Source organism: Ornithorhynchus anatinus, chromosome X3 (genome assembly GCF_004115215.2).
Source record: "Ornithorhynchus anatinus isolate Pmale09 chromosome X3, mOrnAna1.pri.v4, whole genome shotgun sequence".
Lineage (NCBI taxonomy): Eukaryota > Metazoa > Chordata > Mammalia > Monotremata > Ornithorhynchidae > Ornithorhynchus > Ornithorhynchus anatinus.
In genome coordinates this window covers 2,289,506-2,430,845 of record NC_041751.1, presented here as the reverse complement: position 1 = coordinate 2,430,845, position 141,340 = coordinate 2,289,506, and the positions used below count along the sequence as shown (strand labels likewise).

Here is a 141,340-nt window from a genome sequence, read left to right as displayed (position 1 = left end):
AGAGCGCAGAAGGGGAGAGTCAGTTGGGGAAAAGAGGACTTAATCAGGGAAGGCCTCTTGGAGGAAATGGGACCTAAATATCGTGATTCTGTAATTCCAAGAGTAAGGGTGTGAACCTTCGAGGAAGGTATAAGTGATTCCAGACATCCTCTCTGACAGCTGCCGATCTGGAACCGACACAGACATTGTTAAAACTCTGTGCTTCTAAATCCCAGCTAAATCTAGGTCTCTGGCTGATGAGAATAAAAGTAATAATAACAATAACTGAGATTCTAGTCAAGCATTTAGCCTGAGTCAACACGGTGGTTGAAGCACGGTGAAGCACAACCTCAAAGAGACTAGTGCAGGAGGGAGTCAGGTGCACAAGCCCCTTTCCGGGAAATCGATCAAGAGGATTTACTGAGCGGTTTACTCTGGCGCGGAGCATCTTACTAAGTGCTTGGGTGAATAGAATAGAGTTAGTAGAGCGTACAGATACGAGCGCTCTACTCATTTCTCAAGAAGCTTAATGTTTCCCCCAGCTTCCGGGGCTATGCTACAGAAGCCCGTCGCTGGAATTGTCTAGAAGCTGCATAGAAATCAGTGATAATAATGTTGGTATTTGTTAAGCGCTTACTATGTGCAAAGCACTGTTCTAAGCGCTGGGGGGGATACAAGGTGATCAGATTGTCCCTCATGGGGCTCACAGTCTTCATCCCCATTTTACAGATGCGGTAACTGAGGCACAGAGAAATTAAGTGACTTGCCCAAAGTCACCCAGCTGACAAGTGGCGGAGCCGGGATTAGAACCCACGACCTGTGACTCCCAAGCCCGGGCTCTCTCCTCTGCTCTGAGCCAGGAGCTGGGACTTCCGAAAGGCAGTGACTTAGGAGGAGGCACCTTAAAGAGATGCTTTTATTCATCCCCCGCTCTCAGCCCCGCAACACTTATACCCGTATCTGTAATTTATTTATCTATATTAACGTCCGTCTCCCCCTCTAGACTGTAAACTCGTAGGTGCGGAGTGCGTCCGTTTATTCGATTGTATTTTTTGATTTATTGCTATTGCTCCTGTCTGTCCGTCTCCCCCGATTAGACCGTAAGCCCGTCAGAGGGCAGGGACTGTCTCTATCTGTTACCGATCTGTACGTTCCAAGCGCTTAGTACGGTGCTCGGCACATAGTAAGCGCTCCATAAATACTATCGAATGAATGAACTGTATTTTCTGAGCGCTTACTGAGCGAAAAGCACTGTACTAAGCACTTGGAAGAGTACGTTACAACCATAAACGGACACATTTCCTGCCCCCAAACACGCTTTCAGCCTATCGTTATATTGCGCTCTCGTAGGCACTTAGTACGGTGCTCTGCACATAGTAAGCGCTCAATAAATACGATCGAACATCTGCAGCCGAAGCATTCGGACACATTTCTCTACCGTCTCTTCACCCCGATATTGCATCACCGCTTGGGCTGGTAGGAAGGACAATACAATAACGATTCTATTTCTGAGGAGATTTGGCTGGAGATTCAAGTCGGTGAGAGGAACAACACGGCTATTGTTATAAAGGAATTTATATGGCAAAGGCTGAGTCCAACGGCATTTTAGATTCCTTCTCCCCCTATTATATTAAAACCAATTTGCTGCCTCCTACACAGAGTCCTTATAGAGAAGCAGCGCGGCTCAGTGGAAGGAGCCCGGGCTTGGGAGTCGGAGGGCGTGGGTTCCAATCCCGGCTCCGCCGCTTGTCCGCTGGGTGACTTCGGGCAAGTCACTTCACTTCTCTGTGCCTCATCTACCTCATCTGTCAAATGGGGGTTAAGACTGTGAGCCCCACGTGGGACGGGGACCGTGTCCGACCCCATCGGCTTGTTTCTACCCCGGCGCCTCGTACAGTTCCCCACACTTGCAATTAATTTTAATAATAATAATAATAATAATAATGTTGGTATTTGTTAAGCGCTTACTATGTGCCGAGCACTGTTCTAAGCGCTGGGGTAGACATAGGGGAATCAGGTTGTCCCACGTGGGGCTCACAGTCTTAATCCCCATTTTACAGATGAGGGAACTGAGGCACAGAGAAGTTAAGTGACTTGCCCACAGTCACACAGCCAACAAGTGGCAGAGCTGGGATTCGAACTCATGAGCCCTGACTCCAAAGCCCATGCTCTTTCCACAATTTTAGCGACTGGATGGTAACCTCTCTAAGGGCAGAGATAGTGGCCACTACTACTACTACTGATAATGATGGTACTCGTTGAGCGTTTCTACGTGCCAAGCACTGTTCTAAGCCCTGGGTGGGGATACGAGATAATCGCAGTCTTGATCCCCATTTTACAGATGAGCGAACTGAGGCACAGAGAAGCGAAGTGACCCGCCCAAAGTCACACACCTGACAAGCGACGGAGCCGGGATTAGAACCCACGACCTCGGACTCCCAAGCCCGGGCTCTTGCCACTGAGCCGTGCCGCTTCTCCCTCTTCCTCTACGGTGCTCTGCCCATAGGAAGCGCTCACTAGATGCAACTGATGAATGAATTGATTGATCGTATGATACGGATAGCTAATGCACTGCCACTCCAGTCCCAGCCTGGAACCTGATGACAGAAAAGGGTCTTCGGAGAGGATGATCAAGTTGGATCGATAACGATCAAAGATCTCGAATGCCAGGCCATCCGTTCTATCTCCAGCTCGGCTATCTCACCGTCGACCTCTCGCCCGCCTTCTGCCTCTGGCCCCGGATGTCCTCGCTCTTCATTTCTGACGGAAGATAAACCTCCTCACCTTCAAAGCCTTATCGAAGAGGCCTTCCCTGACTCGGCCCTCAGCTCCTCTTCTCCCACTCCCTTCTGCATCGCCCTCACGTTTGGATTTGCACCCTCCCTTCACCCTTCCCTCAGCACGTGTCCATATCTGTAATATATTTCTTTATATTAACATCTGCCTATCCCATTTACACTACCTTCTCGTTACGGTGACAGAACGTGTCCGCCGACTCCGTTACGTTTTACTCTCCCGAGCGCTGGGGCTCTGCACACGGTAAGCGCTCATTAAAAATGACCGTTGGATCAAGTTATAAAATGCTCATCAGGCTCTCAAGAAGACCCCTCTGCCCTCCCTAACTTCAGGCACCGCATGACGTCCCACCTTCTTCCCGCAACAAACCCAACGCTTCGCCCAAAGGTAACCGACTGCTCTGGACAGACTTCAGCTCCTCTGTTCTTGCTGATGCCGGATTTCAGTGGCTCAAGCGTGGGACTCTTCTGCCCCAGTGTGGCAAGAATCGAAAAGCTTTAGTAAGAGAGAGCAAGCTAAATCCAGCTGGGCAGTTAGGATCAGAATGGAAGCATGGTCCGGTCTCTCTTCTTCCTCTCCCTCTTCTCTCCCCCTCTTCTTTCTCTTCTCTCTCCTCCCTTTCTTTCCTCCTCTTCTTTCTCGCCTCTCTCTCTCTCTTTCCTCCTCTTCTCTATTTCCTCTTCTCTCTCACCCTCTCTCTTCTCTCCTCTTCTCTCTCTTTCCTCCTCCTCTCTCTCACCCTCTCCTCCCCGTTCTCTCTTCTTCTCTCTTTCCTCCTCTTCTTTTTCTCCTCTCTCCTCTCTTTCCTTCTCTTCTATCTTCCCTCTTTGCTCCTCTCTTCTCTCTCTCACCCTTTCTCATCTCCTCTCTTCTCTCTTCTTTCTCTTCTCTCCTCTCTTCTCTTTCTTCTCTCTTTCCTCTTCTTTTTCTCCTCTCTCCTCTCTTTCCTCCTCTTCTATCTTCCCTCTTTGCTCCTCTATTCTCTCTCTCACCCTTTCTCATCTCCTCTCTTCTTTCTTCTCTCTCTTCTCTTCTCTCTCCTTCTCTCTTTCCTCCTTTTTCTCCTCTCTCCTCTCTTTCCTCCTCTTCTATCTTCCCTCTTTGCTCCTCTCTTCTCTCACCCTTTCTCATCTCCTCTCTTCTTTCTTCTCTTTCTCTTCTTTCTCTTCTCTCCTCTCTTCTCTCTCCTCTCCTCTTTCTTCTCTCTCTTCTCCCTCTCCTCCTCTTCTCTCCTCTCTTCTTTCTTCTCTCTCCTCTTCTCCCTCTCCTCCTCTTCTCTTTTCTCTCTCCTCTCTTTTCCTCTACTCTCTCTCTCCTTCTTCTTCTCTTTTCTCTCCTCTCTTCTCTCTCCTTCTTTCTCTTCTTCTCTCTTCCTCCGCTCTCTTCTCTCTCTTCCTCTTCTTCTCTCTCTCTTTTCTCTCCTCTCTTCTCTCTCCTTCTCTTTCTTCTTCTCTTCCTCCGCTCTCTTCTCTCCCTTCTCTTCTTCTCCCTCTCCTCCTATTCTTTCTCTCCAACCCTCCCCCCATCCCCAAAAAGTCCATTCCCTGACTCACTAGTCGAGGACCCGGGAGCCCAGTAGCTGTTTCCAATAGCTCCTCCTGATTTCCCAGTGGCAGAAGGGGAAAAAAAATTGGCTCTCTTTGGGGGAGGGGGCTGACATTCCTTCCGTTTTTAAGGTTTTGCTGTGGGGTTTATTTAAAGAAAAAGCTTTGTAAAAGCCATATAATTCGATGCAGAAGTTTATTTTCACCAACACAATTTCCATGATGTAGCAAAGAAATGTTCTAGCTCTCATATTACAAAAGTTTTATGTGAACAATAGGGTCATCTTAAAAGGTAAAGACAGAGCATATTAAAACGCACACACACAAATAACCTTTACTAACTAGCAGGGTACTTAAGAACACATGTTCCAAGTCTGTTTTGAATTTCCTCCTGTTTACACATCTCCAAAATGCAATGTTTCTACCCAACAACCACCACCGTTAATTAGACAGCTTTAAGTAGGGCCAACTTGCATTATTTCCTCATCAGGGCCGGCTTTACTAGAGGAATGAGAAAATCAAATTGACTTTTTTCCCACTGGTCCTACTAACCACTACCCCTTCTTTGTTGAAAACCACAAAAAGGGGAGAATAATTAAACCCCACTTTGGTTTTAAGATGCTTGTCTGTCTGTCCATGTTTCACACCGAAGTAGAATGCAGTGCAGGCCAGATAACCCCCACAGTCACTCTCTTGATGGCTTCAGTATGTCTGGGTGTGTTTTCAGCAGAACAACTCAGGACTCCCAGCTGGGCCCCTTAAATGAACAATTTGTACCCTGATACCATCGTCCGGATTAATGAGCTCAAATGCCGTTCTACCTGCGATGTTGAATTTTCCCCACCTAATTTTATTTATCTATTTATTCTGCACGGAAAATCCGGGCACGGCAAGGTTGGTGAGATTCAGCCAGGACTGGAAATGCATTTTATAATCACTGTCCCTGCCGAGAGGATCGCCCGGAATTCACAGAATCCCACGGAAAAGAAATGAGTTTTTCTGCAGTTGTCACTTGCGCGGTGGAAAAAAAAATAAAAGATCATGCCAGCCCAGACGACGTGAAAGAGACGGTTTAGAGGACTTGAGAGATTTTCCTGGACCCTGAGTTCCCGCAACATACTCTTCTTCTGAAATGGAGAGTCACTCTCCACTTGGAAAGCCCATTAATTAAACTCTACTGGCTGACCTAAAGAACGACCTCCTATATCCCCCTAATGACCGGTTGCCATTACACACTGGGCTGATCTCTGCCCTCTTAATTACCCTGTAATTACTAAGGAGGAATATAATCTAATTAGTTGATTAGATAAAACAATTCTCTCCCCGACAGGTCAAAACTGTGACATTTGAAGCCAGTAAGTTTAGATTGGGGCTTTGCTAATAATAATGAATAATTGTGATATTTATTAAGTGCTTACTATGTGCCAGGCACTGTGCTAAGCGCTGGAGGGGATACAGCAAATCAGATTGAACACAGTCTCTCTCCCACATGGGGCTCACAGTCTTAATCCCCATTTTACAGATGAAGTAACTGAGGTTCTAATCAATAGCCCGAGCTGCTTCCACTAAATTCGGTAGAGTATCATATTAAAGCTAAACTCTTTTCAATGCGCCTGGCTGACCCGTAAAACAAGTTATATTTCATTCACATCTTGATGAGATTGAGCACTAGCGAATTTAACATTTTTCACTCCTTCATGCTCGAGAAAGTAGCATTTTGCTAAAGAGAATGACCGGGGAAGTATTTCTGTTCTGCTGGTCACGGGGGAGAAATTCAGAATTCTGTAGTCGTATCTTTCCATTTGCCATTTAAGCAGCAAAGGTGAAGTTTCTTCCATTTAAACCCATGGTTTCATTTGAGAGGAATTTATTAAAATATGACATCCTGTAATGAGATAAATTCCCGGCTATCAGTTTCAAAGGTCTCTCTCTGCGTCTCAAGAGTGGAAAAATGTAGCCTTCCACATTCTGATAAAATGCCGTTTGGAACGTATCGCTCTCCTAATACTAAAAACAACTGTGGTATTTGTTAAGCCCTTATTATGGGTCAACCACTGTTCTAAATGCTGGGGTAGATACCAGTTAATCGGGTGGAAGATAGCTCCTGTCCCACATGGGGTTCCCAGTCGACTAGGCGAGAGAACAGGTATTGAACCCCCATTTTTCAGTTGACGAAACTGAAGTAAAGAGAAGTTAAGTGACTTGCCCAAGGTCACACAGTGGGCAAGTGACAGAGCTGGGATTAGAACCCATGACCCATGATTAGACTGTAAGCCCGTCGATTAGACTGTAAGCCCATCAAACGGCAGGGACTGTATCTGTTGCCGACTCGTTCATCCCAAGCGCTTAGTACAGTGCTCTGCACATAGTAAGCGCTCAATAAACACTATTGAATGAATGACCTTCTTACTCCCAGGCCCGTACTCTTTCCACGAGGCCAGGCTCTCCTCCCCAGCTAAACACCTTCCTTGGCTCTCAACTGTCCCCTCTCCACCTGACTGTTCACATCTTTCCTCTTCCCACGACTCCCACCTCCCCTCAGCTTCACCAAACCACGTCCCTCCCCCACTTCAAAGTCTCCTAAAAAGCCACGTCCTCCAAGAAGCATTCTCTGCTTAGCCCTCCACCTTCTCAGACAAGCCACCCCATCCGTCCTCTCCTCATTCTTTTGCACTTAGCTTATTTCTTTTTGATTTCTACTCCTCGCCGTCGGCTTTAAAGCACTCTATCACCTTGTCCCCTACCTCACCTCGCTACTCTCCTACTACGACCCAGCTCGCACACTCGCTCCTCTAATGCCAATCTACTCACTGTACCTCCATCTTGTCTACGTCACTGCCGACCTCTCGCCCACGTCCTCTCGGGCCGGAACGGCCTCCCGCTTCATATTCGACAGATATTCTCCCCCCCTTCAAAGCTTTATTAAAGGCCCATCTCCTCTAAGAGGACTTTCCCGGCCAAGCCCTCCTTTCCTCATCTCCCTCTCCCTTCTGCGTCGCCCCGACGTGCTCCCTTTATTCCTCACCCCCCTTCCCAGCCCCACACCACTTAGGTCCATATCTGTCATTTATTTATTTCTCTTAATGCCCCTCTCTAGACTGCAAGCTCGTTGTGGGCAGGCTCTGCATCTAGTAGTTGTTTTATTGCGCCCTCCCGAGCGCCGGGTAGAGTGCTCTCCGCACACAGAAATCACTCAATAGGTATGATCGACTGCCTTACGTCTACCACCACTGGGTCAAGAAGTGAAATCCTTCTAAATCTCATTTTATCCTAAGCTCCACACGTAAGGAATGAATAAAGGGCCCTAAGCGACCTCCCCTTCAGGGCTATTCTAATTCTAAGAAACTTTCTGGGCCATGTAGGAGTTAGGCATCGTTGAGAAAGATATTTTCACACGTGGGATTTAAATGGCATGGCCCTAACTCCTAATTCTTACCGACACATAATAATTACCTAACCAGAGTAACTATCCGAGGAGCTAAGGGAAAGGGTTTAAAAGCAATGACTTTGCTTTTAACGGGTTCGGTGGATTACCTCAAGCCCTCCGCGTTTACAATTCACGTGAAAGAAGACAGAAGCCCTGCCAAGTAACTTGCTCAGATAGACTTCCCCAATGCTAATTTTGGCTATAGGGACTTCTCATACGATCTGTAAAAAGAAATGGAAATGCTACCGTTAGCCGGATGGGGTGTCCGGGCAGTAAACGTCGCTGAAAATCAGTTTAAAGAATCTTTTCTTGCTTTCTATCATTCTCTGGCTAGCTGCGGTCTCTCATTTGTGAAGTCGCATACCACGGGAGTCATTTACTTCGTAGTTAAGTCTACGGAATCCTGTTAGACGAAGGTCGAGTTTCCACATAAAACTTTGATTGGAAAGAGAGAGGTCATAAAAAGTTTGTTAAAGATTCACGTTAGCCCCCTGAGCCATATCATCCCTTCAGCCAATTCTGGAACTTGTGAACTTATTTACTCACTCCTTCACACTCATATGTTTTTGCTTTCTTCATTTTAATGAAAAATTAAACAGTTTTACGTTTGCCCCTCCTGTGAGGGTGTAAGCTCCTTGTATCCTCGTCGTCTTTATCATCATCAAGGGCGTTCCACTCACTCTTTCGTTCATTCAGTTTTTGATTTTACTGAGCGCTTACTGTGTGCAGAGTAGTGTACTGAGAGCTTGGGAGAGCATAACGATAAACACATTGCCTGCCCGCAGTGAGCTCACAGTTTAGAGATGGTCATTAATACAAATAAATGATTTATAATAGGTGATGTATAGATCCCCTCTCAGGGTGGCACCTGGAGAGTTTCCAGTCCTCCACCAGTCTCGGCTACGGGAGGGAGAGTCAAGCGGAGGCCCGTCCGGTCCGTTCCGAGCTCGGGCAGTGGCTAGCGAGTGGCAGGCCGTCGGCCACGAGGCAAAACTCACCCGTGCCGGGCAGCGGCGGCACGGGAGGGAGTCGAGGGTGGAGACTCGGGTTTACCGCGCGGAAGGAGGCCATGGAAACCACGTCCGTATTTTTACCAAGAAAACTCTACGGATCCACTACCAGAACGACTGCCGGGTGAAGAGCGGGGCGTCCTGGGGGAGATGTGTCCGAGGTGTCGCAAAACTGTGAGCCCCGCGTGGGACAACCTGATCACCTTGGATCCCCCAGCGCTTAGAACAGTGCTTTGCCCATAGTAAGCGCTTAACAAATACCACCTTTTTTTTTCTTTTTATTTATAAGAGAAGATGTACAGATACGTAGGGCCGGACTGTGTCAATTTTGTTATTCCGTACTTCCCACGGGCCTAATACAAAACACCGTGTCGTCTGCTCCATCTGCCGCTGTGCTAATTGCCGCCTGGACAAAGATATTCTGTCTCCAGTCCCTCGTTGATCTGAACTGCCGTGGATCAATCAGTGGCATTTACCTTTTTAATAATAATAATGACTTGCCCAGGGTCACACAGCCAGCAAGTGGCGGAGGGAATTAGATCCCAGGTCCTCCGAGTCCCGGGCCCGCGCTCTTCCCACTAGGCCATGCTCCTCCTGATTTATTGAGCACTTACTGCCTGCAGAGCATCGTACTGAGCAGTCGGGAAGGCCCGAGAGAGTTGGCTGCCCACAGCGAGGTTACAGTCCAGAGAGGAAGACAGACATTAGTATAAACGAATGAACCATGGATACGTGCATAAGTACGGAGGGGCTGAGGTGGGCGTGAATCAAGGGAGGGAATCAGGGCGACGGAGAAGGGAGTGGGAAAAGAGGAAAGGAGGGCTGAGGCAGGGAAGGCCTCTCGGAGGAGGTGGGCTTTCAGTGAGGCTTGGAAGGCGGGGAGAGTCATCGTCCATCATACGGAGAGGGAGGGCCTTCCGGGTCAGACGCTGGATGTGGGCGAGACACCGGTGATGAGTAAGGTGAGATCGACGAGGGGGCAACCTGATTTATTCATTTAAGTATTTCCATTTATTCATGCTTCATTGTCAACGGTTGTATCTTTGTCTTCCCTTTCATTCTCATTGTACACAATCCATACCCGCCTTTTCCTACTAATAGAGCATAATAATAATGATGGTATTTGTTAAGCGCTTACTATGTGCCAAGCACTGTTCTAAGTGCGGGGGGGGGGGGGGATAGAAAGTGATCTGGTTGTCCCACGTGGGGCTCACAGTTTTAATCTCCATTTTACAGATGAGGGAACTGAGGCACAGAAGTGAAGTGACTTGCCCAAAGTCACACTGCTGACAGGCGGCAGAGCCGGGATTAGAACCCATGACCCGTGACTTTCAAGCCCGGGCTCTTTCACTGAGCCGCCCTGCTTCTCAAGGAAGCATAAGCTTCTCAAGGATAGGGACTGTGCCTTGTAGTTTGATTTTACTCTCGCAGAGCTCAGCACAGCGCTCGGCACAGAGTAGGTGCGTTTTTGGTGTTGAAAACGACCATATGAAGAATTCCAAATCCCTTCCTCAAACATATCGGCCTTGGAAATAGTCCTGGGGGGCTTCCTCCTCCCCTCTGATCCTCGTAACGGGGGTGGGCAACACTCATTCATTCAACTGTATATATTGAGCGCTTACTGGGTGCAGAGCACTGTACTAAGCACTTGGGAGACAGAACAATCAAGAGACACGTTCCCTGCCCACAACAAGCAAGTCTGATCATTGCTGGATTCCAAAACCTATATTTAAATTTCCCACCCTCCCTGTCTAGACCGCAAGCCCCTCGTGAGCGGAGAACGTATCATCCAACTCTGTGATACCGTGCTCTCCCAAGCGCTTAGTACAGTGCTCTGCACCCAGGGAGGCCTCAGTAACTACCATGGATTGATTACACTTTTCACAGGCTTTCCAATTCGGCGAAAAGGAATTTTCCCACCATTTTCAAGTTTCCCAATTCTCATGCACTCCTTCATTCATTCAACAGTATTTATCGAGCGCTTCCTATGGGCAGAGCACCGTACTAAGCGCTTGGAAGGGACAATTCGGCAACAGAGAGAGACCATCCCTGCCCTGTGACGGGCTTCCTTGACAAGAGGGTTAATGAAATATAGGCAGGGATGACTTTCTACCTCCTTTGACTTGAAACTAAAGTGGTCTCCTTTGAAACCGATAGGTTTGAAAATTCAATATTGTTGACGTTCTTCAGGTCTGAAAACGGCACCGTTCTGTGGTTACTGAAGTCGGCATCCTTCCCCTTTTCGTTTCGTATTTCTTTAATGTTCTTCCAGAATGTAACCAGTGCCTGTTGATAAGCTGAAGCCTTTTTATTAAAAAAAGGAGATCATTCTAAAGTGTGCTATTCTAAAACCAACAGGGATTAAGATATTAAATAACTGAAATGGTCCCTTTCTCAGGTGTCCTAATTATAGACGGGGAAGCTTCTTTATAAGTGCTTGGAAAATATGGGGATAATTGGGCATGCCAGGGAATAAATGAGAAAAAAAGGGAGTCTTTGTCAAGAGCGGGAAAAGATGGTGGGTTTAAAGAGATTCGTGAGGATCTTCCATTTCTATTTTATCCTGAGCAAAACGATGGAGATTGGATTAATACTAACAATAATGATATTGTCGGTATTTGTTAAGCGCTTACTACGTGCAGAGCACTGTTCTAAACGCCGGGGTAGATACAGGGCCATCGGGTCGCCCCACGTGAGGCTCACAGTTAATCCCCATTTTCCAGATGAGGGAACTGAGGCACAGAGAAGTGAAGTGACTCGCCCACAGTCACACAGCTGACAAGTGGCAGAGCCGGGAGTCGAACTCATGACCTCTGACGCCGAAGCCCGGGCTCTTTCCACTGAGCCACGCTGATTAAATAGGGGGAAGGTCTCATAGTTCCTTCACAATAATATCATCATCATTTTCATTCTTATGGCATTTGTTAGCAACTGTGGGTCAAGCACTGTTCTAAGCAATGGGGTAGATACAAGATAATGAAGTCCCCATCCCCCATGGGGTTCGTTCATTCATTCAGTCATATTTACTGAGCGCCCACTGTGTGCAGAGCACTGTACTAAACGCCAATTCGGCAACAGATAGAGACAATCCCTACCCAACAACGGGCTCACGGTCTAGAAAGGGGACACGGACGACAAAACAGAACAAGTAAGGCTCAATACCATCAAAATAAAATAGAATTATAGGACTCGCAGTCCAAGTAGAAGGGCTTCTTGAGGGTAGGGAATGTGTCCACCAATTCTGCTGCATTACACTCTCCCAAGCGCTTAATACAGTGCTCTGCACACGGTATCCACTCAATCTGCTTAGAACAGTTCTCGGCACCTAGTAAATCCTTGGCAAATGCCATTATCATTATTATTATTATTATTAAATACCACTGATTGGTTGACGGGTCTACTAGATTGGGTTTTCTTTTAATAAGTGAAATTCACCTCGGTGCAGAACATGTGAAGAACAGGGGCTTCTTTATCACCACCGCCTGTACTCCTTGAGCATCCTTGAGATGCGAAACACCGTACTAAGCGCCTACTAGGCACCGTCGGGCGGTTGGCTGCGCAAGTGGACCACTGAGCTTAGGCCAACTGGAAACAGGAGGTGCGGTGTTCAGAGTTCGTATCTGGAAGGAGGGAGAATTTGGAAAGCATAAATGAGTCTCTGGAGAAGGGACTCACCCTTAGAGAAGCAGCGTGGCTCAGTGGAAAGAGCACGGGCTTTGGAGTCAGAGGTCATGGGTTCGAACCCCTGCTCTGCCACTTGTCAGCTGTGTGACTGTGGGCGAGTCCCTTCACTTCTCTGTGCCTCAGTTCCCTCATCTGGAAAACGGGGATTAAGACCGCGAGCCCCACGTGGGACAATCTGATCCCCCTGTGTCTGCTCCAGCGCTTAGAACAGTGCTCTGCACATAGTAAGCGCTTTACAAATACCAACATTCGAAGTTTTAGGGCGAACGCTTGATGGGGTAGTCTTTTCATTCAGTCGTATTTACTGAGCGCCATCTGTGTGTAGAGCTCCGTACTAAGGGCTTGGGAAGAGTACCATACGACAATAAACAGACATACTCCCTGCCCGCCACGGGCTTACAGTCTAGACGGAGGGGAGACAGACATCAGTACAAATAAATTACAGATAATGTTGGTATTTGGTAAGCGCTTACTATGTGCAGAGCACTGTTCTAAGTGCTGGAGTAGACACAGGGGAATCAGACTGTTCCACGTGGGGCTCGCGGTCTTAATCCCCGTTTTACAGATGAGGTAACTGAGGCACCGAGAAGTGAAGTGATTTGCCCAAAGTCACACACCTGTCAAGTGGCAGAGCTGGGATTCGAACTCCTGACCTCGGACTCCAAAGCCTGGGCTCTTTATGTGTATATATATATTAAACATTATATATTAATTATATATATATATATTTATATATACACCTAAGTGCATATTAATGTTATCACCATGGTGCGTTGTTGGTTCTCCAAAGACGAGTCTTTGGGAGCCTTCTAGGATACAGATGGGGAGTGGTATCCGTGAGTAATAATAATGATGGTGGTACGTGCAGAGCACCGTTCTAAGCGCCGGGGGAGATACAGGGTCATCGGGGTGTCCCACGTGAGGCTCACAGTCTTCATCCCCATTTTACAGATGAGGTGACTGAGGCCCAGGGAAGTGAAATGACTTGCCCACAGTCACACAGCTGATAAGCGGCCCTGTCGGGGTCCAAACCCATGACCTCCGACTCCCCAGCCCAGGCTCCTTCCACTGAGCCACGCTGCTTCTCCGTAGGTCTGTCGATTTCACCTACCCGTACCCTGACGGCTCGGGTCCTTTTCTCCGGAGGGTTGAGGCCCCAGCAGACGCTAGGGCACTGGACAGAGGTTTAATACGCTCAGCCACGGTTATCCCAGGGAATCCTGAAATAGCAATGGTGGGGAACTATGCGTGTCTATTTTCTTCAGCTTTTAAGTGACTACGCCTCTTCTACTACCCAGAAATAGCCATCACCGGCAGGGCTAATACTTCTACCACTAACCCTCTCAGAATATCTCAGCAACCTCAGAGGCTGAACTTAGACTCGGTGCTGACCGTCCTATGGGGTTTCCCGGACACGGATTCAACGGGCCTCGGGAAGGACGACCCCTTCGCCTCAGAATGTTCCGCCAACGTAAAGCCTGCAGCTTCCGCGGCTCCCCGAACCCCTCCTTTCAGGGGACGAGGGCTGAAAAGAGGGAAGAGTTGAAAGACACGGGTCACGGAAGAGACACGCAGGGCTCCAACAACGGCCTGTCTTAAATGCACCCTACTTATCTTCCCGATCGCTTCCTCTTTGCCTCGACTTCCTGTAAAAGGGGGATCAAACCAGTGTCTGTTCATTCGTTCATTCAAACGTATTTATCGAGTGCTTATCGTGTGTATAGCACTGTACTAAACGCTTGGGAGAGTACAATTTCACGACAGACACGTTCCCTGCTCACCACCCTAATCCCGGCTCCGCCGCAAGAGCACGGGCTCGGGAGTCAGGGATCATGGGTTCGAACCCCGGCTCTGCCATGTGTCGGCTGCGTGACTGCGGGCGGGTCACTTCACTTCTCTGGGCCTCGGTTCCCTCATCTGGAAAATGGGGACTAAGACCGTGAGCCTCGCCTGGGACGACCTCATTACCCTGCATCTACCCCAGCGTTTAGAACGGTGCCCTGCACATAGTAAGCGCTTACCAAATACCAACGTTATTAGGCCTGCTGTGTGGCCCCGGGCAAGTCTCTTCGCTTCTCTTTGGCTTCAGTTGCCTCCTCTGTAAAATGGGGATTGAAACTGGGAGTCTCATGAGGGACAGGCGCTGGGTCCAACCTGATTAACTTGTATCTACCCCAGCGCTTAGAACAGTGCTTGACACATGATAAGTCCTTAACAAGTACCATAAATATTATTATTATTATTATTATTGCTCAATAAGGGGCGAACTTCAGAAGAGTGAGCCCAGGTCGGTGGCGCGCAACTGCCCTCTGACGGTAACAAGTCAGACATTAAGCCACCTGGATTTTCGGGGCAGAATCCTGAACGTTTTGAAAAATAAGATTTTTCTCACCTTCCCTCCAAATGAAAGATAGTCAAAATGGCCTCTCGGGGGAAGGAGCGTCCACCCTCCATATTGGAGGCCCAAGAAAGTGCCCTTTGACCTTTCCCCTCTAGCCAAATACCACACAGATTAACCTCCCGAAACGCGAGCGTTTTTAATTTGCAGCTGTCGAGCGGATTTCATTCGATCGGATTTACCGAGCGCTTACCGCGTGCGGGGCACCGTACCTGTTGAGACGCCTCCTTTCTGCATTCACTCATCCGGGAGTACCTATTGAGCATCTGTATACACAGCACTCTCCTAAGCGACGGGAGAAGAGTGCAGATGACGACAAATCGGAAGAGGTCCAAGGCCCAAATTGGGGCTCACAGTCTAGGGATGGAAGGGAGAGAGAGAAGGCAACAGGTGCAGCAGGAAAGACTGAAACCCTAAGAAATGTGGCAAGACAGAAAGGGGAAACACGGACAACAGAAGGAAGAGCTAGAGCTTCAGTAAAGTTTGGCTCGAGGTACAGGCCGCGCCCCTCCCAGCTACGGATTCGCAAGCGTCTCCTCGCCCGGACAGATGGTGGTCGGAGGGGCGGGAAAGGAGATGATTCCTGGCTTCAGGAGGATTCAGAGATCCATCGAGGAAGGTTCCCCCTCTAGACTAGAGAAGCAGCGCGGCTCGGTGGAGAGAGCACGGGCTTTGGAGTCAGAGGTCATGAGTTCGAATCCCGGCTCAGCCCCTTGTCAGCTGTGTGACTGTGGGCGAGTCACTTCACTTCTCTGGGCCTCAGTGACCTCATCTGTAAAATGGGGATGAAGACTGTGAGCCCCACGTGGGACGACCTGATTCCCGTGTCTACCCCAGCGCTTAGAACGGTGCTCTGCACATAGTAAGCGCTTAACAAATACCAACATTATTATTATTATTAGACTATCAGCTCGTTGAGGGCAGGGAATGCGCCTGCTTACTGCTGTACTGTACTCTCCCCAGCGCTTAGTATAACGCTCTGCACACAGTAAGCGCTCGGTAAATACGACTGAAAGAAATGAACGAATCGATCGAAGCCACATGTTGGAAAGACAGTTCTGGACTAACCCTACCCCTCGGCAGACCGCTGCTATGACAGCGTTTCGCCCGACCTCTGTCTCTTGGAAGACGGGGAAGTAGCTCGGCAGGTGGAGGAAAATTTGGGGTTCTTACGGTACGAACATAACCTGTTCCCCGAAGGGCCTTTCACGGCGACAGGCAGCGTTCACCCGGAAGCTCACCCACACAGTCGGGCTCCAACACAGTCATCGACCGAGGCAGCCGTCTACGTTAACTGAGACGTCGAGGGAACAAAACGAAGAAACGGAAGCCAAATCCAAGCCGAGACGGGTGAGCCAAACCAATACGGGTGGGAGATACTTAGCCGCTTCGACGAAACACTCTCCGACGACAGATCGAGAAATCCGCCCCCTTCTTCCTCCTTCTGATGAGCCGAGTGCCTGATTTCCCCCGATTAGACCGTGAGCCCGTCACTGGGCAGGGATTGTCTCTATCTGTTGCCGAACTGTACGGGCCAAGCGCTTAGTACAGTGCTCTGCGCGTAGTCCGCGCTCCACAGACACTATTGAATGATCTTACGGTGCTTTTGAGACCCACACGATTGTAAGCTCCCTGAGGTAAGGGAGCGTGCGTTCGTTCAGTGGTCTTTACTGAGCGCTTACCGTTTGCAGTGCACTGTACTAAACGCTTGGGAGAGTACAATAAACAGACACGTTCCCCGCCCACAGCGAGCTTGCCGGCTAGCGGGAGCTTACTGTCCAGACCTAGCAGGTGCAGCCGGGCTGAAACATTTATTTTAAAAACATTAGTAAAATTACAAGACGAGAAATTTCATGGAAAAAAAAAGGTATTTTTAATGAACACAAACAGATCCGTAACCAAGCCAGGATTTTCTTTTCCAAGGAGTAGCTGTTACATCCAAAATGTCAAGGGAGAACTCATTTAATCTAAAGGGAAAATTAAAAAAAAAAACAACAACTGTGCAATACTGGAGGACAGTGACCTCCTACTGTGATCACACACGAGGAGTAAATTTGAATCGGGTTCTTGGGAACCGGGGAACAATACCGAACGACCTAAAAACAGATAGCACCCTCATCTAAAACTACGCTGGTTTACAAAAAGGTTTTGAGGTATGTTAACAGCAAACCCACATCTCAATTTTTATTTTAAAGGTCGGCACCTCTACAGTTACCTTAGTTTGCAGCCGCTGCATGTGGTAAGGAACGCTCTTTCACCTACAGTCTTTTTCTCAAGTATAAAAATCATACAGGCCTCCCCACTTTTGAAATACACTGTACTGCCCCTTAAAGCATCTTTGCAATAATAAAAATAATGCCACTCTTGAAAGGCTTTTCATTTCTGTAAAAAATAACTGTGGCAGTTACATCAATCTTTTTTAGTTTTCAGAGGTTAAACAACAAATACATTTGGCACTAACCCTACGGTTAGAGAGCACTGTACGAACCCGTTTACTTTATGGTCATAAAAAAGAGGGGAAAAGGTTTGGGAAAATCAGATCCAATACAATTAGGAATTTTCTTTTCCTTTATGGCTCTGAGCAAAATTTTGATATTAACTGCCTTCATACACGCTCCTCAAAATGGCGAAAATAAATTACGGCACGCTCTGCCTCCTAATACATATTTAAAACAATGCGAGTTCATTTTTACAGTCTGTGTTACGATACAGTGGTTGGGCTTTACCGGACGTGAAGCTTATCCCCACTGTGCCGAACTACCCGTCGAACTAACCGGAATCACAGACGCACGCCGCGAGTCGTCTTCTCTCTTCAAACTGTTTTTCCACCACCAGAGACAGAGCTTGAAGGAACACCTCTACGGTTACAGTAGGAGTCTGGCAGTAAATAGAAATAATCATCAGATCAAAACATCACTTCAAACCCTGAACCTATCTGTGGACTGTTTGGCTCAGTGAAGTAGTCTATTTAAAGAAAGACAAGGGGAAAAAACGGTTCCTGTCGGTACTTCTTAAACATAGGTCGGGTTTATACCCGTAAATGCCAAATATTTTCAGTTACGACCAGAGTTGGATAAACCAGTATTGTTACAAGATTGGTAGATTTGGTCCGAAGACATTTTCAACCAGTGTTTTTACTCTCATCGATGGCTTAAATGGGGTGTAACACCAGGCAGTGAATATCGTCCACTGGAGCCCTATTAGATAATACGCTTCTCCTCCCTGTCACGGAAGAGCCTCCCGGTGGTTTATACGGACAGAAGATGGGGACCGATTGTACGGAACTCATTTTTAACCTCAGAAACGGGGCACGGGGAAGGATTCCCATCCACGTCCCGCATCAGAAACGACCACCACGCACGCACCCACCCCGCTGGGAAAAGAGAAACGTGCCTCCAACATTTTGGGGGACAGAGTCTCGCCTGGCGCCTATCAAGAACGGTATTTTCTCCCTACTTGACAAGTTCTGAGGATCACATTTCCCATTGAAATATTTTAAAGTAGGCCAGCCTCAATTTGCCAACACGGTAGGACTAGGTTCGTTTAGAATGAAAACCCTAACGGTGAAATTCTCGGTGCATTTAAACTGCCTGAAGCAAATTAAAAACCCTTGCACCTTGGGAGGTTGGTCAATCGATGGTATCTGGCTGGTCGACCAGGAGAAAGGTCAAGGGGCACTTCCTTGGGCCTCTAATATGGAGGGAGGCGTCTCCATCCCGTGAGAGGGCATTCTGATGACCGTTAGTTCAAAAGGAAGGAAAAATATTTGGTAGAGAGCTTTGTTTTGTTGGTGGCATGCCCGCTCCTAAGATTTTTACCTACTGCTCGTCTATCCTAGCAGGCTATTAGTAATGATACCAAGTAACAGGGGGCAGGTCTGATTGAGTTTTTCACTTTAGGAAGAATAATCACATCTTAGCCTGACAATTCCTCTACTTTTCTTGGTCAGTCGTAACCTTCGGGCCATGATTACGGATGCCTTTCCCGGGGCTGAAGGGCGGCATTAGTGAAAATGGTTCTGAACGGCGATTTGGGGGAATACTTGCAGCAGCTGAGGGGGGTGAGGCGGGAGCGAGAAAGAGAGAGATGGGGGAGAACACTTACTTGGATGTAGAGGGCGTGGGCTAGGAAAGGAAGTTTCCTCAGGACTCGGCCACTCAGTCCTTCACTTTTCCTGAATCAAAAGAAGCGCTTATCTATCTTTTAACTCCAGACCTAAACATCCTCCGAAATGCAGGGTTCTTTTTCCAGGAAAGCATTTTCAACACTGTCTCCGCAGGAAACATTCTATTACCATTACAGGCCAAAAATGACTGGCCCACACTCCGAGGCCCAGGGCAAAAACCCACAGGATATAAAATAGCAACTGAGCCTCGCGTCTTCCCTAGGAAAAGGGCGAAGCAAATTTAGGGATTCGCCCATAGCTCACACCTCCCCACTCTTCCCGACTGGCTTGTATCTACCCCAGCACTCAGTACAGTGACCGGCACATGGTAAGTGCTCAGCAAATACCTAAGTTATTGTTATTACAAGCAGAGCGCGTTGGGCACAGTCCCCCATCCACACGGGGATCTCAGTCTCAATCCCCATTTTACAGGTGAGGTCACTGAGGCACAGAGAAGTGCCCAAGGTCACAGGGCAGACAGGTGGCGGAGCCGGGATCGGAACTCTTGACCTTCTGATTCTCAAGTCCTCGCTCTATCCACCACGCCACGCCGCTTTTATTCGATAACCACCGATGACGACGGTGATGCCCATGAACCTCGGAGGACTTCAGTCTCCCGGGCACACAACTTGCTAATTTCACAGCTAACAGACAATTCCCAGAACCTCCATTCATCGTTGTCACACCCCACGTTAAGGAAAACTTCACCCAATCCAACATGACGGGCATTTGCCCAGACCGCTTTAGACGCACTGAATTCAAAAAGGCTCGTCCAGTCCAATAAACGTTCCCAAATCCCCTAACGACGCTCTAGCCAAAACGTGTAAACAAGCACGCGTTATGGCAGAAGTGAGGGTCTGTCGAGGACGTCGTGGGCAGGGAACGTGTCCGTTTATTGTTACACCGTACTGGCCCAGGCACTTAGTACAGTACCCTACACACAATAAGCGCTCAGTAAATACCACCGAATGAATGGATGAATCCTCCCGACCTCTTTTAACAGGTAAATAGCCACAGATATACGTCTTCGTTTCAGGAAAGTGCAATCTGTAAAAACAGCTTCCTTCGGTTTCAAAACCAGAGAGGTCCTTACCTTGAAATTTCACTCAACAGGATACTCATTTTTGACACGTTGTTTTCAATATAGCCAAGCATATCGAGCTCTCTCAGAGTCAGCAGCTGCTCTCGGGGGTATATGATTTGGCACTAAGTGAAGAGAGACGGCACGTTCCAGTTAACGCAGAGCTGGAGGATCGGACGACGACAGAAACAAAAAACCGGACCCGCCCTACGAAGGCTGCTAACTTTCATTCGCTTTATGTGAAGATTCTCTCTCTTTTGGGACCCCTGTCATTCCTAAGATCCCGGGGGGGTCTGCCCAGGAGGTGAAGTCCTCGGGTCAGGAGCTGGACTTTGTGCGTGAAGATAGGAGCGTGAGTTTGCAGCGTGGGGATGAAGAGGGCTGAGAATCCATCAGAAGGGCTTCTCTCCCCGGCCGCCCGGGCCCGGCACGGAGAGGTACATGTGTGAAGGAGTTGTGGGGTGTGTTTTGGCCCTGGGACATGTGTGTGCTTTTTTTGTCTGGAAGGCTTCTCCTTTGGAAAACTGGGAGCAAGCACACAGCACATAAACTCACCCACACAAACACACCCACACAAAAATAACACGCACGGGGCAGCCCTGTTGGAGAGCATCAGGCCTCAACATCAGTTCCTAATAATGACGGTACTCGTCAAGTGCTTCACTGAGCTAAGGGTGGATACGAGCAAATCGAGCTGGACGCGGTCCCTGCCCCGCGTAGGTCTCACAGTCTCGATCCCCATTTGGCAGGTGAGGGGACTGAGGCACAGAAGTGAAGTGACTTGCCCCAAGGTCACAGAGCAGACAGGTGGCGGAGTCGGGATTAGAACCCATGACCTTCTGACTCCCGGGCCCGTGCTCTATCCACACTATGCCTCGCTGCTTGAAACCGAACAAGCCCCATCCCGGTGAGAAACGAGAGGAAAATACTTGAGCGGCAGCGGGGCTCAGTGGAAAGAGCCCGGGCTTGGGAGTCAGAGATCATGGGTTCGAATCCCAGCTCTGCCACCTGTCTGCGGTGTGACTTTGGGCGAGTCACTTGGCTTCTCTGGGCCTCAGTCACGTCACCTGCAAAATGGGGATGACGACTGTGAGCCTCACGGGGGACCACCTGATGACCCTGTATCTCCCCCAGCGCTTAGAACAGTGCTCGGCACATAGTAAGCGCTTAACAAATACCAACGTTATTATTATTAAAATGGAGATAGGGCTGTGTTCAACCTGATTAGCTTGTATCTTCTCCAGAGCTTAGACGAGTGCCTGAGACGTAGTGAGCGCTTAACAAATACCATCATTATGGTATTATTATTCAAATGGGGAAATTAAGACTGTGAGCCTCATGTGAGACACGGGTCGCGTCTAACCTGATTATCTTCTGTCTACCCCAGTGTTCGGTACAGTGCCGGCCAATTAGTAAACACTTAACAGATGCCATAAACAATACCCAGATTGCACTGTGCTTCGAGACAGTCTTCACTAGTAAGCGATAAAACGCTCAGTCAAAGGGAAGAAGGGGTATTTGCATTAGGAGGTGATTTGAAAAAAATCACCAAGGTGGACGCCAAGTTATCATAAACTTTGGGCAGAATCGAAATAGTCGAAACTGGGAAAATGGCACATGACCTCGATCAGGATACCAAAAGAGAATGGGCCTGGTAGTTAGAGGATTTGGATTCTAATTTCAAATCTGCCCCAAGCCTGATGTTGTGACCTTAGGTGAGTCACTTAGTTTTATTGTGCCTCGGGTGGCCTCAACTGCAAAATGGGGATTCGATACCTCCTCTCCCACTTTTGTAGACTGTGAGCTCCACGTGGGACAGGGAAGGTGTCGCATCTGCTTGGACTGTACCTACCCAAGCGCTTAGTACAGATTTGGGCACATAGTAAGTGTTTAACAAATAGCACAGTTATTATGATCACATCTGGTGGTTTAATTTGGATCTAGGGTAAAGGGTCAAATATTCAAAATGTCACCCGTTAAAGTTGCCAGGAGGCAGCTCTGAAAAGCTGTTTGCTTTGGGGATGGCTCTCTTTGCTCCCGCCCCGACCCTAATTACAAGTTCTAAGGTTGGTGGACGATGAATGCAGTTTTTCAACCCCCGAAGCCAGAGAGAAAGTCCCGAATTGGAAGGAATTCAGAGAAAAAAGTAGTAAAGAGGACTAGAAGTTTGGAAGAAGTGATTCGGGAGAAAAAGTTAAATAAACTAAACATAAATCTCTGGGCCAAAAGGATGACTAAGTGGTGATTTTGACACTCTACAAATATTTGAAGTGTCTTAGCATTAAGGAAAATAGTGGAAAAGGAATTGTTTAAGTTGGTCTGGACACTGTGGCTGGCAGAGCAAGAGAGAGAAGAAATTCTGCTCCGGGGCAGGAAAAGGGGAAAGGGGAAAACCGGCCTTCTCCAATCACCTACTCACTCCGACGCAATCGCCAACTGTGGAGGAGGAAGGACACGAAGGGGAAAAGGGAAGAAGGGAAATCGACACCCTGCAACTTTGTCTGCTCCACATTTGGTTCTAACGTTCACGTGGCTTCCGCTCAGACTGCGACCGTGATTCTCATCATCAGATCGGTTTGTGAGAGTCCAAATTTTAGCCTGCCCTAAATACTGTATTATCATAACTACGGTATATATCAAGGGCATCACAGCCCCACGCGGGACCCGGCCTGTGTCCGACCTCATTAGCTTGTACCTGCTCCGGCGCTCAGCACAGTGCCTGGCACATAGTAAGTGCTTAATAGATACCATTAAAAAAAAAATAGAGCCACATTAAGTCAAGAAAGATGCTTGCAAATCTTACCTTCATCAATTCATCCAAACAAGAAAGATAGATTTTGTAGATCGCCTCGGGAGACGGAGGACCGATGTATTGCTTTATGTCCGCTCTGTCTACAAAGGCCATGTCGATTTTCTCGGTGATATTCGAAGTTGTCAGTATAACGACGTTTGAATGCCTGTAGGGCCCGGGGAACATCGGCTATCGATTCCTTTTCAATGAACTGCGGTAATACCAATATTTTCCTAGTGCTCTGAATTTGGTGAGACTTTTACCAACTTTTCTTACCCACCAAATTCCCTTTTGAGGCAAGTCATTATGCTCAAACCTACCTACTAGACGGGAGACCCTCCCAGCCAAGGCAGGTGGTTTGCTCAAAGCCTTTTAAAAAATGACAAATCGGTTCCCGTGGCCACTGCCGTGAATCTTCTTCCCCGGTGAGGGCGGCTATATAGAGGAATCCCCCCCTTCCTCAGCTGCCGTCAGATCAGCCTCACAACAGATGGCAACCGATCGACCTCGTACGATAAGGACTCGATAAATGCCATCGATCTCCCGATTGACGACGGTGGAGTGTCTTGTCAAGGGGTGTTGGAAATAGCTGGTAGGGCTTTTCACTTGAAAGTTCCAGACAGCTGGACTGATGATGATAATTGTGATATTAGCTACGCTCTTACAAGGCAACGCACTTTACAAGGCATTAAGGAATACAGAAGACAATCAGGTGGGACACAAAACAAAAAAATTCAGGAAATTTTTCGTCTTCTGTAAGTTCCTGAAAATAGGGCTCTCTCAATTTAATCGTGACGGTATTTAAGTGCTTACTCTGTACCAGACACTGTACTAAGTGCTGGGTGGGATACAAGCAAATTGGCTTGGACACAAGTCCCCATCCCGCCTAGGGCTCGCAGTCTTCATGCGAGGTAACCGAGGCAGAGAGGAGCAAAGTGGCTTGTCCAAGGCCACACCGCAGACAGGTCTGGAGGCGGGATTAGAACCCATGACCTTCTGACTCCTAGACCCGTGCTCTAACCACTCGGCGATGCTGCCCACAGAGACGTTCCGCCCTGAGCGGACCTCATTCCTAACAAATGACTTTCACAATCCCGTCTCCATCTGGAAACAGTCATGCATTCAACCGTATTTACTGAGCATTTACTGTGTGCGGAGCACTGCGCTGAGTCCTTGGGAGAGTACAAAAGAACCATAAACAGGCGTTCCCGGTCCACGACGAGCAGTGAGATCGTTGGCAGTGCTCTGCGCAGAGCAGATGTTTCACAGATCTCACTGACTGAGCGATAACCTGGAAAGCGAGGTCTAATAGGCCTAGAGACGGTGGAAAACCCAACCTGACCGTTCCTACCGCTTGTTCTGAACTAATACCCCAGCTATTAAAACGTGGAACGACGTTACCTTTTAATCTGATCTATTTGGGTCAAAACGGCGTTGACCACTCGGATGGCATCTGAGGGTTCCGTGCCCGCTCTGCAGGCATTTCGGGCTGCAGTTAAGCTTTCTACCTGCAAGCGGGGGAAGCGAAAACCAACAACTTGGTCCCACGAGGCTCCCGGAATCTTTGATGATCTAGTCTGCAGTGCCAGGAAGAGGGAGGCGCTGGCGGGAATTCCCCGTCCCACCGTCCTGAACTGCACGAGGCTCCGACGAGCGGCGGAGCTGCTTAGACGGGGGACGGGTCCACCCGCCTGGGACCCCCAAATCCAACCCCTCCCCGCCTCCACCACCCCGGTGTCGTCGGCCGACCGAACGTGGTTCTCCTTTAAGCCACCCTCGTCCCGCCCGGGAATCACCTCGAAAGCCACCCAAGGACGACTCCGATTCTGGCTTTTGAATCGTCCTACCTCATCAATCAGCACGAACACGAGCGCGTTTTTATCATCGATCAACTCTTGGATCTTCTGGAACATCTTGGTGACTAGTTTTCCGCTCTAGAACAGAAGTGCGGTGTTAAACGGATGACTCTGTCCAGGATGAGGCATCCTATCACCTACTCACATTACGAGAAAAAGAGGTCACTTCTTCACCTCTAGATCTACAGGTCAGAGAGCTTCCCTGCCCATCCAACTCTTATGCAAATAACGATAACGTGGGTATTTGTTAAGCGCTTACTATCCGCACAGCACTGTTCTAAGCCCTGGGGGGGGGGGGGGGATACAGAGTAATCAGGTTGTCCCACGAGAGGCTCACAGTCTTCATCCCTCTTTTACAGATGAGGGAACTGAGGCACAGAGAAGCGAAGTGACTCGCCCAAAGTCACACAGCTGACAGGTGACAGAGCCGGGATTCGAAACCGTGACCTGTGACTCTCAAGCCCGGGCTCTTCCCACTGAGCCACGCTACCGGCTTGGCCCAAGTGATGGGATTCCCAAACGATAAAAGGTTTCGAATCTACGTGAGCTTTCCAAATCCCACCCCCTTTTGAATGATGTTTCATTTCTACTGGTCCTAATCATTCCTTCTGCAATGTCTGTGACAGGCTGTACTGGATGCAGAATTTCCATAGTGCAGCAATTCCTGTTTCGGTGAGAAAGCTGCATTCTTGAAAACACCCCGTTGGCGAGAAAAAAAACTGCACTTTACCTCAGTTATGGTTACAATTGCAAAGAAGGGGCGGAACGGTGAGAAAATCCAACTCGCTGGGAAAATCCCAATTCTCACGTAGTCGTCAATCAATCGTATTTATTGAGCGCTGATTGTGTGCAGAGCAGTGTACTAAGTGCTTGTGAGAGTACCATATAATAATAGACACATTCCCTGCCCTCAGCGAGCTTGCGGTCTAGAGGATGGGCACTGGAAGCAGTTACAGCTGACGAGGCCGTAAAGAAAGGGGGTAAATGGCGGCCTGCCTTATGTCCCAGAGTGAAATTCAAGATTGGTGGAAAATGAAAAAAAAAAAAAAAGGCTTCTACACCTTGTTTTCAAGCAGCCTACTCTTCAAGGAAGATTATATTGCGTCTCTCTGACACTGTCAAGAGTCTGTTAGTATTGTACAGGGCATCGATGGAAAGTATTTAAAGTTCACTGTTACCCTCATCTCAGGGGAGTGAGAAACGATTGGTATAAATGAGATATTCAAGATGGGGTAAGATTTGGAACGCTCACAGCACGCAAGGGATTAGGATCCAGATCTCCCGACTCCCAGGCCTGAGGTCTATTAGGCCACGCTATTTCTTGAGCCTTAATTCATCCTCGGCGTATTATTATATTGCCCTGATTCCTTCACAAGTTCATCGTTCCTTGTCTTCCCGAGAATGGCATATATCTCACGCAGTCGAGACCAATATTGAAATGCTTACCTCAGAAAACCACTTGGAGAAGAGACTATGGCTGTTAATTTCGATCAGCTGCCCGTATCTGTACCTACAAGTGGAGAAAGCAACGAACGTCTTTTCGGATGAGCTCTACGGTATGCAAGGTAAGCACCAACTTTCCACAGAGATTCTTTACATTTTGAATAGGACACATGTGCCCGCCTGGTAGTCTATTCTAAATTCAATGTACATTAACCTTCATTTTTGTGACCGGATCACTGTAGTGATCACAAAATATTTTTAAGATAAGACTCTCCCTAGAAAACCAGAAGTCTTTTCACATCATGGTACTCTCCCAAGCGCTCAGTACAAGGCTTTGGACACGGTAAGGGTTCCAAAAATAGAACTGAATGAATGAAAAAATGGGAAATATTAATGTGAAAAGTGGTAAAAGGTGCTGGGACCTCCATTATGTAAAATATGCGTAAAGTGAATGTTCAGTAATCATATTTTCTTACAAACACAAGTATAATTTATTCCCTTGAAATACGAAAATATTTCCAAAACCACAGTTTAATGAAATTATGTCTGACGGAGGACCTGCCTGAGAGAACTCAAATCATTTTAATCTGGACATAAAAGTATAAAAATTATACTAGCTTCTCTACAAAACATCAAAGTGCCCAGCTTCAGAAAAAGGACAACTCCCAGAACCTGAATATTAATGGCTGAGTGATATTTTTGGGATAATCCACTGTTTATTCATTTGATTACCTATGAAAGGTAGTACAAAAAACGCAATACTTTTATTAATCCCAGTGGACATCTACGAAAAAACAAGAGTGGGCCTGGGAGTGTTACCTAATAACGCAGAGTTTTAAAGCCCCAAATGAAGTGATTCTGTAGATCATTTAGCTAAGAAACAAGAAAAAGGAATGCCAAACGGGTTTCCCCAAACAACCAGAACCTACCTTTCTGAGAGCCTAATGGTCAATTTCTGAGCTAGTGCTTTACACAGGGACGTTTTGCCAGTTCCTGGGGGTCCTGTATAACACATGAACACAATATGTAATCATAATGACGATGATGATGATAATAATAATGGTACGTGTTAAGCACCTACCATGTGCCAGGCACTGTACTAAGTGCCGGGATGGATACGAGCAAATTAGGTTGGACACAGTCCCTGTCCCACATGGGGCTCGCAGGCTTATTCCCCACTGTACAGATGCAGCCAACTGAGGCCCAGTGAAGCGACTTACCCAAGGTCTCACAGCGGCAAAGTGGAGGAGCCGGGATTGGAACTCGGGTCCTTTTGACTCCCAGACCTGTGCTCGATCCACTAGACCGGGCTGCTTCTCCAATTCATTTAATATTAGCTAGAGAAGACTACCTCACGATTTCTTTTTAAAGCAGCTGTAATTATGGTAGTGATAGGAAAGTTAATTCTAGGAATCGCTACATCTTGGATACAAGGAGTGCATCCTAATTCAATTTTGCAAGCAGTATAGTTTTTTGGGGTAAATGTATGTATGTGTACACTCACACATACATGCTCTGCATATGCATATAGATATATGTATATGTATATATGTGCATATACACACACATATACGTATATATATATATGTGTATATATATGCACGTGTGTGTGTATATATACACATATATACGTATATATGTTTGTGTGTGTGTGTGTGTGTGTGTATATACACACATATATACCTATATATGTTTATATATGCGTACACCCAATAGTCTGTTTGCCCATATTACCAATTTTTAAAAATAATTACAGTTAACCCCACTGCGTACCCAAATAACCAAATCCAAGTGGAGTGAGACGACAGCACAATGTCACACTCCTCCACCACACGCAAAAACAAAACTGCATCTTGAGGAAGCTCCTTTCAAACACTCTTAGTAGTGATGGAGAAAAATACAAAATATTCTAAATGGAAAATCCATTTAAAAGTTTTACTGAGACCCCTCTGACAGTGGGTAGAAACATAAGAGCTGAATTTACCTCTCAACTTTTACTCATTCTAACGTACGATCTACGATCTACCTCATTACCATGACTGTGAGCCCGTCAGATTAGACTTTGAGTCCATCAAAGGGCGGGGACCGTCTCTATCTGTTACCCATTTGTTTCATTCCAAGCGCTCAGTACAGTGCTCTGCACATAGTGAGCGCTCAATAAATACTACTGAATGAATGAATGAATTTGAAAAATGTATTTCACTTGTACACCCTCCTTCCTCCTCCCCCTCTTCACAAAGCCATCCGGACTTTCTTCTGAAGGAGACCGGTGTTTTCTTTGAATGTGCACCTTCCTAGTCAGCTGGGGGTGATAGCAAACATTGCTCTTCTTCTGGGAAGCAAAAAACTGAAGCCATGTCCTAGAAGTCGGGCCTCCCGCCGTGACTTTCACAAACGCCATAAAATCATCGACCTTACCGTGGAGCAGAACGACTCTATTCCACGCGATGAGGTTGCTGTCGACGTTTTTGTCCGAAAATAATAACGTCGTGGTCACGTAGTGAAGCAACTGGGTCAGAGGGAGGACACGGAAAACAAGGAGATGGAGGGTTTTTTATTTATACGTATTTCGATGGGTTCCGAGTCATGATAACGAAAATGTGGACCAACCTACAGCAGGGAGAGTGCCTACCAACTCTGTTATACTGAACTCTCCCGAGCACTTAGCATACAGTAAGCGCTCGATAAATATGACTGGACTGATCGATCAATCGTATTTATCGAGCGCTTATCGTGTGCAGAGCACTGTAATAAGCGCTTGGGAAAGTATCATCTAGCAGAGTTGGTAGACGCGCTCCCCGCCCACAACAAGCTTATAGTCTACAGGGGATTGACTGAGATTGAAAGAAAGGGGGATTATCCTTGGCCCAACCCATTGGATCAGGCCATGGTTTACACTTCCCTATGTAGGAGATTACCAAATGTTTTCTAAGACAGATCGTGATTTTGTGGAAAGCAGTGGTAATTCGGACAAAAATAAAGTCACACTGTAATTTATGTAGTACAATTTAAGATTACAGCCGCAAACTAATACGGCAGTCCCGATTATGACACTTTTAAAACAGTGCTATCGAATTTTAAAGAAATTAACGCAGGACATTTTATTTACAGCCTCTCGCTTCAATATCTGCAGACTTCAGGATGGCTAAGCCATCCTAAATACCAACAATACCAACCCACAAAATAAATACCAACAGATACCAACATTATTATTACTAAGCACTTCCTGGCCTCTCCCCTTGAAGTATTTGGCTAACTAGATGGTGATTTCGACTTACAGTAGACGGTAATAATAATGACGGCATTTGTTGAGCGCTTACTCAGTGCAAAGCACTCTTAGCATAACCTGCTAGCACGGACATCTTTAGTCTATTTGCACAGGGTGCTTTTTTACCGAATAGGAAGGGAAAGGTGACATTTCTGCCCCTGCAATTAAGCTCCAGGGCTAGATTTTAAAGCTCCAATGGGCTAGATACGTAAATGCCTCTTGGGCAGAGCTCACGCCTTCCAACTCTCTTGTATCCTACTTTCCCAAGCGGTGTTTTTTGTATGCGCTCAATAGGCGTCCCTGATTGCTTGATTGATGCGGCCTGTGCTCCTCGGCTTGGCCCCCCCCCCCCCAGCAAAGCCTTCTTCCAGATGAATCCCCTTTCGCAAAAAGAGCATTTATTAGCAACTTACGTGGGACTTCACTTCAACGTCGTAGATCAGACTTTCCCAGAGGCCATGGAATTCAACTGCAAAACAACACGGTAACAGAACCGGAACGAGAACGGAGATGGGCTCCCCCCTCCCGTCCGCCGCGGAAGGAAGGGCCGGCGGACGTCCAAACTTCCCGAACCTCACCTGCCAACATTTGGGAGGGTGTCTGATGCCCCAAAATTGAGTTGCGCGAGGGCTACCCAGGGAAATACGGGAGGTGCCCAGGTTACGGCCACCCACCTTGACGACCGACCCAGAAACGTGCCCGGCCTACTTGCCCAGCCTTCAAATTAGAGAAGCACAACGGGCCGATAATCCCCTCAATCCGCCCGCCCTGCCCTATTCCCAGCGGCCCTCATGCTCGCCGTTCCCTGAACGTTCATTCATTCATTTATTCAATAGTATTTATTGAGCGCTTACTCTGCGCAGAGCACTGTACTAAGCGCTTGGAACGGACAAATCGGCAACAGATAGAGACGGTCCCTGCCCTTTGACGGGCTCACGGTCTAATCGGGGGAGACGGACAGACGAGTACGACGGCAGTGAACAGAATCGAGGGGAAGAACATCTCATAAAAACAAAAGCAGATGAATAGCATCAAGGCGACGTACATCTCACTGACAAACTAAATAGGGTGATGAAGATCTATACAGTCGAGCGGACGAGTACGGTGCCGAGGGGACGGGAGAGGGGGTGGAGCGGAGGGAAAGGGGGGAGAAGAAGGTTTAGCTGCGGAGAGGTGGAAGGGAAAGGGGGAGCTCAGTCTGGGAAGGCCTCTCGGAGGAGGTGAGCTTTAAGTAGGGTTTCGAAGAGGGGAAGAGAATCGGTTCGGCGGAGGCGAGGAGGGAGGGCGTTCCGGGACCGCGGGAGGACGCGGCCCGGGGGTCGACGGCGGGACGGGCGAGAACGGGGGACGGCGAGGAGGCGGGCGGCGGAGGAGCGGAGCGTGCGGGAGAAAGAGAGAAGGGAGGAGAGGTAGGAGGGGGCGAGGGGATGGACGGCCTCGAAGCCTAGAGTGAGACGTGCTCTCCCGTCCCTTCCGCTTTTCAACCGGCAGATGCGAGGGATGTAAGGGACGTTCCAGAGTGGGATAGGGGCACTCCGGTCCCCGCCTCCCGCCCTCGGTCTGCCTTCCCGGCTTCGGTCAGGGCACGGGATTTGAGGCGGCAGGACGGCAGCGGGGCCTGGTGGACGGAGCGCGGGGCCCGGGGGTCAGAGGACCCGGGTTCTAATCCCGTCTCCGCCGTGTGACCCGGGGCAGTGGCTTCACTTCGCTGGGCCTCACTCTCCCCGCGGGGATTCCGACCGTGAGGCCCACGTGGGACGGGGACCGCGCCCGGGCCTGATGACCTTGTAACTCCCCAGCCTGGCACACGGCGAGCGCTTCAGAAATACCATCGGTATCCTTATTTTTACTCAGCCGGGGGAGGAGGGAGTTTGAGGATGGCAGCCGCCACATTTATAATTAAAGCCGCCCTAGCTGGGAGGAGCGGGAAGTTAAGGGTGGCCAGAGGGATGGGGGAAAGCTGCGGGGAATTAAGTCAGTCTTTGTGAAAACGTGTCCCTCGATCCTACCATTCGCAATTTAACCCCATTTTCCTGGGACCCTCGGTGTCGTTACAATTTTACTCGGATTTGGCCCGGGCGTGCGGCCGGCTGCTCCCAGCCCTAGGAGACGGCCTACCGGCGGGTAGCACCCAGTGGCTTGCGGCAATAATATTTTCGGTCTCCTCCTCTAAGTGTTCACTGCTGGGTCCCTCTTCATTCAGCTGGTAGATATGAATCGAGAAGGAACAACTGTTCAAGGCAACGGGAAGCTACGGAGGAAACGAGAAAAAAAACACACTCGAGCGGTCTGTGAGGACTCGAGACCGTAAACAGCTCAGCGGTCAGAAGTCGCGGGTTCTGATCCCGATTCCGCCGCTTGTCTGCTGTGCGACCGTGGGCCAGTCGCTTCACTTCTCTGGGCCTCAGTGACCTCATCTGTCAAATGGGGATTGAGACTGTGCGCCTCACGCGGGACAACCCGATGACCCCGTGTCTACCCCAGCGCTCAGAACGGTGCTCGGCACATAGTAAGCGCTTAACCGATACCGACGTTGTTATAAATAGCTCACATCTGTTTGACTTTTTTTTTTTTAAAAGCGTCTAGTACCTGTTAAGCGCTTACTATACGCCGGGCAGAGTGGAAAGAGCAGGGGCCTGGAAGTCAGAGGATGTGGGTTCTAATCCAGCTCCGCCACACGGCTAATCCCTGCTCCGTCACTTGCCTGCTGTGGGCCCACGCGCAAATCACTTCGCTTTGCCGTGCCTCGGTCGCCTCGTCCGTAAAACGGGAATTTAAATCTAATAGCAATAGCAATGTTGGTATTTGGTAAGCGCTTACTATGTGCAGAGCGCTGTTCTGAGCGCCGGGGGAGATACCGGGTCATCAGGTTGTCCCAGGTGAGTGAGGCTCACAGTTAATCCCCATTTTACAGATGAGGTAACCGAGGCCCAACCTGCCCACCGGTCACACGGCTGACACGGGGCAGAGCCGGGAGTCGAACCCATGACCCCTGACTCCGAAGCCCAGGCTGAGCCACGCTGCTTCCCGCACCTGCCTCCCTCGCCCCCAGACTGTGAATCCATTGTGGGACAGGAACCGTGACCAACCTGAGCTAGTTCTTTCTTCCCCAGTGCTTTGTACGGGGCTTGGCACGTAGCAAGCACTTAAATACCACGGTGATTATTAGAAAGCTACCGGGCTTGATGGGCCGAGATCTAAAAACACGAAGGAGGACAGACGCGCGCGAGCAATATTTAAAACGCCGGGCTGTCCGAGACCGTCAAAGACAGCTGGAACATCACTAAGATCCGCACGTGGCGACGAGACGATCCATCCCAGCGCTTAGAACGGTGCTTGGCGCAGAGTAAGCCCTTACAAACGCCATTTTAAAAAACGCCTACCTATCTGAGGACACGGAAGCTTCGGTAGAACGGTGAATATAGAGAAATTATTCTAGAAAATAAAACGCTCCAATCTGCACCTTGCCGAAATGGAGGTACCTTTTGGGTTCTCTTTATCAGCTCTGTATCCACCACAGAGATAGACTGCACGTTTCTTTCCAAGAAAGGGTCGGCGAACTCTAACCACGTACAATCTCCGATCACAGTGTTCAGTCGGCTAAGCATCTGCAGGACGCTCAGCCGAATGTCTTCTCTACTGGCAGTGCTGGTAAATAAACAAAAACAGTTTGGGAAAAGGAGGGAGGGGAAAAAAAAAGAGAGGGAGAGAGATGATTTCAGAGCCTCAGTCGCCCAACTGAATTTTTTTCCCTAGTAATGAGGCACAGAACCGCAAATCTAACTTGTCTGAATAGGAGGAGTTTTACTGAGTGTTTATCAGCCTTCTAAAATTAACTGAGTTTGAATAAAATCGTCGGTTCGCGGACGACGCTTTGAGAGCGTTCCCAAGGCGGGGGGGGGGGAGGAAAGGCATTATTAGAGGTCAATAGTCACTGCATTACTGGACCGCACTATTGGAAAGCCAATCGACAGGCAGCCATCGCCGATCGCTTACTGCCCGGTCGGCTAGAAGGGCTCAATAAATCCTTCCATTCTCCATGCACGACTGCCCGCGGACGATTACGACTTTATTTTGTTAACGCGACGTCCCTCACCTTGATTCTATTTATCGTTAATAACAACGATAACGTTGGTATCGGTTAAGCGCTCACTACGTGCCGAGCACCGTTCTAAGCGCCGGGGGAGACACAGGGGAATCAGGTTGTCCCACGTGGGGCTCACGGTCTTCATCCCCATTTTACAGACGAGGTCACGGAGGCCCCGAGAAGTGACTTGCCCGAAGTCACACGGCCGATAAGTGGCCGAGCCGGGATTCGAACCCATGACCTCCGACTCCAAAGCCCGGGCTCTTTCCACCGAGCCGCGCGGCTTCTTGTTTTAATGAGACGTTCGGCCCCCCGATTCTATTTATCGCTGTCGTCTTTGTCCGTCTCCCCCCATTAGACCGGAAGCCCGTCAGTGGGCAGGGACCGTCTCTATCCGTTGCCCATGTGGCCATTCCAGGCGCTCGGTCCGGTGCTCGGCACCTAGTAAGCGCTCCATAAATACTATGGGGCGAATGTGCAGCTGGCAAAGTTATCGGAGGGACCGGCGCCGGCCAGAGAGAATAAACCCCGCGGCAAATGATAAGAGAGGAGGTGGAAGGTGGCACTGGAAGAGTGAAGTGGGCGGGTTGAGTCGGAGCAGGAAAACGGCGAGGCGAGAGCCGCCGGGAAGGAATTTCCGCGAGGAATTTCTGTTCGGCGAGGAGGCGGGGGAGGCCGGAAGGGAGTCGGTGGCATTTATGAAGCGCTCGCCGCGGGCAGGGCGTCGTCCTCAGCGTTGGGAGCGTGTGACCGACTTACGGCGGCCTCATGACGAGATCCGGGTTCTCATCCGAGGTCCATCGGATACCGGCTGGGCGACCCTGGGCGAGTCGTTTCACTTTTCCCTTCCCTCATCTGAAGAATGGGGATTTAAGCCCCGTTCTCCCTCCGACTCACAGAACGAGCCCCAGGTAATGATGTTAAGAACGTTGGTATTTGTGAAGCGCTTACTAGGCGCAGAGCACTGTTCTAAGCGCTGGGGGAGAGACAGGGTCGTCGGGTGGTCCCCCGTGAGGCTCCCAGTCAATCCCCATTTTCCGGATGAGGGGACTGAGGCACAGAGAAGTGAGGTGACTCGCCCGCAGTCCCACAGCTGACAAGCGGCGGGGCCGGGAGTCGAACCCACGACCTCTGACTCCAAAGCCCGGGCTCTTTTCCGCTGAGCCACGTTAGCTTGCATCTACCCCGGCGGTCAGTACGGTGGTTGGCCCCTAACAGGTCCTTAACGAATACCGCCATAATTACGAGGGGCAGGGTCTGTGTCCAACCTCCCTACCCCGCATCTCCCCCGGCGCTTAGAATAGCGCCCGGCACGGGGTACGCGCGAAACAGATACCATCACTATTACTGTCGTCTACAGCCCGGGAGTCGGAGGGTCGTGGGTTCTAATTCTGCCTCCACCACCGGCCCGCCGTGTGACCCGGGGCAAGTCACTTCGCTTCCTCCGGGCCTCAGTTCCCTCATCTGTAAAATGGGGATTAAAACGACCGATACCTTACGTGGGACGGGGGCTGTAACGAACCTGATGAGTTTACAGCTACCCCAGCGCTTAGAACGGTGCCCGGCACCTACTGAGCGGCATCCTCGAAGCTTAGAGTGAGTTTTTGTTTGGGGCGGAGGTCGACAGGCGACCACCGGAGGTGTGTTCTGTCAGCTGTGTGACTTTGGGCGAGTCACTTCACTTCTCAGGGCCTCAGTTACCTCGTCTGTAAAATGGGGATGAAGACCGGGAGCCCCACGTGGGACCACCTGATTCCCCTGGGTCTACCCCAGCGCTTAGAACAGTGCTCGGCACATAGTAAGCGCTTAACAAATACCGACATCATTATTATTTAAGAAGGGGAGTGACGGGGCCAGAGAGTTTCTGCGGGAAGACGAGCCGGGCGGCGGAGCGAAGAATGGACCGGGGCGGGGGCGGGAGAGGAGGGAGGGAGGTCGGGGAGAAGGCCGACACGGTAGTCTGGCCGGGATACGACGGGGGCCCGTAGCGGTAAGGTGGCCGTTCGGGTGGAGGGGAAAGGGCGGATCTCGGCGATATCGTAGCGGTGAGACCGGCGGGTCTCCGTAACGGATAGGACGCGCGGGGCGGACGACAGAGACGAGTCGAGGACGACGCCGAGATCCCGGGCCCGAGAGACGGGAAGGACCGTCCGCGGCGATAGGGAAGTCCGGGAGGGGACCGGGTCCGGGAGGGGAGACGAGGAGCTCGGTCTCGCTCACGTCGAGTTTCGGGCGGCGGGCCGACATCCGGGCGGGAGCCGTCCCGGAGGCGGGAGGAGATGCCGGCCCGAAGGGAGGGGGAGAGGACGGGGGCGGAGATGGAGATCTGCGTGGCATCCCCGTAGGGATGGCGGTCGAAGCCCACAGAGCGGAGGAGTTCACCGAGGGAGCCAAGATGGAGAACGGAAGAGGGCCGAGAACCGACCCTCGAGGAACTCCGACGGTTAAAGGATGGGAGGGGGAGGAGGCGCCGGCGAAGGAGACCGAGAAGGACCGGCCAGAGAGCTACGAACGCTATCGTCGTCACCTCTGGTCCTTATTATCGTTATCATCGACTGAGCCTCAGTCTCCACCTCTGTGAAATGGGGAGGCAGCCCGGGAGCCCCCCCCGTGGGACCACGCGATGCCCCCGCCTCCTCCCCGGCGCTTAGCACAGTGCTTGGCGCACAGCAGGCACTTAACCAATACTAGCGTCGTCACCTCTGGGCCTTGTCGTCATTAGTAATAATCGACTGAGCCTCAGTCTCCACCTCTGTGAAATGGGGAGGCAGCCCACGAGCCCCGTGACGCCCCTGCCTCCTCCCCGGCGCTTAGCACATTGCAGGCACTTGTGGAAGCAGTGTGGCTCAGTGGAAAGAGCCCGGGCTTTGGAGTCAGGGCTCATGAGTTCGAATCCCAGCTCTGCCACTTGTCGGCTGTGTGACTGTGGGCAAGTCACTTAACTTCTCGGTGCCTCAGTTCCCTCATCTGTAAAATGGGGATTAAGACTGTGAGCCCCACGTGGGACAACCTGATTCCCCTATGTCTACCCCAGCGCTTAGAACGGTGCTCGGCACATAGTAAGCGCTTAACAAATACCAACATTATTATTATTAATACTATTATCACCATCTCTGGGCCTTATTATTACATCGTTACTATCGTCTGGGCCTCAGTCTCCTCCTCTGGGAAATGGGGAGGCAGGCCGTGAGCCACGTGATGCCCCTGCCTCCTCCCCCTCCTCATCCTCGCCATCCAGGTGCGTGTGTGCGTGCCAAGGGCTGTCTCTGTCTAACAATAATAATAATAATGATGTTGACCAATGATAAGAGACCAAGAGATAATCAATGATGATGGGTTAAGCGCTTACTACGTGCCGAGCACTGTTCTAAGCGCTGGGGGGGACCCAGGGGAATCAGGTGGTCCCACGTGGGGCTCCCGGTCTTCATCCCCCTTTTCCGGATGAGGTCACTGAGGCCCAGAGAAGCGAAGGGACTGTCGGGATTCGAACTCGTGACCTCTGACTCCCAAGCCCGGGCTCTTTCCCCGGCGCCACGCACGCTGCTCTCTGTGGCCCGACTTGTTCATTCCAAGCGCTCAGTCCAGTGCTCCGCACCTAGTAGGCGCTCCAGAAAGACGACTGAAATACTACGGAAGGGCCCGGACCTGCCTCCCAGCTGATGGACCTCCACGTCGAGCAGGGGCCGGTCGAGGCCGAGGTGCAGGGCCGCGTCGTCCATGGCGGACGAGGGAGGAGGACGAGGAGGACGAGGATGGCGGCGGATGGAGGCGGATGGAGGCGAGGAAGACCAGGCCCCGAGGCCCGCTTGGGGCCCCGCTGGGCCCCGCCGCCTCCCGACCCGGAAGGGATTCCCGCCCTCCCCTCGGCGGCTTCGCCGCCCGCCCTTGACGTCACTTCCGGCCCGGGCGGCCGCCTGACCCGGAAGTCCTTCCCCCGCGCCGCTCGCCTCGGCTTCGCCGCCCGTCCTTGACGTCACTTCCGGCCTGGCCCTGCCCGGGGCCCGAGGCCCGAGGCCGCCGCCGCCGCCATCATCATCGCCATGGGGAAGAAACACAAGAAGCACAAGGCGGAATGGCGGTCGTCCTACAACGGTGAGACCCGCCGACCCCGCGCGCACACACCGCCCGCCGCCGCCACGCCGCAACGGGGCCCGGACCCGCACCCCCTCCTCCATCCTTCTCCCCTTGTCCGTCATCTCCTTCTCCTCTCCCTTCTCCCCCTCCCTCTTGTCCGTCTTCCCTCTTGTCCGTCTTCCCTCTTGTCCATCTTCCCCCTTGTCCATCCTCCCCCCCTTGTCCATCATCTCCTCCCCCTTCTCCCCCTCCCTCTTGTCCATCTTCCCTCTTGTCCATCTTCCCCCTTGTCCATCCTCCCCCCCTTGTCCATCATCTCCTCTCCCTTCTCCCCCTCCCCCTTGTCCATCATCTCCTCCCTTGTCCATCATCTCCTCTCCCTTCTCCCCCTCCCTCTTGTCCATCTCCCCCTTGTCCATCTCCCCCTTGTCCAGCCTCCCCCCCTTGTCCATCATCTCCTCCCCCTTGTCCATCATCTCCTCTCCCTTCTCCCCCTCCCTCTTGTCCATCTCCCCCTTGTCCATCTCCCCCTTGTCCATCATCTCCTCCCCCTTGTCCATCTCCCCCTTGTCCATCTCCCCCTTGTCCAACCTCCCCCCCTTGTCCATCATCTCCCCCTTGTCCATCATCTCCTCTCCCTTCTCCCCCTCCCTCTTGTCCATCATCTTCCCCCTTGTCCATCCTCCCCCCCTTGTCCATCCTCCCCCCCTTGTCCATCATCTCCTCTCCCTTCTCCCCCTCCCTCTTGTCCATCTCCCCCTTGTCCATCTCCCCCTTGTCCATCCTCCCGCCCTTGTCCATCCTCTCCCCTTGCCTCCCTCCCCCCCTCCACCTCCCCCTTTGCCGCCCTTCTTTCCATCCCCCCTTGCCCATCCTCCCCCGTCCATCATCTCCTCTCCCTTCTCCCCGCCCTTCTCCCCCTCCCTCTTGTCCATCTTGCTCTTGTCCATCCCCCTTTGGCCATCATCTCCCCCTTATCCAACATCTCTCCCTTCTCCCTCTCTCCCTTCTCCATCTCCCCCTTCTCCATCTCCCCCTTCTCCATCTCCCCCTTCTCCATCTCCCCCTTGCCCACCCCCCCACCCATCCCCCCCCCGTCCATCTTCCTCTTGTCCATCATCTCTCCCTTCTCCCCCTCCCCTTTCTCCCCCTCCCTCTTGCCCATCCCCCCCCCTTGTCCATCATCTCCCCCTTGTCCCTCATCTCTATTTTTCCCCCTCCCCCTTGCCGCCTCCCCCTTCTCCCCCTCCCTCTTGTCCATCTTCCTCTTGTCCATCCCCCCCTTGCCCATCATCTCCCCCTTTTCCATCATCTCCTTGCCACCCTTCTCCTTGTCGCCCTTCTCCTTGTCCCCCTCCCTCTTGTCCATCTCCCCCCGTCACCCTTCTTCTTTCCATCTCCCTCTTGTCCATCTCCCCCTTGTCACCCTCCCTCCTGGCCATCTCCCTCTTGTCCACCTCCCCCTTACCAAAATCCCCCTTGTCACCCTTCCCCTTGTCCACCTCCCCCCTTGTCGGCCTTCCCCTTGTCAGCGTCCCCCTTGTCGGCATCCCTCTTGCCTCCCTCCCTCTTTTGGATCTCCCTCTGGTCGCCCTTCTCCTTGTCCCCCTCCCCCTTGTCACCCTCCCTCTTGTCCTTCTCCCCCTGGTCGCCCTTCTCCTTGTCCCTCTCCCCCTTGTCACCCTCCCTCTTGTCCTTCTCCCCCTTGTCACCCTTCTCCTTGTCCACCTCCCCCTTGTCACCCCCTTGTTGCCCTTCTCCTTGTCCACCTCCCCCTTGTCACCTTCCCCCTTGTCACCCTCCCCCTTGTCACCTTCCCCCTTGTCACCCTTCCCCTTGTCACCCTTCCCCTTGTCACCTTCCCCCTTGCCACCCTCCCCCTTGTCACCTTCCCCCTTGTCACCCTTCCCCTTGTCACCCTTCCCCTTGTCACCCTTCCCCTTGTCACCTTCCCCCCTGTCACCTTCCCCCCGTCACCCTCCCCCTTGTCACCTTCCCCCTTGTCACCCTTCCCCTTGTCACCCTTCCCCTTGTCGACCTCCCCCTTGTTCCCCTCCCCTTTGTTCCCCTCCCCCCTTGTCCCCTCCTGCCCCCCACCCCCATGGAGAGAGTCAGTGCGCTAACTTTAATAACGTTCTTTTTTTTTTATCATTATTATTATTATTATTATTGTCGTTGTTATTTTTTCCCCCTTAATCTCTCTGCCTCCCTTGCTCTCCTTTCCCTCTGCCCTTCTCACCATCTCAACAGCATTTCCGCCCCCTCCCCGGGGAGAGCAGTGTCCCAAGGCGTTTTGACCTCTGGCGTGCTCCCGCACAACAGGCTGAGAATCTCGACTCTGGTCCGGTCACCGCCGCCACGATTTTTCCGAGGGCGACGTCGGGGATAAGAGCGCCGCGGAGATCTGAGATGAGGGAGAGCTAGGAGCTTAGGTGGAAGTGTCGTAAGGGCGTTCGTGTTGTAAGGGTATCGAATGGTCCGTCCCCAACCAGGAAGCGCGGCGTCCGGGGAGGGTGACCGTGACGCGGTCCCTCCTGCCAGGCCGAGACAGCGTCCCGGACCCGCTGGACCGCGGGTCCGGGTACGAATCGTGCTTCGGTGTCATTTTGCAACACCAGCCTAGAGTAGGCGACCTAGTCCCAGGCGGGTTCCAGGTTAAAATTTCCTTTTGAGCGACCGTCTGGGTTGCCGTTGCTCGGTATTTCTTGCCCCCCCCCCCCCGGCTTCCTTTGACCCTAGATCCTCTCCACCGAAAGAGGACAGCGATGGGAAGCTTCTCGAGGGCAGGGTTCGTGTCTCCCAACTCTCTCAAGCGCTAAGTCCATGCGAACGGTAAGCGCTCGGTGGCTACCGTTGATCGTTCGATTGATGGACCGTGGAAGCACAGAGCCGAAGGAAGAGTGGGGCTACCCGTTTCACGTCCCCCCACCGTCCCCGGAGGATTTCAGTGACCGTTTCGGGCAAAATAATCCTTACGGTGTTTCCGTTAAGGTGTTTCCCCATTTTACAGGGGGAGAACCTGAAGCACAGACATTTCTCAAAGGTTTTTCACCCCTGGATTTTTGGTATCTGCCTTAATTTTTGCAATCTGTCCCTCCGGCTCCATTTTTATCCCGAGTTTTTTCCGCCCCTCACCCCGCCGGCGTATAGGGCGTCTGTCGGTTCCCACTCTTCTCCTTTCCGCTTTGCCCTGAGAATATGCCTTCAAGTCACCTCTTCTTATTTCTCACCCCAGGCTCTGATACCTCAGCAGCATCTTCTGGCCCAACAGATCCCCACATGAATCTTGGTGGACCCTTGAGAGTCCGCAAACTCCACTTTAAGCTTCCCTGTGACAACAGTATTCTGTTTGAGAGAGGCAAGTAAGATGAGGTTCTTGATTATTTGTGTGGTTGTTTGTCGGTAACGCTAAATGCACCGAGAACAGAGGACGACTCGATTTAAGCCTTAAAGCTCCCTCGGGGCTTTTTTTTTTTAGTAACGTACGGGATGGGATTTACGGAGGTGGAAGGTCGCGAGGGCTAGGAGTAAGATTCCGGAGTGAGCCGAGGTGAAGCCAAAAAGCACGATGATGAAACGGACGAGAAGCCTAGAAGCCGACAGAACGCTTCTAGAGCCCGCCGTCATCCCGTGCCCGACGGAATTCGGAATACTCGGGCCGCTGTGTTGGAGCTCTTGCCTTCGGGAGAGCCACCGGGGTTAGCTAGACGACGTCTCATCGTACTTCTCATTCTCCCTTCCCGTTTGAGTGGAGGTGGGCGAGTGTGGGTTCGAATGTTCCGGCGGAGGGGAGGCGGAGAGTGGATGGATTCTGGTGTCCCCTGTGTGTTTCAAGTACGTGCACGTGTGCCAGGCCGGTCGGGTGGTCTACGCCACGAGGCTGCGTGTATTCGGGTGGGCGTGGAAGAGGCGAAACGGATCCTTTAAGCAAGGGGAGGTGGCAAGAAATTCGCAGGCCTCACTCTGGAGAGACAGAGGCCGAGAGGAGACGTCACCGAGACCTAGAGCGTGAACTGTCGCCGGCCGTCATCCGGGGAGCATCCACCAGAACTCGAAGGCGGGAGGAGACGCCGAGGAGGGGAGCCGCCGTCTCAAGGCGAGGGGTTCGTTTCACCCCCGACGTCGTGCGGATGGGAATTTTCAGCCGGTCGAGAAGGGATTGGATGTCGGGTTCGTGACGGGTCGTGAGAGAGACGGGTAGGGGGACGTCAGACGGACCGCCCCAGGAGGACGCACGTCAAGGAGAGCGGTCGTCCTCCGTGAAGAAACCGCAGACGTCCTCTGGGTCGTCGTCAGTGGCATTTCTCGAGCGCTCGCCGTCTGCCGAACACCGAACCGAGTGCTTGAAGCGGCCGAGTCGGTAGACACGTTCCGTGCCCGCGGGGACCTTAGGGTCCAGAGGGGAAGAGAGACGTTAAAATAAACCCTGGTGGACCCCGTCCCGTCCGGCCGACTGATTGTGAGGTCGATTACGTGTGCAGATCGGTGCGGTGGATGAGGTGCGGAGTGTGGATGAGCGTGCGAGGGGGGTCGGGGAGAGGCTGGTGGGGGAAACCCGAAGCGCTGGACACCTAGCCCCGACCGGGCCAAATCCGGAAGCCGGGTTGGTGCGCGGTGCTTGGGGGCGGAGCTCTGAACCCTACAAGGTTAAGGGTGGAGAGGTCGGTGCTAATGTAAATTGTTTATTTGCCTAGGAGAGGGAGATTCTGGGTGGTGGGTTTTTTTCCCCTAAGCATTCGCAAAGGTGAAGCTATCACCTGGTTTGGCGGTTACCGCGCACCGCACCCCGTCTTCCCGTTTTCGCCTCGATCTGTCGGTCCTCCGTCGGTAAGAACCAGTGTGGGAGCCCTGAAATCCGACGGGGTTTGGGAAAGGGGGTGGTGCGGGAATCACCGCGAGGTAACGACAGCCGGACCGACCCTGGCTGAGGGAGCTCGGGAAGAGCCGGGAGAGTTGGGAAGAGATCCGTCCTTCACCCAGGTTTTCACCCAGGTAAAGAAGCACTTCCCCCAGGTAGAGAAGCAGCATGGCTCGGCAGAAAGAGCGTGGGCTTTGGAGTCAGAGGTCATGGGTTCGAATCCATGTCAGCTGTGTGACTTTGGGCAAGTCACTTCACTTCTCGGTGCCTCAGTGACCTCATCTGTAAAATGGGGATGAAGACTGTGAGCCCCACGTGGGACAACCTGATTCCCCTGTGTCTCCCCCAGCGCTTAGAACAGTGCTTGGCACATAGTAAGCGCTTAACAAATACCAACATTATTATTCAGAGCCAGGCCTCTCCCCAGCGCTCTACCAATCTCATGCTCTCACCAACTCTCCTTAGCAGTTGGGTGGATGTTAGCGGATCAGAAACTCTCGAAGCAAACGTACCGGCCCCCTCGCCCCGAGAACCTGACCTTAGCCCTCGGACTTCTGGCTTGCCGCCCCCCTCCCCCCCCCCCAGATTCAAATCTGTCGATTCCCACCCTCCCGGCCTCAGTCTTTCCCTTCGATGACCAGAGTCGGTTCTTCCAAAGCGCGCACTTTTACCACGCGTTTTGGATGGGACGGGGCCGCAGAATTGGGGAAAGTGCTCCCAACCACATCTATCTGTGGAAAACGCGCCCTGTAATATCGGAAGGAAGAGATGGATGCACGCTCCTTTGTGGTATTTCATTCAGTTGTATTTACTGTGTGCGGAGCACTGAACTGAGCGCTTGGGAGAGTATATGATGATTATTATAATAGTTTATCGTTATATCATTGATTTATTATGATAGTTTATTATTAATAAACTATAAACCGTGCCTTTATTACGTGGCAGGCACAGTTAAGTGCCGGGGTCCGCGCGAGCTCGTCGGGTTAGTCGCAGTCCGTGTCCCGTACGGGGCGCGTAGTCCGAATCTCCATTTTTCGGAGGAGGTAACTGAGGCGCAGAGAAATTAAGTGACTTTCCCAAGGTCGCACGGCAGACGGTAGAGCCGGGATTAGAACCCGGGTCCTCTGACGCCCAGGCCCCTGCTCTGAGGCCGCACTGCTTCACGCCCAAAGAGTTTTTCTTTGAGGTTCTGCAGGAAAACGGTCCTCAAATTGTAAGAGGATTGAGTTTTTCATTGAAAAGTCACGTCATCATCACTCAGATAAATGTGTGTCATTAATAACTGTTGATGTGAATACGTAACGCATATTTCCCCGTTAATTGCGGTCCACACATAACTATCAGTCATATTTATTGAGCGCCGACCGGGTTGAGCACTTAACCCCGACGCCCAAGTGTCTGCCCACTTTTCCTACCCGCATCCGGGAGGACCGAATCACTAAAACAAGAGTTTCTGACAAGCAACATCCTTATTACGTTAATAGAGTAGATTAAAGGTTTGCCACTGACCTGGGGACGACTGTCGTTGCTAAAGCATTTTGGCATGCCTAGTGAGATGGTTTATCAGCTGTCGAATGTTTGTGTTTTGGTTTAGATTATGTAGACAAACCCCTGGACAAACCCCTGAAATTGGTACTCAAGGTTGGCGGAAGTGAAGTGACTGAACTCTCGGGATCGGGGCATGATTCTAGTTACTATGACGACAGATCAGACCACGAGCGAGAAAGGCATAAAGAAAAAAAGAAGAAGAAGAAGAAGAAGTCCGAGAAGGAGAAAGAAAAGCACCTCGACGACGAGGAGAGGAGAAAGCGAAAGGTAAGCGGTAGCCCGACCGCCTGGGAAATCGGCGGCGTCTTTCATCGGAACCACGAAGAAGCAGATCTTGAAAGCAGAATTGGGACTTTTCGTGTAAAAGACAATGGTCACCATTTTTCATCTTCCTCCCTGAAAGATTATATTCATTCAGTCGTGTTTATTCAGCGCCTAGTGTGTGCAGAGCACTGTACTAAGCACTTGGAAAGTACATTTCAGCCATAAGGAGAGACAATCCCTGCCCACATCAGGCTTACGGTCTAGAAGGGGAAAGGCAGACGTCAAAACGGGTAGACAGGCATCAATAGAGATAAAAAGAATTATAGACAGATACGTGTATACGCAAGTCCTGTGGGACGGAGACGGGGGGGCGGGGGGGAGCAAAGGGAGCGAGTTGAGGTGACGTGGAAGGGAGTGGGAGCTGAGGAAAAGGGTGGGCTTAGTCTGGGCTTAGTCTTGGAGGAGGTGAGCCTTCAGCAGGGCTTTGAAGCCTGGGAGAGTGATTTTTTTGGCGGATTTGAGGAGGGAAGAGCGTCCCAGGCGAGAGGTGGGACGAGGGCCAGGGGTCGACGGCGGGACAGGCGAGAGGAGGCCCGGTGAGAGGGTACGGTAAAAATAACTTCTGTTGCCAAAACGGCAAGCGGCATCGCCCTGGGGAGGGGAACTCTTGGCTTGGAAAGGCAGGGCTTTCCTCACGTTCTCCCCGCGTCCCTTCGCTTCAGCCGTTGCTATTCTTACAGCCTGCCCGAAGGCCCCCGGGGCCTGGCCTCCCTTCCCCTCCAGCAGCACCGGCCTCTGTGGGAGCTGAGCCCCCAAACCGGCTCTCTGACTGGGAGGGGCCGCTTTGGGGGTCCGGAAAAGTCCACTCGTGGCTCGCACAGAGAAGGGCGGCCAGTGGCCACACCCCTCTAGTGGCCCCGCTCCAGCAGCTGGGCACAGCAGCCAAAATCACTCCATTCAATCCGCAGTGGGCGAGCCGGCTCTCTTTATGGACGCCCCGGACCTAACCCCTGCAAGTTTACATCCGTTTTTTCCTTTAATGGTATCTGTTAATCCCTTACGCTGGGCCAGGCACCGTATTAAGCACTGGGGTAGATGCTAGAAAAAAAATGCCAGTTTCAGGGTGAAACCATCATCGGGCTCAAGTCTGAGTCGGGGGAGGAGGATAATGTTGGTACTTGTTAAGCGCTTACTACGTGCAGAGCACCGTTCTAAGCGCTGGGGTAGATACAGGGTCATCAGGTCGTCCCACGTGGGGCTCACAGCCTTCATCCCCATTTTACAGATGAGGGAACTGAGGCCCAGAGAAGTGAAGTGACTTGCCCACGGTCCCACAGCTGACAGGTGACAGAGCTGGGAGTCGAACCGATGACCTCTGACTCCGAAGCCTAGGCTCTTTCCACTGAGCCACGGTGTCTTGCCCGAGGTCACCCAGCTGACAAGGATTAGAACCCAGCTCTTCTGACTCCCAGGCCTGTGCTCTTTCCACTAGGCTGCTCACCCCTGCCTTTCCGTTTCTTTTATTCGTGCTTCCATTGGATTCATCGATTCTACGCCTGAGTTTTAAAATAACCTTGTGAATATCAAGGCGCCCCACTTTCCCCTCTCGCCTCGGCTCGTAACGACCGTGGGAACTCGGCTCCGTGTCCCACTGCTTGGGACGGGTCCGTGGAAGCCTCACCAACCACGGGGCCGGAATGACGGAGAGAGACGATTTTCCGTCACCAGCGTTTCTGTCGGAAAACTGCAAGAGACCTGGGCCAGCGAGACTAAGGAACTCTGGTCAGGCGAGCCATTTGGAGACGTCCCCTGTAGAGCGTAAGCTTGTTTATGGTCAGGGAATGCGGTGCAGTGCTTTGCACACAGTCAGCGCTCAATAAATGCGATTGAATAAATAAAAGTTGTGTTATTTAGTACTTAGTACTGTTCTCGGTGCACACAGAGAACGCTCAGTAAATACCATCGATCGATTCCTTCCACGAAGGATTTTTTTTTTTACCTCGCAGGAAGAGAAGAAAAGGAAACGCGAGAAGGAGCACTGCGACACGGAGGGAGAGACGGACGACTTCGATCCGAGGAAGAAAGTGGAAGTTGAACCTCCTCCAGATCGGCCGATCAGAGCGTGCCGAACTCAGCCCGGTAAATTGCGTTACCGTTTTAAAGGTTTTAAAGGTTCGTCGAAAGAAGCTTTTCCGGGACGTTACGGTTTAGGGTTTTGCAGTCAGTTTTGAACGAGCGCTTAAGGGCGTGAAATCTCAAAACAGAATGAATAGGCGGGGTTTCACTGGGATTCGTTTCAGCGGGGCCCAGCAAACTCTGGGGTCGTCCGGGTGCGACTTCCAGCACGAAATCCCGGACAGAAAGTCGGGCTTACGTTGTGATCAGTTCTACTTTCTCAGAAGCGGCGTGGCTCAGGGGAAAAAGAGCCCGGGCTTGGGAGGCAGAGGTCGTGGGTTCTCATCCCGGCTCCTCCACCTGTCAGCTGTGCGACTTGAGGCAACTTAAGCTCTCTTCTGTGCCTCAGTTACCTCATCTGTAAAATGGGGATTGAACTTTGAGCCCCACGTGGGACAACCTGATAACCTCGTGTCCACCCCGGCTTTTGGAACAGTGCTTGGCACATAGTAAGCGCTTAACAAATGCCGTCCTGATTATCCTCCCGGGTCATCCTGAGTGGCTGTGTTAGGGCGGCTGTCGGAGCTAACTTGGAGTGACGTTATATGAATTGGTTCCCTAAATCCATCAGTTCAAGTAGCGTGGGAATCCTTTTCAAGAAATTCTCCGCTCTTGGTTTCTCTCTCGTCGGTTAAAAAAAAATGAAACCCTCCAATATCTAGGAGTTTTCAGCATTTCCCTTCAAAAGGCGTTAAGTTTTTCACTTCAGCCTGTCGTCAGTAAATTGGTGTTGTGATGACTGAAACTGAAGAAAGCTACGTTTGGTATTATTGAGCAAGCGAAGCCCTCGGTTGGAAAACGTAGGGCACTACTTCATTTAAAAGAAAGTGCCCTTTTTCACCTGCCAATGTTGAGGTCCCTCACATCTGGCCAAATCCCGCATCCGAAGTTAAAAAAGTTGCCTTTTGTTCCGGGTGGAGTGGACGGGGGGACGTGACACCCTCCCCCCCCCCCCCGAGATCTTTCCTTCACATTGAAATTTTGTGATTATTTGCCTTTTTTTTAAATTGCCAGCTGAAAACGAGAGTACGCCCATTCAGCAACTGTTAGAGCATTTCCTCCGCCAACTTCAGAGGTAAGGCCCGTTGGAGAATGTGTGAGAGAGAGAGAGAGAGAGGGAGACTGTGTACGCGTATGCATGAGCGTATGTGCTCTGCCCCTTGTCAGCGGTGTGACTGTGGGCGAGTCACTTCACTTCTCTGGGCCTCAGTTACCTCATCTGGAAAATGGGGATGAAGACCGTGAGCCTCACGTGGGACAACCCGATGACCCTGTATCTCCCCCAGCGCTTAGAACGGTGCTCGGCACATAGTTAGCGCTTAACAGATACCAACGCTATTATTATGTGCACAAGGTGGGACGTGATCCTCGGCTCTCCTGAGGCTGGGCGGTGTAGTAGGTGGAGCCCCATTAGAGTGAGGCCCTTTCCGAAGGGCCAGACGCCTGCCCGGCCCACTGATTGAGGCTTCCTAACAGGAACCAAAAATTTAGTCTCCCAACCAAGACATGGTAGAAACAGATGTGGGGAGAGTTTCAGTGCAGGGCCTGCAAGTGGGTGACACTCCCATCAGTCCCTCGTGCGCCGTCCGCCCGCGATTCGCCCCTTGCCTCCGCGCCTTCTCCACGTGGCGCCTCGAACTCAGCAGGCCCAGGACCGAACGTCCCCTCTTCCTCCCTGGGCCCTTCTCTCCTTCCAACTTCCCCCGTCTCCTTTGACAAGGTAGTGGCTCGGCGGGCTAAATCCTGCCCCCTTTTCCACCAGAGCGCCTTGTGGCTCCACCCCCGTCCTCTCCAGCTCTCCGGACACAACCGTGGCTCAAGCGCGTACATCACTTAGATCGTTTAGACCGTGAGCCCGTCATCGGGCGGGGATAGTCTCTCTCTGTTGCCGAGTCGTACATTCCGAGCGCCTGGTCCAGTGCTCTGCACGCAGTAAGCGCTCAGTAAATAACGACTGAATGAATCCCAACGGGTCTCTTTGCCTCCAGCCTCTCCCTGTGTCAGTTGACATGAGGCAGAGACTCCTTTTCGAGGCTCGCCACCTTAGATCGGTCGGTCAGCGGCGTTTCCCGAGTGCTCACCGTGTGCGGACCGCTCTGCGAAGCTCCTCCCGAGTCCACCTCCTGGCTTTCCCTTACTCTAGCCTTGCTCTCCGGGTCCCCTGGATCCAGATCTCCCTCCTACCCCGGCCCTCAACCCTTCCCCCCACCCCAACACCCTTCAAACTCTCTAAGATCCCGCCCCGTCTCACACGCCTTCCAAAACTTAATCACCACCCCCCTGAATCTCTCAACCCTTCAGCCGCCTCCTGAACCTGTACGTTTGTATATGCCCATTCTCAGCGAGCGTGCGTCTGCGTGTACTCTAATGGACATCCGATTCTGTTTAGTCTGTTTCCACTCCTTGTATTTCTATGTTTACCGCCCCCGCTAGAATGTAAGATCCTATGGGCAGGAAATGTTTCTTCTGTTCCTCTTGTTCTTCCCCAGTATTCAGTACATTCGGCAGGTGCTCGATAAATACCACCGATTCTCCTACCGCTGTTGTTTTTACTCCGACTACTAAAAAATCACACCCCGAATAAGTGTGAATTATCTTTTTCTGAAAGTCTGTTAAATGATTACCGATTCCATGTGGTTAGGATAGATAAGTTGGTTAAAAGCCATAGTCGTTTGATTTTCTAGTGTAAACGTCCTGTGTTCTCTCTTGATTTAGGAAAGATCCTCATGGGTTTTTCGCTTTTCCCGTCACGGACGCCATTGCCCCAGGGTACTCCATGATAATAAAGCACCCCATGGATTTCGGTACAATGAAGGACAAAATCGTGGCCAACGAATACAAGTCAGTGACGGAGTTTAAGGTGAATTCTGTTTGTTCCCGTGCAAGAGAGTTTCTACTCGAATACAAAGGCTTCAGAATTCGAGGGTGTTGCGTCTTTAAGGGCCGACTGATTACCGAAGGCCCAACCGCCAAGCTTTCGGGTTGGAGTTCAGAGTTTGATTTCGGGGTTTCATGACGTGTCTACCGCCTCTGTTGTATTTATACTCTCCCGAGTGCTTAGTACAGTGCTCTGCACACAGTAAGCACTCAGTAAATACGGTTGAGCGAATGGATGAATCGGTACCATCGATTGAGGTATTGCCGCAGGACTTCGGGGCCTCGGAGGCACTTGCGTTATCAGTGCGGGTCCTCCCTGGGATAGTCCTGGCGGTCTGGGTATCCTCCAGCCTCCTCTTCCTCCGGTCCGTCCTGACGTTTATGGATGGCAGAGGATCCTTGGGAGATCTAGGATTGGAGTGTAGGTTTTCAGACCTCTCACTACGCGACGGGCCCGCAAGTGGGCACGGTGACACGGCCTTCCCCTGCCCACCCGCCCCTGAAGTCCCCAGCCCAGTAAACCGCTGGGTCTAACCAGTGGATCGCTAACTCCTCAGGCATTAGAGTCTTCCGGTTTTCTCTCCAAAAAGCCTTTTTCCCAGAAAGTGCATCTGCTACTTGCTACGCCTTAACTTCATTATTTTTTTCCAGGACAGAAAGATCTAAAATCGTTCGTTACTTTGTCTAGAGCTCAGTGAATTGCTCAGGTACAAAATGGTATCGTTGGCTTTTTGGGTGGATTTTTGGAGGTTTTTTGGCTTTCCTAAGGAAAGTTCCTCTGACCCTGGGTCCTCCCGAGGTTGACAGAGCTGTTCAACGGAGTTCTCGTTGGGAGAGTGCCATTGATCCTCATCCTACGCGACTTCCTTTTCTTCAGCTTCTCTCCAAAGCGTTCACAGGTCCCGGAACTAGGCTCTGTAGAGGCTTGATTCTCTTGGAGAGCCACAGCCCGTTAACCTGAGGGTTGCCTCAATCCCGAAGAACGTCCCGAAAAACCCTTAATGTTCTGTTTTACAAAATCAGTTGGGTGGAAAGTTGCTCAGATGGTAAAAATCGTGTGCAGTGTAACAAGTAAGAGAGAGGTGAAAGAAACATCAGGAATGGCTTACCTTGGGCCGTCCTAAGGCAACTGGTGTGATTTTTTTTTTTCTTTTGAGACTGGATGTTTTCTTGAACTAATTTACTAATTCAGAGAATTGCCAAATACAATGAAGCGTTCATGTGTTTTGTGTTTTTCCAGGCAGATTTCAAACTGATGTGTGATAACGCAATGACATACAACAGACCAGATACCGTGTACTATAAACTAGCCAAGAAGATCCTCCACACAGGCTTTAAGATGATGAGCAAAGTAAGAAACCTATTAAAAATAAAGGCAAAAGAGAGCCTGGATGCTTCCGCGTCACTGCCACTTAAAAAGAAAAGAATGACCAGTCATAATAATTAACATTCTTCCATCCATTTGTCACGTAGCGTAGCGCCCATTATCGCAGAAAGCGTTTCCGTGATCCGCGGCCCCTCCCCACGCGTACACACGCACACACAGACCTTTTCTCTGTCCGTGTGGGCTTCTGACTTAACTCTCCAATCGTATGCGCGTGGGAGCGCGAGGGCTAACGGATGACTCCGAACGAGGAAGTAAGTCGTCCGGCCTTCCCTGCCGGTCTCCAACCCCGCTCTGCGCTCTCGAGAGACGGAGCGGTGTTCTAAACGAGCGCGGCCCGATTAGGTCCGCTCGCGGCAGGTGACGCGGAAGGTAAGCCGAGACGGCCCCTCCGCTTCCCGTGCGTGGGTCGTCTGCGGAGGAGAGCCGCGGGGCGGTCAGTCGGCCGAGCCGTTCGGGACCCCCCCCCCCCCAGCCCCCCAAAGCCGCCGTGACCAAATCGGGCAACGTCACCCCGGGCCGATGAGACATTTAGGAACGAGGGGCCACAGCCATCCCCATCCCATCCCATTATCATAGCGGCTCGGCTATGAGGGAGAGGTAAAGTCCCTGCCACTCTGTCCTTTCTGATTCTAGGAACGGCTGTTAGCTTTGAAGCGCAGCATGTCGTTTATGCAGGACATGGATTTTTCTCAGCAGGCAGCTCTTTTGGGCAACGAAGACCCAGCTGTTGAGGAGCCCGTCCCCGAAGTCATCCCCGTACAAGTAGAGACTGCCAAGAAATCCAAAAAGCCAAGTAAAGAAGTGATTAGGTAACGGTTCCGATGGGAACAGCGCGGCCCGCCCCGTGCGGCTTCGGGGCGCTCGTTCGGGGGCAGCGGGTCGAAGCCGCGGGGGTCGGGGGGAGCGGGTCCTCTTGGGGGAAGCTCTTTCCGGCCTAGCGGGAAGAGCCCGGGCCCGAAAGTCGGAGGACGTGGGTTCTAATCCCCGCTCAGCCCCGAGTCTGCCGGGGTGACCTCGAGCAAGTCACTTCGCTTGTCCGGGCTTCGGTGACCTCATCTGTAAAATGGGGATTAAGACTGCGAGCCCCACGTGGGACGGGGACCGTGTCTCACCGATTGCCTTTTCTCTACCCCAGTGCTTGGAACGGTGCTTGGCACACGTCAGCGCTTAACACGTACCACGATTAACTGTCAGCCTCACGTGGGACGACCCGATTACCCCGTATCCACCCCAGCGCTTAGAACAGTGCTCTGCACATAATAAGCGCTTAACAAATACCAACGTTATTATTATTATTTTAAGTTACCTCACCTATAAAATGGGGATTCAGACTGTGAGCCCCACGTGGGGACCTGAATTGAGTCCAGTCTGATTCATTAGCTTGTATCTACCCCAGCGCCTAGTACGGTGCTTGGCACATAGTGCTTAATGTCGAATATTCAAGGGAAAAAACAGTGGGGAGGGTGGAGGTGGATCCACACTGTTACTGAGGGCGGGGTTACAAAAACTCAGTATTCAGTCTCCCTTCAACCTTATCTTCTCTCGACTGGTTCAACGTTCCCCTAAATTTTCCTACAAGGTGCATCCAGCCGCCAGCCCCGCCACCATTATTTAAGCGTTTTGATTGTTTCCTTGCATTAGTTACTATTAAGTAACTCAAAAAAATCCATTAAGAGCTTCTTCTCTGGGGAGGTAGGTACTGATCTGGAGAGAACCCGGCCTAAACACACGGAGGAGTAAAGAGGGATTTGAGGAGCAGACGCTCCTCTACCCCACCGTCTCTCGGTGTTGCTATATTATACTTTCCCAAATGCTCAGCACAGTGCTCTGCGTACAGCAGGCGCGCGATAAACGCGATCGAATGAATTATTGAATGGATCCGCCTCTCTCCGTCGGCTGCTTTGGGCTTCAGATGATTCCTCGGCCACTCCAAGCGAGCGAGGGGTCACGGGGAGCGGGTGGCCCTCGGCCCAGAGAAATCTGTCAAGAGCCCCGAGCTTCCGTATGCGACAGTGGCCCGGAAGCCGCAGCTCAAGAATGACATCGGTGACCCCCGTCCCCCTTCGGCCCCCCCGCCCAGTTCCCCTTTTAAATGGGCTCTTGGGACTTAACGTGGCTTTTCTCCCTCCTGCGTTTGCTCCGAGTTCGCTGTTTCTTTAGGAAGACTTAGACGTTTCAAACGGTAAACTAGTCACTCGGCGTACCGTTAGGACTCAATTATATGACAGTGGTTTTTTCTCTCTGGCTTCATCGCGAGACGGTTTGAAAGGGATGGTTTCTAAATCAGTAGCTCTGTGAGATGTCGTTCGGGGACCCTCATGGCAGTGTGCGTCCTTCTTAGTCCAGGCGTGTGGTATTTAGACTCCCGGATCGATGTGGCGCAGAGAGAAGCATCCCAGTGTTTTCCGAATTCCGCCCGCCGGGAATCCAAGCTCGCCGCACGTCAGTGCTTACGACCCCGGGCCCGGCTCCGGGAGCCTCTGCCGTGAACTCACGCGGTCCCCCTCTCTCCGTTCTAGTTGCATCTTTGAGCCGGAAGGAAACGCCTGCAGCCTGACAGACAGCACGGCCGAAGAACACGTCCTGGCCTTGGTGGAGCACGCGGCCGACGAAGCTCGAGACAGGATCCACAGATATCTGCCCAACAGCAAGGTGGCTGCAGGCGGCCGCGCCGGAACGACAACGATAGCCGCGGTATTCGTTAGGCGCTTGCCGTGTGCCGGGCACTGTACCAAGCGCTGGGGTGGTCCGAAGCTAATCAGGCGGGGCAAAGTCCGTGTCCCACGTGGGCCTCCCAGGCGTAATCCCCAGGGGCCCAGATAATAAGCGAAGCGACTTGCCCCAAATCACCCGGCAGACGGGTGGTAGAACCAGGATTAGAACCCAGGTCCTTCAGACTCGCGGGCCCCTGCTCTATCCGCTAGGCCACCCTGATTCTCTGTCATCTAAATCACAGGTGCGGGCTGGGATTCATCGCTCAGATTCGACTTTTTTTAGTCCTAGAGGAGGAACGGAGGGAGAGTTGGTCGTTGAATGGATTTGGTCGGACAGAGGGTTAGCATTTGCAAATGGGATTCCGAAGCCCGTCAAGGTGCTTTGTTACGGAATCACTAGCGGTCCTCACGTGCAACCGTACCTTTCCTGGAGTAGCCGTGGTGGGGAATTATAGAAGAGCGATAGGCGTTTTTCAAGCCTGTCTCTCTTCGGCTTCAGAGAGGGGAATCGTCACAGTAACGGCGCCAACGGAACTAACTTTGTTCCCTTTTTTCTACCTCCTGGGCTCCGTAGATGGGTTACCTGAAAAAGAATGGAGACGGGGCTCTGCTTTACAGTGTGGTCAATTCATCCGATCCCGAGGCGGAAGGTAAACGCCGGACTTTCCCAGGGCTGGATTTCAGATGATAATAATAATGTTGGTATTTGTTAAGCGCTTACTATGTGCCGAGCACCGTTCTAAGCGCTGGGGTAGACATAGGGGAATCAGCTTGTCCCACGTGGGGCTCACAGTCTTAATCCCCATTTTACAGATGAGGGAACTGAGGCATAGAGAAGTTAAGTGACTCGCCCACAGTCACACAGCCAACGAGTGGCAGAGCTGGGATTCGAACTCATGAGCCCTGACTCCAAAGCCCATGCTCTTTCCACTGAGCCACGCTGCTGCTCTGAGCCACGCTGCTGCTCTAATACTGATTTAGATGATGATAACGGTATTTGTGAAGCCCTTACTATGTGCCAGGCACTCTACTAAACACTGAGGTGGATCCAAGCTGGACACAGTCCCCGTCCCACGACGGGCTCCGTCTCAGTCCCCATTTTGTAGATGAGGTAGCGGAGGCACTGAGAAGCCAAGTGACTCCCACAGTAGACAAGTGGCAGAGCCAGGATCGGAACCCATGACCTCCCGACTCCCAGGCCCGCGCTCTACTCCGCTGTGCCATGCTGCTCCTCTGCTGGTACATATACGTCCTGATTTTCCTTATTTAGTAGTAAAACTGAACTCTAAGAAACTTTAGTAACCTTATTAAACCCTCACTTTGAATTTTGGGGGGTACAGAGAGATTTAGGCCACAGGGAGGGAAATGAAGAGTGCAGTATCCAAATCTCGTCAGCGGATAAAAGTCCCGGGTGCTCGAGCTGGTGTTCGATTTGCTTTTGGTTGGGACTGCTTGTATCCGATTTGGTCGAAGCTTTAATACGTGTTTAAAGAGAACACCCGGAAATGCAGTAGTTTTCTGTTCATGTGGAATACTTTCTTCCCTATAATCGTCAGAGTAAGTTTCGTTTGGCACGCAGAAAGCCGGTCAGCCAGATCAAGCTGTGTCTCCTTTGGCCCTGAAGATGGGCGTGCGGAGACAGAGAAGAAGCAGCGTGACTCAGTGGAAAGAGCCCGGGCTTAGGAGTCAGAGGTCATGGGTTCTAATCCCGGCTCCGCCGCTTGTCAGCTGGGTGACTTTGGGCAAGTCACGTAACTTCTCGGTGCCTCAGGGACCTCATCTGTAAAATGGGGATTAAAAGTGTGAGCCCCACATGGCGCAACCTGATTACCCTGTATCTACCCCAGCGCTGAGAACAGTGCTCAGCACATAGCGTTTAACAAATACCAACATTACTATTACTATTACAGAGGTTTTCTAGGACTTTAATAGCGTTTGAGCAGTGGGTCCAGCGAGTCGCCTAGAGGCAATCACTTAGTAGCCACCGCACCCGTCCAGCCTGGCCCGCCGACCCTCATTTCAGGTCAGGAGGGCCGTTTCTCCTGACGAAACCCAGCAGCCTTCTGCCGCCGTCTGAAAACGAAACAGGCTTTTGTGGATGGCGGAGCATTCGGAATCACGGGTGGGGCAAATCGTCTGTGCGGGTGGACTGAAGAGGACAGAGGCCGGAGGCCAGGAGTCAGTCGGAGTTATTGAGCGCTTACTGCGTGTAGAGCACCGTAAGCGCTTAGGAGAGTACAATATAACAGACACATTCGCTGCCCCCCAGTGAGGTCAGAGTCTAGGAGGGGAGACAGACATTAATATCAATAAATAAATTACAGATGTGGACGTACGTGCCGTGGGGATGGGAGACGGGATAAATAAAGGGAGCAGGGAATTAAAGAAATAAAGAAATGAAGGAGAAGACAAGGTCAGAGAGGAGGGTGACCAGAAGCGTGGAGAGGAAGGGGCGGATCCGGGAAATCGCGTGGAGGAGAACATCCACAGGATGTGCACAATTAGTGCCTGGGATGCGAGAGGTAGAAGATTAAGGGTTCACGGCCCTCTGTGGTTGGAAAATTTTCCTCCCTCTAGATTGTAAACTCATCCCTCTAGACCGTGGGATAGATTGTCGGTTAGATTATACTCTCCCCCAGTGCTCTGTACCCAGTAAATAATAATGTTGGTATTTGTTAAGCGCTTACTATGTGCAGAGCGCTGTTCTAAGCGCTGGGGGAGGTACAGGGTCATCGGGTTGTCCCACGTGAGTCCCATTTGACAGATGAGGTCACTGAGGCCCAGAGAAGTGAAGTGACTTGCCCACGGTCGCACAGAGTGGGGATTCGAACCCACGACCCCTGACTCCCAAGCCCGGGCTCTTTCCACCGAGCCACGCTGCTTCTCTAAACGAATAAAAAAATCTTCAGTAAATCCGATTGACTGGCTGAGGTAGAAGACCAGATTCAGAGATGACACTAAAGCTGCTCACCTGTGGAACAGGGAAGATAATAGTGGCAACCGTAGCGGAAAAATTCGGTACGGGAGTGGGTCTGGTAGGTCAGAGGAAGGGTTCGGTTTGAGTCGCAGTACGTTTATGGTAGCCGCACAACAACCGAGCGAGTAGGGTGTTATCACGATTGTGAGATGCCCATTATTAATCTCAGTTCATCCTGTATATTGAGGCTTCCTGTGTGTAGCGTAGCTGACCTAAGCCCTTGGGAGAGTGTAGTATGGCGGAGTCGATGGACACGTTCCACTCGTATCCATTCATCCAGTCGTATAAAAAGTTGTCGGGATTCGTCTTAACGATAAATAATGACTGCGGTATTTGTTAAGCGCCTACTAGGGGCCGAGCTCTGGCGTTCATAATCCCGGTCGCATCTTGAAGAACATAAAGTGAATACAGAATCGTTGGTTCACGGTGCCGTTCTTAAGTGTCAAACTCTTTCAGAGGAAGAGACTCACTCAGTGGATTTGAGCTCCCTGTCAAGCAAACTTTTACCTGGTTTCACCACTCTGGGCTTTAAGGACGAAAGGAGAAACAAAGGTAAATCAGGCCTGAAATATTCAGCTACCTCCAGTAAAGTGGCCCACGTAAAAATGAAGGGAAAAGATTGTTTTGGTGGTGGTGTTTTTAACCTTAGTCCTAATTCCATTATGTTAAAAAGCAAATGAGAAAACACTCCCCTTCAAAACCCTGATGTTTTTACCTCTTTTTCTCCCCTTTTGCACCTAAATGCCAAGTCATTATCATTAGCGATAATTATGAATTCTGACCTCGCAGAAAAGGCCTCGCCTATTGTATCCAAATGAAAGGCAATGCTCGAGGTAAACTTTTAGACGGAACGATCACGGACTGAACCGATAAAAGAAAAAATAAATGCGCCTTTAGAGATGGAGTTTCACTCCCGAAGTAACTTTTGCGACTGGTGTTTTGCTTCGTTTTTCAGTCACATTTCTCACAAGTGCAAGTACCGGTCTTTCCGTGCAAAATAATTCCGTGTTCAGCGACCTGAAATCAGATGAAATGGAACTGCTGTATGCAGCATATGGAGATGAAACTGGTATACAGTGTGCATTAAGGTATTTTCTTAATGTGGCTAGTTCTTGTATACGGCGAGCACTGGGATATGAAGACCCTTGGGTTTAGGAGAAGTCACGTTGTAGTACTTGTGCCGTGGCCGACGTAACGCTGGTGGGCGCAGCTGGGCTTCTTTCGGACACCCTGTCCAGACAGACGCGTGATATCCGAAGAATGTTCCCAAAATGTGAAATGAAAACATACCTCTAGGCGGTCAGCTCGTTACGGTCAGGGAACGTGCCTTACAACTCTGTTATATTGTTCTCTCCCAAGCGCTTAGTGCAGTGCTCCGCACATAGTAAGTGGCTCATTCAGTCCCCTTAATTGATTGAAAATAAAACCCCCTTTATGGCAAGAAATGTCAGACATTTCATCTCTAATTAAGTTTAAGGGACAAAAGCGTACAGAGGAGAATTTAATGAGAAGAATGGAAGGTGAAAATTGAAAAGGAAAGTCTGGCATAAATCAATTATTGGTATTTATCAAATGCTTACTATGTGCAGAGCACTGTACTAAGCTCCTGGGAGAGTACCGGACAGTCACGTTCCCAATCCTTAACAAGGGTCCCGTCTAGAGGGAACGGTTCACAACTGGGGATATCAGTGCGAGTCTGGCTGAGAGCCCGTCGATTAGACCGTAAGCCCGTCAGAGGGCAGGGACTGTCTCTACCTGTCACCGATTTGTCCATTCCAAGCGCTTAGTCCAGTGCTCTGCACCTAGTAAGCGCTCAATAAATACTATTGAATGAATGAGTCTGGGAACATTTTAGAACGAAGACTGAATTGGTCTGTTCCTTCCAGCTTACAGGAATTTGTGAAAGACTCTGGAAGTTACAGTAAGAAAATTGTGGATGATCTCTTGGATCAGATCACGGGTGGCGATCATTCCAAAACAATTTATCAGCTGAAACAGGTGAGGGTCGACTCTGTACGCGTCCAGAGATTGTTCGGTCCTAATGAGAGCGCGTCCGTTTTCGAAAATCACTGGACTGGGACAGGAATAGCAATATTGAAGATTCCCTTTCTTGGCACACTCCCTGCACTGGCTGATTGTCAGCCTTGAAGATACGCTGTGCTAATTGGAGAGAAAATTTTATTTAATATTTCAAACTGTCAAATAAAATACCTGAATGTTCATGATTGAAATACCGCCTCTTAATTTCATACCATATTTAATCAATCAGTGGTATTTAGTAACTGCTTACTGTATGCTCAGCGTGTGGGAGAGTCTGATAATTAATCGGCGAAAGCCTCGGGGAGAAGAGAACAACAGAGGGAGGATTTAAATCATGACCGTCCATCTCGTGGCCACCTGCATTCTCATAAGAGAAGCAGCGTGGCTCAGTGGAAAGAGCCCGGGCTTGGGAGTCAGAGGATGTGGGTCCTAATCCCGGCTCTGCCACTTGTCTATTGTGTGACCTTGGGCGAGTCACTGAAGTTCTCTGTGCCTCAGTTACCTCATCTCTAAAATGGGGATTAAAAGTGTGAGCCCCACGTGGGACAGCCTGATTACTGTCTATCTACCCCAGCGCCTAGAACGGTGCTTGGCACACAGTAAGCACTTAATTCTTCTTCTTCTAATTATTATGTGAGTCACGTGTATTACGTATGTCCTATGTGAATGTTGGAAATGCCATGTTTGCTGAACGTAGTTCTCCTTTTTACCCCTTCCAGAGGAGAAACATCCCCATGAAGCCTCCAGACGAAGTCAAGGTAAGCGCTTAGTCCAGGCGCTCAATAAATCCGATCGAATGGATGATTGCAGATGGTTTAGGTCTGCCTCCACTCGTGTTTAACGATGTGATTGCGGATGAGACACGGAGCGATGAGAATGAGAGGCAGGTAGCATTTTTCATAGAAATGAGTTTAGGTTTTGGAGGCTAACAGGTAATGCCTCTTGGAGCAAACACTTGTGTTTTAGCGACGGCAGAGGGTACGACTGCACAGAAAGTCAAATCGGCTACTTCCAAATAAATTTTCCGTGAGGAAAACAAGCCCCGCAGGGATGATTTAGAGAACAGCGGGTCCTTACTGACAGTCGAAGTGCGGCAAAGAGATGTCAGCCGTGGGGATGAGAATGCTAACAACTAGGGTCGGCCTTGGTGCTGTGGATTCTGCCAGTTCTCATGAAAGAAGAGCACCGATTCCACCCCACTTGCCCAGATTCCTCCAAACGGATCATGGTAAGAGCACATGGCTTTTGTTGGGCTTTTTTTTTTGTTTGTTTTTTGGGGTTGGGTTTTTTTTTAAGAAATAGAGTAATGGGTCAGTGCAGAATTTTAACCCCACATCCCGTAGTGATTGACCCATCGTTGATTGACGCCAGTCAACTCCCGGCTTCCCCACTGCGGTGAGCATGGCGGATACACGGGTTGTCCCGTGGGAGCCGTCGGAGAGTTTCTTCTGCCAAGGAATTTCGCACCCGCAACGAGTGCCCTGCGGGGTACATCTGGGATCCAAGTGAAGCCCACAACTTGGGTATTTTCCTTTCAACCCCAGAGTCTCTCCACCCATCAGCCCAGGGCAGGCCGGCTTTTCATTTTGAGCACCGGGGATGAAGCGGGGGCGGGGCAGGACTTCAGTGGGCGAGGAGCCACCATTCCGGGCCTTCGTCATCCCGCTCGGACGTTCTCGGGTCTCGTCGGGATGAGCAAGTGTGGGAGTCCTGCCCAGAAAGCTTCGGGGCGATCACCCCATTGGCATGGACATCTGTGGGCAGCCGGGCCCGGGTGGCTCAGCCGCCTCAGCGACCCCTCCCCAGCTCATCCTTCACTCTGCTGCCCAGATCTTTTTTGGCACTCCTCCCCATCCCTCAAAAGACTCGAACGGCTGTCCGTTCTCTTCCGCATCAAGCACGAGCTCCTGACCGACGGTTTTAAAACACTCCGCCAGCTCTCCCCGTCACCCTTATCTGTTCCCTTCTCCGACTACATCCCCGCCCACGCTCATCATCCCTCAAGTTATCCTACCTCCCGTGCCTCATTCTTGCCTCCGCCACCTCCAGCCTCCTTCCTCACTCCCTCCTTCCAGGACTTGGAATTTCATGCGCCACAGACCTCCGCCGTCCCCTTCGTCGACGCCCTCCTGAAATCGCATCTCCTCCAGGACCCTCCCGGATTATTTTTCAGCCTCTCCTGCTTTTATAACTACTGCCGTTTCGGCACTCTAGTAGTCCCAACCTCTCAGAGCGCATTTGTACGTATCCCATTACTTGAGCTCTGACTCCTGTACACGTGCCCTTCACTCACTTCTTCCTCCCTGTAATTGATTTTAGTGTCTGCCGCCTCTGCCCGACTGTAAGTCCCTTGAGAGCTGGGATCCTTCCTGTTAAGTCTTTTGCCCTCTCGCGAGCGCTTGGTACAATGCTCTGCACGCAGGCGCTCATTCCGTCGACCGGTGGATTGGAGGTGAGGCATTGGTCAGTCGGCCCCTGAAGCCCGAGAGTTGAGACCTGACGGTTTCATTTCTCGAAGGGTACCGAAATCTGAGTAGTAAAATTAGACCGGTGGAGATAAAAGCCCGAAGGCGGCCCCGGAAATGGACGAGGGCAGTCCCCCTAAAATCTCTCAAACACGTAATTACGTAATTAAGGATTACATTTTCAATTTAAGAACTGACCCTTGGATTTTGAGGTGAGAGAATAGTCACCCACCCTTAGACAGAGAGAAGGAATCTTGGCTGTAGATCAGAGGTTATCGTAATAGCGTGTCCTTTGGATGTTGACTTGGGTTCAAGTGCTGACTCTGATATTAACTTTGCCTTCAAAGTTTTCTCTTTGCCTTCATTTCCCGATCTGATGAGGAAAGATTATGCCCTAGTCTTAGACGGCTTTTTTAGAATCTTCTGAGGATCGGATGGTCTGTATAAAGTCCGCCGTGCTCCCTAGAGAAAGAAACGCTTCTACTACAATTACAAGTTCTCTTTCTTATTTTAACGTACTCCGAGCCTTTAACTGAAGCTAAATTGGAAGTGCCTTGAAGTCACTTCCTTTTTAGCTGAGCATTTTGAGCCAGTAGCTTGTTTTCTTACAGGTCTCCGTTGCTCCCGAGAGTGATCTACGAAAGGCTTGAGACTGATTTCAGAGCTCTGTCGTCGTTTTCCTTATGTATTGATTTTTTGAGAATGTCGTGGGGTGGGAAATTACCAACTTTTAACTCAGCGCTTCAGGGTTTGGCCTTAGAGCTGTAACTTTATTAAATCGACCTCAGGACCTGGTTTGATCTAAGGCAGCGTTTTCAGCATGATCTTATAGAAATAGCCGTCGCTTGTACTTGGATGTTTTTTGCCTCAGGTCCACGAAATGCGTAAAGCCATTGAAAATTCTCCCAGTGCCGTGCAGTCTGCAAAGCGCCAATCGTATGCCCGTCTGGGACCGGGCCTCCTTTCCTGTGAGCTAATCGGCCTCGCCTTTGAGATTACAGGTCCAGGCTCGGCAGCCTCTGGGGGTTCAACAACAACCTGGGAAAAACTACAACGGCCGACTTGGGAGAGATGCGTTCTTATCTGTACGGAAGTGTCGATCGCGTAGGAGAAAGAAATTCAACATTTTGCTTATCGTGGGAGGGGGACTAGGGTTAGGAAGGGAGCACCCGGTGGGCTCTCCGTAAATATTTTGAATAACAGCACCTCATCTTTGTCCCCGATTCTCCTATACTTCCCTTGAGCCTAAATCGGTCTTCTCTGTGTGAGTTCGTGCTGTTGGTTTCATTTCCAAACAGATCGGTGACTCAATGGGAGACAGCAGTAGCTCTGTTTTGGATTTCATGTCTATGAAGTCGTATTCCGATGTCTCACTCGATATTTCCATGCTCAGTTCGTTGGGTAAGTTTTTAACGGCGCTTGGTTTTCCGGACCGCTCGTCTAATTACGCGTTTTAAACGGTCGTGTTTACCGAGCGCTTACCGTGTGCGGAGCGTGCACTGAGGGCCGGGGAGAATACACGCTAGCAGACGCATTCCCTGCCCACAACGAGCGTTCATCTAGCAGCCGCTCGGCCTTGCAGACGGAATTTTTAAGAACGACCGCTTGTATCGCACCTTCTCTGTGGCGGCGATAAAGGACATTTAATCTATCCAGAGAAATTACTTCCCCAAGCCTTGAGTCCTCCATTTCTTCAGTTCTTCGATTCCGTCTTCTAGAATGTCCCTGAAACTGCTTCCTTTTTTTTTTTTTATAACGTGCAGAACAAGATCTACTCTCAAAACTAGGTCCACTGTATTTTTAATTAGGAAAATGTATGTGTTGGTGGGGAGGAAGACCCCAAATCTCTAGGCTAATAATAATTGCTATTTGTTAAGGGCTTTCTTCTGTGCCGAGCACCGTACTAAGCGCTGGGGTAGATACAAGGTAATCGGGTTGTCCCACCTGGGGCTCACAGTCTTAATCCCCGTTTTCCAGATGAGGTAACTGAGGCCCAGAGAAGCGAAAAGACTTGCCCGCAGTCACACGGCGGGCAGAGTTGGGATTAGAACCCAGATCCTCTGACCCCCAGACCCGGACTCTTTCCACTAGGCCACACTGCTCTTCCCTGAGTATGTGACTCACTTCCACGGAGGAGTAAAAAGCTCCGAACTGGAGCTTCCTTTGTCAGTCCGCCCCTCGTTCCCTCCCATCCCTCTCTCCCGGCATCTGTTCTTGGGAGCAGCCGCCATTATCTGGGGGAAGCCGGGGCTAGCAGTGGCTGTGGATCCATCCCTTCCGTTGTGCGTGGCCTCCCTGGCCCTGGTTGGGCGTGGCCCAGCTGCCCGTCGTCCGGAAATGAATAATAGGACTAAAACCTTGTGGTCTGGTGGATAGAGCGGAGGCCTGGAAGCCAGAAGAAGGACCTGGGTGCTCATCCCCGCTCCCCCCCACTTGTCTGCTCCGTGACCTTGGGCAAGTCGCTTTAACTTCTCTGGGTCTTGGGGATTAATAGTGTTGGTATTCGTTAAGCGCTTACTATGTGCAGAGCACCGTTCTGAGCGCTGGGGGAGATACAGGGTCATCAGGTTGTCCCACGTGGGGCTCCCGGTCTTCATCCCCGTTTTACAGATGAGGGAACTGAGGCACAGAGAAGTGACTCGCCCACAGTCGCACAGCTGCCAAGCGGCAGAGCCGGGATTCGGACCCGTGATCTCTGACTCCCAAGCCCGGGCTCTTTCCACTGAGCTACGCTGCTTTCCGTGAACCCCGTGTGGGACGTGGACGTGGAGAAGCGGCGTGGCTCTCTGGAAAGAGCACGGGCTTTGGAGTCAGAGGTCATGAGTTCGAATGCCGGCTCTGCCTCTTGTCAGCTGTGTGACTGGGGGCAAGTCACTTCACTTCTCTGTGCCTCAGTTCCCTCATCTGTAAAATGGGGATGCAGACTGTGAGCCCCACGTGGGAGGACCTGATTCCCGTGTCTACCCCAGCGCTTAGAACAGTGCTCTGCACATAGTAAGCGCTTACCAAATACCAACATTATTGTCTGACTTGTTTAGCCAGTATCCACCCCAGCGCCTAGTACAGTACCGGCACGTTGTAAGTGCCTACCAGATACCCCTTTTGAAAAAGGACGACTCGACATGGTATACCCGCGGGAGGAAACGTACAAGAATGTCGATTCGGAAGGGGGGCTCTGGGTTTGCGTTTTCCGGAAGGGAACCGGTAGCTAGAATTTCTAAAAGTGGGGAAGGGTGCGTGACATGAGCGACTGTCAGCATGTATGCGAGAGATTTTTCCTTTCATTCATTCAGTAGTATTGAGCGCTTACTATGTGCAGAGCACTGTACTGAGCGCTTGGAGTGTACAATTCTCAATAACAGTCACCCCCAAAAGACCCCAAAAGATAGAAACAAGAGGTGATTTCTCGACTTTCTGGATCAGACATTCCTGTCATTTGAAGATGGAAAGAAGTGATGATAATACCGGTATTCGTTAAGCGCCTACTAGGCGCCAAACACTATTCTAAGCGCTGGGGTAGATACGAGGTGATCAGGTTGTCCCGCGTAGGACTCACGGGCTTCGTCCTCATTCTGCCGACGAGGTCAGCGAGGCCCAGAGAAATGAAGTGGCTGGCCCGAGGTCACCCAGCGGACAAGTGGCGGAGGCGGGATGAGAACCCACGACCTCTGACTCACGAGCCGCCAGGCCGGGCCGCTCCTCTGCGATCCGCCGCCGCGGCGTGGAACCGGCCCCGCCTCCCTCCCCGCCCCAGTCGCGCCTACACCCCGGACCTTGTGTCTTTCAGGCAAAGTAAAGAAGGAGCTGGACCACGACGAGAATCATCTGAACCTGGATGAGACGACCAAGCTGCTACAGGACCTCCACGAGGCCCAGACGGACAGAGTGGGCTCCCGACCCTCCTCTAACCTCAGCTCCCTCTCCAACGCCTCGGAAAGGGACCAGCATCACCTGGGTAAGTCCGAAGGCTCGAAGCCTCCCTCTCCAGAACGACGGCGACGGTATCTGTCGGGCGCTCACTGCGTGCCGAGCGCTTTTTTTTGAAGCCAGCTCCCTTCCGACGAGGACGACGATGACGGTATTCGTAAGCGCTCGCTATCTGCCGAGCACCGTCCTGAGCGCTGAGGCGGACTGATCAGGTTTGCTCCAGATGAGGGAACTGAGGCCCAGAGAAGTGAGGTGACTTGCCTAACGTCACGCAGCCGACAGGCCGCAGAGCCGGGATTAGAACCCACGACCCCCGACTCCCCAGCCGGGGCTCTTGCCGCTGAGCCGCGCTGCTTCTCGAGGATAAGGGGCAGCTGGAACCAACCGCCCCCCTCCGCCGGCAGGAGAAGGCCGTGGGGACCGGTTGGTGGGAATGAAATCTCAAGCGGCCGTTTCTCCTCCTCTCCCGAGGGCAGGATCCGTCGTAAAGCCGGGGTGGAAGTGATGTCTCTCTTCCCCCCATCTCCCTCCGCTCCTCCCCCTCTCCCTTCCCATCCCCTCGGCACCGTACCCGTCCGCTCGACTGTACGTGTTTTCGTTACCCTGTTTGTTTTGTTAACGAGATGTACGTCGCCTCGATTCCATTCGGTCGCCGTCGTCTTTACGAGACGTTCTGCCCCTCGACCCTGTTCATCGCCATCGTCCTCGTCCGTCCGTCTCCCCCGATTAGACCGTAAGCCCGTCGAGGGGCGGGGACCGTCTCTATCTGTTGCCGACTCGTACGGTGCTCTGCACGTAGCGAGCGCTCAGTAAATGCTATTGAATGAATGTCGGGTGACTTGAGCGGGGTCAGCCACTGCTATTCCCCGAGCCCCTCTGGCCGGTGCCCCTTCCGATCCATTTTCTGGTCCGCGACAGCCCAGAAGCCGCGCGGCTCAGTGGAAAGAGCCCGGGCTTCGGAGGCAGAGGTCGTGGGTTCGACTCCCGGCTCTGCCACTTGTCAGCTTTGTGCAAGTCACTTCACTTCTCTGTGCCTCAGTGACCTCATCTGTAAAACGGGGATTAACCGGGAGCCTCACGGGGGACGACCCGATGACCCTGTATCTCCCCCCGGCGCTTCGGACAGCGCCCTGCACGTAGTGAGCGCTTAATAAATACCAACGTTATCATTATTAGAAGGGAATTAGGCGATTTAGAACACCGCGAGCGTCTCCCGTCGCCGCCGTCCGACTGTCCTACTGAAGGGTGTCTGTTTTCTTTCCCGACGACACAGGAAGCCCATCCCATCTCAGTGCGGCAGAACAGCAGGACATGGTCCATGATCCCTATGAATTCCTTCAGTCTCCAGAGCCTGCAGCCTCCACTAATAGTTAATGTACAGGTCCGGGGGGGGTCTTTTCTATTCTGCATTTTAGTGATCACGTTTTTGTCTAAAGATAAAAACTTCAATCTTATCCTCTTTGGATCGAGGAAAGCGACTGTATTACGTTGCCACGGGCAGACGAAAAAATCGGCTTCCACCGAACCGTGTCGGCGTCTCGCCGGGCGCGGCAGTCTTTGTATAGGGCGGCGTGTGGTTCTGCAGTAGCGAAAAGACAGACGGCGTGTCTGTTAAAGGCTCGTCTCGTCGGTTTCCGAGCATCGCGGTTGTGTCATTAAAAGGTTTTCTATCGTCCGTCCCGGGCCCTTGCGTTTCCTTCCCCTCGAACACGAAAGCGCTCACGAAAGGCAGATCAACTTTGAGGATCATTTTCGCGATTTGGCCCTTGAAACGTGAACCGGCGGTCTAAAGGGGGAGACAGACGACGAGATATAGACAGACGATAACCGTGCCCTGGATTCTTCCATTCCAAAGATAGGGGGGCGGTCAGGGAACGCTTACTGGCCCGACCCGAGTGACGCGGGTCAGTTTGATTTACTTTACTGCCTGAGGCTTTAGAGTGCTGATGGGATACTCGTGGGAACGAAATTACGTGGTTCTGAGTCAATCGGGGATTTATCGAGTGCTCACCGTGTGCCCGAGGAGTCTGGGAGAGTCCAGTATAAGAGAATTGGTAGACACGTACGCTGCTCACGAGGAGGTTACAGCGTGAGAGGGGAGGACGGGAGCCCCCCGCAGCTAGTCTCCGTCCCCAAGAAAGCCCAGCGGTTGCCCGTCCACCTCCGCATCAAGCAGAGACTCCTCACCGTTAGCATCGAAGCATCGAATCCCCTCGCCCCCTCCTACGTCACCTCGCCACTCTCCCACTGCAACTCGGCCCGCACACTCCGCTCCTCTAACGTTACCTTCTCGCTCCGCGTCCGTCTCGCCGCCGACCTCTCGCCCACATCCTACCTCTGGCTTGGACCGCCCTCCCTTCTCATATCAAACGGATAATTGCGCTCCCCCGATTCGAAACCTAACTGAAGGCCATCTCCTCCAAGAAGCCTTCCCTGACTAAGCCCTCCTCTCCCCGCACCCCCTTCTGCGCCGCTCTCGTCGTCCTTCCCATCTCCACGACGCGTGTGTATCTGATTGTTTCTATCAATGTCTGTCTCCCCCTCTAGACTGTGAGCTTGTCGTGGGGAGGGATGTGTCCACTGGTCGTCATTTTGCACTCTCCCGGTCGCTCAGTGCTGTGCTCTGCACGCAGTAAGCGCTCAAATCATACGATTGAACGAATGCAAAAAAGGAAAGGAGGGCTTGGGGGGGGGGGGGGGCGGCTTCTTGGAGAAGATGTGCTTTCAATAAGGCCCCGAAGAAGGGGAGCGTAATCGTCGGTCGGATATGAAGAGGGAGGGCGTTCCAGCTCAGAGGCAGGATGTGGGCGAGAGGTCGGCGGCCAGACAGACGAGATCGAGGTTCAGCGAGAAGGTTAGGTCATCCTGGAAATGGGGCCGGGGGAAGGAGGAGACAGAAGACGGGGCGGGTGGGTGGGGGGAAACGTACCCCAAGCGGCACCTACGTAATCGGACCTCCGACCCAGCTTCGTTTTCACGGATACGACGTGCGGACGTGCGGACCGCTGACTCACGGCGACGACCTAGAGCCGGGATTTAGGTGGGAAAAGTTAAATCCGCCCCGTTGCTCTTCTCCGGTGTTAAAGGCCGGGCCGGGAAGGAACGGAAGGTTGCGGGCCTAGAGTGGAAATACGGAAAAGTCGTGTCTCCCTTCAGGGGAGGGAGGCTGCCAACGCTCCGTCTGTGGGAAATACAGAAAAGTCACATCACCCTCCTAAGGAGGAACGTTACCACTACTCTGTCTGTGGGAAATAGGATAAAATCACATCTCCTTCCGGAGGAGGGAGGCTACCGCCGCTGTCCGTGGGAAATGTAGAAAGATCGTGTCTTCTTCCGAAGGAGGGGAGCTGCCACCATCTTGACCGTGGCAAATTGAAAACCGGGTGGAAGCTTTCGGAACAAAGAACCTCCTCCACCTGGTTGTTCGAGACCCCTGGGGACCCCGGCCGTAGCGGCGTGACCTGGCGGACCGGGCCTGGGAGTCGGGAGGACCTGGGTCCTAATCCCGGCTCTGCCCCTTGCCCGCCGCTGTGTGACCTCGGACGAGTCGCTTCGCTTCTCTGGGCCTCAGTGCCCTCATCTGGAAAATGGGGATTAAAACCGCGAGCCCTCTCTGGGAAAGGGACTGTGTCCGACCCGACTATCTTCTGTCTACCCAAGGGCTTAGAACGGTCGTCGGCCTATAGTAAAGCGCTTAAATATCGCGATCGTTAGTACTAGTGTTATTCTCCGGGGAAAAGATCCACCTGGAAATTGGGACTCTTACCTTTCTGGAACGGGGACTCTTCCGTGGAGTTGGCGGGGAGGGGAGGGAGGACCGGAGCAGGACGAGGAGAAGGATCAGAAAGTCTCATAATTTAATACAAATCATAATAACGACGGTATCTATCTGTCGAGCGCTTACTTGGCGCCAAGCACCGTTCTGAGCCCCGAGGTAAGATACAAGGTCATCGGGTTGGACACGGTCCCTGTCCCCCTTTGGGGGACTCACGGTCTTAATCACCTTTTTCCACATGAGGTAACCGAGGCCCAGCGAAGCGACTCACCCGAGGTCACCCAGCGGACGGAGCCGGGATTAGAACCCATGACCCTCTGACCCCCCCCCCCCCCCCAGGCCCGGGCTTTATCCGCCAGGCCGCGCTGCTTCTCATCTGCTCCTGGGTGGCGACTGCCCTTGGATCATCCGGTCCCGCCTCGACTCGGTAGTCGAGGCCTCGTCCGAACGCTCCCTCGACTTCCTCTTCTGTCAATCCCCTTTGCCCTTCTGTGGTTTCTCGCTCTGCTCTCCGACCCGGCCTGTGCCCTCGGGGGAGGGGACCGGACGTCTCAGCCGGGCCGGTCCTCCGGGCCCTCCCCCGGCACCCCGGAATAGCTCCGCCGGGATCCTCCAACCGCCACGGCTGGGCTGCGGCGTGGGGAAGGAGAGGAGAATCCGGTCCGGAAATACGGGCGGGGATCGGGTCTACCTATTCGACTGTATCGTTCTCTCCCGAGTGCTCAGCGCAGCGCTCCGCCCACGGGAAGCGCTCGATAAATATCACCGCGAAGTGGGAGAGAAGCTGCCCAGCCACCGCCTCCTCGTCGACAACGGGGTTGTCCCTTCCCGCTGAGACTCCCTCTTCCCCCTCTCCTGAGCCAACGGTTCTTTGAGCCATTTCTGGAAGTTTCTGGCACAGCCGGCTACCCCTGACCCATCCTCGCTGGAAACTCAAGAATGGCCCAGAAACACTAGTTCTAACGATAATAATAATAATTGTATTTGTTAAACTCTTACTCTGTGTCAAGCCCCGTATTAAACACGGGGGCGGACCCAGGATCGTCAGGCCCCGCGTGAGAGGGAACTGGTGGCGAACCCCCATTTTGCGGAGGGGGAAACTGAGGCACGGTGAAGTGACTGAAAGTCGCACGGGTGGCAGAGCCAGAATTAGAACCCAGGCCCTCTGACTCGGTTCCGGGCTCTTTCCACTAGGCCGCACGGCCTCTCTGGCCTCCCCGCACTCCACTCCCCCGGCCCAGGGCCACCGGTCCTTCCGTAGGCCTGGGCCGTGGCAGCCGGGGAAGAAGCCGAGGAGAAAAACTCGATGAGTCTCCCCACCCCCTTACCTTTCCTTTTCTCTCCCGTCCATTTCCCATCCCTCGGTTCTCCCCTCCGCCTCCCTCCTTCCTCCTTTTCCCTTGTTGGGGGCCACACTCCGTGGGGCGAGGAGGACCTTCTTCCCCAAGGAATGATAATATTTGTCCATTCCAAGCGCTTAGTACGGTGCTCTGCACATAGCGAGCGCTCAGTAAGTACTATTGAATGAATGAATGGGTTTGTTAGGCGCTTACTATGTTCCAAGCACTGTTGGAAGCGCTGGGATCCCATCACCCCTCTACATCCCTGCCAAGGCATCCGGTAAAGAGCAGGACTCCAGCCAACGTGCAGCAAAACGAGAGACCGAGGGCCGGCTGATGGTCGGAAAACGAGAGAGTTTTTCAGAGTCTAAATATTTCCCTTTCTCCGAAAGGAAACTGACAAGTTGCCAGAGTTTGGGAGGAAGTCGCTATGGAAACTCACGATGTCCTCGAAGAAGGGCCAAACAGCATTTTTCAAGCTCTGGGGTCGAGAAAGCGCGGGAAAGAGGGGAGGAGAGCGCCCTAACGACCGGTCGTCCAGGGAGAGCGTCTCTGCTGGGCCCGTGTCCGTGTGACGCCCCTCCGGGTCTCCCACTAGATCGGGAGCTTCCGTGATGCCCGGGCCGGAAAAGGAAAATTCCGTCTGAGCTTGGCACGTCCGGGAACCGATTCTGCCAGTTTAGCGCCACGTGACCCTCTGACGATACCAAGCGAGGAGGGAGAAATAGTATTTTCCTCCCAACCAGACGTGTGAGGGAATTTCCCTTCATTTTTTTCCCTAATTTTACCTTGTGCCGGGCACTGTACTAAGCGCTGGGGTAGATACAAGTTAATCGGGTTGGACGCAGCTCACACCCCACGTGGGGCTCCCGGTCTTAATCTCCATTTTACAGCCGAGGTGACCGAGGCCCAGAGAAGTTAAATAACGTGGCCGAGGTCACACGGCAGACAAGTCGTGAGCAGACAGGTCGGGAGAGAAGCAGCGTGGCTCAGGGGTAAGAGCACGGGCTTTGGAGTCAGAGGTCATGGGTTCGAATCCCGGCTCGGCCACTTGTCAGCTGTGTGACTTGGGGCAGGTCACTTAACTTCCCGGTGCCTCAGTTGCCTCATCTGTAAAATGGGGATTAAGACTGTGAGCCCCACGTGGGACGACCTGATTCCCCCGTGCCTTCCCCGGCGCTTAAAACGGTGCTCGGCACATAGTAAGCGCTTAACAGATACCAACATTATCATCATTAAGTCGGGGAGTCGGGATTAGAACGCAGGTCCTTCTGACTCCCAGGCCGGGGCTCTTTCCGCTAGACCACGCGGCGCTTCGAATTTGCCAGTCTGTTGGCTGGGTGTGTGAGGAAACGCCGGGGGTGAAGAGGGCGAAGCCCGGAGTGACCCACCGAGGCCCCGAGCTGGTCCGCCCTGCCCGGTGGATAATGGCGCTTATGAAGTAGGCTAGGTTTCCACGGCGACGGGGACCAGAAGGCTCTGCCGGACCGTTCGCTCTCGGGGTCGAGTTTGCCTGGGATTGCAGGTGAGAGGGTCACCCTCGGGACCCAGCAGAGGCGGGGAGGAGGAGGAGGAGGAGGAGGGGACTCGATACCTGTTTAAGACGATAAAGCCTCCCATTTTACTCGGCCGCCAAAGACGGGGTATTGATATTTCACCGCTCTGGGCTGTTCACCCCGCTGGACACGCAAGCTCGAAATTTCGATCCTGGCTTGCTGGCCTGGTGATCGATCAAAGATGATAAAACTAGAGGCTGTGGGTGGTGGGGGAGAGGTGAGTGGCGGAGTGAGAGTGATATTTTTTGAAGCAGCGTGGCTCAGTGGAAAGAGCCCGGGCTTGGGAGTCAGAGGTCACGGGTTCGATTTCCGGCTCTGCCACTTGTCAGCTGAGTGTGGGCAAGTCACTTCACTTCTCTGGGCCTCAGTTCCCTCATCTGGAAAATGGGGATTAACCGTGAGCCTCGCGTGGGACGACCCGACGACCCTTCATCTCCCCCAGCGCTTAGAACGGTGCTCGGCACATAGTAAGCGCTTAACGGATACCAACATTATTGTTTTTTGAGCGTTTACTGCAGGCGGGGCCCTGTTCTTAGTGCTTACCACTTTGGACGTGGTAGAAAAGCTCCCTGCCCTCAAGGACCTGACAGTCCTGAAGAGAGGCAGCGTGGCCTGATGGATAGAGCCCCGACCTGGGAGTCCGAAGGACCTGGGTTCTGATCCCGGCTCCGCCGCGTATCCGCTGCGTGGCTTCGGCCAAGTCACTTCACTTCTCTGGGCCTCGGTTACCTCATCTGTCAAATGGGGATTAAGACCGCGAGCCCCACGCGGGCCGGGGACCGTGGCCGACCTGATTGACTTGTATCGACGCCCGCGCTTGGTACCTGGCACGTATTCAGCACTCGACCAACGTCGTTAAAAGAAGGATCTTAGCTTGGAGGAGGAAGTCCAAGCAGCGGCGGGAACGAGAGCAGGTGGAAGTTGTCGATGGCAGATTGCTGACCGGTTTAATAATAGTATAATGATAATAATCGTGGTATTTATTGTCCGAGCCCTGTCCTAAGCTCTGGAGTAGTTTAAATATAAGCCGATCAGATAGAGTCCCTATCCCTCAAAAGGCTCTCATCCTCAGAGGGAGGGAGAACAGATAATTTAATCCCGTTTTTTACAGATGAGGAAACTGAGGCCCAGATAAGTGAGTTTCCCAAGACCCACCAGCAGGCAAAGGGCAAAACAAGAGATTAGAACCCAGGTCCCCGCCTCCCAGGCCTCCCGCTTTAGCTGGGACAGTCAATTCCACGCCACCTGGAATTTTTCCAAGGCGTTGGAGACGGTTCACACGTGTCCAGGGTGTTTGCTCCGCCCGCTCACATCCTAATCCTTCCAGAGTCTGAAGGGAAAGTTGGGGCGGATAGAGTAGTAACAGCCTCGTCCGCCAAGGGCCCGAGAAACAGACCCCCGAGTGCTAATTGTTTCAGGACTTCAAGGCCGGTTGGAGTTCGACCCCAAATCGGTTGACTCTCCAGTCCATCAGTGGTATTTGTTGAGCGCTTACTGTGTGCGGAGCGATGTACTAAACGCTCGGGAGAGCATAGTTCAAGAGGATTTATTTGGGGAGGTGATGACTGTGAAATTAGCTGGCTGGCTTGTGTTCTCCTCTCCCTCAGGTGCACACAAACGAATACACAAACCCGCACGTGCGAGATGCGTGTGGTCACGTGTGTGCATGCATAAAAAGCCCATGCGTGTATACACATGCAAGCACACACCGACACATATACACGGAGAGAAGCAGCGTGGCTCAGTGGAAAGAGCCCGGGCTTGGGAGTCAGAGGTCGTGGGTTCGAATCCTGGCTCTGCCCCCTGTCAGCTATGTGACCGTGGGCAAGTCACTTAACCTCTCAGTGCCTCAGTTCCCTCATCGGTAAAATGGGGATGAAAACTGTGAGCCTCACGTGGGACGACCTGATGACCCTGTACCTGCCCCAGCGCTTAGAACAGTGCTCTGCGCGTAGTAAGCGCTTAACAACTGCCAACATTATTATTATTATTATTGTTATTACACACGCTTTAAAATCAGCGTGTTTCTCTTAGTTCTAAGAGAAAATGGAAAATGAAATGGAACGTGGTGGAAACGCAATTCAGATTCGGGAATTGATCTCCACGAGGAAGAATTCGGAGCCAAGTGTCCCACTAAAGAATTAGTTCATCGCTTACCGAAACAAATTTCTTTCTTGATAAATGTTTACCGTGAAAAGTTTTAAGACCTAAAAATAAGGACTTGGGGCAAGGTGTTTATCGTACCCGCAGCTCTCTGACACAATCTTGGCGCGGCCTAAAGTTAAGGATTTACCCCCCCCCTCAAAATAATAAAAATCCCAAAGGATTCAGAAACAAAATAAATACTCCTCCAGCAGCGTTGAGGCCTGTTCTGGGAGCGTTGCTCCCGCCGTTCGAAACATTTTCAAGGGTTCTTTCAAACAACGGGGCTGAAAAATGTGGGATGACTGGCAGAGTATCAGACTTTATGTTATTCTGTGGCCTACGACTTAAACCTGCAGATTGGAACAGTCTCACGTTTATTAATAATAATAATAATAATAATGTTGGTATTTGTTAAGCGCTTACTATGTGCAGAGCACTGTTCTAAGCGCTGGGGGAGATACAGGGTCATCAGGTTGCCCCACCTGAAGCTCACGGTCTTAATCCCCGTTTTCCAGATGAGGGAACTGAGGCCCAGAGAAGTGACTTGCCCACAGTCACCCAGCTGACAAGTGGCGGAGCCGGGATTCGAACCCATGCCCTCTGACTCCCCGGCCCGGGCTCTTTCCACTGAGCCACGCTGCTTCAGACCGTGAGCCCGTTTAGACCGTGAGCCCGTCACTGGGCAGGGACTGTCTCCGTCTGTTGCCTCATTGTACATTCCAAGCGCTTAGTAGAGTGCTCTGCACATAGTGAGCGCTCAATAAATAAATACTATTGAATGAACGAATTGAAAGCCAGACGAGGACTCCCTGGACCTGAGGGGTGGACGCAAGCTCGTCAGTGAGAGAGTTTTAGTGATCCAAGGGCCCGGAGAGGCAGACGGCGCAAAAAGCTCATTTTCCCTGCTTTCCCGCCTGAGGATTTTTTTTTATTTCAACTTCCTCTTTCTCCCCGCCTCTGAGGTTAAAGATGCGACAGTTCACTGGGATTAAAGAAACTGATTTACTTCCAACAGAGATCACGGAGCTGTCCCTCGTGGCTCATCTCCGGGGAAAGAGCACAGGCTTGGGAGTCAGAGGTCGGGGGTTCGAATCCCAGCTCCGCCACTTGGCTGTGTGACTGTGGGCAAGTCGCTTCACTGGGCCTCAGTTCCCTCATCTGGAAAATGGGGATGAAAACTGTGAGCCCCAAGTGGGACAACCTGATGACCCTGTGTCTCCCCCAGCGCTTAGAACAGTGCTCGGCACACGGTAAGCGCTTAAATCCCAACATTATTATTATCGCTCATTCATTCATTCAATAGTATTTATTGAGCGCTTACCATGTGCAGAGCACTGTACTAAGCGCTTGGAATATACAGATAGAGACAGTCCCTGCCCTTCCCCTTGACTCTATTTATCGCCATCCTTCTCGTCTGCCCGTCTCCCCCGATTAGACCGTGGCCCGTCAGAGGGCGGCGACCGTCTCTATCTGTTGCCTCATTGTACGTTCCAAGCGCTTAGTACAGTGCTCTGCACACAGTCAGCGCTCAAGAACTACTATTGAACGAATGAATGAATGATCGGGGGAGACGGACAAACAGTGGCTGTAGACAGAGTCGAGGGGAAGAACATCTCATTGAAACGATAGCAGATAAATAGAATCGGGGCGATGTACATCTCATTAAACAAAATAAACAGGGTGATGAAGATCTATACGGTCGAGCGGACGGGTACGGTGCCGAGGGGATAATAATAATAATAATAATAACGTCGGTATCCGTTAAGCGCTTACTATGTGCACAGCACTGTTCTGAGCGCTGGGGGTAGACACAGGGGAATCAGGTCGCCCCACGCGGGGCTCACGGTCTTAATCCCCATTTTCCAGATGAGGTCACTGAGGCCCAGAGAGGTCAAGTGACTCGCCCACAGTCACACAGCCGACAAGTGGCGGAGCCGGGATTCGAACCCATGCCCCCGACTCCAAAGCCCGTGCTCTTTCCACCGGGCCACGCTGCTTCTCGTAATGGGACGGGAGAGGGGGAGGAGCGGAGGGAAAGGGGGGAGAAGAGGGTTCGGCTGCGGAGAGGTGACGGGGGGGCGGGGGCGGGTAGAGGGAGCAGAGGGGAAAAAGGGGTGAGCTCGGGCCGGGGAGGCCTCTCGGAGGAGGTGAGCCGTAAGTAGGGATTCGAAGAGGGGAAGAGAAGGAGTCTGGAGGGAGGGAGGGAGGGAGGACGCGAGAGGCTGCGGCGGACTGCCGTTATCTGTTCCCACCAGGCCCTCCTCGTGGAGGCTGGAGGACGACGCCAGAAGCGAGGGGAATCGTAACTCCCGGTTGTCCTCCTTGTGCCCGAGAACAGGTGGGGCTGAGCTCTCGGACTCTCCCGCCCCCGAAAACCCCTCCGACGGTGTGCGCGCACAACCCGAGGAGAAGGTCGACCCGATCCGGGGTAAGATTTGAAGGCCGGTACCCAGTGGAAGTCTTCTAGCGGTAATACGCGGCGCCGGCGGTAGTTGGGTGCGTCATCGTCATCGTATTAAGCGTTTGCTCTGTGCCAGGCCTTATTTCAGTCGCCTGTGTTGAGCGCTCACTGAAAGCCAAGACTAAGCGCTTGGGGGAGCAACATATAACGACAAACCCACACCCCCCCCCGCCCACGACGTGCGCTTTTCCGAGCCCCGAGGTAGTTACAAGATTATCAGATCGGACCCGGTTCTGCAGCGGGGCTCAGTGGAAAGAGCACCGGCTTTGGACTCGGAGGTCAGGAGGTCGAATGTCAGCTCTGCCGCCTGTCGGCTGTGCGACTGTGGGCGGGTCACTTCACTTCCCTGGGCCTCCGCGACCTCGTCTGGAAAACGGGGATTGAGACCGTGAGCCCCGCGTGGGACAACCCGTATCTACCCCCGGCGCTCAGAACGGTGCTCTGCGCCTAGTGAGCGCTTAACAAATACCAACATTATTATTACAGAGTAAGCACTTAATAAATACTCCTATACTTCTACCACCACGTGCTATCGGCATGACATTTATTCAAGACTTTCAATTCATTCAAGAGTGTTTATTGAGCGCTTACCAGGTGCAGAGCACTGTACTAAGCGCTTGGAACGAACAGGTCGGCAACAGATAAGTCGGCAACAGATGGGACTTACCCCGTGCTGGGCATTAGGAACACAAGGACACCGTGGCTCAGTGGAAAGAGCCCGGGCTTGGGAGTCAGAGGTCATGGGTTCCAATCCCGGCTCTGCCCCTTAGCAGCTGTGTGACTGTGGCCAAGTCCCTTCACTTCTCTGGGCCTCAGTTACCTCATCTGTAAAATGGGGATGAAGACTGCGAGCTCCCACAACCTGCTCACCCTATACACCCCAGCGCTCAGAACGGTGTTCTGCCCATAGGAAGCGCTTAACAAATGCCAATATTATTATATGCCAGGCACTGTACTAAACACTGGGGGTGGATACAGGCCGATGGTGTTGGATACAGTCCGTGTCCCACGGGAGGCTCACTGCCTCAGTCCCCATTGTACAGGTGAGGTAACCGAGGCACAGAGAAGCGAAGCGACTTGCTCAAGATCACACAGTGGGGATCGGAACCCGGATCCTCCCGACTCCCAGGCCCGGGTCCTATCCGCTAGGCCGCACGACTTCTCTGAGGGAAGACGTCCGTCCCGGTTAGGCGACAGCGGCACCGGCCGAGCACTCGTCGACTACTGCCGTCGTTGCTCTTTATACTTGGATCTGTGCCCGCTAATAAGTATGGTATTTATTAAGCATTTACTATGTGCCAAGCACCGTACTGAGCGCTGGGTGGTCTAAACACTTGATAGTCACCCCAGCCCCACAGCACTTGGGCACATCTCCTTATACTCTGTCATTTTCCCTAGCTGCAATTTATTTTAATGTCATTCACTAGAATTTATCGAGCGTTTACTATGTGCAGAGCACTGTACTAAGCGCTTGGAATGGACAAATCGGTAGCAGATAGAGACAGGCCCTGCCCTTCGACGGGCGCACGGTCTAATCGGGGGAGACATGTCCGTCTCCCTCTCAAGAGAGTTAATTCTCTGTGGGCGGGGATCACGGGTCTACCCACTCTATTGTACTCTCCCAAGTGCTTACTACAGTGTTCCGCACACAGTAAGCGCTCAATAAATACCTCTGGTTTATTTTAATGTCTCTCTCCCTCAAGCTTCTTGAGAGCAGGATCGTGTCTACTAATTCTATTGTCTTCTACCATATGTCTGTTCACAGTTGTGATAATAATAATAATGGTGGTATATGTTAATTAAGCATTTACTATGTGCCAGGCGCTGTACTAAGCGCTGGGGAGGCGTGGCTCGATGGAAAGAGCCCGGACTTGGGAGTCGGAGGTCACGGGTTCGAGTGCCTGCTCTGCCACCTGTCAGCCGTGTGACTGTGGGCAAGTCACTTCCCTGTGCCTCGGTGACCTCATCTGGAAAATGGGGATGAAGACTGCGAGCCTCACGGGGGACGAACCGATGACCCCGTATCTCCCCCAGCGCTGAGAACAGTGCTCTGCACATAGTAAGCGCTCAACATTATTATTAATTATTATTATTACAAGCAACTTGGATTGGACACAGTCCCTGTCCCGTGCGGGGCTCAGAGTCTCGATCCCCATTTTACAGATGAGGTAACGAGGCCCAGAGAAGTGAAGGGACTGGCTCAAGGTCACACAGCAGACGAGTGGCGGAGCCGGGATCGGAACCCAGGACCTTCTGACTCCCTGGCCTTTGCTCTAAGGTCCTTGAGGGCAGGGATCATGCCCTACTAACTCTACTGTGGGCAGGAATCACGTCTACCTACTCTATCGCACTGTGCTGTGTGACTTTGGGCAAGTCACTTAACTCCTCGGTGCCTCAGTTCCCTCATCTGTAAAATGGGGATTAAGACCGTCAGCCCCACGTGGGACAACCTGATTCCCCCGTGTCTACCCCAGCGCTTAGAACAGTGCTCGGCACATAGTAAGCGCTTAACAAATACCGACATTATTATTATTATTATTATTATTACTCTCTCAAGAGCTGGGCACCCAGTACGCGCTCGATAAATCCCACCGTTCGATGGGTTGATTGAGTGACAGTCCACTCTTTGGGCGGCAGCAGAGAAGCAATCGGCCCCTCCTAGCAGTGTCACTCCCAGCCGAAAAGAATCCATTTAGGCCCCCGTTTTTGAGAAAAGGTGCCCTCGGGGAAATAAATGCCGGCTCTTCCCCCTTGCCCCTCTGGTCGGGTCTCTCGTAGTAGCCGGGCGGGATCCGCTCCGCTCCTCCGATCCGCGTCAAAAAGTAGGTCCCTGGGCTCCATCCCGAAAGAAACCAAGACCACAGGCCATCCAGAGGAGAGGCCGGGCATATTTGGCTTCCGTGAGGCACCGCGCCTAAACTCCCGTAACGCCTGCTGCCCGGTTTCTATAAGGCCAAGGCTTATTTGCCCGGCTGCCTCCGACTCATCCCTTAAAAAGGAAGGAAAACGAGAAAGGAAGTGCATTTGGGAAGAGCGCCGACCGGGCTCGGTTGCAAAACAGGGTGCAGAGGAAAGCGTCGAAGGCCGGGGGGAAACGCGGCGGAGGCAGTCTTGGGCTAAAATGTTCTCGCGCACCCGGTGACTTTCGGGGGCCCGATTTCTCTCGGGGTAGTCAACTACCACCAGCACCTCCTCCGCTCAGGATCGCCGGGTTCCTTTTGCCGTGAGGCAGTTGATCAAAATGTCTCCTTCCCCTTTGCGGTTTCCTCTTCTTTCAACTTCTGAACTGAGAACTTTTCATTTTGAGCGTGCAAGAGGAACAAAAGGAAACAATTATTCATCTCGTCTGAGCCGACGCACTTCGAAAAACCTCCCCGGACGAGACCCCGTGGGCGAAGGCTCCCCGGCCGGGCCGGCCGGTGACGGGGGTCGGGTGAAAGGGGGTGTCGACGTCTCCCATAGGGGTGGCCGTGTCCCGGGCCGTGGACGGCCGCGGAGGGGAATGGGCTCGGCCGACAGCTGCCGTTGGGACGTTCGCCGTTCTCCGGGCGGTCGGTCCTCGGCCCGCTACGCCGACAGGCCGCTCTATTGCTCCGAACCCTTAGGGATTTTCCATCACTACTTCCAGTGCTGCTGTGCTTTATGCTACCGGGTAAGCGACAGCTTCCCCCATTGCGCCGAGGGATCTCTGCTCCCTCTGGGGGCCTCCAGTTTTCCCCGCGTCAACTTTCGGTTAGAATGATATATTAAATTATATATCGGTCCTTTAATTGCGTGGCTCAGTGGAGAGAGCCCCGGCTTGGGAGTCAGAGGTCATGGGTTTGAATCCCGGCTCGGCCACCTGTCAGCTGACTCCGGGCGAGTCACTTCATTTCTCTGGGCCTCAGTTGCCTCATCTGTAAAACGGGGATGAAGACTGTGGGCCTCACGGGGGACAACCTGACGACCCTGTCTCTACCCCAGCGCTTAGAACGGTGCTCTGCACATAGTAAGCGCTTAACAGATACCAACATTATCATTCCCCCATCGCGCCACTGCTCCTTTTGGGGACCTCGGATTTTCTCCGCGTCATCATTCAGTTGGAATGGTACATTATAATAATAATAATAACAATAATGTTGGTATTTGTTAAGCGCGTACTATGTGCAGAGCGCTGTTCTAAGCGCCGGGGGAGATACGGGGTCATCAGGTCGTCCCACGTGAGGCTCACAGTTAATCTCCATTTTACAGACGAGGGAACTGAGGCACAGAGAAGTTTAAGTGACTTGCCCACAGTCACACAGCTGCCAAGTATTATACATTATACTGACAACATTATACATATTTATTTTGTTAAGGAGATGTACATCACCTTGATTCTATTTATTCGCTATTGTTTTAATAAGATGTTCTTCCCCTCGATTCTATTTATTGCCATCATTCTCGTCTGTCTCCCCCGATCAGACCGTGAGCCCGTCAAAGGGCAGGGACCGTCTCTATCTGTTCCCGATCTGTCCATTCCAAGCGCTTAGTACAGTGCTCCGCACGTAGTAAGCGCTCCATAAATACTATTGAATGAATGAATACGTTATATGTCAGTCAGTTAATTGTATTTATGGAGCGCTTACTACGTGCAGAGCACTGTACTAAGTGCTTGGGAGAATACATTCTCTGCCTACAACGATGCCTGTATATAGATTTATGTATGTCTCCCCTCGTAGCCTGTAAACCCGTCATGGGTAGGGAACACATCTACCAGTTCTGTTGTAATAATAATGAATAATTACGGCGTTTGCTAAGTGCTCACTTTGTGCCAAGCACTGTTCAGCCCTTAGAACAGTGCTTGGCACGAAGTGAGCGCTTAAATACCATCAGGTCAGAGGTCGTGGGTTCTAATCCCAGCTCCGCCACTTGTCAGCCGTGTGACTTCTCTGGGCCTCAGTGACCTCATCTGTAAAACGGGGATTAAGACTGTGAGTCCCACGTGGGACAACCTGATCACCCTGGGTCTACCTCAGCGCTTAGAACAGTGCCTTGCACATAGTAGGCGCTTAACAAATACCGTAATTATTATTATCATTGTTATCCTTGTTTTCCTAAGCGCTGGGGTAGATTACAAGTTAATCAGGGCTCTCCCCAAGGCCTCGTTGAATTGTATTTGTTAAACGCTTACTATGTGCCGGGTACTGTACTGAGCGCTGAGGTAGGTGCTTCGCACATAGTAAGCGCTTAACGAATACGATCTTTGTCAATATTATTTATGATAACAAGCTAATCAGGTCGGACCCGGTCCGTGTCCCCCAGGGGGCTGGGTCTCAGGGTCCATCCTCGTTTTCCAGATGAGGGAATTAGTGAGCGAGCGCTCGCTAGGCGCTCGATAAACACCAGCGGCGGAATGATCGATCGAAAACGCTCTGGCCTCCGTCGCCCAGGACCGGAGAGCTCGGAAGGACGGGACTCGATAAGGGCGATCTGTCTTTTACAGTGCTCAGCGCTTAGAACGGTGCTCGGCACATAGTAAGCGCTTAACAAATACCAACATTATTTTACCACTATCGTCCTCTCCCGGGCGCTTAGTACAGTGCTCTGCCCACGGTCGCGTGACCTAGCGGACAGATCGCGGGCCTGAGAGTCAGAAGGTCATGGGTTCTAATCCCACCTCCGCCGCTCGTCTGCTGTGTGAACTTGGGCAAGTCACTTCTCCATTCCTCAGTTCCCTCAACTGTAAAATGGGGATTAAGACTGGGAGCCCCGTGTGGGACGGGGACTCTGTCCAACCTGATGATCTTTACCTACCTCGGCGCTTAGTACAGTGCCTGGCACACAGTAAGCCCTTAACAGATACCTTAGAGACGAAAAATGGGAGCTCACTCAATGCTATTGATGAGCACAGTAAGTGCTATTGATTGATCTCACCGGGTGTAAGGACGAATACATTGTTTTCCCACCCAAAGCAGGCAGGGACCTGGAGAAATCACACGGTAAATCCCCTTGCCTCCGGACAATAATAATAATAATAATAATGTTGGTGTCTGTTAAGCGCTTACTATGTGCCGAGCACCGTTCTAAGCGCTGGGGGTAGACACAGGGGAATCGGGTCGTCCCACGTGGGGCTCACGGTCTTCATCCCCATTTTACAGATGAGGTCACTGAGGCACAGAGAAGCGAAGTGACTCGCCCACAGTCACACAGCTGACAAGGGGCAGAGCCGGGATTCGAACCCATGATCTCTTGACTCCAAAGCCCAGGCTTTTTCCACTGAGCCAACCCGTTCAGGTCAGGAGGTGTCAATTCTCTCCTGAAATGATTCCGGGTTCAGAGACTCGCCACCCGCCCTCGGTCGCCTCTTCCTATCGCTCGTCACCTTGACTGTGGAAATGTTCTTCCTTCTCTCTTCTCTCTTATTCCACCGAATAATCTGGGTCTGATTTTAGCTTCTATTTAAGACTGGTTCGATCAGTGGATTAAAGTAAAGCGGAAGGGGTTGGCCCAAGCCCTACTGAGAGCTCACCTCCTCCGGGAGGCCTTCCCAGACTGAGTCCCCCCGTCCCTCCGCTCCCCTCAGCACTGTGCTCGTTTGTATATATTATTTATTACCCTATTTATTTGGTCGATGAGGTGTACGTCTCCTGGATTCTATTTATCTTGATGACGTTGTCTCGTTTTTGTTTTGTTCTCTTTGGCTTTGCCGTCTCTCCCGATTAGACTGGGAGCCCGTCACTGAGCAGGGGTGGTCTCTCTCGGTGGCCGAACTGTCCATTCCAAGCGCTTAGTCCAGTGCTCCGCACAGAGTAAGCGCTCAATAAATACTATTGAATGAATGAATTTAAACCAGGGCCCACGTGGGCAGTGACAAGGCTTGGATTTCCACTGAGGGATCTTTTCTAAAGTGCACAGTTTTTTAGCGAAGAAGACCCGAGAAGCAGTGTGGCCTAGTGAATAGAGCATGTGCCCGGGAGGCAGAAGGAACTGGGTTCTAATCGCGACTCTGCCACTTGTCTACCACGTGACCTTGAACAGGTCACTTTGCTTTCCTGTAAATGGGGATTGAGACTGTGAGCTCCACGTGGGACGGGGACTGCGTCCAACCTGATTAACTCATATCTTACCCCGGCGCCTCCCCCCTCTAATAATAATAATAATAATGTTGGAATTTGTTAAGCGCTTGCTTAACAAAGCAAGGAGTCAGAGGTCAGGAGTTCGAATCCCAGCTCTGCCACCTGTCAGCTGTGTGACTGTGGGCAAGTCACTTAACTTCTCTGTGCCTCAGTTACCTCATCTGTAAATGGGGATTAACTGTGAGCCTCACGTGGGACAACCTGATTACCTTGTATCTACCCCAGCGCTTAGAACAGTGCTCGGCACATAGTAAGCGCTTAACAGATACCGACGTTATTATTATTATATGCCGAGCGCTGTTCTAAGGGCTGGGGGAGATACGGGGACATCAGATTGTCCCACGTGAGGCTCACAGTTTTAATCCACATTTTATAGATGAGGTAACTGAGGCCCAGAGAAGTTAAGCGACTTACCCAAGGTCACACAGCTGATTAGTGGCGGAGCCGGGATTCGAACCCACGACCTCTGAGTCCCAAGCCCATGCCCTTTCCACTGAGCCACGCTGGCTTCTCTAGACTGTAAGCTCATTGTGGGCAAGGAATGTGTCCGTTATGGCGTTGTGCTGTACTCTCCCAAGCTCTTAGTACAGTACCTGGCACAAAGTAAGCGTTCAGCAAATACCACTAGTATCACTAGTCAGTCGGTCAGAATGTCGGTCAGTCGGTCGCATTTATTGAGCGCTCACTCCGTGCAGGGCACTGTGCTAAGCGCTTGGTGGGGGTGCGACACAACATTATAACGGACACGTTCCTCGCCTCCAACAAGCTTACAGTGCAGAGGGGGAGACAGACATTGAGATATATAAATAAATCATTCCATTCTGTTCAATTCAGTCGTCCTTACTGAGCGTTTACTGTGTGCAAAGCACTGTACTGAGCACTTGGGAGAGTACAATAGAGCCTTAAGCATCACATTACGACCCAGCCCGCACACCAGCGCGGCTCAGTGGAAAGAGGCCGGGTTTGGGAGTCAGAGGTCGTGGGTTCTAATCCCGCCTCTGCCGCCTGTCAGCTGGTGACTTTGGGCCAGTCACCGTGACCCCCACGTGGGACAACCTGATTACCTTGCGCCTACCCCGGCGCTTAGAACAGTGCTCGGCACATCGTAAGCGCTTAACAGACATCGTCATTGTTATTCCGAGAAGTCGTATTTAATTCCCATTTTATCGATGAAGGGGGAGGAACTCCGAAAAGTGGGAGCCGGATAGGAGTTGTATTATCGGCGTGAAGCAGCGTCGCCCGATGGAAAGAGCACAGCCCTGGGAGTCTGAGGATGTGAGTGACCTGGGGCAAGTTACTTCACTTCCCTGTGTCTCGATTTCTTCGTCTGTAAAAGGGAGACTAAAAACCTGTTCTTCCTCCTCCTTAGACCAAACCCAAAGAGGGAAAGGGATGGTGTCCGACCACGGTATCTCAGATCAACCCCAGAATGTAATACTCGGTTCATAGTAAGCACTAAACAGATACCACCGTTATCGTCACCGTAGCGGAGTAAATTGGTTCCTCAAAACATAGTTGCTTACAAACAACCACCCCACTTCCTGCTCTTCAGTACTTTGAAAATGTCAACATCGTCTTCAACGGCATTGATTGAGCGCTCGTTGCCCGTACCGTTTGCGGGGTTTGGTTGGGGGGGGATACCCATGGCTCAGTGGAAAGAGTCTGGGCTTCGGAGTCAGAGGTCATGGGTTCGACTCCCGGCTCTGCCACCCGTCAGCTGTGTGACTGTGGGCGGGTCGCTTCTCTGGGCCTCAGTTCCCTCATCTGTAAAATGGGAATGAACTGTGAGCCTCACGTGGGACAGCCTAATGCGCTTAGAACAGTGCTCTGCACATAATAAGCGCTTAATAAATACCAAGATGACGATGATTACCCAGAAAAAGGAAGAGATGTGAGCCCTTCCCTTTGAGGAGTTTAGAGATTAATGAGCTGGGCCAAATGACAGTCGACGAATTGACGATAATTAAAGGAGTGTGAGGGGGGATGGAAATGAGAATCATAGCTGGTTAAAGGGCTCACAGAGAAATAACGAAATCGATAAAGGCGGAAGATGGAATTGACCATAGTTAAAGGAGCATAGGAGGGGATCCGAATAAGAATCATAGTATGGTTGAAGGACTCTCAGAGAAAAAAGGAAATAGATAAAGGCGGAAGACGGCACTGACCGTAGTTACAGGAGCGTTGAGATGGGCTGCAAGCTGGTTAAAAGACTCACCGAGAAATAAAATCGATAAAGGGAGAAGGCGGAATTGACAGTAGTTAAAGGAGTGGTGAGAGGGAAGATAAATGAGAAGCATAGCTGGTTAAAGGACTCACAGAGAAACAAGGAAACTGGTGAAGCTTGAAGATGGCAGAGGAAGCAGCCTGGTTTGGAAATTGGTGGCTGGGGCAGGAGGAGCTAGCTTATGTCCATATTTGTAATTGATTTATTTATATTAATGACTATCTCCAGCTGTAGACTGTAAGCTCGTGGTGGGCAGGGAATGTGTCTGTTTATTGTTGAGTTGTCTTCTCCCAAGCACTTCGTGCAGCACTCCGCGCCCAGTAAGCGCTCAGTAAATACAGTTGACTAATTAGGGAGTCCCTCCCGGAGGAGGAGGCTTTGAAGAGAAGAAGGACGTGGTATAGTGGAGTGGAGTAGGAAAGACAAAGCAAAGAGGGAGAAATGCCATGCGGGTCTTAACATTCCAAGGAGCTGCAAGACATAATAATAATAATAATTACGGTATTTGCTAAGTACTATGTGCCGGGCGCTGTGCTAAGCGCTAGAGTGGATACGGGCAAATCCTGTTGGACGCAGTCCCTGCCCCACACGAGGCTCACAAACTCAATCCCCATTTCACAGAGGAGATAACTGAGGCCCAGGGAAGCGAAGTGACTTGCCCGAGGTCACACGGCAGACAGGTGGCGGAGCCAGGATTAGAACCCACGACCTTCTGCTTCCCAGGACCGTGCTCTATCCACAACGCCATGCTGCTTCCCTAAACCCTGGGATCCGGAGGCAGATTGGACTCTCAGGCCAAGATGTTCTGGATCAATTGGCCAGAACAGACCCATTTTCCTGGTAGACGTGGCCCAATCTCACCTGGTCCATAGAACTGCCGACCTGGCTACTGGGCCGTTCTGACTCTGGGAAGAACCGGTAGGGAAGAGAATGGAGAATACTTGATTAGGAAAGAGGCAGGAACGTAGTGACGGCGTCCCACTCTTCCTGCAGTCCATTCCCTCCCTGGATTATTTTAGCTGGGAGAGTCCCTGAGGAAGAATTTCCAACTTACAGATGGATTTGAGGTGTGCTCGTCTGGGGCATTTCACCAGTTTAGCACATCCCCTTTTGACTGTAAGCTCGCTGTGGGCCGGGAACGCGCCTGTTATAGCGTAATATTGTGTTCTAGTGAAGCAGCGGCCCGCTCAGGCTCACACCTGGAGAGTTTCCGGGATTTTACCAGTCTCGACTACGGGAGGGAGAGTCAAGCGGAGGCCCGTCCAGTCCGTTCCTAGCTCGGGCAGTGGCTAGCGAGCGGCAGGCCGTCGGCTACGAGGTCAAAACTCTGTGCTGGGCAGCAGCGGCACTGGAGGGAGTCGAGGGTGGAGATTCAAATTCACTGCGCGGAAGAAGGCCATGGTAAACCACTTCCAAATTTTCACCAAGAAAACTCTGTGGATCCATTCCTTCATTCACTCAATAGTATTTATTGAGCGCTGTGCAGAGCACTGTACTAAACGCCTGCAATGTGCAATTCGGCAACAGATAGAGACGATCCCTGACAGTGACGGGCTCCCGGTCTAAACGTTGGGCTCACGCTACCAGAACGATTGCAGTCGGAGAGCTGGGGCGTTCCCGGAGAGATGCGTCCGTGGCGTCGCTTTAGGTCGGGGACGACTCGACAGCGTAAGACGGGTGAAGCAGCGTGGCCTAGTGGATAGAGCGTGGATCTGAGAGTCAGAAGGCCATGGGTTCTAATCCTGGCCCCTCCACTTGTCCGCTGCGTGACCTTGTCACTTCTCTGTGCCTCAGTGACCTCGTCTGTAAAATGGGGGTTAACCGTGAGCCTCACGTGGGACGACTTGATTGCCCTGTATCTACCTCAGCGCTTAGAACGGTGCTCTGCACATAGTAAGCGCTTAACAAATACCAGCATCATTAAGACCGTGAGCCCCACGTGGGACAGGGACTGTGTCCAACCCCACCTGCTTCCATCTACCCCAGCGCTTAGTACAGGACCTGGCACTTGGTAAGTGCTTAACAAGCACCATGATTATGACTATTATTCCTGTCCCAAGTGCTTAGTACAGCGCGGGCCGCAAGCGCTCAATAAATACGATCGACTGACTGACGTTCTCGTTCGATCACCGGTGACACGGAGTTTGGAGGGAGTGGGGGAGGTAGTCGTTATTTATTTAGTGCGGGTGTGGGCGAAACTCATTCCCAAAGAACCGGTGTGTTTATAGCAACCGCCGAAGCATTCCGTCGGACACCGACCTGGTCGGGATCTCTTCGGTAGGACGTTGTCTGGGGTAAGCGACCCAACCGCGGAATGAGATAAAAAGGTTTTAAAGGATGATTTTATTCCTCATCGCTCAGGATCCGCGTCTAGCATTCAGGGCGCGGAAGCTTGTAAGGAGAGAAAACGGTTTTCAACTTTTTGGAAAGAGGAAAATCTACGCGGGCAAGGTGGTTGAAACAAAATAATCCTCTCTCAGGGCTTTGAATTAGGTAAATGAGAACTAATCACCGAGGAATTCTGGGGACAAGCAGGTTCTGGAGCCGGAGGGACTGGTTTTTCTTTCATTCTTCCTCAGGAGGTGGTTTTCAGAGCCTGTAAAACGGCAGGTCAGTGGGAACTAGGAGTTGGGTTCCCAGGTTAAATTAAACCCTGCTTGTTGTCACTTCGGCCTTCTCTAGGAAAGCCTTTGCTTACGATCAGTTTTCTGGCTTTTTGTGGTATCTGGGAAGTGCTTATTAGATGCCGGGCACTCTCCTAAGCGCTGGGGTAGATACCCGCTAATCAGGTTGGATTAAGAGTAATCCCCATTAGGCAGATGAGGTAACTGAGGCACAGAGAAGTGAGGTGACTTGCCCGAGGTCACGCAGCAGACAAGCGCTGGAGCCGGGCTTAGAACCCATGACCTTCTGACCCCCTGGTCGAGGCTCTTTCCGCTAAGCCACACTGCTTCTCGGTAGTGTGGGCAAGTGACTTTGGGCAAGTCACTTCACTTCTCTGAGCCTCAGTGACCTCACCTGTAAAATGGGGATGAAGACTGCGAGCCCCACGTGGGACAACCTTATCACCTTGTATCCTCCCCGGCGCTTAGAACAGTGATAATAATAATAATGTTGATGTTTGTTAAGCGCTTACTATGTGCAGAGCACTGTTCTAAGCGCTGGGGTAGATAGAGGGTCATCAGGTCGTCCCACGTGAGGCTCACAGTTAATCCCCATTTTACAGATGAGGGAACTGAGGCCCAGAGAAGTGAAGTGACCTGCCCACAGTCACAAAGCTGCCAAGTGGCAGAGCCGGGAGTCGGACCCATGACCTCTGACTCCCAAGCCCGGGCTCTTTCCACTGAGCCGCGAGTGCGCCGCACATAGTAAGCGCTTAACAAATACCGACGTTATTATTATTATTATTAGTGCTGCAGATGTACACTAGGGATTGCCTTTGTTTTCACGGCGGCCAAGCCGTCCTTCTCCTCGGCTTTATTCCATCCGTCCCGCTTTCACAGACCTTCCCCACGAGCGCGATTTCCGTATTTCACCCCGGAGCCGGAGGCGGAAGTGTCGGCCGACAGCCGAAGGAGTTATTCTGATTGTCCTTTTGACTGAGGCAGAGATCCCTCAATGTATTTCCCTTCCTATTTCTAGGCTCGAAAGGTGAGAATGAGACCAGTTCCCCAAACCAAAGCCCGGAGGAGATTTGTCGGTCTGTTGTGACTCCATTTCGTTCTCCCGTTCCGCGCTGGGTCAACTGTCCCCTGGCCTGTTGTTTCAGGGGGTTCCCTAGAGTGGGGAAGGAGGAATGGTGATATTGGCTAAGCAGTAGATCCACAAAAATTGTAACGATAACGGTGTTTATTAAGCACTTAATATGTGTCAAGCACCGTACTAAATGCCGGGAGTAGATAAGAAGCGGCGCGGCTCAGTGGAGAGAGCCCGGGCTTCGGAGTCGGAGGTCATGAGTTCGACTCCCGGCTCTGCCACTTGTCAGCTGGGTGACCGTGGGCGAGTCGCTTCACTTCTCTGTGCCTCAGTTCCCTCGTCTGTAAAATGGGGATTGAAAGTGTGTGAGCCCCACGTGGGACAACCCGATGACCCTGTATCTCCCCCGGCGCTTAGAACGGTGCTCGGCACCTAGTAAGCGCTTAACAAATGCCAAAATAATGGGGTGGACCCGGTTCCTGTCCATAAAGACACAATCAAAGTGGGAAGGGAATCTCCATTTTTCAGATGAGGAAACTGCAACCCGGAGAGGTTGTGGGGGTTTTTGGGTTTTTCTTTTCCTTTACGGTCTTTGTTAAACACCAAGTGCCAGGCGCTGCAATATGTCCTGAGATGGATACAAGCAAATGGGGTTGGACACGGTCCCTGTCCCGCAAGGGGCTGACGATCTTAATCTTAGAGACTTAGAGAGGCAGCGTGGCGCAGTGGAAAGAGCCTGGGCTTGGGAGTCAGAGGTCATGAGTTCGAATCCCAGCTCTGCCACTTGTCAGCTGCGTGACCGTGGGCAAGTCACTTCGCTTCTCTGTGCCTCAGTTCCCTCATCTGTAAAATGGGGATTAACTGTGAGCCTCACGTGGGACGACCTGATGACCCTGTATCTCCCCCGGCGCTTAGAACAGGTGCTCTGCACATAGTAAGCGCTTAACAAATACCAGCGTAATTATCATTATTAGTCCCCATTTTGCAGATGAGGTCACTGAGGCACAGAGAAGCGAAGTGACTGGCCGAAGCCACGTGCTTCGGCGGAACCGAGATGAGAATCCAGATCCTTCTGACTCCCGGACCTGTGCTCTAGGGACCTGCTCCATGTCACACAGCAGCAAGTGACAGAACCGGATTAGAACTCAGGTCCTCTGACTCCTTGGCCCGGGCTCTTCTAAGATCCGCTGCTCGCGCCGTGTTAAGTATTTGGGAAAGGCTGGCAGAAGCATCAGAAGCAACTCCGGGCCACGAGGAGCCTAACAACCCCAAGTGTTAAGGTCCAGAAGAGAGGAGCTTCATTTTCGTACGCATTCGACTCTGTCTTGGGGCAAGAGGAAGCGTAAACCGTTGTTTGGAAATTTAGGGTGTTTTCCTGTAACGAGGAAGTTGCGGTCTTCCAAGTCGGCCGTACTCTCCCGAGTGCTTAGTACAGGGCTCGGCACGGAGTAGGCGTTGAATGAATGCTCTGGATATGTCGATTCTTGGAGAACCTGCCGTGTTGGGAAAGTCGTATTGCAGTAGCCACTGATTCGATAGCAGTTAATTGGTCAGGGGATAGATAATGAGAAGCAACGTGGCTCAGTGGAAAGAGCCCGGGCTTGGGAGTCAGAGGTCATGGGTTCGAATGCCGGCTCTGCCGCCTGTCAGCTGTGTGTCTGTGGGCGAGTCACTTCGCTTCTCTGTGCCTCAGTTACCTCATCTGGAAAATGGGGATTAAGTCTGCGAGCCTCACGTGGGACGACCTGATTACCCTGTAACTACCCCAGCGCTTAGAGCAGTTAGCAAATACCAACATTATTATTATTTTAATTCAAAGCCTCCTATATTACTGTTAAAGCAGTGTGGCCTAATCGATAGGGCACAGGCGTGGGAGTCAGAAAGACCTGGGTTCTCGTCCTCGTCTGCCGAGTGACCTCGGGCGAGGGACTTCACGTCTCTGGGCCTCCGTCACCTCATCTTTAAAATGGGGATTAAGACCGTGAGCCCCACGTGGGACGGGGACTGTGTCCGACCTGATTACCCTGTAACTACCCCAGGGCTTAGCACAGTGCCTCGCGTACAGTAAGCACTTACCAAATGCCACTAAAACAAACACCGGCAGAACATTCCTTTTAGTCTCGACATAGCTCAGAAGTCTATCAGAGCACATTATTTTACTCCAGCAAAACACTGTGAAGTTGTGAGAATCACAAAGAAACACAAAGCGTAGAACGGTGCGGTGCAGTCAGGCCGAGGCAGAGGCCGGGAAGCCTCCCGACGTCACGCCTCGATCGACAACTCACGTATGTGCAGCACCGTGTGCAGAGCACTGTACTAAGCTCTTGGGAGGGTACGATATGAGAGAGTTGGTGGTCGTGTTCCCTGCCCACAGTGAACCTAAGGTCTAGAAGGGGAGACCGATATTAATATAAGTAAGCACTGCGGGGCACGCTGTGAAATGGAAATGTGTGCCAGAGCAGGGTTGGGTGCAGAAAAATATGAATAATGAAAAAAAATAATGATATTTGTTGAGGGCTTACTGGGTGCCAAGCACTGTTCTAAGCACCGAGATAGATACAAGGTCATCAGGTTGTCCCACGTGGGGCTCACAGTCTTAATCCCCATTTTACAGACGAGGAAACTGAGGTCCAGAGAAATGAAGTGACTTGCCCAAGGTCACACCGCTGACAAGTGGCGGAGCCGGGATTAGAACCCACGACCTCGGACTCCCAGGCCCGGGCTCTTTCCACTGAGCCGCGCTGCTTCTCAATGACCAAAAAATGACCAACAGGACCATTTAAAGCTTTAGTCCCAAAAAGGAGATCTTTTATGTTAATAACTTCTGAATTTTCAAAGAGGGAATTACCAGATGTCACAAAAATTCCCCTGCTTCAAGGGTTTCATTTTCTGTACTAGAAAACTGTTCTAGTTATAGTACAGAAACTGGTTGGATGAATTGCTTTTTCGGTGGCTATTCCAAATCCCAACCCAAAATCACTTTCCTAAACTGACCCGAGACGACCTAAGCCCCCATCGTTTTGGGGGGTTTTTTTCAGCGGTATTTGTTAAACAGCGTGGCTCAGTGGAAAGAGCCTGGGCTTGGGAGGCAGAGGTCATGGGTTCGAATCCCGGCTCTGCCCCTTGGCAGCTGGGTGACTGCGGGCGAGTCATTTAACTTCTCTGTGCCTCAGTTCCCTCATCAGCAAAGTGGGAACTCAGTACCTGTTTCCCCACCCGCGTTGACTGTGAGCCCCAAGTGGGACCTGATTGTCTTGTATCTTGAGCTTGGTATTTTATATTTGGAGGTGGAGATCGTTTGTCTGGGAGAGATGCCGAAAAGAGTATCTCTTTTCTAGACAACTATTTTTTTATGGCATCTGTTAGGCCCTTCCTGTGTGCCGGGCACCGTACTAAGCGCTGGGGTAGATACAAGCTAGTCAGATTGGACACCGTCCTTGTCCCGTAAGAGACTCGCGGTCTCAAGCCCCATTTTACAGGTAATAATGACGGTGTCTGTGAAGCGCTCACTATGTGCCCAGCACTGTTCTAAGCGCTGGGGGAGATACAAGGTCATCAGGCTGTCCCACGTGGGGCTCGCGGTCTTAATCCCCATTTTACAGATGAGGGACCTGAGGGCACAGAGAAGTCAAGCGACTTGCCCAAGGCCACACCGCTCATCGGTGGCGGAGCCGGGATTAGAACCCACCACCTGTGACTCCCAAGCCCAGGCTCCTGCCACTGAGCCCCGCTGCTTCTCGGATGAGGTAACTGAGGCACCGAGAAGTGAAGCGACTTGCCTGAGGTCACACAGCAGACACGTGGCAGAGCCGGGACTAGAACCCAGGTCCTCGGGGACTCCCAGACCGGGACCTGGAGAAGCGAAGCGACTTGCCTGAGGTCGCGCAGCAGACACGTGGCAGAGCTGGGAATAGAACCCAGAGACCGCACTCCTTCTTGCGCTATCCCTTGCACCGCTTTCTGCGAGGGAGGCTTCCGGGGGACCGAATGCCCTTGCGTTTCTCAGCCTGGGACGTTAAGGAAATCGCAGCCAAGTTTAGATAGAAGGGCCTGAAATTGTTCTCTCTCTAAATGTACCACTTCCTCCTTGCCGCTCTGACGGATAATACCCGGAGGGTATTCTGGGTCTGGTAGGTTTTTGAAAATTAGGAAACGACAAATTCAACAGCAAACAGAAACTCCCCGCCATTTCACCATTGGCTTTAAAGCGGTCCATCCCCTCGCCCCCTCCTACCTCACCTCGCTGCTCTCCTACTACAACCCAGCTTCGCTCCTCTAACGCCGACCTTCTCCCTGGACCTCCGCCTCGCCTATCTGGCCGCCGACCCCTTGCCCACGTCCCGCCTCTGGCCTGCAACGCCCTCCCTCCTCAAATCCCACAGACACTCACTCTCCCCCCACTTCAAAGCTTTGCTGAGAGGGCATCTCCTCCAGGAGGCCTTCCCTGACTAAGCCTCCCTTTCCTCCCTCTCCCTTCCGCGTCGCCCTGATTTTATCCCCTCCGTTCTCGTCCGTCCGTCTCCCCCGATTAGACCGTGAGCCCGTCAAAGGGCAGGGACTGTATCTGTTACCGATTTGTCCATTCCGAGTGCTTAGTACGGTGCTCTGCACATAGTAAGCGCTCAATAAATGCTCTTGAATGAATGAATGAATGAATGAATGAATGACCTTCTCCCTGGGCCTCCATCTCGCCTATCTGGCCGCCGACCCCTTGCCCACATCCCGCCTCTGGCCTGGAACGCCCTCCCTCCTCAAATCCCACGGACACTCTCCACCCCCGTCGAAGCTTTACTGAGAGGGCATCTCCTCCAGGAGGCCTTCCCTGATTGCGCCTCCCTTTTCTCCCTCTCCCTCCTGCGTCGCCCTGATTTTATCCCCTCCGTTCTCGTCCGTCCGTCTCCCCCGATCAGACCGTGAGCCCGTCAAAGGGCAGGGACTGTCTCTATCTGTCACCCATTTGTCCATTCCGAGCGCTTAGTACGGTGCTCTGCACATAGTAAGCGCTCAATAAATGCTCTTGAATGAATGAATGGATGTTCTATCCCCCTCCCAGCCCCGCAGCGCTTATGTCCGTATCATTTATTATATCAGTGTCCGTCTCCCAGCCCCTCTAGACTCCGAGCTCGTCGTGGGCAGGAAACGCGTCTGTTTTCTGTCGGGCCGTCCCCTCCCAAGCGCTTAGTACAGTGCACGGGAAGGGCTCGGTCGCTACGGCCGGATGGACGAATGAAATTCTCTTCCGTTTCTCGCAGATGAAGTGCTTCGGCAGAAGCTTAAGGCAGGTGGAGCCGGAAGAGGAGCCGAACAAGAGCGAGCCGGTCTGCCCGCCCCAGGGCTCGCGAGTGAACGGATGGTCTCTACCCCTGCATTCCTTCCAGGGCATCGCGTGGGCCGTTTACTCGTACATGGCCGTGGTGGGATTCGGCATCTACATCCCCCTGTTGCCGTACGCCTGGAAACACGGGGCCTACGCCGTATCCTTCGCGAACATCCCCGGGCGCCGACGGTCCTCTCGACTGGAAGCTCGTTGTGGGTGGGGAACGTGTCTCTTTATTGCTCTGCTGTACTCTCCCAAGTACTTAGTCATAACAATAATATCTGTGGCATCTGTTAAGTGCTTACTCCATGCCAGACACTGTACTAAGCACCGGAGCGGATACAAGAAAACCGGGTTGGACACGGTCCCCGTCCCATGTGGGGCTCACGGTCTCGATCCCCATTTTACAGAGGGGGTAACTGAGGCACAGCAAAGTGAAGTGACTTTTTCAACGGCCTTTGTTAAGTCCTTACTATGTGCCAGGGACTGGCCTAAGAACCGGGGTAGATACGACGTGGCTCAGTGGAAAGAGCCTGGGCTTCGGAGTCAGGGGTCATGGGTTCGACTCCCGGCTCCGCCACCTGTCAGCTGTGTGACGGTGGGCAAGTCACTTCACTTCTCTGGGCCGCAGTTACCTCATCTGGAAAATGGGGATTAACCGTGAGCCTCACGTGGGCCAACTGATGACCCTGTATCTCCCCCAGCGCTTAGAACGGTGCTCTGCACATAGTAAGCGCTTAACAGATACCAACATCATTATTATTATTACAAGGTAAACGGGTAGGACACGGTCCCTTTCTCATGCCGGGCTCACAGTCTCAATCCCCACTTTACAGATGAGCTAACTGAGGCCCAGCCAAGTAGTAATTATAATAACGGTGATGGTATTTGCCAAGTGCTTACTTTGTGTCAAGCGCCGTTTTAAGCACTGAGGGACAGACGAGATCATCTGACTGGGCACAGTCTCTGTCCCACAGTAGGGCTCACAGTCTTAATCCCATTTTACAGGCGAGGGAACTGAGGCACGGAGAAGTTACGTGACTTCCCCTAGGTCACACAGCAGACAAGTTGCAGAACCAAGATTAGAACCCAGAACTTAAGAACGTCATCATCATCATCATGATTATTGTTATTATTATTATATCATGGCTCCTCACCGGTTTCCCTGCTTCCAGCCTCTCCCCCTCGGATCCACGCCTCACCCCGTTGCCCAGATCATTCTTCTAAAAAGTCAGGGAATTTTTGTTGCTCTTTTTTTGTTTGTTTAATGATATTTGTTAAGCGCTTCCTCTGTGCCAGGCCCCGTTCTAAGCGCCGGAGTAGATACGAAGGAAGCAGGCTGGACACAGTCCCCGTCCCATGTGGGGCTCACATTCTTCATCTCCATTTTACAGATGATGCCCAGAGGATCAATCCATCAGTGGTATTTATCGAGCACTTACTAAGTGCTTGGGAAGTGAGGCGTCTCGCCCAGAGGTCACACAGCAGACAGGCGGCGGAGCCGGGATTAGAACCCGGGTCTTCTCCCCTACTTAATCCCTACTTTACAATCCCAGGTCCCCTCAGTGGAAAAGAGCCCGGGCTGCGGAGTCAGAGGTCATGAGTTCGACTCCCGGCTCTGCCACTTGTCAGCTGGGTGGCTGTGGGCCAGTCACTTCGCTTCTCTGGGCCTCAGTTCCCTCGTCTGGGAAAATGGGGATTAACCGTGAGCCTCACGTGGGGCGACCCGACGACCCTGTATCTCCCCCAGCGCTTAGAACAGTGCTTGGCACGTAGTAAGCGCTTCACAAATACCAACGTTATTATTAATCCCCACTTTACAAATGCGGAAGCGGAAGCACAGAGGTATGAAGTGACTCGTCCCAAGTCACCCGGCAGACAAGCGGCGGAGCCGGGATTAGAACCCAGGTCCTTCTGACTCCCGGGCCCGGGCTCTACCCACGAGGCCACGTTGCTTCGGTCTGAGCTGCGCAGAGCAGGGGCTTCCGAGGACAGAGATGCTGCCGTTGCCCACCTTGAGTCTACCCTGAGTGTCACTGACGTGTCCCCCTCTCTCCACCCCGCTTGGCATCGTCCTGCGGAAAATCAGGGCTGGCAAAGCTGCTTCTCTCATTAAATGATTTCTGTCCACTGGAGGGCCCCAGGGTTGTTTCAGCCTTGATCCAAAAGATCCTCCAGATGGATAATCGTGGTATCTGTTAAGCGCTTACTATGTGCCAGCCACTGTACTAAGCGCGCTGGACCTTGGCAGCGCAAAAGCCTGTCCGGGCTTCACCCCTCCTGGCCGCCAGCTCTCAGGGGCGGCAGAAAGTCTGTCCCAAGCTGTGCCTTTCATTCATTCGTTCATTCGATCGTATTTATTGAGCCCTTACTGTGTGCAGAGCGCTGGACTCAGCGGTTGGGAAAGTACACTATAACAATAGTGACATTCCCCGCCCACAGCGAGCTCACCGTCTAGAAGCCGGGGGGGAAGACGGACACCAGTGCAAATGACGCACCGATTATTTGGAAGCAGCCTGGCTCAATGGAAAGACCCCGGGCTTGGGAGTCGGAGGTCATGGGTTCGAATGCCGGCTCTGCCACTTGTCAGCTGTGTGACGGTGGGCTAGTCACTTAATGTCTCTGGGCCTCAGTGACCTCATCTGTAAAAGGGGGACGAAGACTGTGAGCCTCACATGGGACAACCCGATGACCCTTTGTCTCCCGCAGTGCTTAGAACAGGGCTTGACAAATACCAACATTATTATTATTATTATTATAAATACACAGTGCAGAGAGCTCTGTACTAATTGTTTGGGAGAGAACAACGCAACAGAATTAGCAGACACGTTCGTTCCCTGCCCATAATGAGCTTACAGTCTAGAGGGAGAGGCAGAAGGTATTGGGTTCTAACGCCGGCTATGCCGCTTGTCTGCCGCGCGGCCTCGGACAAGTCACCTCGCTTCTCTGTGCCGCAGTTCCCTCATCTGGAGAATGGGGATTACGAATTTGAGCCCCATGTGGGACAGGGATTGTGTATAACCCGATCAGCTGATATAATAATTTGGGGATCTGTTAAGCGCTTACTATGTGCAGAGCACTGTTCTAAGCGCTGGGGTAGACACGGGGGAGTCAGGTGGTCCCACGTGGGGCTCACAGTCTTAATCCCCATTTTACAGATGAGAGAACAGAGGCCCAGAGAAGTGAAGTGACTTGCCCACAGTCAGCTGCCAAGTGGCAGAGCCGGGATTCGAACCCATGACCTCTGACTCCAAAGCCCGGGCTCTTTCCACTGAGCCACGCTACCTCATTGTTTAGTGCAGTGCCTGGCAAATAGTAAGAGCTGAACGAGTATAATAATAATAATGATGATGAGGCACAGGCCTGAAACCCAGGAGACCCAGGTTGTAATTTCTACTCTGACTCTTGACTGCTGTGGCACTTTGAAAAACGTTACTTAATTTCTCCGTTTCTCAGTTTCCTCATCGGCAAAATGGGGATTAAATACTTGTTCTCCCTCCCGTTTAGACTCCGAGACCTGTTCAGATCAGGGGCCTGGGCCGATCGGATTATCTTGGATCTCCAGAGCTTAGCCCAGTGATCAACGCGCAGAAAGTGCTTAACAAATATTATTATAATTATTTTTATGGTGTTTGTTAAGCACTTAATATCCACTAGACCGAGCTGCTTCTTAATTATAAACAATAGTAAAGAATTGGGGGCAACAAAACTTCCTCCCAGCTGTCTGTCTCGAGCAGTGGCTGGCAACAGGGACCATCTGTGAGAAGGATATGTTGAGAAGCAGCATGGCCTAGTGGATAGAGCCCGGGCCTGGGAGTCAGAAGGTCCTGGGTTCTAATCCCAGCGCCGCCACTCGTCTGCTGGGTGACTTTGGACAAGTCCCTTAATATCTCTGTGCTTCAGTTTCCGCATTTGTAATGTAGGGATTACGGCAGTGACGAGGAAGCAACGTGGCTCGGTGGAAAGAGCCCGGGCTTGGGAGTCGGAGGTCATGAGTTCGAATCCTGGCTCCGCCACTTGTCAGCTGTGTGACTGTGGGCATGTCACAACTTCTCTGGGCCTCAGTTCCCTCATCGGTAAAATGGGAACTAACTGTGAGCCTCACGTGGGACAACTTGATTACCCTGTATCTACCTCAGCGCTTAGAACAGTGCCCTGCACATAGTAAGCGCTTTAACAAATACCAGCATTATTTTGTCCAACCCAATAACCTTGTATCTGCCCCAGCGCTTAGAACAGTGCCTGACACACAGTAAGCACTTAATGAATACTACGATTAGTATTGCTATTGTTTGGCACAGAAACCTAGCAGCATTATTCCTTTGCAAAACTATGGCAGGAGTCAGGTTATCAGCAGTTTGGGAGGCCCACCTGTTAGCGCAGATCCTCTAGCAAGTACAGCCCTAAGAAATAGTTCTGCTTGTTAATAATAATAATGTTGGTATTCGTTAAGCGCTTACTAGGTGCCGAGCACCGTTCTAAGCGCCGGGGGAGATACAGGGTCATCAGGTTGTCCCACGTGGGGCTCCTACACTTATAATCCCCATTTAACAGATGAGGGAACTGAGGCCCGGAGAAGTGAAGCGACTCGCCCACGGTCACCCAGCTGACAAGTGGCAGAGCCGGGAGTCGAACTCATGACCTCCGACTCCGAAGCCCGGGCTCTTTCCACTGAGCCGCGCTGCTTCTCCTAAAGAGGCATGTTAACGCTGCTTGTTAACATGAGCCTCGCTAACTCCGTGCTCTCCCTGCCACCCTGCTTTATGTAGTGAAACGAAATGGGTGTAAGAGTGGCGGAGTGATGTTATTTTATTTCACGTTTCTGAATCGCCCCTCTACAGGGACTGTGGTCTTAGCCTCAGGTAAAGAAAAGGCCTCGCGGAGAGGTGCCGAACTATAAGCGTTAAACTATAAGCGTCAAACGTCGATTGCGTTCTCAGCTCTGGGGCTGAGGAGAAATCTGCCCTTCAGAAGTTTGATTGATAAGGCATTAGTTTCTTTTTTTTCCTCTCTAGTTCAACGGGAACATTCGCTCCCTCCGAAAGAGGACGGGGGAAAGGTTAACAGAGTTATGAAAGGGAGTGTGTCAATCGGGGAGTAATTTATTCACTATTTATTTACTCAACAAGGGATTGTTGCTAGGAAGTAGGAAGGGGTCTGTCCACTATTCTCACAGCGCCCTGATGACTGAGACTCCGAGTTCTTGAAACTACCCTTCCTTCCGTAAAGAAACTCGGAGGCGACAGCTACTTCTGGCCTCAACTCTTCTGCTGCAGAGGCCATTATTCGGGAGGCTACGGACTAGGATTGGATCTGAAAATAGAACAGAGTTTAGCTGCTCCATTATGATTTAGTGTCCTTATCCGATAGGCTCTAATTGAGTGTTCAAATAGCTCCACGATCCTGGCTGAATTTCCAGAAGATCTGGTATTCCTGCCAGTAAAATACATCAGAGTATTAAAAAGGTGTTTATTTTAAACTCACTCACACAAAACTGAATACCTGGTGCAACCAGCTTACTTTCCCAAGAGAATACGTCGAGGCGTTTGGAGGTCCACTGGCGTACGTTCTACGCTTTGTGAGGGCCCCATTTGAGAAGTGTCGACGTTGGGGGGGGGGGGGTCGCATGGAGAAGCAGCGTGGCTCAGTGGAAAGAGCACGGGCTTTGGAGTCAGAGGTCATGGGTTCGAATCCCGGCTCTGCCACTTGTCAGCTGTGTGACCGTGGGCGAGTCGCTTCACTTCTCTGGGCCTCACTTACCTCATCTGTAAAATGGGGATTGAGACCGTGAGCCCCACGTGGGACAATCCGATTCCCCTGTGTCTACCCCAGCGCTTAGAAGAGTGCTCTGCACCTAGTAAGCGCTTAACAAATACCAACATTATTGTTATTATGTGTCCGAGTTTGCAGAAAGGGACTCTCCACCCCTACTCAGGTGGTGAGAGCCAAAGCGTTGGGAATTTAACCTTGTAGTTAACCTCATTTTTCCGGTAAGAAGTGCAAGGAAATCAAGTTCTGTCCTCTCTTAATGAGGGCGGAGAAATACCCACAGTCCTCCTCAGTAGATCATAAACTCCGACCGGTGGCCGCCACCACCCCAGTGTGGGAGGAGGTTTTGGGGTTTTAACTCCCCCAGTCTTCTCCAGGGAGGGAAGATAATAATAATAACCGTGGTGTTTTTTTAAGCGCTTACTGTGTGCCAGGCACCGTTCTAAGCTCCGGGGTGGATTCAGGCAAATCGGGTCGGACCGTCCCTGTGCTACGTGGGGCTCGCAGGCTTAATCCCCATTTTACAGATGAGGTGACTGAGGGAAGTAAAGTGACTTGCCCAAGTTTCACACAGCAGTCAAGTGGCGGAGCTGGGATTAGAACCCACACCCTCTGACTCCCGAACCCGTGCTCTTGCCCCTCAGCCACGCTGCTTCTCCATTTAGCCTCAGCCTCTCTTAGTAATAATAATAACGTTATTTAAGAGCTTACTATGTGCCGAGCACTGTTCCAAGCGCTGGGGTAGATACAAGGTAATCAGGTTGTCCCATATGGGGCTCATCCTCTTACTCCCCATTTTACAGATGAGGTAACTGAGGCACGGAGAAGTTATCCCCGCTTCTGCCATTTGTCAGCTGTGTGACTGTGGGCAAGTCACTTCACTTCTCTGTGCCCCAGTTCCCTCGTCTGTAAAACGGGGATTCATTGTGAGCCCCACGGGGGACAACGTGATTACCCCGTATCTACCGTAGCGCTTAGAACAGTGCTCTGCACATAGTAAGCGCTTAACAAATGCCAACATTATCATTATTATTATTATTATTATTAAGCGGCTTGCTCAAGATCGCACAGCAACAAGTGGCGGAGCCGGGAATTAGATCCCACCTCCTCTGACTCCCAAGCCCGGGCTCTTTCCACTGAGCCACGCTGCTTCTCTTCCAAATGGGGTGACGGCGGTGCCCCCTCTCCTCTTCTCTGCCACTTGTCAGCTGTGTGACCGTGGGCAGGTCACTTCACCTCTCTGGGCCTCAGTTCCCTCATCCGTAAAATGGGGATTAACCGTGAGCCTCACGTGGGACGACCTGATGACCCTGTATCCCCCCCAGCGCTTAGAACGGTGCTCTGCGCCTAGTAAGCGCTTAACAGATACCAACATTATCATTCCCTCCCTCCGCCGGCTCCGTAGTGATCTTTCAGGGGCTGGTGAGGTCACCTTGGTCCCGGATTGAGGAAGACCTCAGTTGCACAATGTGATTTCCTGCCCGTGGTCAAGAAAACACACCTTTGCGTTGTCCGGCCCCCCCCCCACCGGCCCCGGCTGCATTAGCAAGTTTTTCTTTCTCTCTGGACTGTTGTTCGGTGATGCCCCGGTAACCAACGGAAAACACGGGACGGCAGCTATTGCCTGGCCTTGGTTTGGAGTGGCTGCTATTTTTTGGGTCCATTAAGACCGTGTGCCAAATAATTCCAGTGGAGTTTGGACCCCAGGACCGGCAAAACAGTACATTTGGAATTCCTTCCTTATCAGAAGGATAATGGGAAGCGGCATGGCAGAGGGGAAACTGCAAGCCGTAGCGGATCGAGCACGGGGCTGGGAGTCAGAAGGTCATGGGTTCTAATCCCGGCTCTGCCGCTCGTCAACTCCGTGTGACCTCGGGCAATTCGCCTCACTTCTCTGGGCCTCGACGAAATGGGGCTCAAGAGCGGGAGCCCCGTGTGGGACGGGGACTGTCCGACCTGATTAACGGGTAACGATAATAGTAATAATTACGGTATTTGTTAAGCGCTTACTATGTGCAGAGCACCGTTCTAAGCGCTGGGGTAGATACAGGGTAATCGGATTGTCTCACGTGAGGCTCACAGTCTTCATCCCCATTTTACAGGGGAGGGAACTGAGGCCCAGAGAAGTGAAGTGACTTGCCCGAGGTCACACAGCAGACAAGTGGCGGAGTCGGGATTAGAACCCACGACCTCTGACTCCCAAGCCCGGGCTCTTGCCACTAAGCCACGCTGCTTCCTACTCCGGTGATTAGAACGGGGCTCGGCCCGTAGTAAGCGCTTAATAATAATAATAATAATGTTGGTATTTGTTAAGCGCTTACTACGTGCGGAGCACTGTTCTAAGCGCTGGGGTAGACACAAGGGAATCAGGTTGTCCCACGTGGGGCTCACCGTCTTAATCCCCATTTTACAGTTGAGCTAACCGAGGCCCAGAGAAGTGAAGTGACCCGCCCACAGCCACAGAGCCGACAAGTGGCGGAGCCGGCATTCGAACCCATGACCCGTGACTCCCAAGCCCGTGCTCTTTCCACCGAGCCACGCCGCTTCTCACAAATCCCATCGTCATTATCACTGTTATTATTATCGCCGTTACCCCTGGCTCCCCGTCTCCTTGACCCCTCCTCAGATCATCGGCGCGGTGTTTGCGTTTCACTTCATCATCCACCTGGCCGCCGTGACAATCGACCCCGCCGACCCGAACGTCCGCGGCAAGAAGAATTACGGTCACCCCGTGCCCGCCTTGGACAGGAACAAGCACAAGCACGCCATCCAGAACCAATACTGTCACCTTTGCGAAGTCTCGGTGTAAGCTGGCGGGCCCCGAAAGGGGGGTCTCCAAACTTGGGCCTTCTCACGTCACCCCCACCTCGGCGGCCCCCGGGTCCCCTCGTGGCCCACGAGCCCCACGCGGGACAGGAAGCGCATCTGATCCGATGATGTCGTAATAATAACGATAACGATGGTATACGTTGAGCGCTTACTACGTGCCAGACACTGTACTGAGAGCCGGGGTGGAGAGCGGCGAACCGCGTTGGACACGGTCCCCGTCCCACGTGGGGCTCCCGGTCTCGGTCCCCTCTTTCCAGATGAGGGAACCGAGGCCCGGCAAAACTCGCCCAAGGTCACGGAGCGGATCTGTGGCAGATCCGGGATCAGAACCCGTGACCTTCTGACTCCCAGGGCCGTGCTCCGTCCACTGCGCCGTGCTGCTTCTCGTCCCAGTGCCCCAGTGGATAAATGCCCCGATTATTAAGGCCTTGGACGCCTCGCTCCTGGGGCCAAGCAGTCGGTGAGGGCAGAGTCCGCCAGTGGGCGGGGAGCGTGTCCGTTAGATTGCTACGTTGTCGTCTCCCCAGCGCTTAGTACAGTCCTCTGCCCGCAGTAAACTCTCAAGAAATCCCATTTACTGCGGCCCAACTCAGCCGGAAGGCCTGCCAGCCTCCCCGACTCCCACGCCAGGGTCCGGCCTCACGCCCCGGCCGGGGGCTGGGGTGGGGCTTGCCCAAGCGACAGACTGACCGACCTCCTCTTCCTCTCCTTGTCCCCGCCAGGGGACCCAAAGCGAAACACTGCAGCACCTGCAACAAATGCATCGCCGAGTTCGACCACCACTGCAAGTGGCTCAACAACTGCGTGGGAAGTCGCAACTATTGGTGAGTCCGGTTTTATTTTGGTATTTGTTCAGCGCTTACTATGTGCAGAGCACTGTGCTAAGCACTGGGGGAGATACAGGATCATCGGGTCGTCCCACGTGAGGCTCACGGTCAATCCCCATTTTACGGATGAGGTGACCGAGGCCCAGAGAAGCGAAGGGACTCGCCCACAGTCACACAGCTGACGAGTGGCAGAGCCGGGAGTCGAACCCGTGACCTCCGACTCCGAAGCCCGGGCTCTTTCCACTGAGCCACGCTGCTTCCCGATTTTTCGCTCCGCTGCCCGGGATTTCCTCTCTCACCTCCACTCTCTCCCTTTGCTCTTCCCCCCCGACCCCGCAGCACTTACGTATAGACGTACTTATCCATAATTCTGTTTATTTACACTGATGCCCGTTCGCTCGTTTTGACGTCGGCCTCCCCGGCTCTAGACCGTGAGCCCGGTGTGGGCAGGGATCGTCTCTCTTTATTGCTGCATTGTACTTTCCAGCCGCTCGGTACGGCGCTCTGCACACAGTAAGCGCTCGATAAATAGGATCGAACGAAAGAACGGGGGGAGGTGGAGGGGGTCCGCAAAGGACCTCGCGCCCTCCGTCTGAAAAGCAGGCTTTCCCGCTCCCCTCCTCTCTCAGTCGATCCATCCGTTCTATTTAATGAGTCGGTTATATTTGCCCGAATAATTGTATGTGTTGTTTGATCTTTTATTATGGGTTTTATATTTATTGCGTGGATACAATACTTGTGGTTTACATGATATTTATTAAATAGAATGGTATTTGTTAAGCGCTTACTATGTGCAAAGCACTGTTCTAAGCGCCGGGGAAGATACAAGGTGTTCAGGTTGTCCCACGTGGCGGCTCTGTGACTATGTATTGATTTAACTCTAGACTGCAAGCTCACTGCGGGCAGGGAGTGTCTACAGACTCTGTTGTAGTATACTCTTCCAAGTGCTTAGAACAGTGCTCTGCATGTAGTAGACACGTAATAAATACCATCCATCGATTATTTTCAGGGTGCGAAGCCCTGGATTAAGCGTTTGGGGTAATGCGAAAGACTTAATAAGTGCGATCCCTGCCCTAAATCAATCAATCGTATTTATCGTGCGCTGATTGTGTGCGGAGCGGTCTATTGAGTGTTTGGGAGAGTATGATATAATAATATAAAAGAGTTGGTAAACACATTCCCTGCCCACAGTCTAGCTCAAGGAGCCGACAACCTAGCAGGAGGAAGTTCTGAGTTCCCGGGCCTTGAAGATTTTCTTTTTCGTCTTCTAATTTCTGGGAGAATCTGTCTCAGATCCACCCGGATCGACACTTTTACTACCGATCACCCAGTCAGTAGTAATTTATTGAGCGTCTACCGTGTGCAGAGCTCTTGGGGAAGCGCCGTACGGCAGATTTGGTAGTGTGATCCCGGCCCACAGGGAGGTTACAGTCTGCGGGGGGAGGCAGGTGCGGAAATAAAACCATTCATATCAATTTATATCAATCCGGAACCCCGTGGCCTTGAATGGTCTCGACCCAGAAGGAGCAAGCTGGATCCGGTCGACGCCCTCAGGCTCCGTCCTAAAGCGCTGGGGTAGATTCAAGCTGATCGGTCGGACACCCTGTCCCTCACGGGGCTCCCAGTCGCAATCCCCATTTTCCAGATGAGGTAACCGAGGCCCAGAGAAGTGAAGTGACTTGTCCAAGTTCACACGGACAAATAGCAGAGCTCGGGATAAAACCGTGGTATTTGTTAAGCGCTCACTGCGTGCAAAGCACCGTTCTAAGCGCTGGGGGATACAAGGTGATCAGTTGGTCCCTCGTGGGGCTCGCGGTTTTAATCCCCATTCGACAGATGAGGTAACTGAGGCCCAGAGAAGTTAAGTGACTTGCCCAAGGTCACACGGCCGACTAGCAGCAGAGAGCCCACGACCTTCTGACTCCCGGGCCCGTGCTCTGTCCGCGACGCCAAGCCGCCCCTCTCTAAGAGAAGCAGCGTGGCTCGGTGGAAAGAGCCCGGGCTTTGGCGTCAGAGGTCGTGAGTTCGAATCCCGGCTCTGCCACTTGCCGGCCGGGTGACCGTGGGCGAGTCACTTCGCTTCTCTGGGCCTCAGTTCCCTCATCTGTAAAATGGGGATTAAGACCGAGAGCCCCACGTGGGACGACCCGACTCCCCTGTGTCTGCCCCAGCGCTGAGAACGGTGCTCTGCACATAGTAAGCGCTTACCAAATGCCAACGTTAACATTATTATTAATTCCGTCCGCCGATCCCGTGGTACTGTGCTCTCCCAAGAGCTCAGCGCCCGGCACGTAGCGGGGGCCCGGTAGAGGCCACTGACGGACGGATCGATCGATTCCCTCGCTTAGGTATTTCTTCAGTTCCGTGGCTTCAGCGGTGGTCGGGGTGGTCTTCGTGATGATCGTCATCCTATATGTCTTTATCCAGCACTTTGTGAATCCGATGGAACTGCGTACGGCCCCCCAGTTTGAAGGTACGTGGCCCTCGGTTGCTCCTGACCTCTTTTCCCGGAATCCATCCACCGACCGGTGTTGCTTACCGGGTGCGAACCGCCTCCGGGGCACTGCGGGTAGCGCTCGGGAGGGTGACCGTGTGACACTGTTGTAGCATTTTATATAATTATATCATACGTGATGTATATTATAATAAATATGTTATAATAAATATGAATATATAATTTGTGTGGTTATATGGTAAATATTGAATATATACAGAGAAGCAGCGTCAGTGCTCGGGAGAGTGACCGTATGATATGGTTATATCACTTTATATAATTATATCATATGTCATAGATATTATAATAAGTATATTATAATAAATATAAACGGATGATTTGTGTGATTATATTATATATATATCTACAGAGAAGCAGCGTTAGTGCTTGGGAGAATAACAATATAATACTGTTATATTATATCATTTCCTATAATTATATGTAATATTTATTATGATAAATATATTATAATAAATATATAATTTGTGTTATTATATTGTATATATTATATATATACAGAGAAGCAGCGTGAGCACTTGGGAGAGTAACAATATAATCCTGTTATATTATATCATTTCCTATAAGTATATGTAATATATTATGATAAATATATTATAATAAATATATAATTTGTGTGATCCTATTGTATACGTTATATATTATATATATATACAGAGAAACAGCGTGAGCGCTTGGGAGAGTAACAATATAATATGGTTATATCCTATCATTTTATATAATTATATGTAATATATAATATATTATAATACATATAAATATATAATTTGTGTGATTATATTATATATATATATACCGAGAAGCAGTGTGGCTCAGTGGAAAGAGCCCGGGCTTGGGAGTCAGAGGACGTGGGTTCGAATCCCGGCTCTGCCACTTGTCAGCTGCGTGACCTTGGGTGAGTCACTTAACTTCTCTGTGCCTCGGTGACCTCATCTGTCAAATGGGGATTAACCGTGAGCCTCACGTGGGACGACCCGATGACCCTGGATCTCCCCCAGCGCTTAGAACGGTGCTCTTGCATATAGTAAGCGCTTAACAAATGCCAACAAATACATACTAAGCGCTTAACAAATACCATTTTTTTAATGAAAGAGCCTTTGACCTGCTTTGAAGAGATAGCCCCTATCTCCTGGGCAAACCTCCCTCCCCCTAAACAAACAAGTTCTGATCTTAGAAGCCGAATTACTGAGTAACTCCTGTCAGTCTACTAATTCATTCATTCAATCAATAGTATTTATTGAGCGCTTACTATGTGCACAGCACTGGACTAAGCGCTCGGGATGAACAAGTCGGCGACAGATTGAGACAGTCCCTGCCGTTTGACGGGCTTACGGTCTAATCGGGGGAGACGGGCAGACAACAATAATAGTGTTGGTATTTGAGCGCTTACTATGTGCAGAGCACTGTTCTGAGCGCTGGGTTAATCATAACGTTGGTATTTGTTAAGCGCTTACTAGGTGCCGAGCACTGTCCTGAGCGCTGGGGGAGATACAGGGTCATCAGGTTGTCCCACGGGAGGCTCACACACTTTTAATCCCCATTTTACAGATGAGGGAACTGAGGCCCAGAGAGGTGAAGTGACTTGCCCACAGTCACACAGCTGACGAGTGGCAGAGCCGGGATTCGAACCCTTGACCTCTGACTCCAAAGCCCGGGCTCTTTCCACTGAGCAGTGGCGATAAATAGAGTCAGGGGGAAGAACATCTCATAAAAACAATGGCAACTAAATAGAATCGGGGCGATGTACGTCTCATTAAAGAAAATAAACAAAATAAATAGGGTGATAAAGAAATATACGGTCGAGCGGACCAGTACAGTGCCGAGGGGGTGGGAAGGGAGAGGGGGAGGTGGAGAGGGAAAGGGGGGAGAAGAGGGTTTAGCTGCGGAGAGGTGAAGGGGGGGGTAGAGGGAGCAGAGGGAAAAAGGGGGGAGCCCGATCAATGGTATTTGCTGAGCGCTTACTACTGTAGACTGTACTGAGCGCTGGGGACGGGGCAATACAACAGAAGTAACGGACACATCCCCTCGTCCCAAAGAGATGTTTGGACAACCCCAGAGAGAAGTGATTCCTTGGCGGTTTCTCTCTGGCTCTTCGCTCTGGCCGGTCAGTCGGTCAATTGAGCACTTACCCTGTGCGGAGCACTGTACTAAGCGCTCGGGAGAGTACGACAGAATAATGAACAGACACATTCCCTGCCCACAGCGAGCGTACGGTCTCGAAGGGCACTCTACTGCTCTTGAGATAATAATAATGTCGGTATTTGTTAAGCGCTTACTATGTGCAGAGCACTGTTCTAAGCGCTGGGGGTAGATACCGGGTCATCGGGTTGTCCCACGTGAGGCTCCCGGTCTTCATCCCCATTTTCCAGATGAGGTCACTGAGGCACAGAGAAGCGAAGCGCCTTGCCCGCAGTCACACAGCTGACAGGTGGCAGAGCGGGGATTCGAACCCACGACCTCGGGCTCCCAAGCCCGGGCTCTAAGGCGACTCCGTAAATAGGTTCGGTTTCATTGGGTCGGCTTTTCCCAGCCCCCTTGGAAGATGGAGCGAGCGCCTCGGAGCTTCCGGGAGATTCTTCTCTCTCAACAAGTGGGGAACTTGGACGGAAGCGTTTAGGATGTGTTTCCAGGAAGTTCCGTGTGCCAGGGAATGCTTTCCCGAAAGCCCAGGCATCCTAAAACGTCCAGCAGATAATGAGGTTGTGGAGTTGCAGGCGGGTTTCGGGTTAACCCGCCGCTACAAAAATGGCGGGGAAACACCAACCACAGGGCCCTGACTCCTAACCGTCCCCCTGAGCCGTCTCTGTTTTACTTTTACTTTCTGTCCCATTCAGCACAGAAATATCAAGTAAAGACTGCAGCGGTTCTCAGCTTCATCTCGTAGATTCATTCAAAGGTATTTATTGAGCACTTACCGTGTGCAGAGCACTGTACTAAGCGCTTGCACAATACAACGATAAAGGGACACATTCCCTGCCCACGACAAGCTCGCAGACTAGAGCGGAGGGATGAAGAAACTGAGGCAGAGTGACTTGCCCGAGGTCTCACAGCAGGCATGCGGCAGAGTCAGGATTAGCACCCAGGTCCTCTGACTCCCAGGCCCAGGCTCTCACCATTAGGCCACACAGCTTCCCGATTCCGGACCTTCCCCTTCATTTGTGTTGGTCCTTTGGAGTCAACCCACTGGTCTCCTCATTTGGACCTTTTTCTCCCCACGCGGGCCTTTACTTTAGAGAAACAACGTGGCTGAGTGGCAAGAGCACGGCCTTGGGAGTCGGAGGACGTGGGTTCTAATCCCGTCTCCTCCCCCTGTCTGCTGCCTGACCTTTGGCAAGTCTTCATTTCTCTGTGCCTCAGTTCCCTCGTCTGTAAAATGGGATTAAGACTGTCGGCCCCACATGGGACTCGTATCTGCCCCGGTGCTTAGAACGGTGCTTGGCACGTAATAAGTTCCTACAGATACCATCGTGATTATTATTATTATTATTTACTCTAACGACCTGACTAAAGCAAAAGACGATTCTCGGACGGCTCAGGAGAACGGTTGGCAGCGAGATGGTGCGAGTTAAAACTCTTGCTACCAAATGGCTCGTTAGCCGCCTAATAATAATAACGTTGGTATCTGTTAAGCGCTTACTGTGTGCCGAGCACCGTTCTAAGCGCTGGGGGAGATACAGGGTCATCAGTTGGCCCACGTGAGGCTCACGGTTAATCCCCATTTTCCAGATGAGGTCACTGAGGCCCAGAGAAGTGAAGGGACTGGCCCACAGTCACACAGCTGACAAGGGGCGGAGCCGGGGTTCGAACCCATGACCTCGGACTCCCAAGCCCGGGCTCTTTCCACTGAGCCACGCTGCTTCTGCTGCCTAGAGAGGAGTCGGAGGAATCGAGTCCTCGTCTGGCTCCGACAGATGCCCCAGCGGAGCTCGATCGGAGGTGCGAACGCGCCAATTTTTCCTCGCCCAGAGGCGGGTGCCCTGCGGGTCAGCGGAGAGGCCTGCCAACCTGATCGACCGCTCCCTGGAAGAGGCTCTTCCCTTCTTGAGAAGCAGCGTGGCTCACTGGAAAGAGCCCGGGCTTGGGAGTCCGCGGTCCTGGGTTCGAATCCCGGCTCAGCCCCTTGTCAGCTGCGTGACCGTGGTCAAGTCACTTCCCTTCTCTGGGCCTCAGTGACCTCATCTGGAAAATGGGGATGAAGACTGTGAGCCCCACGTGGGACAACCCGATGACCCTGTATCTCCCCCAGCGCTTAGAACGGTGCTCTGCACATGGCGAGCGCTTCACAAATGCCAACATCATTATTACTATTATTCTTTGCTTGAACAGATTTCTCCATCCAGTCTCCTGCATCCGTGAGCTGATACTCCTTAAAACAGGGATGAATAATAATAATAATAATAATAATAATGTTGGTATTTGTTAAGCGCTTACTATGTGCCAAGCACTGTTCTAAGCGCTGGGGTAGACACAGGGGAATCAGGTTGTCCCACGTGGGGCTCACAGTCTTCATCCCCATTTTACAGATGAGGTCACTGAGGCACCGAGAAGTTAAGTGACTTGCCCAAAGTCACACAGCTGACAAATGGCCGAGCCGGGATTTGAACCCATGACCTCTGACTCCAAAGCCCGTGCTCTTTCCACTGAGCCAGAATAAAGCGGGTCAGAGCCAGGCAGATCCCTTCGGGGTGACTTGGAGAAACTGTGCATTCGCTCGTTCATTCATTCACTTACTGAGTGCTCCCTGTGTGCCGAGCTCTGTACTAAGCGCTTGGGAAAGCGCGCTACGATAATAAACAGACACGTCCCCCGCCCCCAGTGGGTCTAGATGGGGGGAGGCGGACGTCGATACAAATAAATAAAGTACAGCTATGTACATAAATGCCGCGGGGCTGGGAGGGGGGGAGGAAAGAAAGGAGCAAGTCAGGGCGATACAGAGGGAGAAGAAGAAATGGGGGGCTTATTCCGGGAAGGCCTCTTGGAGGAGATGTGGCTTCAGTAAGGCTATGAAGCGGGGGAGATTAATTGTCTGTCGGATTTCCAGAACAATACCCAACCTCCTCCACCGTGATCATAATAATGGTATCTGTTAAGCGCTACGAGCCAAGCACCGTTCTAAGCGCTGGGGTAGAATATAAATTAATCGGGTTGGACCCAGTCCCTGTCCCACGTGGGGCTCACACTCGTCACCCTCATTTTAAGGATGAGGTAACTGAGGCCCACGGCCGAGTCAGGATTAAAAGCCAGGTCCACCCCATTCTCTTGTCTCCAGCCCAGAGCTTAGTACAGTGCCTGGCGTATAGCGTTTAAGAAATACCATCATTATTATTATTATTCTCCGGGCTTCCATGACCTCATCTGGAAAATGGGGATTAAGAGCGTGAACCCAGTGTGGGATAAGGACTGAGTCCAACCTGATTAACTTGTATTCTACCCCAGGGCTTAGAACAGTGCCTGGCACATAGTAAGCGCTTCACAAATGTCATCGGTATTATTGTTATTTTTAGAACGCTTTGCAGGAAACCCAAACTCTCTCAGCTCAAGGTTTCTACATAAGCCACGCCGTCTGCGTCAGGTGGGAGAGAGGCGTGGGGGGCGGGGGGGAAGAGCCTTCTGCCAAGTAAAACCGGGATTCAGACGGTGATTAAAAGTAGTCCTCTCCCCCTGGAAAAGCTCCTTCGTTCTCTGTTCTAGGAATTTTTCGGAACAACACATGGCTGATGTTCCTCCCTTTGGCCCCTGTGGAGAGCACAGCGGCCGGGATCCTGCTGGTGGCCGCCATCACGCTGTGTCTGGCCGTCACAAGCCTCTTCCTCCTCGGACACCTTCTGTTCTTCCACCTCTACCTCCGTACGTAGCCTTTTTAAAGAGCAATAACTCCTCTTATTATTAAGCGATTACTATCCTTAGTATTACTAGTGAGAAGCAGCGTGGCTCAGTGGGAAGAGCCCGGGCTTTGGAGTCAGAGGTCATGGGTTCTAATCCCGCCTCCGCCACCTGTCAGCTGGGTGACTCTGGACGAGTCACTTAATTTCTCGGCGCCTCAGTTCCCTCACCTGGAAAATGGGGATGAAGACCGCGAGCCTCACGCGGGACAACCCGATGACCCCGTGTCTCCCCCAGCGCTTAGAACGGTGCTCGGCACCTAGTGAGCGCTTAACAAATACCAACATTATTATTACTGTGGTGCTGCATCGAGCTCTGGGGTAGAGACAAAATACTGAGGTATAGGGGAAGCAGCGTGGCACAGTGGATAGGGCCCGGGCCTGGGAGTCAGAAGGTCATGGGTTCTAATCCCGGCTCTGCCACTCGTCTGCTGGGTGACCTTAGGCAGGTCCCTTCACTTCTCTGTGCCTCAGTTCCCTCGTCTGTAAAATGGGCATTAAGACGGTCATCCCCAAGTGGGACAGAGACCCGATTTGCCTGGTTCCACCCCAGCGCTTGATACGGCGCCAGGCACACGGTGAGGGCTTAGCAGTATCATTATTATTACTATATGTATAAGCTTTATTTGATCAATTATTCATATTTCTTGAACTGAGAAGCAGCGTGTCCTAGTGGCTGGGGCGCGGGCCTAGGAGTCGGAAGGACCCGGGTTCTAATCCCGGCTCTGCCCCTTGTCAGCCGTGGGACCTCGGCCAAGTCATTTCCCTTCTGTGGGCCTCAGTTACCTCCTCTGTAAAATGGGACTTAAGACTACGAGCCCCTTGAGAGACAGGGACTGGGCCTGTATCCACCCCAGCGCTTGGCATTGTGCCTGGCACATAGTAAGCGCTTAACAAATACCACAATTATCATCATTAGTAGTAGCGGTAGTGATAGTAATATCAGCGCTTAGTCCAGTGCCTGGCACATAGTAAGTGCTTAAAAACACCATAATTGTAACAGTATTATTATCAGCATCCCCCTCTAGACTGTAAGATCGCTGTGGGAGGGAACATATCTACCGCCTCTGCTGTACTGTATTCGCCCAAGCGCTTAGTACAGTGCTCTGCACACAGTAAGAACTCATTAAATACCACCGGTGGTGATGATGACAGAGTTCCTCTCCCACGTGGGCTAAGAAGGAGGGAGAACAGGAATTTTAGTCGTGCGGATCGGGGAACTAAGGAACAGAGAGGTTGGGTAACTTGTCCGAGGTCAGCCAGCGGGCAAGTGGCAGAGAAGGAACTAGAATTCAGGTCTCCTAACTCTGTCCCAAGGGCGGATCTCTTCTCTCCCCAACCTGCTGCAGCTCTAAAAACACCCTCTCCACTTTCTTTCCTAGAGCTTTTTTTCTTTTCTGCAAATATTCCAAGGTAGGTAGGGTCATTAATTTCTTTCTGAATCAGCTCTATCTATCTTGGCTCTGAACCAGTTTTTTGGGTTACTGCTTGGGGCGCGGCAGGCGATTCGCGGGTCGAGGTTAGATGGAAATAATATTTACCGCTCTTGATTAGTTGCCATAGGAAAGAAGAGCTTCAGATAAAGCTCGGCACCTCAGTCTGATGACGGTGCAGTAGGAAAGGGTTTGTAGCAACTAATTGGGTTTGTTCTGTCTCTCCGGAGAGCAGCCGGTGGTTTAACAGATCGGCAACGTGAAGAAGACGGAGGTGTGTCAAAGGCTCGGGCCTTTGAGCCCTAGTTAAAAAACACCTCCTCCAAGAGGGCCTGGAAGTCAGAAGGCTCTGGGTTCTAAACCCGGCTCCTCCTGGGTGACCCCGGGCAAGTCGCTTCACTTCTCTGGGCCTCAGTAACCTCCTGCGTAAAGTGGGGACTAAGACCGTGAACCCCCATGTAGGCCAGGGACCGTGTCCAACCCGATTAGCAGGGCTTAGCACCATGCCCAGCACACAGTAGGCGTTGAACAAGTACCCAGGAGAAGGAGGTGACAAGAGGATGCGAAAGGGGCGAGTCCGGTCGGTTCGACAGACTCATCAGCTCAGGAGAAAGCCCGAAAGGCTTGAGTACGGCAAATGCCGGATTGCGGCAACAATTCAATCCTTCGGATGTATTTATTGAGTACTTACCGTGTGCAAAACTCCGTACTAAGCACTTGGGAGAGTACAGTGCAACGACAGACACATTCCCTGCCCACGACGAGCTCACGGTCTAGAGGGGAGACAGACGTTAATAGACGTATAAATGAATAACGAGACGGTCTCTCCAGGTCTCTACCATCTCTTCGGTCTCTGGAGAGAGGGACTAGAATAACGAGGCTCGGGAGCCAGGGTCGAGGTGAAGCCGTGATTCCTCCTCCTTCTTTATTTCTCTTTTCCAGTGGGCAAACAGCTGAGCACCTTTGATTACATGACACAAGGCCGGCGGTCCAGAAAGAAAAGAAACAAGGCGGAAGAGACCAGCTCCGAGGCTGATGGCGTTAAGGTAGGACCACGTCCAAAGCGTCTCCCAAATCCCGATCCTCGGCCCTTCCTGGCCCAACTTCCAGCTCCAAAAGAAACAGAGGGACTTGTTGGACTGTCCCCTATCCAGTCTCTGACTCAACTCTATTCCCCAGTCCTTTCGCTGGGCAGTGTTGTAAATCAAATAACTCCCTACAGGACGATAAACCTGGGAGATTTTTAATGACTTTCCATTGTTTCTACCTTGCCTGGAGAAACTCGTTGGATTTTTAACGAGATTCTCTTGGAGCAGGTTTTACGGAGCGAAGAGCGTCCAAGAGGTGGTCGGCAGCTTCAGCCCCTTCTCGGGACTCAAATAAGAGATCTTGCCTTTCGTAATCTAGAGACGGGAGACGAACCGGCTTTCCAAATGTGGTCACAGGACAGTCTTCCAAGGACTGTCTGTTGTTGAAAATGGGCCTCAACTTTTAGTCTAACATCGTCTCTCCCATCCTCCTCCCGCCCCCGCGCTCCTCAGCTCCAGACGGAAGTGTCCACCCTCACCACCACCCACCCTCGTCCCCTTCCCAGTCCCCGGGGATCGTTTCCGCCCCTGAAAACACGAGCGGCCTCCTCCGTGACTGGCGCCGCCGCAGAGGTCATTTGAAAGATTTCCGACCTTTCCCAGGTTGAGGAATCTACCCTTCTGAAAATAACCAAATGCCTTTTATAAACAGATGTAGCTTACCCCGGAAATGACTGTTCCTAGCTCCCTTAAATCTCTTAATTGGCTGCCTTTAAGCGCAAGGTAAACAATTTCTACAAAGAATCCCATTGAAAATAAGCTATCATTTGCATTTGCTGCCGGCTCTAATTAAGGAAATGTGTGGGAGAGGTGAATTTTTCCGAATATAAAGAGGATGGGGGTGGGAGAGGGTTTCATCCTCAGTGCTCATTCAACGGTATCCCTAGGGAAAGTGTGAATACAGGTGTTTAGAGGCGGAGTCCTCGTGCCAACTCTCGTCTAGAAATTCTTATTAAAAGTCTTTCCGAGAGACAAGACGTTGCTTGCGTAACCCACACGGTTTGTGAATGGAACTTCCCAGAAACGGTATCTGTGCGGATCAGAGCAGCAGTCTAGGCTGTGAGCCCGCTGTGGGTAGGGAGCGTCTCTATTCGTTGCTGAATTGTACTTCCCAAGCGCTTACCACAGTGCTCTGCACACAGTAAATGCTCAGTAAATAGGAATGAATGAACAGTCCAAGTGACTCAGCCCTCTGACTCCCAGGATCCTTCCCTCCCACAGAGCATGGGTGACTCCCTCCAGCCTCACAGACAGGAAGAAGACGTGAGAATCGGCACGTTCTAGCCGATCGGGTCCGAAGGCCGTGGGTTCCGATCCCGGCCTACCTCTTGTCCGCCGTGTGACCTTGGACGAGTCACGTCGCTCATCTGGGAAGTTTCCTCGGCTGTACAATGGGGACGGAGACTGGGAGCCCCGTGTGGGACGGGGACTGTGTCCGACCTGATTAGCTTGTATCTACGCCGGAGTTGAGTACGGTGTCTGGCACGTAGTGAGCGCTTCATCAGTGACATTAAAAAAAAAGAAGACCACAGAGTTGAAAATACTTCTGTGGTTTCACTTAAAGAGGATGGGGGTCGGGAGCGGGTGGGTTAAAACTAATAATAGTAATGATGGTATTTGTTAAGCGCTTACTGGGTGCCAAGGACTGTTCTAAGCGCTGGGGTAAGATACAAGGTACTCAGGTGGTCCCACTTGGGTCTCACAGTCTTAATCCCCGTTTTCCAGATGAAGTAACTGAGACACAGCCAAGTTAAGTGGCTTGCCCGAGGTCACACAGCAGACAAGTGGCGGAGCGGGATTAGAACCCAGGTCCTCTGACTAAGCCACGCTGCCGGTGGACCGACCTCAGCCTGATTCCGCCGACCCCCGTCCCTCGAGCGGTGAAACGAAAAGCCGCTCTCTGCCTCCCGGAGCAGGTCTCGCCTTTCCCGGTGGAGGGCAAGATTTGGGGCCTCCCACTTCCTCCCATCGCTCCCCGGCGCCAAGCCCTGAATGGCATGGAGTGAGAGAGGAAAATGTTAACCAATCTTTTGTCTCTTTTGTAGGATTGGTCTTTAAGATGCTCTCTGAATAAGAGCAGAAGCATGTCATCTCCAAGCAGGTACGTCTGGGTCTTGAAAGGGGATTTGTTTTGTGAAATGATGATGATGATGGTGATGATAATAATAATAATGGTATTTGGTAAGTGCTTACTGTGTGCCAGATACTGTACTGAGCTGGGATAGATACAAGGTAATCGGGTTGGACACAGACCCTGTCCCACAGGGGGCTCAGAGCCTTGATCCCCACTTTACAGATGAGATAACTGAGGCCCGGAGAAGTGAGGGGACTTGCCCAAGGTCACACAACAGACGGGTGGCGGAGCCGGAATTAGAACCCAGGGCCTTCCGACTCCCAGCTTCGTGTTCGACCCACTACAAGAGCTCTATCCATTAGGCCAGCTGCTTCCGAAATAGAAAAGCTGCCATCCCTGTGCTTTCTGTCAGCCCATTTCCACCCTGAATGGGGCTTTCAAAAGCAATAGTAATACTCATTATGGTATTTGGTAAGTGCTTACTCTGTGCCAGGCACTGTTCGAAGCTCTGGGATCAATAGTGGTTGGCACATAGTAAGCGCTTAATAAATGCCATTATTATTACAAGCAAATCGGGTAGGACACGGTCCCTGTCCCATGTGGGGTTCACGTTCTCAATCCCCATTTTATAGATAATAATAATGTTGGTATTTGTTAAGCGCTTACTATGTACCGAGCACTGTTCTAAGCGCTGGGGGAGATACAGGGTCATCGGGTCGTCCCACGGGAGGCTCACAGTTAATCCCCATTTTACAGATGAGGTAACTGAGGCCCAGAGAAGTGAAGCGACTCGCCCACGGTCACACAGCGGACAAGTGGCAGAGCCGGGAGTCGAACCCATGACCTCTGACTCCCAAGCCCGGGCTCTTTCCGCTGAGCCACGCTGCTCCCTGAGGCACGGAGAAGTGAGGTGACTTGCCCAAGGTCACCCAGCAGACATGTGGCAGAGCCAGGATTAGAACCCATGGCCTTCTGACTTCCAGGCCTAAGCTCAATTTACCAAACCATGCTGCTTCTCTGTAGTAAGCTGTCACTGCCCCATTCCTCAGAGAATAAATGATTGAATCTAGTAAAAGGGTGGATCCCTTTCTTCTTCACTTCAGAACGACTGGAGTCCCAGGGCTGCATGTTGGGAGTTCATTCAGTAGTATTTATTGAGCGCTTACTATGTGCACAGCACTGTACTAAGCGCTTGGAATGGACAATTCGACAACAGATAGAGACCGTCCCTGCCCAATGACGGGCTCGCGGTCTAATCGGGGGAGACGGACGCACAAAAACAAGACAACATAATCACGATAAATAGAATCAAGGGGATGGACACCTCATGAACAAAATAAATAGGGTAATAAAAAATATGGACAAATGAACACAGTGCCGAGGGGAGGAGCAGAGGGAAAGGAGTTGCCAAAGGGAAAGCCGGTTTGCTGTTCCCGCTTCCTGCCTCACCACGTGAAGTGCCGTCCGCTCTGCTCAGAACATCCTCTCATTGCTGGCTTGGGGGCTTAAGTGGATAGAGCCCGGGCCCGGGAGTCAGAAGGCCCTGGGTTCTAATCCCGGCTCCTCTCCTTGTCTGCTGTGTGACCTTGGGCAAGTCCCTCCTCTGCGCCTCAGTTACCTCATCGGTCAAATGGGATTTAAGACTGTGAGCCCCCTGCGGCACATGGACTGTGTCCAACCCGACCAGCTTGTATCTTCCCCGCCGCTTAGTACAGTGATCGGCACGTAGTAAGCGCTTCACAGACACCATTAAATTAATTGATTAATTAATTAATGTTGGTATTTGCTAAGCGCTTACTAATGTGCCGAGCGCTGTTCTAAGCGCTGGGGTGGACACAGGGGAATCAGGCTGTCCCACGTGGGGCTCACAGTCTCCATCCCCATTTTACAGATGAGGTAACTGAGGCACAGAGAAATTAAGTGACTTGCCCACAGTCACCCAGCTGACAAGTGGCAGAGCTGGGATTCGAACTCATGACCTCTGACTCCAAAGCCCGTGCTCCTTCCACAGAGCCACGCTGCTTCTCTATTAAAAAAACAAACTGCAAACCTCCTGCGGGACTGGGGCTCACTGGCCTCTCCCTTCCTAAGAACCTTGGGCCAACCCAGACCCTTGTCTTATTTTTTCTTTGGAAAGAGCTCTTGTCTGTCAGGCTTCCTGCCAAGGTCAAACTCGGAAGGCTGCCCAGAGGACAGTGGTTTCAAACAAACAATGTGGGGAGGGGCTAGTTAAAAAAAAAAATCAGCTCCTAGTGAATTACCAATTAAAAGTATTTACTGAGAATTTACAATCTGTAATCTAGTAGTTTACTCTCTCCTAGGTATGTTTAAGGCAGTCAATTTTTGTGTTATATATACCAAGCAGTCTCTAGGTTGTAAACTCACTGAGGGCAGGAAATGTGTCTGTTTAGTGTTGAATCGCACTCTCCCAAGCGCTTAGTACAGTGCTCTGCCGCACAGTAAGGGTTCAATAAATACAGTTGACTGAATGAATGAATGAAATACAGGGGTAGAGGATCAGATCGGACACACGGTTTCCCCGTCCCTCCTGGGGCTCGCAGTTTAAGGGAAAGGGAGAACAGTTATCTCATCTCCATTTTAACTGATGAGGAAGCTGGGCCCAGAGACGTTAAGTGACTTAGCAAAGTCACCCAGCGGGCATGGGGTAAAGCCAAGATTAGAACCCAGGTCTCCTGACTTCCAAGCCCGGGCTCGATCTAACTTTATTCTTCATAATTAATATCTTTGAGGTTTTGGTCAAGCCGTTCTGTTGGTCCGACCAAGTGTTTTTCAGCTCAAGCGGCGCTTTTCTCCTGCCCCTTAATTTATGTGATTGCGCTGGAATTTTCCACGAGGTTTATCCGTATGAATGGAGTGAAATTACGAATGTGCCCAGGATTGAAAATTTCCTTGCTGTTTCCATTTCACCTGTCTTACTCCAAATCAGATTAACACAGGTTTCTTCAGGAACAGCTGCTACTCCAAGGCAAACTGCCCTAATATAATTAATGTCTACCACAGCTTTGGGTGGGAAGAGCAATGAACCGGATTAGGTGCCTGAGGGAAAGTTTTCCAAGGCCTCAGAGATCAGGGTTCCTGAGAGACGTGGGGATAGCGGCAACAACAGTCCCCGCTTGGGATTCTGTTTGGAGAACCAGCCCTTGCTGCTCCGACTGGCGCTATCTCGGAGCCTGGAAGTTTGGAGCGGATATCCTGAATCCGGGCCACCCTTAGAGAAGCCGCGTGACTCAGTGGAAAGAGCATGGGCTTTGGAGTCAGAGGTCATGAGTTTGAATCCCAGCTCCGCCACTTGTCAGCTGTGTGACTGTGGGCGAGTCACTTCACTTCTCTGTGCTTCAGTTACCTCATCTGGAAAATGGGGATTAACTGTGAGCCTCACGTGGGACGACCCGATTACCCTGGATCTACCCCAGCGCTTAGAACAGTGCTCGGCACATAGTAGGCGCTTAACAAATACCAACATTATCATTATTATTATTAAATGACTTGCAGCAGGAAACCGGGAGAGTGGGGATTTAGAACCCAGATCCTCTGACTACCAGGCACATGCACTTTTCACCAGGCCACACTGTTTCCTGCACAGCAGCTGAATCAAGAAGCTGCTTGGCTTGATGATAGGAGAGAAATTCTGCTAATTCTACTGTGCTCTCCCAAGTGCTTAGTACAGTGCTCTGCATATACTAAGTCTCAATAAATACGATTCATTGATTATGGCAGGCATAGAGGAATTTTTGCTCTTGACCCCATCCCACCACGCCCACTTTGTCCTTTACGCTTTTTTTTAACGGTATCAGTTAAGCCCTCACGGTGTGCCGGGCACTGTACTAAACACATAGGGCTCACAGTCTTAATCCCCATTTTACAGCTGAGGTAACAGGCACAGAGAAGTTAAGTGACTTGCCCAAGGTCACGCAACAGACCAGTGGCGGAGCGGGGAGGTCAGAAAAGCCAGACTTCTCTCTAAATTTCACCAGGCACAAGGTGCATCGGGGAATCCCTTTCGGTTGCGATTCTCCCCCTCTCCCTTCCCCTCCCCTCAGCACTGTGCTCATTTGTCTATATTATTTATTACCCTATTCATTTTGTTAATGAGGTGTCCATCCCCTTGATTCTATTTATCGTGATTAAGTTGTCTTGTTTTTGTCCGTCTGCCTCCCCCGATTAGACCGTGAGCCCGTCGGTGGGCAGGGATTGTCTCTATCTGTTGCCGAATTGTACCTTCCAAGCGCTTAGTACAGTGCTCTGCACAGAGTAAGCGCTCAATAAATACTGTTGAATGATTCATCTCATTTTCTTTCCTCTCCACTCTAGGGCACCCGAGGGTCCTGACGTATCTGTGCCCTCCTTTCAACAGACCAAACTGAGAAAAGCGTGCCCGCCATGGCATTTACACTGTCAGGTAATTCATTCTTTCATTCGTCCACTCATTCATTCGATCGTATTTATTGAGCGCTTACTGTGTGCAGAGCACTGTACCAAGCGCTTGGGAGAGTACGACATGAGAACAAACAGACCCGATCCCTGCCCACAGAGAGCTGACAGTCTAGAAGGGGGAGACGGACACTAATAGAAATAAATAAATGACAGATACGGACATAAGTGGTGTGGGGCTGGGAAGGGGGGATGAAGAAGGGGAGCGAGTCAGGGCGACGCAGAAGGGAATGGGAGAAGAGGAAAGGAGGGCTCAGTCGGGGAAGGCTTCTTGGAGGAGATGGGCCTTCGATAAGGCCTTGAAATCGGATAGAGTCTTTGTCAGATAAAGGAATTGTCCACTGGGTGCGATTCAAAGCTTGGTTCCCAGAGCTCGACTCCTACTGGACGAGGAGGCGGAATGGGTAGATCCAGCTGTTTTCCTATCGTCTTAAAACCCCACGAACGCTCGATAATATCTCTGTTGTACTATGCTCTCCCAAGGGCTTAGTACACTGTTCTACGCACAGTAAGCAGAGAGAAGCAGAGTGGTCTAATGGAAAGAGCACGGGCCTGGGAGTCAGAAGGTCACAAGTTCTAAACCCGGCTCCACCATTTGTCTGCTGCGTGACTTTGGGCAAGTCACGTCGCCTCTCTGGGCTTCACTTCCCTCTTCTGTCAAATGGGGAATTAAGGCTGTGAGCCCCATGTGGGACGGGGACCATGTCCGGCCCCGGTTATCTTTTATCTACCCCAGCCCTTAGAACACAGCCTGGCCCATAGGAAGTGCTTAAATACCACCAATTTTTATTATTAATAGTAGTAGAATGCAATCAATAAAGACCATCGCTTGACTGATAGAAATTCCTTGGTGACCAGCAGGGCTCTCTATCAGCTGACTCCTTTTTTTAATTATGCTATTTGTTAAGTGCTTACTATGTGCCAAGCACTGTTCTAAGCCCTGAGCGCTGTTCTAAGCCAGCTCACACTCAGATGGAGACTGGACCGAGATTCTGATAGGTTCAAGAGGAATCTTTCCAGAACAGAACAACATTGCAGTTCTCGCAATCAAATATCTCCTCTTTAGAATAACCGTCATGTTAACTCTAAGCTCCTTTGAGCTTTCCTCATCCCTCCAGATCTTTAGGGTAAAGGTCTAGGGCCAGATTCTAAGCGGCACTCCATATAGATAGTCATTTATTCTTTATATATCTGTGATTTTTTAAATTTATATTAATGTCTGTCCCTTTCTCTAGACTGTAAGTGTATCGTGGACAGGGAATGTGCCCTTTTATTGTTGTGTTCTACTCTCCCAAGCGCTTAGTAAACACACGGTAAACGCTCGACAAATATATCTTACTTTAGAAAAGACTTCAGGGAGGAGGCCATCTGCTTCAAATGCCTCAGCAAACCTTGTCTAGTCATGGCTGCCCTCATCTCTCGCCTCATCTTTCCAGGGTTTAGGGCAGGTTCGAAAAGGTCGCCGTCCAAACAGGAGGAAAGGGGAGGGCAAAGTCGCCTTGCACAGTAGGTTGAGGAACGGACCCGCACATGCCGACGTCACCATTGAGTCATTTAGGCTGGTCTTTCCTTCTTGATCAAGTGGTCCTTTGGGGGCGGAAGAATAAAGGGTTTTAGTGCCGTGATGATAGGTCCTTTAACTCTTCTTTCCACCCCTTAAACCTCCTTTAGTTCACGTTGATGTGCCCGTTGGCTTTTCTTCTTTTCCTTGGCATTAGTATCGCTCTCCCGAGCATGAACGGCTTTGTGCGTGATGCTGTATTCGTTCTTGGTCATCCTCACTGAGCTTCTCTTGACCCTTCTCTTTGAAGAGTCTAAATATAGCAGGCTCAGAGCTGCCCAAACCCGGCTGACATTCTCTAATGTCGGTCTCACTGCAACTGTCCATTGAGAAGCAGCGTGGCCCAGTGGATAAGATGGACTTGGGAGTCAGATGGTTTTGGGTTCTAATCCCGGCTCCGCCGCGTATCTGTTGTGTGACCTCGGGCGAGTCACCTCACTTCTCTGGGCCTCATCTGTAAAGTGGGGATTAAGATTAGCTGAAACAGGGACTGACTGTCCAACCTGATAAACTTGTTCTTACCCCAGCTCTTAGTACAATGCCTAGTAAGTGCTTAACAAATATCATTAAAAAACAGAAAGAAAAACACAACAGAGGACCCAACCAACTATTCCCACACGTTCCTCACCAATGACTCCATCTTCCTAAATTGAGTCCCTTCCAGGTTTAGCATAATAGTTTCCATACAGAATAAGCACATCTCTCTTAAGAACATCAAAGAGCACTTGGCCGAGATTCTTATAAAATTCCTCTTTAGTTTCATTGATATCAGCAAGCAATGGGATATTGCCCGAGTGCTTAGAATGCAGTGGCCCAAAGCCAGTTGGAGACAGATGGTCATAGGATGCTCATCAATTCCATTTGGGAATGATTTGAATCGGTTTTCTGAATCTGTGCTTAAAAATAAATCCAACTCAATGAAGTCAGGCTAACACTTCCAGGTGACCCTTTTAAGAAAAAAAAATATTATCTATTAAGCTCTTCCTATGTTCCAGTCGCTGTTCTAAGCGCTAGGGAGTTACAAGTTAATCAAGTTGGACGCAGTCCCTGTCCCATATAGGGCTCACACTCTTATCCCCATTTTATATTTATTTTATTATATTTATTTATCCTCACTTTATTTACATATACGTAGTTCGTTAAAGGCCGGCATCACTGGCATTCGGTTACAACCTCGAGCACAGATATCCTTCCGTGTCAACGTCCGGCCAGAACGGGGTTTACGCAGTTAAGAGCCCATTCTATTTTGTGCCACTGAGAGAGACAACGTCGTTATAGGGAACTTGAAGTTAAGCCTGATGAATGACACTCATTGTCACGAGAAATCACACAGCAGGACAGAGGGCCTGCGAAGTCCATTTTTAAGAGCACCATTGTTTTCCTTAAGGATCCGGTCTAGGTCCTCATAAACACTGGTTGGGAAGGAGAACTTTCCTTTGAATGGCAAAGGCCGCTGTGATGCTCCGGGGAGGATGGGAGGGTGTCGGGGAGGACTTCGGAAAGACCCATGCAGCTACTGTGTGGTGCGTTTTCCGGGGGAGAAGGGTAAGAGAGAAAAAACGCTCTAAGGACACAGACTGTGTATAACCAGGACAGCTGGGAGCAAACAAACAAACAAAAACTCATTGGAGGATATCAATCATGAATGGGGTGGATTTTTTGGTTTTGTCTTGTTTTTGTTTTGGGGGTTTTATATGGCATTTGTTAAGCATTTACTACTTGCCAGGCTGGGGTAGATACAAGCTAATCAGGTTGAACACAGTCCACGTCCCGCAGTCTTAATCTCCATTTTACAGCTGAGGTAACTGAGTCACAGAGAAGCAAAGTGACTTGCCCAAAGGTCACGCTACAGACAAGTGTTGGAGGCGGGATTAGAACCCAGCTTCTTCTGACTCCCGGGCTCCACCCACTAAGCTACTACGTTGCTTCGAGGCATCGTTTAGGGTGGGCTGTCCCAAATCGACTCCACTGTTAAAATAATCGTGTCCTGCTAAATTACCCACTTGAAAAATGGAAATCAAAATTGCCCTCTTTTGGCTGTGCAACATCCGGAATAAAAGTTTGGTCCAAAATGAAAAATCAACGAGGCGTTGACGTATCGCTTATCCGTGGGTACCCCGATACTAATTTACAAACGTCTGACTTTTTGTAGAGAGTAGCAAACAAAGCCCAGGATTCCTCAGAATCCAATGCTGGGAATCAGAACATCACAGAGAGAGACTTCACCTCTGAGAAAGGTAAAACGCAGTGGAACATCATTTCACCACTTACATTTGGGTCCCCGTGACGTTCTCTTGGGTCGGCTGTTCCTGCAATCAATCAATCAATCAATTGTATTTATTGAGTGCTTACTGTGTGCAGAACATCGTATTAAGCGCTTGGGAGAGGACTCTTTTCACAGAGTTGGTAGACACGTTCTCTACCCACAGCGAGGAACGATGCTATATTTAGGAAGTAAATTTCGTACATTCCAAGCGCTTAGTACAGTGCTCTGCACATAGTAAGCGCTCAATAAATACTATCGAATGAATGAAATTTACTCCAAACAGCCAGAAACCAACTCAGGTCATCTGGTCATAGAGAATTTTGAGTTGATAGATTTCACAGTGTGAGAAGTGCCAGAAAACAATGAAAATTGCCTACAAGCGCTTAATAAAGCTTTCGCTGATGACGACGATGACGAAGAAGACTGTTAATACGTGTTGCCGAATTGCACTTTCCAAGCGGTCAGTACAGTGCTCTGCACACAGTAAGCGCTCAGTAAATAACATCGAATGAATTAATGGAAGAAATGAGTAAATATTTTGGTTGGGCTTATACGTATCTTCTTATCTGCAAGGTATTGATTATGATTATACCAGACCTGTTTAAGAACTGATTATTAATTCTTTTCCCTAAGCCCGTTTAAGAACTAATTTTCTTTGGTGGAGAACTTCCCGTGGTAAACTGAGGGAATTGTTTCCCACTGCAAGCTGAGGAGACCAAAAATATCGGTAGGTTTAGAGGGATTTAGATCAGTTCACAGATCGGCGATCCACAGTGGGTTGCTAGGGGGAGAGGCAGGGATGTAGAAGGAAAGTCATTCGTATTTATTGGGTGCTTTGGGTGTGCAGAGCAGTGTACTGAGCGCTAAGAGGTGATCCATTCCTAATGATGAGGGTGGATGTCAGGGCAATGGTTACTTGTTTTCTCCAAACATCGAGTGTCACCGTCAGAGACGGAACCGTGGACTGGATGTGGACGGAACCTGAAGTGGCATCAGTGATGGGTCTATGTTTGTTTTTTGTTTTTTCTGTTAGTTGTTCAGTGCTTACTATGTGCCAGGCACTGTACCGAGCGGTGGGGGCATATACGAGTTAATCAGGATGGACACAGTCCGTGTCCAACACGGGGCTCCCGGATTTAATCCCCATTTTCCAGATAAGGTAACTGACGTGCAGAGAAGTTAAGAGACTTGCCCAAGGTCACACGGCAGACGAGCGGCAGAGCCGGGATTAGATTGCGTTGTTAAGCGTCGAGCGCAGGCTTTATTGTCTTCCTAGGCCTTCGCGTGGTCTCCGACCCCTAGTGACTCCGTGGACACGTCTGCTTTGAAGGCAGTCAATTTAATTAGCGATTTCGCAGCTGCCATTTCAGTGACTCTTAACTTCAGGCTACTCACGAGTTGTAGTTTTCCTTGCTCCGTAGATAATAACGGTTCTCCCTTGGAAGTGACTTCCAATTGCGATTCCTTCTCATCTATGGAAATCCCAGCTGGGGCTATGGACAGCTTGATGCTTCTGTATTCCGCACATGCAAACAGCCGGTCAGACCTTCACGACCAAATCCTGCAAACCGTGGAAAACAGCCTGATCTGGGAAAGCGAGGAAGAGCCGTCAGAACTGAACTGCACGGTGACCGAATCCAAAGAGGCGGTTGAAGCGGTTCAGCCATCGTATCCGGCAGATGCGTCTTTGCCCGTCTCAGAGAGGCCACCCCAGGAAGAGACCCAGTTTCCCCAGACAGAAAAGATTTCCATCCTTCCTCTCTGAGAAACAAAACGGTTACCTCTTTATCCTTCCTTATGCCGGCACAGATTCTCCACAAGATGTGGCCGGAACAGCCATCCTTTAGGACTTGAGCTCGGTTTGGGGAACGCCGGGTTTTTTGAGGAGACTTAGTTAGGTAACCCAGTCCGTCCCGAGGCCAGCTCAGCGTGCCAGTTCCGGGGATGTCTTCCGAGGCCTGAGATGGGGGAGTTCAGGAAGCACATCGAAAAAACAAACACACCCAGATCATTGAAAGAAATGTTCTCGCTCCAATTAACTGCAAGATGATTGGCTTTCCCCCGGCCCCTTCTTCCCAAACAGAACGAGGCAAGCTACTTCGCCACCCCTTAAAAGTTAACAGAATTGGGGGGGGAAACTGTGGGGTAGGATGTAGCCCTCAAACTTGAATTTTGGACGTTTCCCTTTTTGTCCTCAGCCCGATTTGGATTTCACTTTCTTGTAAAGAAAGGAGTACAAGAAAAATGGAGTGAACTTTTTTTTCTCTCTTCCTAGCTTTTTTTTGGTATGGTGAAGAAATGATTCAATGCCTCTGAAGCCCAGACCATGATGTGATGCACTGACGATTTCCTCATCTTAAATTGATCAAAGTTTTCTAAAGTCCCAGTTATATTTTATACCGGGGAAAAATATTTTAAGGGCATTAAAATTATATTTATATGATAAACGGGGTTGATTGTTGCTGTTTGTAAAAGTGAAAGTAATCCATCAAAGGAGGGCAATCCTTGATGAATTTTTGTTCTCCTTCAAACACAGATTTAAAAAATAAATTGACATTAAAAAGAAATGACTTCTCATTTGAAAAGGGAGTAAAACATCCTATATCATTTGGATTTGTTTTTTGGGGTTTTTTTGGAATGGCTTTATACACAAAGCTGCAATCAGCTTTCTTGTGGATGAAGGAACCGACTACCAAGAGATAGATAGGAGCCTTATTTTCTTGATTAAGTTCACAAATACCATTTAGAGCGGGTTTCAGATTTTTAAAGGAGCAGCAGAAATCAGGGAAACCATTTACTGAAGGTCTCCGTTGCGGTAGTCGGTTGGTCCTTTGATCTGACTGTGGTGGGCAGGGAATGTGTCTGTTTTATTGTTCTATTGTACTTTTTCAAGGAGAGCACTGTACTAAGCATTTGGGAGAGGACAATACGATAATAAACATTCCCTGCCCACAGCGAGCTGACAGTCTAGAGGACTTGACTCTCCGGGACTTGAGTTTTCGAACGCCCCCCCCAGAAGATTTTCAATTCTGTTCAAGGGTGTTTTTCCCATCAGTGATATATGGAAGGAAAGAAAAAACGTTTGAGCTCGAGAAAAGGGGGAAGCTATGACCTCTCCAAGCTATATCCTTCCTAAACGACTTATGTTGTAGCAATTAGGGAAGATAACGAAGCCCAAAGATGTGGGTGAATTCCTAGCAACTTTGTTTGTAGGGCATAACAAAATCCCAGCCCCGGTTTGGGAGCGTTACAAGCCTTGGTTCCAGGAAGCTTTGTCCGTTGCTATCATGACTCTGCAAAGCTTCTGAAACAATAAATGAAGTAATTTCCTGCAATGGAAAGAAAAAAGAATTACTAAAATTGCAACCGTTCAGGAATCCAAGATCTCTGTGAATATGATCGGGGTTGAATTTGCTTCGGAACAAAGGGATAATTGAAAACGCTTTCAGGATTTCAGACCCCTTGCATTGAACAAGTCCAATTCTCCTTCCTGCAAACAGAAAAGGAAACAGCGGGGCCTAATGGAAAGAGCATGGGCCTGGGAGTCAGAGGACCTGGGTTCTAATTCCTACTCTGCCGCTTACGTGCTGTGTGATCGTGGCCCAGTCATTTAACTTCCCTGGGCCTCAGTTTCCTCACCTGCAAAATAGGGAGTAACCACCTGTTCTCCCTCCTACCTAGACAGTAGGAAAGGGGTTGTATCCGATCAAATTATGGATTTAAGCCAGTGCTTGGCACGTAGCAAGTTCTTAGTAAGGAGAGAAGCAGCATGGTCCAGTAGGTAGAGCAAGGACCTGGGAGTCAGAAGGACCTGGGTTCTAATCCCGGATCCGCCGCGTGTCTGCTGCCTGCCCTTGGGCGAGTCACTTCATTTCTCTGGGCCCCACCTGCAAAATGGGGATTGAGGCTGTGAGCCCCTCATGGGACAGGGACTGTGTCCAACCCGATGTGCCTGCATCGACGCCAGTGCTTAGTTCCGTGCCTGGCACACAGTAAAAGCTTAACAAATACCGTAATTATTATTATTAGATCGGGTCAAGCTAAACTGCTCCGGGGCTGCAGACAAGTTACTGAGTGGAGAAATCCAAGCCTGGACCAAGACCACGGTTTGGCAAATTCCTAAAGATAAATTTCCCCTACCCTCCCAGAAGTACTGGAATATTCCTCTCCCTGCCCTTCCACCCACCCCCGACGCCCCTCACCCTGAATCCTGGCACCATCCAGCGTGGGGCCCTATCTGTTACCGATTTGTACATTCCAAGCGCTTAGTACAGTGCTCTGCACATAGTAAGCGCTCAATAAATGCTATTGAATGAATTCTAAGTAGGAGGAGAAGTATTAAGCTCTTACTGTGTGCAGAGCGCTGTACTAAGCGCCGGGCTACATCCAAGATAATCGGGCCCACGTGGGGCTCTCAGTCTAAGTAGGAGGAGGAGTATTAAGCGCTTACTGTGTGCAGAGCGCTGTACTAAGCACTGGGCTAGATCCAAGATAATTAAGTCCCACAGGGGGCTCTCATTCTAAGTAGGAAGAGTGTTAAGCGCTTACTATGTGCAGAGCGCTGTACTAAGCACTGGGCTAGATCCAAGATAATCAAGTCCCACAGGGGGCTCTCATTCTAAGTGGGAGGAGTATTACGTGCTTACTATGTGCAGAGCGCTGGGCTACATCCAAGAAAATCAGGCCCACATGGGGCTCTCATTCTAAGTAGGAGGAGGAATATTAAGTGCTTACTGTGTGCGGAGCGCTGTACTAAGCGCCGAGAGGGAATAAGCACGGTTCCTGGGGGCTCAGAATCGACGGCGCCTTCCAAGAAGACAAACATTTCACGGAACGGTTAACCTTCCCCCCAACAACCCAGTGTCTCCGCCACACTCTCCTCACCGCCTGGCCGCTCCACAGTTGCGGGATTCAATCGTTGAGGTAATGTTGTCTGGCCAGCACTGACCTCTTTGTTCGCACAATTGACCTCATTCTTTATCCACTGTGGGGAGGGAGAGAAGGCCCCGTGTATTCTGTGACATCTGCACGCGGCAAGCCTCCAGGGTCAAACTCCCTTTGGAAATCTGAAAAGTCTGCTGAAATGAGTTTTCTAATGAGGCTTGTTTATTCAGCAGGCGAGTGGAAGTGCGTGCTGGGCTCTTTTATTCGGGGATAGCCCAGGGGTCAGCAAACCGGTCGGAGAAATGGTCTACGGACTAGATTGAAGACTATGAGTTCCTTGCGGGCAGAGAACGAGTCTGCCAGCTGTCATACTGTGGGCTTCCAAGGGCTTAGCACAGCGCTCTGCACCCATTCATTCATTTGATAGTATTTATTGAGCGCTTACTATGTGCAGAGCACTGTACTATGCGCTTGGAATGGACAAATCGGCAACAGAGACAGTCCCTGCCCATTGATGGGCTCACGGTCTCATCGGGGGAGACAGACAAAAAGCGCTCCTTCGATACCGTTGATTGATCGATTGATAGAAGCATTGTGGCCTGGTGGATAGAGCCCGGGCCTGGGAGTCAGGAGGATCCGGGTTCTAATTCCAGCTCCGCCACTTGTCTGCTGGGTGATTGTGGACGAGTCGCTTCACTTCTCTGGGCCTCAGTTCCCTCATCTGGAAAAGGGGGATTAAGACCGTGAGCCCTATATGGGACAGGGACTGTGTTCAATCGATTAGCTAGTATCCACCCCGGCACTTAGCACGGTGCCTGGCACATAGTAAGCGCTGAACAAATACCACAATGATTACTATTATTATTAGTCAATCCAGTGAGTGTTGGAGAGCGCAGGCTGCTCCTGCAGAAGAGGGATGTGGCTTGGCCTGAACAAACCAGCCACCCTGGAGTTAGGGGGACGAAAAAGAGCTAGATGTGCTTGCAAGTTGAGGCGGTGACCCTCTGCCCGGTGGACCTTGCAGAGTCCCCGTTACCCCCACAGAGACGGCCAGACTCAGAGGGCAGCCGACACCGAGTCTGGGAGTAGAGCAATATGGGGTTGCGGAGGAGTTGGAGGAGATTGGAGAGCCAAGGGTCCAACTGTTACCCAAACAACTGTCATCCAAATAACCCTCACCCAACCAATCAGCCCCCAACAAATCATCACCCAACCAACCATCACCCAACCAAACATCACCCAACCAACCATCACCGAACCAATCGGCCCCCAACAAATCATCACCCAACCAACCGTCACCCAACCAATCATCCCCCAACAAATCATCAATCACCATCATTAAAGGCCAAACCAAGAGCATATCTCTTTGAAGCTCATTATGGGCAGGGAGTATGTCTGCTAATTCTGTTGTATTGTACTTTCCCAAGCTTTTAGTTCAGTGCTCTACATGTAGTAAGCACTCGATAAATACGATTGATTGATTGATTGAAAGTGAGTTTTCAGCAGTGAGAGCCCATTAATGCTGATGGAGACCCCTCAAAGAGGTCTAGAGACCCCCTGAACTGGATAAAGGCAATAGGAGCCGAAAGGCAAGGGGGGATTCTTTTCAGTGCTCAGAGACTCCTCAATCAATCAATCGTATTTATTGTGTCTACTCTGTGCCAAACACTATACTAAACACCCATGAGAGTATAATATCCCCACCCTAAGAAGGAGCTTGGCCTAGTGGAAAGAGCATGGGCCCGGGAGAAAGAGAACCTGCGTTCTAATCCTGGCTCCACCACTCATCTGTTGTGTTACCTTGGACGACTCACTTTATCTCTCCGGGCTTCAGTTATCTCAACTGTAAAATGGGGATTAAGACTGGGAACCCCAAGGGGGTCAAGGACTGTGTCCAACCTGATTAGCTTGTATCTACAGTGTCTCACATATAGGAAGCACTTAACATATACCGTAAAAAAGTATAAAGATATGTACATAAGTGCTTCGGGGGGTAAGAAGGGTGAGTATCCAAAAGCTGAGGTGGGATGGAAATGCTAAAGTGGCAGATGGAGGGGGTCAGACTGGGAGATGAGAAATTAATCAGGGAAGGCTCCCCGGAGGAGATGAGATTTCAGAAGGGCACTGAAGATGGGGAGAGCAGCCGTCTGCCAGATGTGAAGGGGAGTCGAGGTAGGGAGAAGAGTGCGAGTGAGATGGCAGTGGCAGGAGAGACGAGATCGAGTTACAGTGAGGAGGTTGGGACAGGGATCGGGAATTGGGACGCGATGACTCTGGAGCCAGGGTGGGGGTGAGGGTCGGGGGTCTCCCCAAAAAGACGTCCTTGGTTTGGGGGAATGGAATGGCCTTCTGCATGATATTTTTAAAATGGGATTTGTTAAGCGCTTACTATGTGCCGGGCACCGTTTTAAGAACTGAGATAGATACAAAATCATCAGTTGAGACATAGTCCCCGTCCCACATGGGGCTCCAGTCTTGATCCCCATTTTACAGATGAGGGAACTGAGGCCCACAGAAGTGTTCATGGTCACACAGCAGGCAAGTGGCAAAGTCAGGATTAGAATCCTCTGACTCCCAGGCCCGGGCTCTTTCCACTAGACCACTTCGCTTCCCAAGATCTCTCTGCTAGCACGCAGGTTCCGATTTACGTGATCCACTCATTCATTCGATCGGATTTATTGAGAGCTTTATTGAGAGCACCATACTAAGCGCTTAGGAGAGTACACTTTAACAATAAATAGACACATTCTCTGCCTACGGTCTAGAGGAAGAGACAGATATTAATAGAAAAAAATACATTACGGATATGGGCATAAGTGCTGAGGGTTGGGAGGGAGGGATGAATAAAGGGAGCAGGAAGGGCGACGCAGAAGGGAGTGTGAGAAGAAGAAAGGGAAGGCCTCTTGGAGGAGACAGGCCCTCAGTAAGGCTTTGAAGTCGGGGAGGGTACCTGTCAGAGAACAGACCAGTTTAAAACCGAACTGCCCAGTCCCAAACTGGAAGGAGGGTCACCCTCGGCTCGTTAGAGGGGAAGAAGCCCCTCTAAAGGAGCTGTACCTGGGTGGGATCTGGGCAGCCGGGCAGCGGAACGAACGCCAGGCCGAATCTCCCGGCCACTCAGCCGAGGGAATCGGACCCGGCCCGGGAAACCGTCTGGGAATCGTGGCCCACTGGATAGAGCGTGGGCTTGGGAGTCCGAAGGGCACGGATTCTGATTCTGGCTTCACCGCTTGTTTCTGCGTGACCTCGGGCAAGTCCCTTCGCTTCTCTGGGCCTCAGTTACCTCATTTGCAAAATGGGGTTTGAGACTGTGAGCCCCACATGGGACGGGGACTGTCCCATTGCTTGTATCCGCTCCACCGCGGAGGAGCAGCGTGGCGTAGTGGAAAAAGCCCGGGTTTGGGAGTCAGAGGTCGTGGGTTCGAATCCCGACTCTGCCACTTGTCTGCTGTGTGACCTTGGACAAGTCACTTAACTTCTCTGCGCCTCACTTCCCTCTTCTGGAAAATGGGGATGAAGCCTGTGAGCCCCACGTGGGGCACCCTGATGACCTTGTATCTACCCCGGCGCTTAGAACAGTGCTTGGCACGTAGTAAGCGCTTAACAAGAGCCGTCGTCATCTTTATTATTATTACAGTGCCTGGCGCATAGTAAGCACTTAACAGATACCATCATTATTACCGGGGGAGTCCCCCGAAAGCGAGCTCGGTCTTTCCGCAGAGACGGGAAGAGCGGAGTGACCCACAGGGCCCGCGACCAGACGGATTGTCTTCTCTGCCCGTGCGCTCCCTCTCCCCCACCCTCCTCCTGCCCCCTAGAAATCTCCTCTCTCAAACAGTCACAGGCTGGCGGCCAAGAACAGCTTCAGTGATGTCATGGGTGTCATGAGATCATGCGCTTTCCATCCAGCTGGGGCTCGGGAGAGAGCGGAGAACAGAGAGGGAACAGTCGCTAACCTGTCGTCGGCCCTTCGGGATGGGCGGGCTCATCCCGCAGCCCCGGGGAGAAGGGGAAAAGAAAATAAAAATCTGGAACGTGGTGGGATTTTGAGCCGCCTCTCAACCCCCTCGTTCATTCAGATCGCGTTGATTGAGCGCTTACCGTGTGCGGAGCACTGTACAAAGCACTGCGTGGGCCGCGAAGTCGGAGGTCGTGGGTTCTAACGCCGGCTCCGCCGCTTGCCGGCTGCATGACGCTGGGCAAGTCACTTAACCTCTCTGGGCCTCCGTGACCTCATCTGTCAAATGGGGATTAAGACCGTGAGCCCCATGTGGGACGACCTGATTACCGAGCATCCACCTCGGCGCTTAGAACGGTGCTTGGCACATAGTAAGCGCTTAACAAATACCATCGTTATTATTACTGTTACAAGACGACAATAAAAAGACGCGTTCCCCCGCCCGAAAAGGCGGCCTAGCGGATACAGCCGGGGCCTGGGACTCAGGAGGACCCGGGTTCTAATCCTGGCTCCGCCACCGGTCTTCTGTGTGACCTTGGGCAAGTCGGTTCATTTCTCTGGGCCTCAGTTCCCTCACCGGTAAAATGGGGATGAAGCCCTACGTGGCACACCCTGATTAAGACTGTGAGCCCCGTGTGGGCCAGGGACTGTGTCCAACCCGATGTGCTTGCATCTACCCCAGCGCTTAGTACAGTGCCTGGAACATAGTAAGCCCTTAAAAAATACCACTATTATTATTATTATCATCATCCTGGGGGCCTGACACTGTCTCTCCGTCTCACCCCAGTCAGGGTGGAGGGAACCCAGGGTTATAAAAGCCCATCCCACCCTTTCTTCGTCTCCGAAATCCAGCAGGCAGTGCCAGCGGGGGCAGAGGAGAACAACCGATTTTTAAATACTTGGATTTGCTCCCTCTGTTCACGCCTCCCTCAGCCCCGCAGCACTTAATGTCCACATCCCTCATTTATTTATAGCACTATCCTTCTCCACCTCTAGACTGGAAATTTGTTGTGACCAGGAAATGCGTCTACCAACTCCGTTATATTGTACTCTCCCAAGCGCTTACCACAGTGCTCCTCGCACACAGTAAGCGCTCAATAAATCCCATCTATTGATTAATACCAACTCCAGGAGCCCGGGAGAGGCTAGGGGTAGGAAAGCAGCATGGTCTAGGGGAAAGGGCACAGTCCGGGATATCAGAGGACCCGGATCCTAATCCCGGCTCCGCCACGTGATAATAATAATATTAATTGTGGTAGCAGCGCGGCTCGGTGGAAAGAGCCCGGGCTTGAGAGTCCGGGGTCATGGGTTCGAATCCCGGCTCCGCCCCTTGTCAGCTGTGTGACTGTGGGCAAGTCACTTCACTTCTCGGTGCCTCATTGACTGGGAGCCTCACGTGGGACGACCTGATTCCCCTGTATCTCCCCCAGCGCTTAGAACGGTGCTCTGCACATAGTAAGCGCTTAACAAATACCAACGTTATTATTGAGAAGCAGCGTGGCTCAGTGGAAAGAGCCCGGGCTTGGGAATCAGAGGTCCGGGGTTCGAATCCCGGCTCTGTCACTTGTCAGCTGTGTGACTGTGGGCAAGTCACTTCACTTCTCTGTGCCTCAGTTCCTCATCTGTAAAATGGGGATTAAGACTGGGAGCCCCACACGGGACAACCTGATCACCTTGTATCCTCCCCAGCGCTTAGGACAGTGCTTTGCACATAGTAAGCGCTTAACAAATGCCGTCATTATTATTATTATTATTATTATTCTCTGTGCCTCAGTTCCCTCATCTGTAAAATGGGGATTAACTGTGAGCCTCACGTGGGACAACCTGATGACCCTGTATCACATAGTAAGTGCTTAACAAATACCAACATTGATTAGACCGTAAGCCCGTCAAAGGGCAGGGACTGTCTCTATCTGTTACCGATTTGTACATTCCAAGCGCTTAGTACAGTGCTCTGCACATAATAAGTGCTCAATAAATACTATTGAATGAATATATGCCAAGCACTTTTCTAAGTACTGGGCTAGATACAAGGTAGTCAGATGGATACAGTCCTTGTCCACCATGGGCCTCACAGTCTTCATCCCCGTGCTCACAGTCTTCATCCCCATTTTACAGATGAGGGAACTGAGGCCTAGAGAAGTGAAGTGACTCGCCCAAGGTCACACAGCAGACATGGGGCAGAGCCGGGATTAGAAACCACTTGCCTGCTGTGTGACCTTGGGCAAGCCACTTCACTTCTCTGTGCCTCAGTTCCCTCATCTCTAAAATGGGGACTCAGTACTTGCGGTCCCAGTGTGTGGGTTGTTGGAAGGAGCAAGGACCTGGGAGTCGGAGGGCGTGGGTTCTAATCCTGCCTCCACCACTTGTGTGCTGTGTGAGCTTGGGCAAGTCACTTCGCTTCTCTGGGCCTCGGTTCCCTCATCTGTAAATAGGGCTTAAAAGTGTAAGCCCCGAGTGGGACAACATGATTGCCCTGTATCTACCCCGGTGCTCAGAACAGTGGTTGGCACAAAGTAAACACTTAACAAATACCGTAATAATAATAATTAATTCTACTTAGGAGGTGAGCCCTCTGTGCCTCTTGACTGTCTTGTACTCCCCCTCCCCGCCCCCCAACACTTAGTACAGTGCTTGGCACAGCCGTGCGCTCTTACCAAGTGCCCCAATTATTCTTCTTACTATTATTATTATCTGGAAGAGGGCTGAGGTGTGGGTGGTCCTGCCTGGGATCAACAAACACGACGCAACAACAGTTGTGGAGTTATCCTTCGCCGAGGGTGTTTCTCGAAAAATTCTCTAATGAGACAGAGAAAAAAATGTTTTCGGAGTTTGGGCCTCCCAGATGATTTCCTTCTTTGGTCTTTGGGATTCCTTCTCCTCCCTTCTGTTTATCTTCCCTTTTCTCCTGCCCACTTCTCCCTCTCCTGCTTACTCCAGCCCTCTTTCTCTTCCCCCTTCCCTTCTCAAAATTCTCCTTCTCCCTCTTCTTCCTCCCCTTCCCCCCACCCACAGACCTCTTCTACCACGCAACCCCGCGTTCCTCTTTCCTTTCCCGTTGCTCTCGGATCCCCGGTCGGCCGTGGGTTTTGGACTCACTTCAAAATGAAAAGTTGTTTAACTTCGGAATGCCCTCCTCGCCTAAAATCAACAGCCGTGAATAAATACGCTCACCTAGGCTCACCTGTCAACGGATCAGGAAGGGGGATTCCGCAGGGTAGAAATCGGAGGGAGGTCGCTCCGCTCCATTGGGGGGTGGGAGAAAAGGCGGGGAAACACCGGATCCCTTCTGCACCGAGCAGATCCCGCAAATGCCGGCCTTTCTTGAAGCCATTTTGTAGCCCGCTCCCTGCTCTGCTTCCGGGAGAAGAGGAAAGTACCATTTTTCTTCCTTTTTCTCCTCTCCCAGGCCCCCGTCCCCTTCCCCTTCGGCCTCGTCCCTGCGTGACCTCCCTCCGTCCCTATTTAATCCGAGACTCCGGAGACGGTGGGAACGAAAACCTCGGGATAAGAATTAAGATAAGAATTAAGTCACTCTCGCCACACACGGAAGTTGTGGTTCTGGGGCCTGGGGATGTTTGGGCTAAAGATGGAAGACGAGGTCAGAGGTCGAGGCGGTATGGCCGGACTGACGGAATCGAGGACCCAACTGGAGTCTCCGAAAAATCAAAATACCTAACTCTGTATGCTCCCACATCTCATCAATCAATCGATCAGTGGTATTTATTGAGCGCTTGCTGTGGGCAGTACGCTGTACTAGTGCTTAGAACAGTGCTTGGCACATACGTCCTAAGCACTTAACTATTATTATTGCTAAGCGCTCGGAAGAGTACAGTGCAACAGAGTTGCTAGACATAATCCATGCCATGGCGTAGCGGGAGAGAGCTCGAGGCTGGGAGTCAGAAGGTCATGGATTCTAATCCCAGCTCCACAACTTGTCAACTGTGTGTGACCTCGGGCAAGTCACTGCACTGAGGCACAGAGAAGTTTTACCTCATCTGTAAAATGGGGATTGAGACTTTGAGCTCCTTGTGGAACAGGCATTGGGTCCAACCTGATTTGCTTGCATCCACCCTAGTGCTTAATACAGTGCCTGACACACAATAAGTGCTTGAAAGTTGTATTCACCCCAGTTGTTAATACAGTTCCTGACACACAGTAAGTGCTTAACAAGTCGTATTCACCCCAGTTCTTAATACAGTGCCTGACACACAATAATTGCTTAACAACTTGTATCCACCCCATTGCCTGGCACACAATAAGTGCTTAACAAGTTGTATTCACCCCAGTTCTTAATACAGTGCCTGACACACAATAAGTGCTTAACAAATACCACAGTTATTATTTATTATCTCACTGTTCTCCCTTGTTGATGTTGTTAAGCAGAGTCTCTCTGGCCTGACTAGATTGTTGACTTGTTTGTCCCTGGAATCGATTAATCAATCGTATTGATTGAGCTCTTACTGCAGGCAGACCACTGTACTAAGCGCTTGGGAGAGTACAACATTATAGCAGACCCATTCCCTGCCCACAGCGAGCCTACAGTCTAGAAGACTTACAAGTCTAGAGGACTGTAAGGAATTGGAAATATGTGATTTCAGAGTTCAAGATTGAGTTCCTCAAGGGCATAATAATAATAGTTATGATTATGGTATTTATTACACACTTAGGCGTTAAGGGCTTAATGCAGTATCCCGGGTTAGATACAAGCAAATTGGGCTGGACACAGTCCCTGTCCACATAAGGCTCACAGTCTTAAATCCCGGGGTGTAACCGAGGCACAGAGAAGTGAAGTGCCTTGTCCAAGGTCACACGGCAGACAAGTGGCAGAGCCGGGATTCGAACCCAGGTCCTTCAGACTCCCAGGCCCGGGCTCTAGAATATTTATAGATTATAGATAATATTTATAGATTAGAAGAACATTTACGTAAGTACTGTGGGACGGGGCTATCAAAGTGCTTAAAGCGATAACTTACCATAATAATAATAATAATGATGATGGTATTTATTAAGCTTGTTGTGTCTAGCACTGTTCTAAGCGCTGAGGTAGATACAAGGTGATCAGGTTGTCCCACGTGGGGCTCACAGTCTTAATCCCCATTTTACAGGTGAGATAACCGAGGCCCAGAGAAGTGAAGCGACTCGCCCAGCATCACACAGCAGACAAGTGGCGGAGGCGGGATTAGAACCCACATCCTCTGACTCCCAAGCCCGGGCTCTTTCCACTAAGCCACGCTGCTTCTCATGTCGCTGCTATGGAAGATGAGTTTTTCAGGAGATTATTATTATCCTCATCATTATTAAATTTATTACATGCTTATTGTGTTTTGGATGATGGCGCAGTTTGGGTGAGGAGAGAGCAGAAGTGTCATTTAGAGACTTCCTAAGAAGTGAGAAATAGCGTGATCCCTCTTAACTTTCGGCATTTAATAGGAAATCCCACTGTGATTAGATTGAATTCAGCCTAAATCTCTCCGATGAATGCCGTTTCCTAGTTCGAGTGATGTGGGAAAAAGTGGGATTACCGCAGGAAAACCCAGACTTTAACCGTAAGGACTGGAACTGCTATGCCGGGAGCTAGATTGCGATCCCACAGCTATTGTTCCCAGGCAGCGTGGAGAGAGTCCCGGTTGGGCAGTCAGAGGACCTGGGTTCTAATCCTGCCTCCGGCCCTCTCCTGCTGGGGGACCTTGGGCGAGTCGCTTCACTTCTCTGGGCCTCGGTCATCTCATCTGTAAAGTGGGGATTGAGACTGTGAGCTCCACGTGGGACAGGGACTGTGTCCAACCTGATTAACTTGCATCTTCCCCAGTGCTTAGTATAATGTCAGGCACGTATTAAGCGCTTAACAAATACCTTTTGTTATTATTAGCAGTAGTAATTATAATAATAACAACAAATACCATTTTTTAAAAAGGCAGGGGAAGCAGCAGAGCCTAAGTTGTCACTCCACATGTGAGTATCATTCAGGGCAATAGACTGGTCATTTAGTTAACCGTATTTATTGAGCACTTACTGTGTGCAGAGCACTGTCCTAGGCACTTGGGAGAGTACAAGAGAAGCAGCGTGGCTTAGTGGGAAGAGCCCGGCCTTGGGAGTCAGAGGTCATGGGTTCTAATTCCGGCTCCGCCACTTATCCGCCGTGTGACTCCCCAGCCCGGGCTTTTTCCACTAAGCCACGTTGCTTCACAAGACCGTGAGCTCGTTGGGGGCAAGGAACGTAGCTGTATGTTCTTGTAATGTACTCTCCCAAGCCCTTAGTACAGTGCTTTGCGCACAGTAAGCGCTCAATAAATACGGCTGAACGAATGAATGCAAAGGGCACCCCTTGCGACTCAGACTGGGAACTTTATATCAATCCATCGAAATTTATTCATATTAATGTCTGTCTCCCCCTCTAGACTCATTCTGGGCAGGGAAGGCGTCTACCGACTCTGGTATATTGTCCTCTTCCGAACGCTTAGTACAGTGCCTTGCACGAGGTAAGTGCTCAGTAATTACCACTGATTGACTGAATGATTGGTTTCAAATCTGTATCCATCACCACCCCCTGAGGCGAGGCAGGCGGAGAAAGAGAACTCAAGAGAGCAGGTGGAGAGGACAGGGAATGACTTCTTATGCGGCGACCCAGCAGGTTAGCGAAAGACAGTGTGGAGAGGGAGTAAATACGTTTTTAATTCATTAACTTGGAGTTGGCTATTGGGCTGGTGTGGATTTAGTTCCAAACATTATTTCTACCTATTCTGGAGTCGCGAAATCTCAATCATAGCTTCGTTGCTCTCCTTTGAACCGGACACCGGTTCCAGACACGCTCTTATTTTCTCTCTCCCCTCCGACCTGTATCTGAAAAACAGCAACAGCTGAAGCAGCGACAAACACCGTAACAAGCCCAGGCAGCTGCTCCTCAAACATTCGTCGCTGGTTTCCTTCTGGCGCAAGGCAAGATGGCCCCGGAGATGGGTCGGCATATCGGGGACTCCAGATCCGGAGGTTTAATGAACGGGATTTGGCAGAAAGCGGAGCGTTAACATCAGTGGGAAACAGAATGGAACGAATGAGAAGCAGCCTGGCCTAGTGGAAAGATCCCAGGCCTGGGAGTCAGAGGACCTGGGTTCTAATCCTCCCTCCGCCCCCTGCCTCTCGTGTGACCATGGGCAAGTCGCTTCACTTCTCTGGGCCTCGATTTCCTCGTTTGTAAAATGGGTGATAAGGAGGACAGGACGTTCTGGAGAAAGTATCTCCACGGAGTGGCTACGAGTCAGAAACAACTCGACGGCACTTCATAATAATAATTCTTCTCCCTTCTATTTAGACTGTAAATCCCATGCGGGACAGGGACCGTGGTCAACCTGATTATCT

General features: G+C 51.3%; 3 protein-coding genes and 1 long non-coding RNA gene across 16 annotated transcripts; 2 read left to right on the top strand and 2 right to left on the bottom strand.

Moving 5' to 3' along the window:
* Positions 1-15,064: 15,064 nt before the first annotated feature.
* Positions 15,065-37,327, bottom strand: TRIP13 (thyroid hormone receptor interactor 13). Of its 3 annotated transcripts, none has more exons than XM_029053832.1 (14): positions 37,175-37,327; positions 32,925-33,090; positions 31,561-31,693; positions 29,856-29,911; positions 28,593-28,683; positions 27,104-27,176; positions 26,178-26,241; positions 24,723-24,809; positions 24,277-24,383; positions 22,888-23,041; positions 20,097-20,209; positions 18,943-19,012; positions 17,613-17,715; positions 15,065-15,195 (listed from the first exon to the last, which is right to left on the bottom strand). In XM_029053832.1, exons 1-14 carry the CDS (start codon positions 37,246-37,248, stop codon positions 15,080-15,082), a joined length of 1,407 nt encoding a protein of 468 aa, XP_028909665.1. In that variant the 5' UTR covers positions 37,249-37,327; the 3' UTR covers positions 15,065-15,079. The 3 variants fall into 3 exon arrangements, with proteins under 3 accessions (XP_028909665.1, XP_028909667.1, XP_028909666.1); XM_029053834.2 differs by having other exon boundaries at positions 37,125-37,199; XM_029053833.1 differs by lacking the exon at positions 15,065-15,195 and adding an exon at positions 16,688-16,805 and having other exon boundaries at positions 37,175-37,326.
* A 145-nt stretch (positions 37,328-37,472) lies between these two features.
* On the top strand, positions 37,473-66,510 carry BRD9 (bromodomain containing 9). 9 transcript variants are annotated; one of them, XM_029053862.2, is made up of 17 exons: positions 37,473-37,621; positions 40,839-40,961; positions 44,056-44,276; positions 46,280-46,412; positions 47,463-47,523; positions 49,164-49,308; positions 50,566-50,676; positions 51,409-51,521; positions 53,232-53,406; positions 54,001-54,076; positions 56,860-56,955; positions 57,359-57,491; positions 58,290-58,401; positions 59,163-59,201; positions 62,207-62,309; positions 64,696-64,863; positions 66,109-66,510. In XM_029053862.2, exons 1-17 carry the CDS (start codon positions 37,570-37,572, stop codon positions 66,207-66,209), a joined length of 1,962 nt encoding a protein of 653 aa, XP_028909695.1. In that variant the 5' UTR covers positions 37,473-37,569; the 3' UTR covers positions 66,210-66,510. The 9 variants fall into 9 exon arrangements, with proteins under 9 accessions (XP_028909695.1, XP_028909696.1, XP_028909694.1 ...); XM_029053863.2 differs by having other exon boundaries at positions 51,406-51,521; positions 53,232-53,364; XM_029053861.2 differs by having other exon boundaries at positions 51,406-51,521.
* On the bottom strand, positions 66,301-70,729 carry LOC103168304. 2 transcript variants are annotated; one of them, XR_003755670.2, is made up of 3 exons: positions 70,393-70,729; positions 67,765-67,858; positions 66,301-66,621 (listed from the first exon to the last, which is right to left on the bottom strand). It is a non-coding gene; the product is annotated as an uncharacterized LOC103168304 (long non-coding RNA). The 2 variants fall into 2 exon arrangements; XR_003755668.1 differs by lacking the exon at positions 70,393-70,729 and having other exon boundaries at positions 67,765-68,257.
* A 5,252-nt stretch (positions 70,730-75,981) lies between these two features.
* Positions 75,982-127,724, top strand: LOC100074104 (palmitoyltransferase ZDHHC11). Of its 2 annotated transcripts, none has more exons than XM_029054111.2 (11): positions 75,982-76,079; positions 94,382-94,603; positions 102,842-103,020; positions 103,767-103,868; positions 106,220-106,344; positions 112,075-112,230; positions 114,641-114,744; positions 116,832-116,887; positions 121,193-121,280; positions 125,026-125,110; positions 126,561-127,724. In XM_029054111.2, exons 2-11 carry the CDS (start codon positions 94,382-94,384, stop codon positions 126,902-126,904), a joined length of 1,461 nt encoding a protein of 486 aa, XP_028909944.1. In that variant the 5' UTR covers positions 75,982-76,079; the 3' UTR covers positions 126,905-127,724. The 2 variants fall into 2 exon arrangements, with proteins under 2 accessions (XP_028909944.1, XP_028909942.1); XM_029054109.1 differs by lacking the exon at positions 75,982-76,079 and adding an exon at positions 79,354-79,764.
* Positions 127,725-141,340: the final 13,616 nt, after the last annotated feature.

Coding starts and splice junctions, on each gene's coding strand:
- TRIP13 (XM_029053832.1), bottom strand. CDS start 37,248: ATGGACGACGCGGCCCTGCACCTCGGCCTCGACCGGCCCCTGCTCGAC. Junction 24,810..26,177: donor TCTCCAAGTGGTTTTCTGAG/GTAAGCATTTCA, acceptor CTTCTGTTCTAG/AGCGGAAAACTAGTCACCAA. Junction 19,013..20,096: donor CTGTTGAGTGAAATTTCAAG/GTAAGGACCTCT, acceptor CTTTTGATTCAG/GAAAAGTGAAGGACTGAGTG.
- BRD9 (XM_029053858.2), top strand. CDS start 37,570: ATGGGGAAGAAACACAAGAAGCACAAGGCGGAATGGCGGTCGTCCTAC. Junction 37,622..40,838: donor ATGGCGGTCGTCCTACAACG/GTGAGACCCGCC, acceptor TTCTCACCCCAG/GCTCTGATACCTCAGCAGCA. Junction 64,864..66,108: donor AAGGGACCAGCATCACCTGG/GTAAGTCCGAAG, acceptor CCGACGACACAG/GAAGCCCATCCCATCTCAGT.
- LOC100074104 (XM_029054109.1), top strand. CDS start 79,354: ATGTCTCCTTCCCCTTTGCGGTTTCCTCTTCTTTCAACTTCTGAACTG. Junction 106,345..112,074: donor TACGGCCCCCCAGTTTGAAG/GTACGTGGCCCT, acceptor TCTCTGTTCTAG/GAATTTTTCGGAACAACACA. Junction 116,888..121,192: donor AGCATGTCATCTCCAAGCAG/GTACGTCTGGGT, acceptor TCTCCACTCTAG/GGCACCCGAGGGTCCTGACG.